The sequence below is a fragment of the Poecilia mexicana genome, unplaced genomic scaffold, assembly GCF_051168715.1.
Source record: "Poecilia mexicana isolate PSO_F unplaced genomic scaffold, ASM5116871v1 scaffold_21, whole genome shotgun sequence".
NCBI lineage: Eukaryota > Metazoa > Chordata > Actinopteri > Cyprinodontiformes > Poeciliidae > Poecilia > Poecilia mexicana.
The window spans coordinates 19,089,490-19,233,668 of record NW_028263390.1 but is presented as its reverse complement, the minus strand read 5'-3'; the positions used below and the strand labels follow the sequence as shown (position 1 = coordinate 19,233,668).

The 144,179-nt window shown below is 38.1% G+C and overlaps 3 protein-coding genes and 1 long non-coding RNA gene across 9 annotated transcripts in view; 2 read left to right on the top strand and 2 right to left on the bottom strand.

Annotated features, from left to right (window-relative positions):
- The window catches only part of syne2a (spectrin repeat containing, nuclear envelope 2a), a 112,479-nt gene extending 100,585 nt beyond the window's left edge, over positions 1–11,894 (top strand). For all 5 annotated transcript variants that reach the window (XM_015003929.2, XM_088001799.1, XM_088001797.1 and 2 more), the window contains 11 exons: positions 626–808; positions 1,765–1,902; positions 2,109–2,300; positions 3,447–3,735; positions 5,822–5,943; positions 6,026–6,155; positions 6,941–7,143; positions 7,226–7,402; positions 8,845–8,973; positions 9,764–10,014; positions 10,083–11,894. In XM_015003929.2, coding sequence (XP_014859415.2) covers positions 626–808; positions 1,765–1,902; positions 2,109–2,300; positions 3,447–3,735; positions 5,822–5,943; positions 6,026–6,155; positions 6,941–7,143; positions 7,226–7,402; positions 8,845–8,973; positions 9,764–10,014; positions 10,083–10,290 — 2,022 coding nt within the window. In that variant the 3' untranslated portion in view covers positions 10,291–11,894. The remainder of the gene's footprint in view (positions 1–625; positions 809–1,764; positions 1,903–2,108; positions 2,301–3,446; positions 3,736–5,821; positions 5,944–6,025; positions 6,156–6,940; positions 7,144–7,225; positions 7,403–8,844; positions 8,974–9,763; positions 10,015–10,082) is intronic.
- Positions 11,895–11,943: 49 nt separating this feature from the next.
- Positions 11,944–36,212, bottom strand: esr2a (estrogen receptor 2a). Its single transcript, XM_088001800.1, has 9 exons — positions 35,962–36,212; positions 27,317–27,900; positions 26,159–26,325; positions 24,269–24,385; positions 23,456–23,764; positions 21,488–21,626; positions 19,624–19,757; positions 17,521–17,704; positions 11,944–15,972 (listed from the first exon to the last, which is right to left on the bottom strand). The coding sequence occupies exons 2-9, from the start codon at positions 27,685–27,687 to the stop codon at positions 15,741–15,743; spliced, it is 1,653 nt and encodes a 550-aa protein (XP_087857926.1). The 5' UTR covers positions 27,688–27,900; positions 35,962–36,212; the 3' UTR covers positions 11,944–15,740.
- Positions 36,213–84,738: 48,526 nt separating this feature from the next.
- jag2b (jagged canonical Notch ligand 2b) lies at positions 84,739–138,230 on the bottom strand. 2 transcript variants are annotated; one of them, XM_088002209.1, is made up of 26 exons: positions 137,568–138,230; positions 136,009–136,326; positions 117,087–117,141; positions 112,142–112,399; positions 111,057–111,117; positions 107,258–107,388; positions 105,104–105,223; positions 104,841–104,954; positions 104,585–104,698; positions 101,784–101,897; positions 101,386–101,432; positions 101,131–101,304; positions 96,630–96,792; positions 95,427–95,588; positions 95,239–95,352; positions 94,997–95,110; positions 94,066–94,179; positions 93,682–93,798; positions 92,503–92,530; positions 91,937–92,022; positions 89,917–90,030; positions 89,676–89,791; positions 88,958–89,203; positions 88,716–88,847; positions 87,510–87,660; positions 84,739–87,064 (listed from the first exon to the last, which is right to left on the bottom strand). In XM_088002209.1, exons 1-26 carry the CDS (start codon positions 137,634–137,636, stop codon positions 86,550–86,552), a joined length of 3,747 nt encoding a protein of 1,248 aa, XP_087858335.1. In that variant the 5' UTR covers positions 137,637–138,230; the 3' UTR covers positions 84,739–86,549. The 2 variants fall into 2 exon arrangements, with proteins under 2 accessions (XP_087858335.1, XP_087858336.1); XM_088002210.1 differs by lacking the exon at positions 101,784–101,897 and having other exon boundaries at positions 137,568–138,229.
- On the top strand, positions 137,272–143,465 carry LOC106910778 (uncharacterized). The gene is made up of 3 exons (XR_001416434.2): positions 137,272–137,359; positions 141,357–141,525; positions 141,893–143,465. It is a non-coding gene; the product is annotated as an uncharacterized LOC106910778 (long non-coding RNA).
- Positions 143,466–144,179: the final 714 nt, after the last annotated feature.

The following is a 144,179-nucleotide window of genomic DNA, read 5'->3' as shown; positions in this document are numbered from 1 at the left end:
AAAAAGCTTTACACTGTTTTCTTATTAAAAGACAAACGGACAGTTTCCAAGTTTTGGGATCATCAGTCGTTTTCTCTAAATTTATACCGTCATTGATTCAATCAGAATCATTTCACTTTTAGCTTAAGCATCAAAGAAAATTGTTTGTAAGCTGTTTACATACAATAAACAGGTCTGGAAAGAATGAAGAAGCCTCTTAAAATGATCAGTTTCTCTGATTTTACTCCTTATAGGTTTATGTTTAAGCAAAATTAACTTTTATTCTATGAACTACTGACAACGTGTCTCTGAAATCACAAGCAGAAATTTAGTTTTTATTAGTGGGACATGAGAAATGGTCAAAATAATGAAAAAGATGCAAAGAAAACAAGTTAGTATTCATTTAGAAACAACAATACTGATGATTTAATTCAGTTCAGAAACCAATATTTGGATCAATAACCAGGCTTTCAGTGGGTTCAGTGCAGTTTTTTCCTATTCGTTGTCTTTTGTTTTGCATTGAATGTGATTTAAATTGGGAACGGTTCTCTGCATCGAGAACATAGATGGATGTAAAGATGCAGTGTTTAAATAGGAAAACTCACTAAAATCCATTTACTGATTCAATAAAATGTGTTTTCTTCAGGGTTTCCAAAGGCAGGTTCATGAGCGCCTGACTCAGCTGGAGCTCATCAACAACCAGTACCGCCGCCTGGCCCGGGAGAACCGCACCGACCGAGCCAGCCAGCTCAAAGCCATGGTGAGGGAGGGAAACCAGCGCTGGGACGGCCTGCACCGCCGAGTGGCCGCCATCTTACGCCGCCTGAAGGTATTAATCACACCTAACGCACGACTCCAAAGGGACGCACCGATCCGATGTTAGTACCTGAACCAGTTCTATTCAGTCTATTTCTATGCCTTATTTGTTTTACATTATACTTTCTGAACCATATTTTCCTGATGACTTGGACTGAAGCTTGTGTATCAAAGTGAGCCGCACAAGTGCAGAGTTGGCAAATGAATTTGTACTTCAGATCGTTTAAAAGAAAATGTTTTGAGTCAATCCAGCGATGTTTCTCTGTGTGAAAAAGTGCAGACATTTTGGCACGAGGGCCAAAAATGTCAAATTGCAACAACTGAGGGGCCCACAAAATGTTTAGTACTTTTATTTATAATCGCAGAAACTATTTTATTTTGTTAGCTAAGTAACAAAACTCAGTATTTTAATGAATTAAGCAAAGCAGTCAGATATCTGATAAGGATAAATAAGGATTTAGCAGGGTTTACAGATTAAAAATGAACAGCAAATCATATCCTAATTATTTTTTTATATTTTTCTGGATTTTTAAAATCTCTTTTTAGCAACAAGAACATTTGGTGGCTCACTCTTTATTTCTCCAACTGCATGTTTTTAGTCCCTTTTTCTAATAAATTAAATCAAAACCAAACCTGAATACTTCTTGTTGAACATTACATTTTCAATTTAAAATGTGAAGATTTTAAACAACAAAAGAAAGTTTAGGTTATTCTTGAAATGTGATCAAGGGCCGCCCAGAATTTTCCTGAGGGCCACCAATGGCCCCCGGGCCACACTTTGAACACCCCTGGTTTACAGTAAAGAGAAAGCTTAGTTTGTTGTATCAGTTTTATAAATAAAATGTTTCCACGTCATCGTATGAGCAGCTTTTACACCAATCCAGAAGCCTGAAATGATGGTAATGAAAATATTCTGTGTTTGTTTTCGTTTTGTTCTCCCTCCTCCATGCTTGTTTTCGTTTCTCCCAGTATTTTACCAGCCAGCGGGAGGAGTTTGAAGGGACCAGGGAGAGCATGCTAGTTTGGCTGACGGAGCTGGACCTCCAGCTCACCAACGTGGAGCATTTCTCCGAAAGCGACGTCCATCAAAAGATCCAGCAGCTCAACGTGAGGCGCTCACATCTCACATATCCGATTTATTACCTCTGAAGGAGAACTTGTCAAGCTTTTAAGCTGCTGGTTTCGTATTTTGGTCGAGGGATGACTCTCTTTCGCCTCATTAGGAGGACACTTTTAAATTTCACAAACAGGCATGTGTTGCTCGTTCTGGTTTTCCTGACTCCGTCTCCGTTCGTCCATCCATCTTCCGGCAGAGCTTCCAAAAGGAGATCAGCCTGAACACTGAGCGCATTGACGGGTTGATAGTGTTTGGTGAGGCTCTGATCCAGAAAAGTTCAGCTCAGGATGCGGCTCTGATAGAGGATGAGCTGGAGGAGCTTCACTCCTACTGCCAGGAGGTTTTCAGCAGGCTGGTCCGCTTCCACCAGCGCCTCAGCCAGCCTCCGGTGAGCCGGACCACACACGAGCTGCACTCCTTACTGTATATCATTAAGCCTTTAAATTCCACTAAATCCTAAAAAAAACCCACACACTTTATGTTCTTTACCCACTGTCTCATATAAAAAACAATGATATATTTTAAAAATGTGCCAGTTTGTAATTTATATTTTACAGTGAGGGAACTTATGAAGCTGCAAAAGGGCCGGTAGCTATTGGACCCGTCTATGGACGGGGGGGGCATGTTGAGAAAATGACTAGAGATTATTCTCACTGTAAAGGTAGATGGAGAACATTATTTCCATTATTTCCATTATCCTGCAGCAAAAGGCTGGAACTTCAAAAATAGAAACTTTTGAAGGTATTTTGAAGAATATCTTGTCTGAAACCTGAACATGTTTCAGCTAAAAATGCTTATTTTATTCCAGGGGTGTCCAAACTTTTTGGCATTGGAGCCAGAAATGTTAAGCTGAAAGAACCAAAGTATATTTTTAATCATGCCAATGCCAAAACGTTTGACATCACTGACTTTTCTAAAGAGAGACAAAAGAAAATCCAGAAAAAGATGAAAAATGTAGGATATGATTTGCTGTTTCTTTGTTTTTTTTTAATTTGGCAAACCTGCAAACTTTTTGTTTCAAGTCTGCAAAGGATTACAGATCTCTGACATCCAGATCAAGAATAAACCAAACTTTTTTTGGTGGTTAAACTCTTAAAATTAAAGTTTTTAAAATCTTTGAAAGACTAATAAAAAATAACAATGTTGTAATATCCAATAATAACAATGTTATTATATTCCAAATAACATTATTTGTAATTAATATTTTAATAAAATAATTGTATTTAAACAATAATGTTAATTTAAAATTTCTTTTTCAAATATTATTTTTTATTAAGTTTTTAAAGCTTAATAATATTAAATGTTAATATTAATACTTTTATTTTTGGAATAATGTTAAAAATATTTTAACATTGTTAGCATAACAACAAAAATATTCATTGATATTATAATGAATATTTTATTTCATGTGAAAGCAACACAACTTTATTATTTTATTTCATTAAAATATTGTGTTGTTTAAAAATAAAATAGTTTCTGGTTATAATTAAAAGTGCTAAAGATGTTTGGCCAAAACCTTCATTCTTTAATCCAGATGATCCGGGAGGAGCCCGACCTCTCTGACCTCACCGTTTCCCTGGAGTCGAGCTTGGAGCTGATTGGTCGGCCGTGGCTGGGGCGGAGCCAGACGAGCCTGCCGGCCACGCCCACTCACCTGCTCGGTTCCCTTCTGGACCGGTCGGGGCGGGAGACGCCGGTGAGCGTCGACTCCCTGCCTCTGGAGTGGGACCACACCGGAGACGTGGGAGGGTCGTCGTCACACGAGGATGAGGAGGAAGAGGAGGAGCAGGAGGATGAAGGGGCTTACTTCAGCGCGCACTCGGGTATCTTCAAAATAAGATGTTTTTGGATTAGTTCAACAGTGCCACAGATACGGCCCTCCGATGCTTTTTATTATTCTTTTAGGGTGAGATTAAACAGAAAACACTGAGCACAGCAGAAATACTTGTTCTCTAGTTTTGCTTTTATTTTTATCTCATAAAAAGTTGAGTCACAAACATTTTGTGAGTTTTTACTCAAAAACAAACTGGTCACACACATCCAGTGTGTCTGGATAAATACAGCAATAATTCTTATTTTCTTTGCTGAGAATAAACTAAGTACATTTTATAGACTTAAAAAATGGAATATAATGAGCTGAAAAAGTAAAATGACTGTAAAAGTTTAAATATTGTTTTATTTATTGTTGTGCAGATAAAAGAAAGAATTCACAATAATATTTTTAATTTGGGAGGTGAGTAAAAAAAAAAAAAAAAAATCGCCCCTGAATATTTTCATCTTGGGAATTTTGGACTTTAGTGTAAAAAGTTTGGACACCCCTCATTTAGGGGTTTCTTTTTCGTTGTGATTGCTGCTCTAGCAAAGACTAATGCAGCATTTTCACTTATAACAAGACGTTTATCAGCTCCTGCTTTCAAAGCCTGGGGTAAAACAGCGGATGAGTTTCCCGTTCGAATCAGATCAGATGGCTGAACTTTCTTTAGACGGGTTGTGGGTATGACATCGAGACAGAAGGAGCTCAGTCGCCTCGTCGGATCCAGAGGGTGAGATTTATTTTTCGGCTTACCTCAGACGGGTCCAGCGGGGTAGGAGCTGATTTCTGAGCTGCCTGTCAGATAATTCATGATTTTGAGTCATTGGTATGTTTGTCTCATTTCCAAAACCTGCATTGGCCTTAATATTTACCTCAAGACGATGAATCTTCGATTTTGTTCAGCTTAGAGGAAGAAAAATAAAGTACAATGTCAAAAAAATAAATCCCATGCTCCTTAAATTTGAATTAATCCAGTCGAGTGTAGACGCTGTAAGTGTGACTATAAAAACTGGATGTAATAAATAACTTTAACAGGCAAAAACTATCAAACAAGACCTGCTACACATCTTCATGTTCTGCGTCATAAATCCACCAACACCGCTGCTCCTCAGGGTGCAGGAAATGCTTCCAGGAAATATCTTCCATCAGATTATAAATTAGACACGTCCACACTGTTAGTGGATTGTAAACCTTTCGGTTTTTCACAACAAAATTATAAAATATTCTCTAAGGAGCTAAAACTGGAAGGTCAAACTCATGATTCTCATTTTGTGTGTCTTTAAGTTGCAAAGATTCCTTAAAGTTTAAGAGTAATGATTGATTTTTGGGTTAAATTCAAGTTTTCAGTTAAGAACACGTCAGGATTAAATTCCCGTCGAGGTTGGAGCCCATGTTTGGTTAACTAGTTTTACCGCTGTACAATGGCTGCTGGAAAAGAGAAGTGTTTTGTTGTTGACTTACCATCCAGAAACAACTTGCTGCATTCTTGTTGGTTGTGCAGTAGGCTCCACTTCTGCTTTTCCAAGATGTACGATTGTATAATTGGATATCTGTTTGCAGCCATTTTCACCTTCGAGTGTAAACATTAGTTATTGAAATTTGTTAGGATAAGTCTGTAGTCTATACAAAACATGCTCATTACATTTTTTGCACAAAATAATTATTAAATAATGACGTTTTAGTTTTGAGCTCCTTTCAGAATGAGCTGTCTTAGGGCCTTTTGTCACTTCAAGTCCAAATACGTTGCTGCTTTCCACACCCCTCAAATCCACGTTTACACTCGCACATGAAAATTATGCGCAATTGTACAACCGTACATCTTTGAAAAGCAGATGTGGAGCCTCCTGTGCAACCAGGAAGAAGAATACAAGTGGTTTCTGGATGGTAAGTCAACAACAAAACACTTCTCTAATCCAGCAGCCATTGTACAGCAGTAAAACCAGCTGACCAAAGGTGCTAGATCTCCACTTGTGTTGCTAGGTAACGGGTAACATTTTTTTTTTCCTCAAGCGATTGGGTTATTTTCAGAAAACCTAATTTCCCTGAATTTTGCACAGTCGGTCTCCTTTAACCTGCCAATACATTTTGTTCTGCAGTCTCCAGCCTGTCTCTGGCTGTTCGCGATTGTTCATGGAGAACAACAGAAGCTCAGCCGGATCCAGAAGGACACGCTGAGCCGACACCGGCTCTGACCAGCACGCCTCTGAAGCAGGGCTATGTACGTCTCACGGTTCCCTCTGCGAGGCCTCGCCGTCCAGCCAGATGTCAGCCCTGATGATCTACTTGTTGTGCTTTTCCAGCTGCGGCTCATGTCCCAGTGCAGCGGGAGCATCGAGAACATAAAGAGAGTCTCTCTGATCCTCGACGACGACGAGGAGCAGCCAGAGGAGTTCGGCTTGACGGGTCTGAATGCCTCAGACAAGCAGTCAGGTGAGATTACTGCGCAGAAAACTGTCTGCACTGCGAGGGAGGACTCAAAACAGACATCTGCCATAAAATCTCAGAACCAGTGTAAAAGAAACCAGGTGGTGCATAAGTTATGAATGCATGCAGTCAAGGAATCGGTTCAAAAGAAAATAAATTAGGAAAATACTCATGAACCGTCATTTTAACTCATTCACTTGGGAATCTGCAGGAGTTTTTTTTTTCTTTGTACGTCAGAAAATAAGATATTTGGGCAGAAAAATTTAAATCTGCAGAAACTTTGACTGACTTGGACTGAAGTTAATCATTTTGACAACAGAGACATAAAATCACGTCATTCCCAGTGTTGGGTTTGTCGGAGGAACCGTGAGGCTCTTGGTCTGTTTCTGCTTAACTGGACATGGGAACTTTGATACAACTTTAACATCTTTGGGCATTTTAAAGAACAACTACAACTTGCTGCCAGAAAACTGAAAATAAACAATAAGTGGATGTTTCTGTGGGATAATGATGCAGAATATTTCCACAAATCCACATAAAAATGGTTCACTTCATACAAAATATTTTAATTTCTCAGTCCTCTGATTTAAATCCTATAAAAACCTGATGGTTGGGCAAAGAGCAAACATTTTAAACTGCAGAAGTGCTTCTTTTTCTTACCTGAGTAAGATGCAGTAAGTTGTTCTTATTGCCACTTTATAACATCAGAAATGTAAAATAAAAACTTGAAGTCCATGTCATAGAAACACCAATAAGTGTAAAAAACGCCTGAGTTTGTTGTGTGTTTTCAGGTGTGATCGAGCGCTGGGAGCTGCTCCGGGCCCAGTCCAGGTGCAGCCAGCAGTCTGGCACTCTGGATCCTCAGCAGATGACCTTTGACCTGGACGACCTCACTTCCTGGCTGGAAACCGTGATCCCTGAGCTGGAGCGCCTCTCGCAGTCTGAACCTGCAGGCGGCATAGAGGACATGGAGTCCAGAGCCAAAGAGCTGAAGGTGACGATTTAATCCGAGGGATCGACTTTAATCCAGATTAAGTTTTAAGTGATTTATTTATTTTTATTCTTTGTTTTTACAGGAAATGGAGAAAGCGTTCTGCCACTACAAGGCCATAATGCTGTCGGTGAACCTGCAGGCGAAGGAGGCTCCAGAAACGCAGGACAGAGTGGCGAGGGCGAACCGGGACTGGAGCCGAGCGTGTACTGGTCTGCAGCGCTGGGACCACAGCCTGAGGAGGAAGCTGATTCGCTGCCAGGTGGCAAGAAAACGCTTGAATGAACCGACACGAGTTAATATCAACGAGTCGGGTTCATTCAAACTCAAACTGGGTCGACTGAAGCTTTACAGGTTTACTTAGTTGGTTCCTATAGGCGAATTGGACCGGCTTCCATATGTAGTATTTTATATCACGTTGGTGCTGATTGAACACGAATGACTGATTTTAAATGCCATCATGAAACACTAATATTTTAAAAATAAAATTGTAACTCAGCTAATAAAGTATTGAATACAAATAAATATGAAAATTAAGCAAAAACCCATATTTAAATTCAGCTTGGATAAAAGCTGATTTTATAGAAATTAGTTAATAATTTGCTTCTACACCATAACTGTAAATCCTGGTTTTCCGCTACCAGAAAACCAGAGGTGGTGTTGCTCAGAGTGTGGCGCCGGGGGCCGTGAGTGGCCCGCGAAATGATTTTGGGCGGCCCTCAATCACATATCGAAAATTTTCTGAATTTGGTTTCCAATCCCAGACGATTAGAAACACATTTAAACAAAATGTGAGGCTGCAGTTTTCAGAAAAAACAACTTAAAACCTGTCTAACATGTAAAAGTACTCACTTTTTAATCAGTTTTTTTATTTATTAAACTTTGCAAAATAAAGCAAAAGTGAGTAAAATCTTTTGTTTTTTGCTGTAAAGATGCACAGAAAAAATAAAACTAGTAAAATAAAATCAACCCAAAAAAAATGCAAGAATTGGTTTTCTCATATTTCAAATCTACTTTGTTTTTAAATTATTGCTTGTTTATCAATGAGAGGGTAAAAATCACAACAGCTATCCAATTTAAATAAAAATTGTCCTTCATCTTCACATTTTTGACACCCTTATGTCTTAAAGTTTGGAAAATGTTAATTAACTAAAAGGATCTGTGATAAAAATGAGATGTAAGGAATTCGGTAAAATAGTTTTACTCTGTTGAATAGATGCGATTTCTGCTCCTCATTTCTGGTTTCTGCTGTAATCGTAGCGCCAACACTGATTGAAAACGTTCTTTTCTTATTCTGACGACCTGAAAGTTATAAAATAAAACATCTGTGAAAGATTAAAATCACATTTCAGTTTGTGATCTTTTGTTCCTCTGACCGCGACTCGTTTTCCTCAGATCTTTTAAACGCCGTAGGAAAATTAGCTTTAGATTATTTGCCCACTTTTAAAAGGCCCATTTCTCCAATTTCTCGTCAAACCGTATAAAACGCTTGATCAAGTTTTAGAGTAGCATTACACAAGTTTTATGGACATCCTGCTCCTGCCAGGACCTTTTGAAAATATATTGCTGTTGTCAAACTCCAAAAAAGGCCCATAAACAATAAAGCATGTGATATCTTGTTTTTGCTCAACTTTCCAGTAAATGCAGGACTTTCATGGTGAGAAATTTTGAACTCTGATATATTTTGTTTTTTTTCCTGTGCAGGAGTTTCATGAAACTCTTCAGTCTCTGCTGCTGTGGCTCGCTCAGGCGGAGAGCAGATGCTACAGCGTAGACGTAAAGCATCCAGAGACGAGCGTCGGAGCGCTGAGACGGCAGGAAGACAGGCTGACGGTGAGCGGCAGATTAACAGATTGGGATGAGAGATGGAGCGTCAGGACCGAAACAGTTCATCTGATTAATTGATTCTTGTAATAACTTAGTAATTCAGTAACTGATGAATCGTTAACTGGAGTTTACAGACTGAGAAAAAGGTCATTTGAGGAAAAAAACGACATACGCAGAGCAGCAATTAAACCTAAACGGTAAAAAAAAAACATAAATATGAATTTTACATTTTTTAAGATTAAAAAAACAACTTAAAATGTTGTCTACCTGGAACTCTTCAAGCTTAGTTTTATCTGGTCCAAATTCTGTGAATAAAAAAATCTTTTTTTTTTTCCTGTGGAAGAAGATTACGTCCACTGGAAAAGTACATTTAATCTTCTGAGATTATGTTGGAATTCTGAGATTAAAGTGGGAATTCCAACTTTAATCTTAATTCTGACCTTTTTATTGCAGAATTGAATTAAATCTTCTGAGATTAAAGTGAATTATGAGGAAGAAGTCAGGATTCTTGTTAAGTGGTCCAGATATAAAAGTCTCTTAGCTGCAGATGTTTCCTTTGCCAAAGGAAACATCTGGACCACTGTTTCCAGATATTTTTATGCATTTTAGACAATAAAAATATTTTCAGATTTTAAAAAAATGACTTGATTTTTATTTTATTTGCACATTTCAATAGGTTTCTAATCTTGTCTAAAACAGGGAGACCGGTTTTTTTTCTGCCTGTTAATTGGTAGAGTAATGCGTCACCAAGTCGTCTGCAGACCTTCTTATGTCTGGTGCTGCTTGCGCTGTGCAGGAGCTGCAGGCGGATCTGCGCAGCCGGCAGGCTCACCAGGCGTCTCTGCAGGCCCTCTGGTCTCAGCTGCAGCCTGAAGACGCAGCAGAGGACTGCGACGAGGCGCAGGAGAAGCTGCATGTGACGGGCACCAAGCTGAAGCAGCTCAGGAGGAAGGTGGAGGACGACCTGCGCGCCCTGCAGCAGCGCCTGCTGCTCCAGGATCCTGGCTCTGCAGAAGCAGACACAAAAACGGCCTCCTCCACCCTGAGGTACGTACAGAGGACGGGTTACGTAGGAGTTAAATCCGCTTCTATTAACTTTTGTTTCTGTTCGTCAGGTGCAGGAGGGAATCGTCCCCGCCCCGATCGTTCTTCTCCCGCCTCCTCAGAGCCGCCTTCCCCCTGCAGCTGCTGCTGCTGCTCCTCCTGCTGCTGCCCTGCCTGATTCCCCTGTCGGACAGCGAGCCGGGCTGCACCCTGACCAACAACTTCGCCTGGTCCTTCTACCCCATGCTGCACTACACCAACGGCCCGCCGCCCACCTGACGGACGCTTGTGTCCAACGAGAGACATTTCCCAACAATACGTGGGTGACTTTTCAGGAAAATGTTTTAAAGACGACCTATTGTGCTTCCTTGAACCGGTTAGATATAAACAAAACATGTAGAGATTCCATCTCTGCCCATTTTCCAGAATGTTTTAGGATCCCTGTCACTTTAAATCCAAACCATCTGCTGCTGGCCTCGCCCCCAACTCAACATCTGCACTGATATGTAAAACAGATGCGCAATTATACAACCGTACGTCTTGGAAAAGCAGAAGTGGAGCCTCCTGCACAATCAACAAGAATGCAGCAAGTGGTTTCTGGATGATAAGTCAACAGAAGCAGCCATTGTACAGCACATACAACTCTGGAAAAAATTAAAATGCTCAGTTTCTCTGATTTTACTTTTTATAGGTTTATGTTTGAGTAAAATGAACTACTGACAACAAGTCTCTGAAATTACAAGCAGCGATTTAGTATTTATCTCCAAGAAATGAGAAATGGTCAAATAAGGGAAAAGATGCAAAAAAAAAAGTTCATGTTCATCTAGAAACAACAATATTAACGTTTTAACTCAGGAAGAGTTCAGAAATCAATGTTTGGTGGAAAAACCAGAAGGTTTTCAATGCAGTGGGCTCTTAGTTTTTTCCAGAGCTGAAAAACCAGCTGACCAAATGTGCTGGAGGTAACGGTGCAAGAATCGGGAGGTTTTTGAAACTGCTCGTTTTCCAGACGCCAAAAAAAAAAAAAAAAACGGCTGGGTGATTTTTTAAAAATGTTTTTCTTTTTTTAAAAAAAAAATCTATTTCTTTGACACAAATATTAACATTTGCAAATGTATTTATACCATTTCTAAACATTTACAACTAAAATCAATATATTTTAATTAGATCAACAAACTGAGGAATGTTTTCAAAATTTTCTGCAAATAAAAATCAAAAGTTGTTGAATTCAGCTTTGTGTTTCCACCTTTCCAAAAATGGAAATTAAAAATAAGTTACATTGGATTTTGTTTGCATATACATTTATATTTTTGATAAAATTCCAGTAAAAACATTGAAGTTTTTAGCTGTAATGTGACAAAATGTTATAATTTTCAATCATTTTTGAAAAATGGATCAAATAAATTTATTCCAACATTAAATTTTTATTTATACCCATTTAGAATTTTTAATTTAATTTAATTCTGAGGCTTAAAAACTCTGAATCAAAAGGAGAAATTTTAAAAATAAAGATGGTAAAACTGCCTGACTCACTTTAAAAATAAGGCCTGATTTGTAAATTTTTGTTTAAAACATCAGTAATAAGCAGATCCGTTTTATATTCTCATGCCTTTTATCTTATTCTAGCTCTTTAAAATCTGTTTTATTGTTTTTACTGATTCAGGTCGGATTTAAATCGGATTTTTCTTTAAAATGACTCGGCTCCATAATGTTTCTATACATTCAACATTTCATCGTGTTTCATGTTTGAATCCTAGAAAAAAAACTGTTTTGTGTTTTTATAAATCTGATTCATTTTTAGTAGCAGGATGTTTGTGTACAGAATGTAAGGCTTTTTATTTATGTCTGATTTTCTGTTAGTAAATCCTAATTGTTTTCCTTCATTCTCCATTTGCCTCATTTAATAACATATTAATAACAAGGCGACAGATATTACAGGTTTGAACATTTATTACTAAAAGTTTTCACCAGAAATGAACAAAGATCGACAGTTTTGTTTTTCTACATAGCCATGATACAGTTTAAGGTGAGAAAAAGGCAGAAGTCCAGAGACCTGTTTGTGGTAAACAACCGTAAATCTTAGTGATTGTCAAAGCTGCAAAATATCACAGAAATCACCTTCATCTCGCCCAACTTTGGAACAAAACAAAAAGGAATAAATTTTGATCAAACGGCTTAAATTCACAAAAAAAAAAAATGCAAAGTGGAGACGAATAAACCCAAATAAAGCTCAAAAATTTGCAATTAAGCTTCAATTTCAGTTACATAAGTTATTTTAAAATAGATTTTTTCTATAATTATGCATTTTATTTATTCCTTTTTGTTGTATTCCTTCAATCCATACATGTTAAGTGCTTTGTTTCCATAAAACGATTTTAACGAGGCACAAATGGACATTAAAAAAAAAATTCAGAGAAAACTGGGGATCTGTTGGAACCGATATCCTAACCTTCATTTGCACCAGTTAGCAGCAGATATTTTTATTTAAGGTTTGGACACTTCAGCGAGTATTTTCTGTTAGAATGGATTACAAAAAAAAACATTTTAAGTGAGTTTATCAACCATTAAATCAGACCCATTACTTTAACCAACAAATCCAAACAGTTTTTATTGTTTACAAAAAGTGTCATCTGCTCTGATGCTAAACTTTGATATTCAAAGCAAAGTGTTGAGTTTATAAAGGAAAACTTTTCCTATTTACATTGAAGAGTTTAATTATCGAGTCATAAAAATGGAGAAAGTGAAACAAGATGAAACTTTGTAGATGTTTATTAAAGACAATAAACTTCCTGTTTTATGTTTTAACTTTGATTGTTTAAGTAAATGCATATTTAATAATATATTAATATCGCCAGGGTTTCTTCCGGTGTATTATAAGCCTGGCGGGCTGCCAGGCTCAGCATCGTTTATTTTAAGACCATATACTTTGTTTAGGTGTTAATATTGCCTTCCATTATAAGTGAAATTTTAACATTTCCTGGCTTTACCACTGAGCTTAGCTGGTTTTCTGAATGTATAAATCTGTAGTTTGATACGCTGTAGTTCCTAAAACCCATCAATCATCCAAACCTTAAAGTTATATTTAAAAAATGCATAAACTCCTGGTTTGCTATAGATCTAAAGCAGGATAGATTCACAGTTACGGCTTCAACAGACCTCTGCTTGAAATTAAAAAAATAAAAATTCTCCATCTCATCGAATACGGTGAATTTATAAACATGGACTCCGCCATGTAAAAATCACCTAAAGTGACCGGATGTAGATTATTCTGCAGGTCAGGAGTTACACAGTGATGTCATCACCGTCTTTTACTTCGAAATCTTATGTCTGCTTGTCTTCAGACACATAAAAATTGTGTTTATTTCCATAAACTCGACTTAAAATTATGCTTCTAAAAAAAATTCCAGTTCAGGAAAACCTTTTAACATTTTTTTTTTTGTAGCTGAAGTGCCTTGAGGAGACTTGGGTTGGACCAAAGATGGTTTTCAATTGTAAAATTACCTCAAAAAGTGACAAAAATAACTTTTTAAACCTGCATTTAAAAGATTTCACCAAAGTGGTAGTTTATTGGTTGGAGCTCCAATAGCATTTTTTGTTTTTGTCATCACAAGTGCACATTTCAGTCTGCCAGATCCTGTTTTATGCCTCTTTGATTCGTAATACTTTAATTTTTAAAGGATTAACAGCAAAAACAAAACTTCAGTTTTTTTTGTTTTTTTTTTTAACATTCTAACAGGTTTAAGGCATTTCTGTTTGCAAATTACACTGCAGTAAGAAAAAAGAAGCTGTGAGGAGTGATGTAGAAATCTAGTGGTTTGTTTATGATGTAGAAATCTAGTGGTTTTATGTCATTTATGCAGAAAATTAATTACATCTAACAATACAAGCCTTGATGAACAGTGCTGTGGAAAAGTAGTTGCCTCCATGCAGATTTATTTTCTGTCAAACTTCCATGTTCCAGATTAAATGAAATTTAGTAGAAAAACTAAATGATTTAATTTATTTAGAGGAGTAACCAAAACATCCAACCTGATTGTATGCGACGCTGTTGACTGACCGTGACGTCACGGACTCCAGAACTCCGCCCACTCCGCCATGATGGATCAATGCGCTCCTTTAGAGCCCGTCTAAAATCAGACACCTGTAACCTAATATCGCTTCTATTTAGTTGATTTCACTTTGAAAATGGTCATAAGGTGCTGCGGTCGGCTGCACCAGCAGACAGATAGAAACCAAACTTGTTATATTATTTTAAAACTTTGACGCAGCGGCCGTCAATCAGCCCTCGGTGAAATCAGCGATCACTTGTTACAAGGTACGAAGATTAAAGTTAAATTACTTTATAAGTATTTTTGATGACGGATATCAAATATCGCGTTATAGAGAAGGTAAGTGTCTAACCGTTGGTAACCATGGAGACAGTGCCGCACCGTCATGTAGCCTAGCATGTAAGGTTAGCATCTCGTCTTTTTACGTTTTTAATGTTGCTCCGTTTTAAGGGGAAACGCCGTTTATGACATAAATGTGTGAATTCAGGCAGAGTCGGTAATTTGATCAACACGTCAGGATGGAGCAGGTTCGGGTCGGTTCCTAAGCTAGCTGCTTCCAGCTTCTGTAAATATCACCGTCTATGAGGCCCATTCAGGTGCGTTACGTTCACAGACAAATTAGCTCGACTCGAACCAGAATAAGCCATCAATAAAGTGGCAAAAATAACTTTGGAAAACAATTTCAGTCGCTCTGTTCAACATTCCCGAGCCTCAGTTCCGACGTCCATCATGGCGCCTGAATGATTTGGTGCAAAGAGTCAATAATCTTCAATGTTTTTTTACTCTCTTAATTGGGGCCGCACGTAATTATTTTGATGATTAATCAGATAAAAGAAAAAAAAAACCATGCCATTCTGCTTATTTTTAATTTAAGTTTTGACTTGAACATGCTTACGACTTTTTTTATTTATTTAATCTTTTATGCAAAATGTATATTTTAGTTCAGTTAATATGTTGGCCTTTCAGCAAATTGCCTTTTTTTGGAGTCTTGATTCTCCAGCTTAGATTAATTACCGCAAATCAGTCGGATTTAAACACTCCAAAATTATGCTTTTTATTTTAAGCATATTTGGATATTAAACTTAATGATTTTATAAGAAGGGCCTTTAAATTTATTTTTGCCCTTTTTTTCTAATTTTTGAATCATGAACTCTGATCTTTAAGATAAGTGAGGCTTGCACTATTATAGATCTATTTTTATTTTTTTGTGTGAACTCGGATTATTTTTGACTAATTTTTGGGTAATTGTTAAATAAAAACTTTTGGTCATGATTTTAGATGGAGGAATTGACTTTTTCACATAGATCCAGGTTGGTCTGCAAAGCTTTTCTCCCTCAGTAAATAAAATCATAGAACAAAAAGCTATTTGAATCTAATCGAGTTTTCTTTGCTGTTAAAAGCTGTGACAAAGCAACTCTACAGGAGTTAAATAACGTAACACTGTGTGTCACAGTGAAGGCTGAGTGATCCACGATGATTGATATGATGCCCTATATGAAGTGGAAAGTCCTGACGCTGCGTGTCAGAATGACGGCTCGTTTCCAGGTCCGGTCTGTCCTCTGAGAACTCACCAGCAGCAGTGCACAGTGTGTTGAAGATTCACCAGTGGTCAGAGACTCCAGCTCTCGGTCTTTGCTCCTGAACAGCGTCGGTCCAGTGAGATGTCGTCGGATCGGAGCTTTAATCTGAACACTGGGCTTCGACCCCGCCTCCAGCGCTGCTGGGAGTCCAGGTGTTGGAGGGGCCGCCGGACGCCGCCGCCGCTGGCTGATCCGTGGACTCCTGCTGAGCGGGCCGGCGAGGGAGGCGGGAGCTGTGCATGACGTGAGCGTCCAGCATCTCCAGCAGCAGGTCGTACAAAGGCACGATGTTCTTCATCTTCATGCAGTGCAGGTGGTCCATGCCTTTGTTACTGCACATTGGAAGAAGGAAGGCCAAGAAATTACAGGTTTTTAAGAAACTACAGACTGTAATCCATGCTACTGGGATTACCGTATTTACCGGACTATAGGTGCACGTCAAAAAAAAATGTCAAGAAGAGAAAAAAAACCCCAAAAACATCTGAACTATAAGTACAAAGTAATACCAGCAGAGTTGGATAGTAACTAGTTACATTTGTTTGAGTAACTTTTGACAAAAATATACTTTTAGGAGTATTTTTACTACAGTGTAGAAAGTGCCTGAGACATGTGAGCTCAGGCACATGTCTGGTCAGAAAAACAAATCACAGCTGGCCAAGACGAAAAGTTAAACGGCTACAATGAAGCTGTGTGAAACTTCAAATGAGAGCAGAAAACTGACCTTCAATTCATTAAAACCGTCAGCTTAATATTATTCCTGTGGCAAAATGTAATAAACATCTGAAGAAATTATTTTAGCTTCTATTCAGTAATTTCATTAGGAAGTATCGCTACGTTTACTTGAGTAAAATTTCTGGATTTTCTACCCACTGAATGAAAAAAACACGTTTTAACTGAAAATTCAAACACAAACCTGCAGTTTTTGTTAAAGTTTTGTAAGTTTTTTTTTATGACAGAAATTAATTTGGAAACATTTTTTTGGTTTCTGATATAAATTGTCATTTTGGTTCTTAAAATACCAAAATTTCCACTTATGTTTTGATCCATCTGATGAGGTAATTTTTAAATATTAATATTTTGATCAGTTACCCAATTACTTTTTACCAAATACTTTTTTACTTTTACATGAAGTAGTGCTGCTCTTACTCTAGTACAGGTTTTGGGGACTCGACAGTCCCAGTCTTAGATGATGACATTGTCATTTAAATCTAAATAATCTGCTGCAGGCCATGGCCCCAAATCAACATTTACACTGTGAAAATGGCTGCAAACAGATTCACAACCATAGAACCGAACAGCGTTGAAAAGCATCAATATCGCCTCCTACACAACGAACAAGAATGCAGTCAGTGGCTTCTGGATTGTAAGTCTAATCACTTGCCTTTTCCAGCAGCCATTGTACAGCTGACCAAACATGCTGGAGTTCAGCTTGGGTTGCTAGGTAACAATCTGAAGGTTTTTGAATCAACACCACAGATATTAACTTACTGCTAAAAGAACAGCTGGGTGGATTTCCTTCAACACTTGGTCTGTTTGTAGAACCAGTAGAAACACATAAAACGCCCAAAATGTGAATTTTGTACAATAGATCCTCTTTAAATATGCATCATATTTAAACTATTGCAGTTCTAGCTCTAAATTTAATCATTTTTTTAGCCTCCAGGAAGTTTTCTACCAGAATTACTCTATTTAGTTCCATCCATCTTCTCCTAAACCCTGATCGCCCCGCAGCATGATGCGGCCGTTAACATTTTTCCACTTTTATTCGCTGTACGTCTGCATCCTCCTCTTTCCTCCCACTTAAGTCTTGTGTCAGTCAGACATTGAGGAGTTTTTGCGGCGAGGAGCCTGCAGCATCGGAGCGTTGGCGAGCCGTTTACCTGACATGGCGGATGTGTGAGAGCAGCATCAGGAGGTGGGCGAGGCGCGTGTACTGCTGGCGGAAGGTCAGGCCGCTCTTGGCGATGGCCCACACCAGACCGTCGGTGACCGAGTCCAGGAGGCGCAGCAGCTTGGAGCGACTCTGCAGCTCCTCGCTGCCTTCGTTTGAGCTCAGGCACATGTCTGGTCACAAAGACAAGATCACAGCTAGCCGCAAAGTCCAATTATCCGAGAGACAGACGAAAAGTCCACAGCTGCAATGAGGGCGTGTGAAGCTTGACGCGAGAGCGGAAAACTGACCTTCAATCGATTTAAAGTGTCAGCTTAATGCGATTCTCGTGGCAAAATGCAATAAACATCAAAAAAAAGACAATTTTAGCTTCTATTCAAATGAAAATGAAGCAGATAAATCATTTTTCTTGTGACCAATCACATGTGAGAAAAGGAAGGAGAAGTGCGCGATTGTGTAACGCCGGAGAAAGACGCAGCTCGTGTTTATGGAAACTATTCAGGCATCAAATGTTCAGAGCAGAAAACAAAGCACTCAAAGAACCCGATATGGATTTGCTGTGAACAAATTCATTATGTAGTAAATCTCTTTAAAACCACTTGGACACATTTCCTTCTCAGAATACGCATTCATTTCTGACCACATCCTGCAGAGGAGCCGCAGAGCTGCTAAAATTACAACCAGTGCGTTGTGCTAATCCATCTTTTACGCCGCTTAATGTTCCCTGTCAAGTTTACCACTTGGAGCATAAAATCAAGTGAAAAAGCTCTTTGTTTCTCGCTCCAGATTTGGCATAAAGACGCCCACAGAGCGCTTGACCCGTCTTTTTGCTGGTTTTAATGGTTTTTGTTCCACTCTGCACCGGCGGGTCGCGTCAGGACGCTGGACCTGCCAGACTGGACACGCAGCTGCGTCATTTTCTGGTCCAATCAAACCGCCGCATTTAAGGCCACGACGAGCAGCGACTGTAAACATACACACAGCTGCTGTAAGAGCTCCAAACGACTCAAACTGAACACAAAATGTCTCTGCTGAACTGAAAGCGGCTGGGTTTTTGCAGTCGGAGGGATTTTGACCACCTGCCTTCCTCAGGAATCTCCTGGCGCTTGTTGATCGTTTCCTCATCCTGCCGCCGTGAAACAGTGAAGCTGCAGTTTCTTCACTGGTAATTCTGCCAACTTCGCCTCAAACTGCGTCTCTAGGAACATTCAGAGCCTCTGCTACATTTTTCTCCCTTTTTTTTTTTTAACAAGACGAAGATCTCTTCTCAGAACCATTTGGAGGATTCTGCCGACTCGGGCGTATTTGGAAGGAGCAGTGAAATGTTAAACAGTCCAGATGTTTGTGGCGTTCCATCTCATTCTCACCCGACGCAGCAAGAGAGACGCGAATGAGGCGAAGCCGAAACGCTGCGGAGCCAATGTGTACGAAACGTCCTGAGAGGGTTTCTCAGGACGGCAAAGTCAGACTTTATGGACGAGGATTAGAGCCACTGGAGGAAGAAGAAATAAGACCTTTCTTAGATTAAAAGCCAAAAAAAAAAAAAAAAAAAATCAGAATTCTGAGTCAAAATTCTCAGAAAAAATTAAATTCTGAGATTAAGGTCGAAATTCTTAGATCAAAGTCCAAATTCTGAAAAAAAAATAAAAAAATTCTGAGATTAAAGTCAAATTCTGAGAAAATGTCAAAATTAAAATACAGACTAAATTCTGAAATTGTCAGAATCCTTAAAGTCCCATTTCTGTCTTTTTCTTTCCTGAAGTTTTAATCCCGTTTTGTAAAATGTTGTGTTCAAATATCTGTAGTTGAACCACAAACCTGAGCAGTTTTGATCGGCCTTGATTATTTCTTCCACATGACCAAAAAACTCCTGATTTTTAAAAATAAATTCCTTTAAACGAAAACATCCAGGCTGAATGTTTTACTTATCGCTTTAAATCAAACTGTGATGAAACATTGCGTTCATCAGAGCAGAAAACGCCGTTTCTGGTTTTGCTTTTGTTTGGGTTCCCGTCGAGCCTCCGGCGAACCGGGCGGCCATGTTTCATCTGTGACGTCAGCAGCGGCGGCCCACACAGACGCGCTCACTCACTGGAGTTGAGGAGGATCATGGCCTTGAGGCAGACGTACTCCTCCCTCGTCAGCTTGAGCTCTCTCACTCTGGACGTGGCGGCGATCAGCATGTCAAAGATCTCGGCGAAGCCCTGGACGCAGCTGCCCTCCTCCCTGCCACACACACACACACACATCCTGCTGCAAACCCTGATGCACAAAGTTCAGGAAAATTCATCAGAGCCAGACGACAAAATCCAGAGGAAAAGTCAGACGGCCTGCAGAAAACGCGATCAGAGCCGTTTTAAATACTCAACAATGAAAGTAAATTGTTTGCAGTGTTGTGTCTGCATGTCTGCACAAATATGACAATAAGATTAATGTGCAGTTTGCGTCGACTCATCACTGCAAAAACACAAAATCTTACCAAGTAGTTTTGGTTTAGTTTAGTGCAAATATCTTAGTTCACTTGAAATGAGATAAAACTAACTTTGAAGTAACTTTCCAGCAAGAAATAGGAGCTTAAGTCAATAGTTAGTTAATATTAATAAGAGGAGGACGTAAAACTAGATGAAAGAAATACTTTGTGAGATTTTGTCTTTTTGCAGCATGGAAATGTCAAATGTCAATTTTAAATCTTTCAAACTAAAATTTCCATGTTTTCTCTCTAAAATTTCTAAGATTGATCAAAATTTGAGTTTTCTAGCAAATTATTTTTGTCTAGTTTTAATGCAAATTTCTTGAAATAAGACAACTTATATTTAACTTCTTAGCAAGACAGAATAATTCCTTAAATTCAGCTTTCACACGCAGATCATTTCCCTTACAATTCGAGAAAAATGTTAAGTGATGCAGCAAAACATTGTTATAAATTAAAACAATGTTACAAAATATCAGTATTTGTATTTTTACTGATATTTAAAAAAACACAAATGTATACTTCAGAAATTTAAAACAAAAAAAGCCACAACAAAATTTAAAGAAGAAATGTTTCCATCAATGAAAACAAAATTTATAAGAATAAGACAGAAAATATATTTTATTTATCTACATTAAATTAGTGGAACTATTACTTTTTGTCAATATTAAATCAATAATTGACTCACAAAGCTCCTATTTTTTATTTCAAGTTACTTGTGAGTTAATTATTTATTATTATTTCATTTTTCTAAGTTATATGCACTAAAAAACAGAACAAAAATACTTTGTAAGATTTAGTTGTTTTTTGCAGTGTGGGTGCACAAATTTAAATCAGTTTTTCTCTAATCAATACAGGATCGAACATACTGATCAGAAATAATTGTGATAAATCTATTCCTGGAATAATCTTCAACTAATTTAGTAATTAATCGACTCAAATCAGGACATTTTGTAGTAATTAATCCAAAACTGTATGAAAAATATACAAAATTTGAATTTTAGATTTTTTTAAAAATGTTTATTTTTTTATTTAAAAATGAATCAAGTTGTTTGGATATTTAATGCATTTCTAATATTGTATAAATGAAAATCTGCAGATTGAGTCCAATTTTTACCCCATTACTTGTACGAATAATCGGTAGATGAATCCATCGCTCAAATAACCGTTAAATATAAACGCACCGCCTGAAACGTGGTTAAATGTCCTCCAACACGTCGCGTCTGAACAACAAATCGTTTTTCTTTTTGGTGGCTGCTTGTGTAATTGTTCTGGTTCTGGTTCCTCATGCAGAACGCCTCGTTTCCTGGCATCCATCTTTGCTTTCATTCATTCCCCGCTCAAAAGCTTTGGGGATGGCATTTACAAAGGCTAAACTTTGACTCGCTGTCGGGAAGAGGTTTTGTTTTTCAGGATGTAGATTATGCGTTTGGAATTGCGCAATAAAATCAGGCGATAAACGTCGAGATCAAAGCGGCGGCGGTACCGGCTCAGGCAGAGGTCGGGGGAGAAGATGAGTTTCCCCGGATGGTCCACGGATCTCCACATCAGCCCCATCATCAGAACCTCCAGCCAGCAGCACTCCAGCAGATGGACCTGGTCCAGCAGACAGAGCTCCACGAAGCCTGAGGAGGAAAACGATGACCGAGTCAAAACTGATCCCGAACCTCCAGCATAAAGATGTCAGTGCTGATGCAAACATCTAAAGGTCGCATCGAATTCACAGAATCAGAGCCGTTTAATAAGAGACCAAAGTCAGGCATCGCGGTTAAAACCCAGGAAATTAGTGGTTGGTTGGAGTCAGAGCTTTATCTGCTTGATCTTTGTTTAGTTTGGCTTTGGGGCATTTTGGATGATGAGGAGGAGAAAAACTCAGAAATCTGAGATCAAATGACGAAATTCTGAGAAAATTTCAGATGAAGAGTCAGAAAGTTGAGAGCCGTTGTCGACTATGTTCAGCGACTTTGCGTTTTATGACGCAAAGCTCTTGTTGCTCAAAGGTACTACGCAAAATAACATTTTATTTGGTTTTGAGCAAAGTCAGAATTTAGTGAAAAGTCGTAATCCTGAGATTAAAGTCGGATTTATTAGTTTTTTTAATAAATCTGACGGATTCTGTGAAGGATTGTCCACAACGTGCCGAGGTTGTCGAACGCCTCCGAGTCTGAAGGGAAAATACTCCAGCTGCTTCACAACAGAAGAAGAAAAAAAGCCAGACTCATTTTACAAACTGGTTTGTTTTGGCTCATTTACAGCGTTTGCTGGATTTTTACTCACATCAGCTGTAAAAAGGTGACGAGTCATTAAATTTCAGCCTGAGAGAGTCTGATCTGATAAAACATTCGCTCAGCTTTAGGTTTTAATGTCAGCAGCCGGGTTTCCACGCTGCATGAAGCAGAGACAGCGGCCGCCATGTTCACCAGACGGTTTCATCGCCGACAGCAGATCTGAGCTCATGAAGACGTTTTATAACGTCAGATCAGATAAAAACTAATTAACTACAAACCAGAGGCTCTCCATTTACATAGAAATGATTTAATTTACAGGATTCACTTCTTAGCGAGGGATTTTTTTATTGTTGTAAAAATCATGAGAATAAAAGATTTAATTTTATAAAATATTTAGATTTTGCTGCTGTAGCAGATTAATTTTGCTCGTTTACATCAGATATACGAAGATCTGATAAATATCTGTTTGTTCCTGCTAGATTGGCGCCAATCTACAGCAGCACTGAAGAATCTGAATTAATACGAGTTACATTTCATTTCCTTTGGGATCAATAAACTTTTTGATACATGACTTTAAATTCCTAATTGCATTTTCTGAACCAACTGGAAAAAGTTTTTTTGTAGTTTTTTTACATGTTTGATGAAAGTAGTCAGCCTATTTATTTGTAATTAATTTTTTAAAAATATAATCACATATAAAAGACAAAAATAAAAACTGATTAAATCTATTTTTGTCAGTTTTTTATTTTTTACTCCTAATTGCACCAAATGAACAAATTAAAGTAGTTTTTAATTTTCAAGGATTTTTACAGTCACACCACTTTTGCTTGTTTTTGGTATAAAATTCAGACTCGGGTCCCAGATGAAGACATTTAATACACAAAACATTTTAATTAAATGTGCTGGTGCAAAATTACCAAATAAATTTATAATTCAGTGCATTGATGTCTGTCTAAAAAAGGAAGGTCTTCAGTTTCTGATATCGGAACCAGAAGTGAAAAGTGGATCTGTGCGTCCCAAACTATGGGTCCTGACCGCTGGCCCCCATGCGCTCCGGTGGGCCCCGGCGGGTCCCGGCCGCCGACCCTGACCGGCCCCGGCCGCCGACCCTGACCCTGACCGCCGACCCCTGTGCGCTCCGGTGGGCCCCGGTGGGCTCCGGCCCTGGCGGGTCCCGGCCGCCGACCCTGATCCCGACCCTGATCCCGACGGGCCCCGACCCGTACCTGGAATCTTCTTGGCCCAGCCGATCATGTGAACCAGCTCCTTATCGGCCAGGTTGGTGAGTGACATCATGACGTCGGCCTCCGTCAGCGGCCTCTTCATGTCCTTCATGAGGTAGATGTCCGGTGGCTCCGCCTCGATGATCCGCTCGATCAGCTGCTCCGGCGTCAATCCGGGCTGCAGAGGCTCGTTTGACGGACTCTCCACCGGCCTGGTTAACACTTTGGGTCTGCTTATCCGCCCCTGGGCGGACAAACGGGTCACTCGCCTCACCAGCGTGCTCCTGCAGTTCCCACGCTCCTTTCGGATCCCTTCAAAACCAGAACCTACACTTAATTACTCCAGGTTTTTCACTGTAAAAACACAAAATCTTACCAAGTAATTCTGGTCTAATTTATCTTGGTTCACTTGAAATAAGACGAAGCCAAGTTACAAGTAACTTTTCAGCAAGATATAGAAGCTTGATTTAAGTGAAAAATTCTTTAATATTGATGAAAAATTTCTGGTTCCATTGGCGCCGTTACCTAGCAACGCCAGCCAAGCCTGTCGCCTAGCAACCCGGTTCTAGTTCCACTGGCAGATCACTTCACTTCTAAGAAAAATATTTTGTAATAAGTGAAATAATCTGCCAATGGAACTAGAACTTTATCAATTAATATTAAGAATTGTTGACTTAAAACGAGCTCATACATCTTTTGTTAACATAATTCGCGAATTAAAAATGTTTTCCAAGCAATGCAAATTATACCACAAACTATTTTCTGTGGGACATGTTAGACGATTAGTTACAGAAATAAAATGAAAGCACAACGAACCACATTTGGTCATGCCGACTTCGTAGCATTTGCGAAGGCGGCACGCTTGGCAGCTCTTGCGTCGGTTCTTGTCTATAGTGCACTGATTGGTTGCCGGACAGATGTAGTCGTTATGACCTAAAAAACAAAACATACAAGATGTGAATTTGTTACTTTATGGGAAAAAAAAGAGAAATTGGTCGTTTTATTTTCCATATTTTGCTCTCGTTTTTCCAGACTAAGAGTCCAGTTTTGATGATGATGATCAGAAACAGAGTTTTCCTCTTTGAAGCTGTGACTTTTGCTTGGCTGAACTTCATTCCTTTGCTTTTGTTTACGTTAAATCATGCAGACTGGAAGTGAAATGAATTTAACTCTGGTAAAAACACAGGAGTGACGATGTCTTTAATTCTCGTTTGGAAACCGCCTCTAGTTCCAGTTGAATATCTCACCGCTCATGCAGAAAAGTTACTAGTTTTAACTTACTGATTGGTTTTAATCAGAGTTGGGTTGCATTTACTTGAGGAACTTTTTTGAAAAAATTAACTTTTACTACTCTGTACTTTTATTTGAGTATTTTTTATTATGAAGTATCTCTCTACTCTTACTTGAGTAAAATTTCTACCCACTAAATGAAATACAAGCATGTTTTATTTAGCCAAATATGCACCATACAGACACACCTGCAGTTTGTGTTAAAGTTTCATAAAAATCTTTATTTAAAAAAAAAAAAAACTGATTTGGAAAAATTTATTTTCTCTTTTATTTTTTTGTTTCTTATCTGAATTATTGTCTTTTTTGTGCTTAAAATGTCAAAATTTCCACTTAACTTTACATTTTGGTCCATTTGATGATGTAATTTTTAAATATTAAATTGATAATTTGATCAGTTTAGTTGGGTCAACGTTTTAGTACAAAGTTTCTTGAACAACTTCTTTTTACTTTTACTTGAGTAAAAACATGTTGGAGTGATAAATCTGCCCACCTCTGGTTTTAAGTAAATATTTCCTTAATAATGAAAAAGTTTTATTTCTACTGGATTATTTCACTTATAACAGTTTTATGAGAGGATCTAGAAATTAAACGTCTTGGTGAAACGTAGCATGTAGTTAGTTTTGACTTATTTCTGCACAGGTTTACCAGAACTGCCAATACATGTGAAGGGCTGTGCACTGCAAAAACTCAAAATATTAACAAGTAATTTTAATCTAGTTTTTAATCCAAATATATTATTAAACTTCAATTAAGACAAAACTAATTTACAAGTAACTTTTCAACAACATAGGAGCTTGTGTAAAATCAATAATCACTTTATATTGATTTTATAAAAAACATAACTCTGGGAGATTATTTCACCTATAAATGACATTTTCACAAGTTAAAAGTAAAATAATTTGCCACTGGAACCTTTAGGAAATTACCGACTTAAAACAAGCTACTATATTTTGCTGAAAAGTTACTTTTAAGTTAGTTTTGTCAAACTAACTAGACTTTGTCCAGTTTTGTCTAAACCAAAGTCTGGATAAAAACATCTGCAATAATAGAAAATATTTGCAGATTGTTTCCAATAATCTGACATTTTGGTCGAGATAAAACTAGACCAACTTGGTTTACTTTTTATTGGCACTAAAAACACTTGGTAAGATTTGGTGTTTTTTCAGTCGGCATATTCGGTTTTAACTGAAAACATTCAGTTGAAACCGACGGGGAAAACCCAAACAGGTCACAGCGGGAATAAGGTTCTTTCTCCAGAAAAGAACAGATAAAACTTGGCAGGCGGACATTTTTAACCCGGTGAGTTATGGGTTTGTAAACTCTTAGAGTAGAAAGACAGAAAAGGCAAACATAAATCACAGATTAGCAAGAACATAAAAAAGCAGATAGTGGGTTTTTCTTTTGATTTCGCCTCACCTTGGATGCTCCTCTTGAAGAAGGCCTTGCAGCCCTCGCATGACCACACGCCGTAGTGATACCCCGAAGCGTAGTCGTGACACACGGCGCAGTAGTGAAGGTCGCCCTTCCCGCCCGAAGACACCACAGCGTCCTCGTTCTCCTGCGACAGCTTCTTTGTGCTCTTTCTAACAGACACTTTACGTCATCATTTCTCACCAAAAAATACAATCAAAAACCATCAACTGACAGGAATTACAGAAACCCAAACTATGATTTATATATAAAATACATCGAAAGTGTAGGTAGAAAATTTTCTTTAATTTCTGCCAAAAAAAAAAGTCACTTCATGAATAAATTTACAACTAGAATCTAAAAATACATGAGTGAAGGTTTGACTTTTCCTTAAAAATGTAGCTACTCTACGGTTATACATACAAGATTAATGTTAGTTTCTTTCTAATGGATTCTAAGACGGCATGAGGGCAACTGTAGGTAGAAAAAAAGAAAAGGAGTAAATTTCTGCCAAAAAAAACAACTCAAAATTTTCTAAACAATGTGGAAATTTCAGAAAACCAAAACTAAAAAAGTTTGAGTTTGCTAGAGGAAAAAAAGTCAGAAATTTAGAGATGTCAAAAATTTTCTAGAAAAAACATGGAAATTTCTGAGCTCCAAAAATCAAAGATTTGCAAATAAAAAAAATAAATATAAATATATATATAGGTCTCAGAAATGCTTTGGAAAAAAAAAACCCTAGAAAGTCTGAAGTTTTCAGCTTCTCAAACTCAGATTTCCAAAAGTCGAAAAGTTTCAAGAAAAGAGTTTTTATTTTAATTTCATAGAAGAAACGAATACATTTCTGAGTTTGAAAAGTCGAGAATTTTCAATTTTTCAAAGTTTTTTTTCTATAAAATTTCTAAGATTACACTCAAATTTTCTAAGTTTGTTGGCAGAAATTTACTGTTTTTTTATTATCATTCTATATACAATGGTCCTAATATTCAGTTGTACTATTGGAGCATTGCGGGTCTCATGGGGCAAAAGAACCGGTTCTGGGCCCCATTTGCCTGCTGTGTGAATGTAACCTTTGTGTTGGTTGATTGTCTACCAAAATTTTTTGTTTTCAAACAAAAAAACTCTTCAAAGTGCATCAATGCATGTGGGCGTTTCCCGTCCTACCTGCTGGTCAGGACGCTCTCCCAGGGGTGCTGGACGGCCTGGCTGTGCTGGGCTCGGCCCGAGGAGCGGTGCAGCGGCAGGGCCGCTCCAACATGGCCGCTCCGGGGCCAGAATAAAGAGGCGCTCAGTGACTGATGGACAGACGGACACTCTGAAATGCTCTGACTAGCGTAGCTGAAAATTGTTGGACTGTAGAACGGGATGGAGGTGAAGTCGTGGCCCAGGTCGGTGTATGGCGCCGGGATGCAGATGGGCTGGCAGGCTTCGTGGGTCAGACCAGGAGACAAAATGCGACCGCCGACTCGGCTGGAGTCCACCTCCTGCAGCTGCAGCAGCGGCTGATGCTTCTCTGGAGAGGTGGCAGCGGCCATCGCAATAACAGGAGCTCTGAGGAAACGACAGCTACTCCATCATCTGCAAGAATTTAATTATCCTGGCCGAGTCAGAGGGTGAAGCCTCGCTCAGATCAGCATGTCGTCGTTGGGAAATATCATCCAAGCTGACTCCAGTTTAAATCAGAGGGGAGGTGGAGTTAAATCCCAGGGAGCCGGAGGGCCTGCCTTGTGGAGCGCCGCCACATGATGCTGAATGAGCAGAGAAAAAAATACCACAAACTGACGTAAGAATAGGAACAGGGAATAAACAGCTTGGTTGAGTTTAATGTAGAGAACATCAGTTTTTGTAAAACTTTTATACGTCGACTGCAGGATGAAAACATATGAAGAAAAATAATATTTGTTGTTTCAATCTTTCCATTAAACACTGCAAAAACACAAAATGGTACCAAATATTTTGTTCTAGTTATAATCTGCCAGTGGAACTAAAACTGGGTTGCTAGGTGACGGGCTGGGCTTGGCTGCCGTTGCTAGGTGACGGGCTGGGCTTGGCTGCCGTTGCTAGGTGACGGCGCCAGTGGAACTAAAACTGGGTTGCTAGGCGACGGGCTGGGCTTGGCTGCCGTTGCTAGGTGACGGGCTGGGCTTGGCTGCCGTTGCTAGGTGACGGGCTGGGCTTGGCTGCCGTTGCTAGGTGACGGGCTGGGCTTGGCTGCCGTTGCTAGGTGACGGGCTGGGCTTGGCTGCCGTTGCTAGGAGACGGCGCCAGTGGAACTAGAACGCTCTGATTAATATTAAGGAATTACCGACTTAAAACAAGCTGAAAAGTTACTTGTTTTGTTCTAAGATATTTGCTCTAGAAACTAAACCAAAAACACTTGGTAAGATTCTGCGTATGGTTTGTTCTTTTTTACTTTTACAGGTTTAAACTGCGTGGATTACAGAGAAATGTCTTCAGTAATGCGAGTCACGCGTACTGTTGCCCTTTAACACCAATATTAACAGAAGAAAGTGAAAGCTTGTGCAATGTGTCCTGGTTTACAGTAAAGTATTTGTATAAAACACGTTTCCTCCAACTGCTTCTCGGTCACAGAGAGGTAGTGAAAAACTGACGAGAGAAAACGCCGAACAGGATTTATGTCAACAGGCAGCCGGTACATGAATATCCAAGTCCAGTGGAGTGTAAGGAGCCGTTACCACCAAACGCAGCAAAGTGAATCATTCCTACAAGGCAGGAGTTTGTCTTCAGTCAGGCTTGGTACACTGTGTCTCTACTTCCTGGCTCTGCGCCCTCCACTGCAAGTCATTTCATTTCTTATCTAGAAAAAAATAATTAATCAAATTCCAGAGAATCCTTCTTCCTTTTCAGCTAACAAAGCTTCACAGGATTAGTTTGGGAACAATGTGGGAACATTGGAGGTAATCTTGGATCTGAAGTCAAAACGTTTGTATTTCCTTTCTCCTCTAAATGTTTTACGCCGTGAATTAAACCGAACCTAGAAACATTCTCCTTCCAGCTGTGAAGAAACTCGCTGACAATTGGCTCCATGTGAGAAACAAATATTATTGCAGCTCATTCCCCGTCCAAGACGTTTAATATTGATATCATCCGAAGGAAGCTGTGTGAAACAAACAGTAGAAATGCCACGCTTCGTCACCATTTCCTCAGGGAGTTTGTTTTTTGTCAAATCAGAAGTGCTGCCGATTTATTTTATTTCATATAAAAACATTTGTGACCCAGTCAGGAAGAACTGCGAACATATTTTAAAACGGGACGCTCCGACATGAAAGTAGGCAGATTTATGCTAACGCTTGCAAACGTAGCAGGAATCAGGTTTCACTTTTAATTTACTTCCTTTGTGTAAAATATTTTTACACTCACTTTGAATAGAATCAAACTGAAATTACTCATTTTTAAATTGGTTAACCAGTTTTTTATTCAGCAATTTAATAATTCTCACATAAATATATAATGTTTACTAAAAAAAAAATATTCAAAATTGAGATTTTAAGAAAAAAATTATTCAAAAATTCTTATATTCCTTAAGTTACAATGTTAAAAACAAACAGACAAAAGTTGCAACCAATTTTCTGAGGATCTTTGTCTAATGTATTAATGTTTTTATTTATTTATTATTTTTTCAGAACAAATTGCAGCCAGAGTGAGCTTTAGGGTATTTTCACACCCGACTGTCCGATTTGGGAACAAAATTGTTAAATTTTTTAGATTTTCAGCTTTTTCACTGCACTGTCAAATTATCTGAACTAATTAATTAACCTGTTCCCCTCCTCGCCTGTGGGGGCGCTGCACTAAGAACTACTGGAGAAAATGACACAAAAACCTCAGAAGACGACACCTAGAAGACACCTTTTTCATAAAGTGGAAACAAAAATGGAGTAGCGTCAGATTTTAGTGGTTGTGGGATTTCTCTTTAAATCTTCAGTAAAAAAAAAACACGAGTCATTTCTCCTGCTATCGCTAGATTAGCACGTTTGTTTTGGCTGTATTTACCCAGAATGCCGTGCATTCTGGGTAAATAGCTTTTGGAGCTCTAGTCCGCTTTGCGTTCATATATGCAATCAAACCGCACCAGAGTTCACTTCAATCGAACCAAGACTGAAGCTTTTAGCCAGACCAAAGCTGCTTCTTTGGTCCGATTTAAATTTAGAGGGATTATGATTATCTGATTAATCTCCTTAATAACAGATTAAATATGGCTCTGTAAATAAAGACACAGTTTAACTGAAGGATACTCTCTTCTACGTTGGCGCTGAAACAAATGGTGGATCAGTAAATCTACAGAAATTCTGCACAAGTTAAAAGCAAAACCTTCTAAATGTCTGTAAAACCAAAACAGTTTAGTGACAACAGCAACCAGTGAAAAGCTAAAATCTGCAACTGGTTGAAACAATCAAACGCCCAATACACACATTAATACGCAAAGTAGAAACAATACAGCAGAAGCTAACAGTCTTACTTATCTTCACTCTTGATGGAACCAATCAATCGCACTGAGCCACAGACTGGAAGTCTACTAGTTTCTGATAGGACGGCCATAATGGAGCAGGAAATAAGTAGCATGAGGAAACATTAAAATTACTTTCAGACCGACCTCAGATCAGAACCGCTCCGGTTTGAAGGGAGTCTTGCTGCCGTTTCTGCAAAACGACGCTGGACCTCAACAAGTCCTCCATTAAAAATTAACAAAGGAAGCAAATCAAAACCAAACCAAACAGAAAAAAGTGGGATAAAAGCAAAATAATGAAAAAATAATAAAAAACGCTGTCAGGAGATTCAGAGTTATCCACATTATTCGATTATTAAAATAATCGTCAACTAATTTAGTAACCGATTTATCGTTAACTGAAGCAAACAGACTCAAAATGAGGCCATTTGGTGAAATAAATATCAGAGCAGCAATTAAGCCAAATCTTTACAGAAAATGGATACATTTTGTATTTGAGGTAGAAACATCTTTTACAGAAGATGTTTACAGAAAACTCCAACTGTTCGGATGTACTAAAGGAATGCTGTTATTGCAATGTTTATTTTCTTACTTAAAAATGAATTTGATTATTTGCTTTTTTCTAATATTGTATAAAAAAGGCATGTGGTTAAATGAGAATGTGCCATTTTTAAAACTGATTAATCGTCAGAATAATCGATTAATCGATTGCTAATTTAATCGCTGCAGCTCTAAAGTTGTTCATGTTGGGACAAGTTGTCATACAGGCAACACAAGGAAACAAGATTTGTGAGAAATGACTAACTTCTTTACTGTTTGTCCATAAAGGAAACACCCAAAAGCTTTGAGCCAAAACAGCTTCATCCTCTACACGAATAAACCCAGAACTAGAAAGCCAAAAATATAGATACAAAGAAAAAAGGAATACATTTCTGCAAGCAAAACTCCAATTTTCTTAAGAAAAAAAAAATCTGAGATCCAAAAGTGGAAAATTTGCAAGGAAAAATTCTGAGATTAATCTCCAGCAGTCAAATGAGTTTCAGCAACACGGTAGTTCAAAGTGCTTCACATCGTAAAAATCCAAAAATAAAGTTATATTAAGAAATAACGAACATTCTAAGTAAGAAAAAAGTTTGAGATCAGAAATAATAATAATAAAACAAATTGGACATTCTGAGTTTCAAAAGTCAAAAATTTGCACCAAAAAAATTTCAGAAGTATTTTAAACCCACTAAAGTTTCTAGGAAAAAAAAATCCTGAGTTTCAAGTCATATTTTATAATGAAACCAAGAACATTTCCAAAGATTGAAAATTTTCAACATGTCTCTCAAATTTCAGTGTTTTTGTAGAAAATTTTCTGAAATTAATCTAAATTTTTTTTATTTTTTGAGTAAAGTTTTGATTTTTCAAGCTTAGAAATTAAAAGAAAAATGTAACAAAATTTCTGATAATCTAAAATTTTTTGAGTTTTTCCAGCAAATTTTTTACTTTTCAAATTCAGAAATCTCCCAAATTTATTTTAGCACATTTGAGATTAATTTCTTTCTGAATTTTTAAGGAAAATGAAACGTTTTTTTTTTATCTGCAATGCCCCTAAACCTGCCTTTTACCATTGCTGTGCATTTTGTACTCGACTATATCAAAAATAATTACACTTTATCAAAAACTGCAGCTTCAGATTTGCTTGAATCATAAATCCTCACAGAAAAAAGTTTAAACAATCGCGCAGCTTTTTGCCTGCGTCAGACGTACCGATCATTCTTCCCGATGTTTGCAACAGATTTTAATAATCCGTTTCTTCAAGCACGCGATGATTCAAAGCCGTGAAATCAAAGCGTTCGCGACGTTCAGCTTCCAGTTTAATTACACGGTTTGTTGGCTTATCTCTTTCCACTGAATAATGTGGAATGACGAAACGCAGCCTGGACCATGAAACGTAAAAATGGAAGAGTTCATAAAAATGTACTGGTGATGTTCTCAAGAGTCCATTTTAGGAGCTCAGCAGTGACCTCGCGCCTGCAGCCCATCGTCTTCCTCCTAAAGCTGACGAGTCACTTAAGAGTCGAAAAGATCCTCTGCCAGTTTTTTGTTTTTTCTGCTCCTTTGACAACGGCTCCAGGCTCAAAGCAGATGTGGATGGGTATTTTGTTTCTTTTGAAGCTCTGACCTTGCCTCCGAACTTCCTCGCTGTCACAGTCTCCGGGAGCTGGCAGCTCACTGTGGGAGAAAAACTCCCTCGCCGCGGCTCATCCTGCCGCCACTAATGGCTCGCATGGAGCCGTCTCAAACTAGAAAACCTGGTAAATGTTACTCGGGAGAATTGAGCTTTTTTATCCTCAGCTAACCTTTTACAGGAGAAGAGACATTAAGTGGGAGGAAAAAAGGGATCAAATGTGCTTTAAAAGTCAATCGTAACGACTTTTGGGTCTGTCAGGCTGAATCGCTTTGAAAAGTGACAGGAAACATTTCGATATTACACTTTGCTGAAGGTCAGAGAGGAATACACTTGTTCAAATCCACTTCTTCTTCTTCTTCTTTCCACTTCATTAAATGTGGTGCAATCAAAGCTCTGGCTCCAAATGTTTTGGCTAGCACCAACTCCAAACTAAAGCTAACATCCAAGTCATAAAAAGCTAAATCTGAAGTCCTCCCGGCCATTAGCCAGATTCCACAAAAGCTCAAGGTCGTGTCGTTTTCCCATCCTAAAAGTTTCCCTGCCTCCTTTCGGTCCAGGCGGATGAGGATGTGGAACGGCTCCGAACATTTCTATATACAGTAATGATCTGATATGGAGCTGTGAGAGGCTTAAAAAAATAAAACCAAGGCACATTTAATGAGCCAAAAGGAAAAAAAACACATTGTTTATGGATTTCCAGCATCTAGATCTCAACGCAATCCTTCAGGATTTATTCATTTCTCTCATTTTTAGGACAATATAACAAAATTAAATGAAGATTCATGAAAGATGCTCCAATTTAAGCCTTTATCTATCCAACCTTCTGCAGTTCAGAGATCCTGAGAAGAGTTACAACTTTAAACAATAAAAAACACACTAAACCTCTTAACTAAATCTAAAACTTGACTGGGTCGTAAGTTAAACATTTAGCAAAAAAGAAAAGTCCAAAGTTCCAAGTTAAATCTGAATTAAAGTTGCACTAGTTCACAAACCAAAAACAAAACTGTGCAACACAATGTTTTAGATAAAAGTCGGACTTAATTTTAATTAAATGGATTTAAAGGTGATTACATCTCACCTTACTGTGTCTTATCTGTGTATTTCACCAAAATATAAGCAAAAGTTTTAAATTAACCAGAATTAATTAAATTATTAAAATCCTCATTATAATCACTAAGAATCAGACCATCAGCAGTTATCATCTTACACATAGGAAATTAGACAAATATCCTTAAATAGTCTAAAATTACAGTGTACAATTTAAATATTTTTAAAAATTAACTTTAAAAATATATTTTTTAAATGATCTAATCATAATTTTATTCTCTTTAAATTGTAGAATATTTAAACTTGAAGCTTTTATTGTGAAGGCCTGAAGTTGGAGCCATTACTGTATTTTTCAGTTTTCACTGTAATTTTCTTTTTAAATACAAACAGCAGAAATGCCCAACAAAAGGAGAAGTTTTCTTTACCAACATCCATCAGCAATAATGACTGGATTTAAACTTTAAAAGTTATATTTGTATCCAAAATGTTAAGTTTGCTTTTCATCGAGATGATGGGATTTATTTTAAAACTCCAAGCACTTGATAAAGGTTAGTCACATGGAAGTTGAGCTCAGAGAGTTTCCTATTGCTTGTTTGCATCTTAAGTGGACTGGAAGAGGAATGTGGGAAGTTGGAAGAGGGGAAAACCTCCCTGGAGCAAAAGCATGACTTCAATTGGCCGAGTTTCCTCAGACAGACAATATTTCATCAGATGGAAAGACAACAAATCAAACTGGATTAACAAAAGAACGAATACAGAAGACAAAAAGTGATTGTTTTCACTCAAATCCTGGAATTACACCCATGAAAAACAATAGCTTGCTACACAGAAAAGAAAAGTAAGAGGGTAAATCAGGTGAGACAAGAGTATTCATGTTCTAACTTTTAAAATTTATCACCTTTCCTGATATTCTTCTTCATCAAATATTTATCTAAACTCAGACAGAGATCTCGAAGGCTACATTTGGCCAGGTGTTTTAGTGTCGGACCAGATGTCTGGCAGCCCACGCGCCGAAAACACTAAACCAGCACATTTAAGTAACATATTGCAGGATTTTATCCTCTGTGATGTTTTAGGTGAGATCAGGGCCGAGTTCCCACAGACGCTGTACAGTCTGAAGGATAGTTCTGGTCTCCAGCGTCAGAAAAAGTTAGGAAATACTCCAACTTCTGACACCAGAGTTCAGGATAGCTGCCGATATTATGAAACAACAGAAAAACATGCATGAAAAAAAGAGAAAAATTAACCAGAAAAAAGCAAAGAAAATACCTGGAGCTAGATCAAAAAAATGCATAAAAATATTTTAATAGACTTTTCAAAATTAATGCAGCAGTAAAGAAATCCCAAGAGTATAAACAGGTAACTGCTACTAAATTATAATTACATCTAAAACTCATATTAGCTTTACTTCTTGCTCGTTAGTTATACTTTGTTTCTGACAGATAAGACAAAGTGGTAAAATAAACTCGTAAAACGTACGTGCTGTAGTTTATCGTGTCGTTACCAGTCTTATCTTTACGGGTTTTAATAAGGCAGGTCAGGTCAGGTCCAATAATGTCTTACACTACAAAATGTTAGGAGATTCACGCTTTAATTTGCTGGTTATCAATTAAAACTGCCGGAAAACCCACTTAAAGGAGGAAAATAACGGCTCGGTGCCGATGTTATGAGGCAGCCTGCAGGTATTGGGAAACGGGAAAGTGATCCCGTGAGATTTTCCATGTCAAAACAGCTGAGCGACAGCAGCTCGTTTCTGCATAAAAAGCGTTTCTGAAATGTTCGTTAAAAGTCAAAACACAGCAGAGGCAGATCGCAGCTTTGCAGACACACCAGCTGATGTGTTTTAATGCTTAAGGATTTATTTCTGAACGAGCTCAAGGGTTGGTTTTGAATAATAAAGAATAAGGATACTTGGATCTCATTACCAGCTGAGATCTGGTAATGATTACTGGATCCAGCAGCCGGACTTGTTGCGCGACTTCACCCCGCCACCTGTTTACCAGGCTGATCAGATAAGTCCCGGTTTTAGGCCTCCGGTTTGACGCCTGATCAATTCTCCAGCTCCCCGCCGCTCCGCCGAAAGCTGTTTAATTACTTTAGCCACCCGGAAAATACAATTACCTGTTTTCTCAGAAGCTCCTGTTGTTGACCAACTTGTCAGCCCGGACGCCTGAAGTCCCGCTGCGGGGTCAACAAAGTGTGAACTACCGCGGGAGTTCCGCTCCGTTTGGTTCCGATCCGAACCGCACAAAGTCCGAGCGCGGAGTCGTCCAAGCTGCCAGACTGGTCTGATTTAAGCCCGCAAGTTCCAGCTCACAAGCTAACCAGCAGCTGCTTTCAGGGAAATAAATAACCAGAAGCTGTATGACGCGCCGCTTCCGGTTGGGTTCTTCAAAATAAAACAGAGCAGGTCACATACGCACTATTTGTAAAATCTAAATATTTAAAATGAATTGACAAAGTGACAGCTGGCTACGTATTAGGGATATTGTTGATAGGAGAAAATGAAAATACATTTCTGTCAAATTTTGAGATTAATCTCATAAATTTGCTAGAAGAAAAACAAGAAAATTTTAAAGTTTGAAAATTTTAACATTTGCAAGAAAAAACTCAGAAATATTGAGATTAATCTAAAAAATTTCTACGAAAGAACAAGGAAATTTCCAAGTTTCAAAAGTTTAAAAATAAAACCTGAAATTTTGATATTAATCTCAGAAGGTTTTTTTTTTGTTTGTTTTTTTTAAAGGACAGATATTTCTGAGTTTGAAAAGTTGAAAAATTGCTAAAAATTTTTTTTTTAAAAATCAAACTTTTTGAAGTTTGAAAAGTGGAGCATGTTCTAGAAACCCCCCCAGAAAATTTTATGTTTATTTCTAGAAAAGACAAGGGAATTTCCGAGTCTAAACAGTTAGTAATTTGCTAAAAGAAAATCTGAAATATTTATATTAATATCAGAATTTTTTTAGACAACGTACAAAGAAATGTTCAGAGTTTGAAATGTTCAAGATGTGCTAGAAAAATTTCAAATTTTGAGATGAATCTCCAAATTTTTCTAGGCAAATAAAGAAAATTTCTGATTTTCAAAAATTGAAAATTTTCAACTTCTGGAATTTTTTTGATTTTAAAGAGTTGAAAACGTTTCACTTTTGAAACTCAGGAAATTCCATGTTTTTTCTAGAAAATTTCTGAGATTAATCTCAGTTTTTCCTAGAAAATGTTCAACTTTTCAAACTCAGAAATTCACTTTTTCTTTATTTTTATTTTTTTAGAAAACTTCTGGGTTTTTTGGTAGAAATTTACCTCTCCTTTTATTTCTATTTACAATGACGTTGTTGTAGACAACTCTAATACTTTCCAAAGACAAAAATAAAGAATTATCGGAAAACATTCAAAAAAATTGCTGAAAACTAAGGAGCAAATTGAATAATTTATGCAGGAAATGACAAATTTTACATAGAACTCTTTTTACCTTTATGATGTTGACTGAAATTATGAACAATTCAGATTTTTCTTTTTACCTAATCCAATTAAATGTCTGCTAGATGATGAGGAATTTCACATTTCAGCTTCACAATGATTTGAAGATTGCCTCCAAATCGTCATGAGAAGGAAATAAGGAAATAACTTTTGCCACAAACTGAATCTGACAGAAATGTCAGATTCAGTTTGGAAAAGTGGCGCAAATCACCAAGTCAAGATGCAGAACGCTGACAGATTCCTCCCATTAAAGACTGAAACTGAAAAGTGGTTTAAAAAGTTTTAGTTTAAGGCCGTACACTCTTGAGTGCCTGTGTTATTGTCCCATTTCTATTTTTATTTTATCTGTTTCAGCTGAATTTCACAGCAGAGGTGGATTAAAAACTTTTTACATGAAGAGATGGTGGGAGGAAAAGGAGTGAAGAGATGGAAAAATATCCACAAAAAGACGTAAAAGCTTTTTATAGTATCACTTCTTCTAACAAAAACCAATAAAATCCTTTGCCTTATCTGCTGTAACAAATAAAAAATGCCAAATCTCTTTAATCTAATGGAAAATACTCTCTCTCCCATTTCAGCAAAACATCAGAGCTTCATTTTAAATGATTTTGCTCGTATATTTTGCATTTGAAGGACTTCAGGCATCAGGACTGCATATAAGATTTTATTAAATTTATCTTGTTTTGTGATGTTTTTCTCTTTTTTAGTGGTTCTAATCTTCTTCTGTATACATATTAGACGTTTCTTTTCACAGCTGACTTTCACGTTGAGGCTGGGAAAATTTCCTTAACATAAAATTAAGGGGCTTCCACATGAACCAGTGAGAACTTTGTTCTGCTCTGTTTGGTTCTGTTGGGGCTTAAAATTTGCAGCTTTTATTATGAAGGAAAGTTCAGAACTTCTTGTGAACTTGACACTGCAGAGAGAAAGTCCCAAAAATCATAGGAGTAAACCACAACGCATCACCGCCCTGCACAACTTGTCCTCAGATTTCATCAGGTGACCTTTATCACACGTGTCAAACCCGAGGCCCGTGGGCCAAATCCGGCCCGCCATGGCTTTTTATGGACACAGATTCTGGACACTGGAATTCTGGATATTTAATTGTCATTAAATATCATGTTATCAATCAAATCAGTGCAGTTTTTATCTGTTTACTGCCAAATTATATCAATTAGTCCCTCCAGTTTCTTGAGAATTATTATGGAAATTCACGCAAAATCAACAATTTTTTCTCAAAAATTGTCAAAAACTGTCTTACTTGTACTAAACAGCTGCAACAGCTTTAGTTGATGTCAGGTTATGATCTATACAGCGAGTAATAAAAAGTTACGTTTACCATCATAAATAAGCGCAAATATGGCAAATATTTCCAAATTAGTACCAAAAACACGTTGATTTTTATTGGAAAAATGACAAAGAGAATCACGAAATCTTGGAGGGACTGGAAAGATGTTCAGTAATATTATTTAATTTTAAGGATTCATTGATATTTTAACAGTTTGTGATCAGGTTTTATCAATACATAATGACACAACTGGCCCTTTAAGAGCGTTCATGGTCTGGATTTGGCCCAGAACCAAAATCAGTTTGACACCCTGCTTTATCACATTCACTGCACACAGGAAAACCTTCACTGCAAAGTTAATACCACACGAATCGACATAGACCCCTTCCAGCTTCAAGTATAAACCGAAAAAGCAATAAGACGAAATCCAGTTTATATGCTGTTTCCTGAAGTGGTTGCAGCTGAAAACAAGAAGGTTTGTCCGTTCCTCACCTCAGCTGAGGACAGGCAGATAAAACAGGACGTGTTTTAATCAAACTCAGCCTGCAGAGCAGCTGCAACTCTGCAGTTTAACTGCATACAGATAAAACCACCCTGTTAACGAAGAGAAGGAATTTTTACATTTGGCAAAAATTCAGAAAAACATTTGGCTAATGAAGGTATGCTTCAGTTTAGCGCTAAATGCCTGCACTCACGATGACGGAAACCTGAGCGCAACGTTTAGAGAGGAAACTGCTTGTTAACCTGCAGCCAAGTTTGAAAAAAGGAAAACAAACAATGACCCTCCTGCATTGTCTCATTATCAGCCGAGCAATGATGCACAGATGTTGTTTGGCTGATGTTGACGCAGAGTGAAGAGCTAACGGAGGCCAACTGTAAACCATGTTGTTACTGTTACAAGAGCAGCAAAAACGAGGGAAAATATGAGAAAATGGAGTGAGATCATCAAACTGGAGCTGATGGAGCTTTTATTGGGAAAGGTTGTTTATTAATACTGTATATGTTTAATGAAATTCAGGGCAGTTTTTTATCCAAGCTATCAACAACAATCTTGCATTTGTATGCCATTTATTTTACTCAAACATGCTCTCAAAACAATAATGTTATCGTTTATCGCAATAAGTTCTGGGTTAGTTTATCGTGACAGGCCTACTAATCAGTTTACGAATGAAAAACTTCATTGAACCCAAGTATATAAAACAACTGAGTGGCTAAGAGCAGAACATGTTAAATACATCTGTCTGGTAAAACTGTAAAAACAAGTCTCTCAGTGGAGTTAACAACTTATCTTCACCAAATACAAAAATGTCTGAAGATATGTTCTCACTTTGTCATTAGCTGCGTTTCCATTACTAATCTTCCTCTATATTCTGCTATAGAGATGCGGAAAAAAAAACACAATTTTGCATCTCCGGTGTTTCCATTAAGTAAGAAATGAAACTAAAATCCCACGTGAAAAATCTTCTTCTTCTTCTTCTTCTTCTTCATGGCGGTTGGCAAACAACTTATAGGTGCATTACCGCCACCTTCCAGACTAATCCAGACATATGTCTAATCCAGACATAGATTAGATGTCCTAACGCTATAATCTTCCCATAATACCTGACTTCCTAAGAAAACTAAAAATGCTGTTAAATATTACATCCTCTGATGATCTTTGCAGCAAATTTTTAATATCTAAATCATATTTATTTCTACTTAACTCTCTGATTAACACCTCTCTTTCCCTCCTATATTTATTACATTCTAGAAAAATATGCTGCACCGTTTCTGACTCTCCACAATAACTACAACAACCTGCATTATGTTTATTAATTATTTTCAGAGTACTATTTAGCCCCATATGCCCAAACCTTAATCTGGATATAACATCCTCTTCTTTTTTATTCCTATTACATTCCCCTACTTTTTTTTAATGCTATAATAAAATCTTGCTTTTCCTTCTCTATCCCATAATTCCTGCCATTTTTTTTAAATATATATTTTACTTATACTTTTGATCTCATTTCTGCTTATTTTGATATTTACCTCAACACTATTCCTTTTTGCTGCACTCAGCAAATTTATCCCCCAACTCGTTTCCTACTATTCCTATATGAGCAGGAATCCAAATTAACTTAACCCTGGATCCATATTTTTTAATTCTAAAAACTGATTGAATAATATTCAATATGATATCTTGTCTCGCTACTGAATTCTGTTCTAAAATACTTATTAATGCACTACTTGAATCTGAACAAATCAACATTTCCTTCTTTCTCGTTTCCTCACTCCATTCTAGAGCCATTAATAAAGCCATTAACTCACCTGTATAGACTGTCAATTTATCTGTTATTCTTTTATTTTTCATAATGAACAATCTTGTTCACGCGATATGTTATTAAAAACATGGCAGTGACGGATGTAAACATTTACCTGGGATTATATTTCTAATTCCGCGATGGCGCTCATCATCGTCACCAACCAGGGGAGACGTTGGAGCGACATGACGTACGTAGCTACGTCACATGCGCGGCGTTTTGGAGGAAACGTAGTTGGCCATTTTACAGAAGAGCTATGAACTTAAATGAACTGTGATGCTGCGAGAGATCTGCGAAGATCTGTGTCCGAAAAAACCAAACCAAACCATCATTCTCCTTCAACTTCCTTTTCCTCCAGTAACATCCGGGTTTTGATCACGTGACCCGCGTGTTGAGAAAAGTGTTTCCATCGCAGTTTTTATTTCAATACGGACAAAAATACGACCTCATCCTTGGATCAGAGGTGGGTAAAAACGTACCGAAGAGAGAGTAGTGATACGTCAACATATTTTTACTCAAGGAAAAGTAAAAAGTATCTGTTCGAAAAATTACTTAAGAGTAAAAAAAGTATTTGGTAAAAAGTCAAGTGAGTAACTGATCAAATTATCATTTAATATTTAAAAATTACATCATCAGACGGACCAAAGTATAAAGTTCAGGGGAAGTTTTGGTATTTTAAGGACCAAAGTTATAATAATTGATATAAGTAACAAAAAATAACATCAAGCAAAAGACATTTTTTAAAATCTGTTTCTTTCAATAAAAAAAAAACAAAACATATGAAACTTTGTGGCTGGTGAATTTTTGGTTAATTCAGTGGGTAGAAAATCCAGAAATTTTCCTCAAGTAAGAGTAGAGATACTTAATAAAATTATTCACATAAAGGTAAAAAGTACAGCATCAAAAAAAGTAAATAAGAAAAGAAAGCTTACTCGATGTAACTAGTTACTCCCCATCTCTGCCTTTTTAATCAAAAAACATGATTTTATTTTTCTGAATTGGTGAATTTCCAATTTTATGGTTAATTGAAATCCAGCAACTGTGGACTATTTTGCATAAATTATTTCTCAAACAATACCATTGTTACGCTTTAGATGAGGTCTGCAGCATAAAATGTGGAAAAAGTGAAGTGAATTTTACTATTTATGTATCGAGCTGCTGTTGCTGATGCAGCATTAATCTTGAAAGTTACTACCAAATAACTCCAGATGGAAATGAGTCAAATGTTCTAATTCATCAGCTCTGCCTATGAGCAAAAGATGTGGTGAGAAAAAATTTATGTGAAAAACAAAATCTTCCTGCAGCCTGACAAGCAGACGTAGCAGAGCTAATTTACTGCGGTCACTCTTCAGCCTGGAAAAGCTTTTCTTCAGATTTAAGACTCTCTCTGCACCTTTTCTCCCAGGACCGAAGGAGACGGTGTATTTTTTCTGTGTGTGTGTAAAAGAGCACTAACACTTGCAATTTTCTCCTCGGATAAAAAAGAGGCTTTTCCTAGTCATGAAGCCCCACCACACATGCAGAGATAATCATTAAGAATTACGTTTCTCACCTCTCAAAATCCAATTTGGGTGATTACATGCGGCGGTCTTGAAGTCTATCAGTTGCAGAAGCTCATTTGACATTACCTGGTAATGGATTACCGTCTTTACAGCCTGGCAGAGCCCACATGAGCGCTCCGCAGGTTAAAAGGTGCAAATTGTGCCAGAAGATGCGGCAGGGCCTTCTCGAGTTTTTCATTCTGTTCGCGGGGCCCAAAGAGGCAATTTGGCCCCTGAAATTGGGCTTTTATCCACCAACTTTCAAGAAAGAACATAACTAATGAGCATCTTCAAGTCCTGGCCCCAGACAGAAACACCGTCTTGTAAACATCCAAGTGTGACAAAGTTTAGTTTTTACTTCAGTGCTTTAGAGGCATTCACTTCAAAAATACTTTTAATCGATCAGACTTTGCTGAATTATTCAGAAAGTTGTTTTTTTTTGGCTCAGCTTAGTTTAGCATTTCAGTTCAAAAGTTGATTTATCCACTACATAAAAAATAACCCCATAATAACAACAATAAACTTAAAAAATAAATAATGTAACAGTAATCTGGACCTTACCTGGACTTTGTCTTCCATGTTTGAATTTTTATTGGTTTTAAAGACTTTTTAAATCAGGTTCTGATGTATTTTAACTAGTTTTTACACTTAAAGATAAACATTTTAATGCAAATACAGTTTTGCTACATGTTTTATTTCTCAGATATCTCAGAAGCTGTTTCCAAAAACACTAATATTCTTTCACTTAATGAATTTCTGAATATTCACAATAAAATAAATAGAAAAAAAGTTGCTGTAAATGTATTTAATGCAATCATCGTGTATTTTCAGCACATTCCAGTATCTATGTGACCTTCAGTTGTTGTATATGTCAAATATAACATGAAATAAATTAGATTTTTTCCATTTGAAGCCTTGTAGCCGACCTGACCCCTTTAGGTCACCTAAACCTAACGCTGCAGCTGCTGCCATCAAAGGTTTGCAATAAGAGGAAATAAATATTTTCCATCGTTGTGGAGGAATTTTGTGGTTCTAATTTCAGCCCCGTTGGAGGAAGTCGAGCATGAAAAGCTGTTTTTTTCCCCCACACATTCGGCCAAGCCAAGCAGTATGGCGCCTCCAGTTGCCTTTACAGACTGTTTAACATCTCCATCAGATTTAAGTTCCTCCAAGGCCTCGCTAAAACTTTTACCTACTTCAGGTCATTTTTCTGCTGCATCGCTCACCATCACTGTGTTTGATTACCGATTTGATGTTTTTGTTGTTAACTGTGCTTATTGTCAAGAAAAATGCAATTATGCACAATTAATCGTGATTTTACCAACAGCTTTTTCCCTTATTACTCATTTGTCTGATATTCATATTTTGGAGAATATGAAGCATTAAAGTTTGAACAAAAAAGCAAAAACAGGAAATTTGCAGACAGGAAATCTATAATTATATGCAACTGCAAACAGATGTGTTAAAATCCACAGTTAAAAATGTTTTTAATACACAAATAGCGTGAAACAAACTCCAGAAGACACAGAATAGTAAGAAATAGGTGAAAGATGGTTCTATAAAGGGATCTGCATAGAAAAGCATGCCACACTTTTCAGATCTTCATTTGTAAAGAAACAAAAAAGGGGGAAAAAGTCACAAAAATCCAACCTCATTGTTATTCCACTTTCCAGTTCTACATATTTTAAGTACATTCATGACTAAAAGTTTTTACCTCCGAGACTATTACTGCTTCCTGAAAAAAAACTGAAGGCCGTTGTAGTTTTGTTTTATTTCTAAGTCTCTGAAGCAGCTGCAAAATAAAGAATAATAAAGAAAAGTCTTGGTAATAAACATATTTCTTTATTTCAGGTAATCTGAATCAATTTAACGAACAACAAGCTAAAGGATAAACTTATCTGTTTCAGAAGCAAAACTTAGCAGATCTGACTGGTGCATCTTTTTGTTTTGTTTTTATTTTGTCAACTGATAAATAAAAGCCACATAAACAATAAAAATCTACATATATACATATTTATTTTCGCAAAAATTTAATTTAATGGGCGTAGTTCCTGAGATGTTTAAATTTCTGTCCAAGCAAGCAATGACTTGTGTAAATACAGTTTTGTGTTTGGAATAATGTGACGGACAGGCATGTTTTTTAAAAAATGTGTTTTTTGGGGCGGAAACAGCTGGCACACAGAAAGAAGAAGTCCTTTGTGCCCTGGGAGAGATGGATTTATCAGTAAGAGGAACACAGAAGGTTACGTTGCCTTCAGAGCGTGTAACCCCAAAGAGCTGACCTCCAGTTCACAGCTGACCCCTGACCTCCGTTTATGCTCACATTGTAACGTAGACACCTAAAGTTTCTGCCTGACGTCAAAACTTTCCGATCCAGGATCAATTCTCCCAAAGAAAAAAAAAAAAAACACGTAGGAACTTTGAGAGCTGAGCTGTTGAAGTCTCCCTGTCGAAACGCCGAGAACCAAAACAGGAAATCAAAAGCGCTCGGCCTCCAGGCTGCTGGGGTCAGAGGCTCACGCTGACCTCTGGGCTGCGGGACGGGCCAGGCATCACATGCTGGCAGCTTTGTAGAAGTGAGAGTGGGAAGTTGTTGCTCTTATTGTGGCAACCTGGCTCTGGAGGTGACACTGAGGGCACCGCTTTGCATTCTGGGTAGCCAGCGCTTCGCACTGATGGAGAGTAAACAGGCACATCCACAGAGCTGGGCTGTAGCTACTTACATTTACTCAAGTAACTTTTAGGATGCTGTACTTTTTATTTTTACTTGGGGGATTTTATTATGTTTTTCTGCTCTAGTAAAATGTCTGGATTTTCTCCCCACTGAATGAAAACAAACATGTTTTAACCAAAAATTCAAAAACACACCTGCAGTTTTTATTAAAGTTTCCTAAGTTTTTTATCGAAAGAAACTGATTTGGAAAATAAATTATTTGCTACTTATGAATTATTGTAATTTTTGTCTTTAAAATACCAAAATTTCCACTCAAAAGGTCGCCCAGAATAATGGAGAAGTGCAGGACGTTTTACATTCTTACAAGTATTTTAGATTTTGAACTGCAGCTGATCAAACGTAGCTGGGTCAAAGTTAATTGACCCAGGATTTTTCTGCACGACTGCAACAAACTCAAGCTGAGCCACAATAGTTTGATTTGAATCCAGTGAAATTCCAGACCTAAATCTAATTAAGAATCTGTGAAAAATAACCTCCACAGATGGTCTTTATGGTACCTGATTGAGTCGCAGCTCTGTTGCTTTGAAGAAAGCCTTCGAGTCTCAAATCGGGTTAAGATGTAAAATATGGAAATGGTTCAAAGGACCGAAATATTCCACAAAAACATGTTTTCTCTTGCTGAATGTAAATCTGAAAAAGAAAATGTGTAATTCTGCCAAATCAAATGAGTGTCTAGTTAGCAGACGTCTGAAGAGTTGAATGACTGAAGGCTGATGAGGGAATTCAGGCATTTCCCGAGAACCGGGTATAAATTTAAGGCATCACGTTTAGCGATTGATGAACAGCAACTTTACCAGATGAGCAACAGATAAAAAATCTACAAGGTTCAGTTTATGTAAAAAAACAACAACAAAAAAACAGATCCTCATGTGATCCTGCCATTATTAAATAGCTTATTTATTTTTAATTCTCTACAAATTAACCTGTCCTCACCTGGACTGACTCACCTGTGGGACCTCATGACAAATGGTCTGGGAAAAAAATGTAACTGGAAATTCCCTGGTTTCCCTCCCTGATCCATCAACCTTCGAGATCTCAGACAAATGTATTTTTGTTTCAACATAAATACGTCTAATTTTCCTTAAACCAGAAATTATCAGGATTTAGAAACCCTTCCGCAAGCTTCTTTTGGCTTTCCTTTGTACGGAAGAGGATTAGAGACACTGAAGAAAAAAAAGAAAAAAATTCTTACTTTAATTTCAGAATTCTGAGATTAAAATCAGAATTCTGAGAATAAGGTCAGAATTGTGAGAATAAAGTAAGAATTCTGAGAATAAAGTCAGAATTCTTAGATTAAAGTCAGAATTATGAGATTAAATTCAGAATTCTGAGATTAAATTCAGAATTCTGAGAATAAAGTAAGAATTCTGAGAATAAAGTCAGAATTCTGAGATTAAAGTCAGAATTCTGAGAATGAAGTCAGAATTCTGAGATTAAAATCAGAATTCTGACTTTATTCTCAGAATTCTGAGATTGAAGTCAGAATTCTGAGAATAAAGTCAGAATTCTGAGAATGAAGTCAGAATTCTGAGATTAAAATCAGAATTCTGACTTTATTCTCAGAATTCTGAGAATAAAGTCAGAATTCTGAGATTAAAGTCAGAATTCTGAGAATAAAGTAAGAATTCTGAGATTAAAGTCAGAATTCTGAGAATAAAGTCAGAATTCTGAGAATAAAGTCAGAATTCTGAGAATAAAGTCAGAATTCTGAGATTAAAGTCAGAATTCTGAGATTAAAGTCAGAATTCTGAGAAAAAGTCAGAATTCTGAGAATAAAGTCAGAATTCTGAGATTAAAGTCAGAATTCTGAGATTAAAATCAGAATTCTGAGAATAAAGTCAGAATTCTGAGATTAAAGTCAGAATTCTGAGAATAAAGTAAGAATTCTGAGAATAAAGTAAGAATTCTGAGAATAAAATCAGAATTCTGAGAATAAAGTCAGAATTCTGAGATTAAAATCAGAATTCTGAGAATAAAGTCAGAATTCTGAGATAAAAGTCAGAATTCTGAGAATAAAGTAAGAATTTTGAGAATAAAGTCAGAATTTTGAGAATAAAGTCAGAATTCTGAGATTAAAGTCAGAATTCTGAGATTAAAGTCAGAATTCTGAGATTAAAGTCAGAATTCTGAGAATAAAGTCAGAATTCTGAGATTAAAGTCAGAATTCTGAGAATAAAGTAAGAATTCTGAGAATAAAGTAAGAATTCTGAGAATAAAATCAGAATTCTGAGAATAAAGTCAGAATTCTGAGATTAAAATCAGAATTCTGAGAATAAAGTCAGAATTCTGAGATAAAAGTCAGAATTCTGAGAATAAAGTAAGAATTTTGAGAATAAAGTCAGAATTCTGAGATTAAAGTCAGAATTCTGAGAATAAAGTCAGAATTCTGAGATTAAAGTCAGAATTCTGAGATTAAAGTCAGAATTCTGAGAATAAAGTCAGAATTCTGAGATTAAAGTCAGAATTCTGAGATTAAAGTCAGAATTCTGAGAATAAAGTAAGAATTCTGAGAATAAAGTCAGAATTCTGAGATTAAAGTCAGAATTCTGAGAATAAAGTCAGAATTCTGAGATTAAAGTCAGAATTCTGAGATTAAAATCAGAATTCTGAGAATGAAGTCAGAATTCTGAGATTAAAATCAGAATTCTGACTTTATTCTCAAAATTCTGAGAATAAAGTCAGAATTCTGAGATTAAAGTCAGAATTCTGAGATTAAAATCAGAATTCTGAGAATGAAGTCAGAATTCTGAGATTAAAATCAGAATTCTGACTTTATTCTCAGAATTCTGAGATTAAAGTCAGAATTCTGAGAATGAAGTCAGAATTCTGAGAATAAAGTCAGAATTCTGAGAATAAAGTCAGAATTCTGAGAATAAAGTCAGAATTATGAGAATAAAGTCAGAATTCTGAGATTAAAATCAGAATTCTGAGATTAAAATCAGAGCGCAAGGATTTTCCTCCTTAAAAAACTCATCTCTAGATGGTTTTCTTGAGATGATGAGTTACACACACACACACACATACACACACACACACACACACACACACACACACACACACACACACACACACACACACACACACACACACACACACACACACTAATCATCTCCTAATCTCAAGAAACAAAATTTGTTTTCTAAAGAGAACCATGTGGACATTAATTTATCCAGAAAACAATCAGTAAATTAACTCATTATCTTGGAAAAAAAAAGTAAAATTGGAAATAAATCTCAAGAAAACTATTGGGAAATAAAAAATGTTTACTTGAGATAACGAGCTAGTTTCACATTTTCCAGCGAAAACAGGAAATTAACTTGTTACCTCAAGAAATCTAAACTAAATTAACTTGCTAATTTCCTGTTTTCTCAAACAAACAGGAAATTAGCTCAGTCTTGGGAAAAGTATACTCTGAGAACGTCTACTTTTGGCTTCCATATTTTACTCATGATGTTAATGTCAAAGCTTATAGCTGTAAGAAGTGAAGCACTGATTTCAGGTAAAGCTTCTGCACAAGCAGAATGTCAGAATAAATCGGTTCAGAAACCAGAAGAGGAGAAGCAGAATGGCAGCAATCAGACTGCTTCAGTCTGCTGCTGCTTTATTCTGCAAAGTGAAAAAATTCAAGATGCACATGGGAGTAAAGGTACTTCACAGCCACTGAATATTTATGTGCCACGAGCAGACAGGTGCACAATAGCAGACAAAAACATCAGAGTGAGAACTCTTGGCCTGCGACCCATCTTTGTCCTTCATTTGAATGGATTTATTTCACAAGCCCAGAGAGCAACTCCTGATGACAACCAATAAATCAAATCCACATTTCCTCCAAATATTTCTGACGCTCCTCGTCTGCTGCGCCACTAAAAGTTTAAAACAAATGTTGAAAGGAACCGATTCTTTAATAGGTTCACAGATGAGAGTGTTTTATTGCCATTTCAAAGAATTAGTCAGTGAACTTTAAAGAACAACGTTGGTCAGGGTGTCAAATTCATTTTGGGCCAAATCCAGATCATGAACGCTCTTAAAGGGCCGGTTGTGCCAGAATGTATTGATCAAATCTGATCACAAACTGTTAAAATATAAATGAATCCTTAAAGTATTACTGAACATCTTTCCAGTCCCTCCAGGTTTTCGTGATTCTCTTTGTGATTTTTCCAATAAAAATCAAAGTGTTTGTGGTTCTAATTTGGAAATTTTTGTGCTTATTTATGACAGTAAACGCAACTTTTTATTCCTCACTGAATAGATCATGGATTAGTCTGACATAAATTAAAGCTGATGCAGCTGTTTAGTACAAGAAAGAAAGATTTTGACAATTTTTGAGAAAAAATTGTTTATCTTGTGTGAATTTTCACAATAATTCTCAAGAAACTGGAGGGACTGATTGATATAATTTGGCAGTAAACAGATAGAAACTGCATTGATTTGAACAATAACATGATATTTAATCACACTTAAAGTCTAGAATCTAGAGGCCACATAAAAAGCTACGGCGGGCCGGATTTGGCCCACGGACCTTGATGATTTGTGGATTCTCTGCAGACTTTAAAATGTCTTCAGATTTTTTCTTTCAAGAGAAAGGCAGGATTGCTACATAATTACTTTAATACAGGAAATGTATGGGAAAACGCTACTATCGGAACGCGATGGTAAAACAGTTTCCTGGCCAAAACGGGAGACTTGACAGGTATGTTTCAAAATAAAAGCACACCTCTGTTTGAATCACACTTTAAGTTGCTTTCAATTGGCTGTAAAACTTTAAAACTTTGTGTTTCTGTATTTGCAAAAGGAAATTATGCATATGAAAATAAATTAATATTTGATGTCGACCCATGGAAATAGGGTTTTTCCCCAAAGTTGCTGAAAAACTCTGTTGCCAGTGACTTCTGGGTCACGCAGGGACAAGCCCAAAAGTAGATGTATAAATATTACGCTGAGGCGTTTGAATATGATTCTGTTTCTGGAGCTGGACCACTGGACCTCCTGATGGAGAGCAGATCGACTTTCTTTAGGTCCAAGGACAGCCGGTCAGGATCACATCTCGGGATGCTCAGCATCACTTCCTGTCCTGTGCTGAGAGCGGTTCCTCCGCACAGACAAGCCGCTCATGACAGAACTGTTCGTCTCAAACATACTTCCTCAATCAAGACTTCAAGTCAACATGGAGAACTGGATCAACACTTCCAGGGTTTCCTCCAGGAAACCTGCCGGGCCCAGCGGTGAGGTCATAAGGTCATCAGCGGCCCGCTGTGGGTTCGGGTTTAAAACTGTACAGTAAAAAGGACCAGGCATCATGAAAAAGTAAACCCAATGTGTCATAATGTGAACTATCAGTGGAAAGACGACAACATGCTATAGATTAATTACATAGGTCCGTGTCTGAACGCCTTTATTTCTGTTATGATCATTTTACGCCTACTGTTAGTAAAAAACTGTTATTTTCAAAAAATGTTTTTAATCTGACAAATGAGGCTTATTAAAAAATAGATTCTAATTCTAATCCGTTTACTGGCTCTTTGGGTCAGAGGTGTTGATAATTTCCTACTTTGCTTTATTGTTAATTGATGCCACTGTTTTTTGGGGGAAAAGGTGAAAAACTAAAATCTCAGTTTAAAAAAATCCCTTACTCTTGTTGTTTTTAATCTACTGTACAGCCCTCCCCGTTTTCTCCCGCAAAGCAGCACAACAGTGATGTTTTTCCACCAACTTGCGGAAAAGCATCAAAGCTTTGGATCCGTTTTATGCCGTATAAATTTGCAGCTGTATGGAAATATTCTGAACCGGTCACGCTGCCCCGTGTAAAATGAAGCTTTCTAAAGTTTTAGTTCTTTTATTTTCGGTTATAGTTGCTGCTCTTATGTTTTGGCACTAAAAATAATTAGGCAAGAACAGTAAAATTTAAGCTTTACATTTAAATGATCTGGTGAGAAAAACTTATCTTTCACCTGGAACAGATGGCCTTGATTGCAAAAACTCGTTTAAGGTCATTAGTGAAACTAGACCTAGACGGTCATATCTTCTTGATGTTTACTACCTGCTTAATTTTATTTGTTTGTTAGGCCCCTAATAAGGACATAAAACCAGACTAAATTGGCCTTGATGGAAAAAATGTAGGTATGAAGCAGTAAACTTATATGTGTCTGTTGAGCCACCTCAATCAGATCTGGAAACAATAAGAGTAGAAGAAGAAAAATACATGCAAGGCCAGTGGGTTTTATTTTTATTCATTCATCTAAATACATTAGACCAAAAAAAATGCTCTGCTTAGTTTTAATGTTCTGAATGTTTGTAATTTTGCTGAAAACAAATACCTCCGTTTTTATCACTGGTGCTTATGCGGCATTTTTAAAACCAAGATTTGACAGAAACGGCTGCAAATGGACCAGAGAGGGCTTGGTTCAAAAGAAGAAAATGACAAGTTATTGGTAATAACAGATGAAAGATTGAGAGCGTTTAGTCTGACAGGAAAGGTTGAAGTGTGTGTGTGAGTGTGTGTGTCAGTGTGAGACTGACAAAACACAGCAGAGAGGAAAGTTTTTGTCCGCGTGTCAGACGGGTTTTTTTGCTGCTGCTGGTTTCCTGTAACAGGCTGAAGAGGCTTATTTATTGCTGGAGAGCTCCGTGCCTCGCATTCTCTTATGGTACAATTTGTGATGTGGGAGTAATGCTGTTCTTCCGAAAAGCAATTAAAACCATCCAGGGTTAAAAATAGACAAAAAAAAAGCACACAGACACACAGAGAGAAAGAAAGGAAGCAGCCGTACAGCCTTCACCTTTATTTGTAGCATCGCGTTTCCTGTCTCCCATTTTCTGTAGGTTGTGCACATCCTCCATGCATCTCTGCAGCAGATCATCTGATTTAATTCAGCTGAATCTAACATGCATCTCTGCAGTGAAATAAAGCAGTTATTTCCATGCTGAGTCGGAGCAACGTTTAAAAGCTATTTAATGGCTTTACTCTAGTTTCAGTCTGCAAGCCGACCAGGCGTCCTTCTCTGCCGCTCCAGACGGCCGAGAGGCGAGAGATAATTTAACGTGATGTTTCTTTGTCCATGACCTGTTGCTTCTCGACAGATTAAAAGCTTATTGGCCCGAAGTCGCACTGTTTTTGGACTCTCCGAGAGGCAGATGCGGCTTCAAACGCGGAGATTAAAATACATTATGCTGGATGTTGAATGTTTTATTTGATTCTGATCGTGCTCAGATGTCACAAAGTTTACTACGGTGTACTTTGCACTGTACGGAGTGACAGTTTTAGACTCCTGGCAGGATTTGAGGGCCGTAAAGTCTTAAAGGCTTGTTTTTCATCACATTATTTAAATGCAAACCCTAAATTTTACAGTTCTTACCTAATTACTTTCCAGTGCCAAAACAAAAAAGCAGCAGCTATAACTGAAAATTAGGCCTAGAAAGCACGAGATGGGGCAGTGTGACCGGTTCACAGCATTTTCATACAGCTGCAAATTTACACGGCACAAAACGGATCCAAAGCTTTGATGCTTTTCCTCAAGTTGGACTTGTGGGTAACAAGGTTGTTTTGCAGGGAGAAAAGGGGGAGTCCAACAGTATATTGCTCTGCAAAAAGCAACAAAAACTTAAAGTGAACTTTGGGAAATACAGCAGAGTTCAGACTGTAAAATGGATGTGCAACGCAGATTGTAGCTCTTACATCCATTCAGCCGTCTGTGGAAAGCTGCTCAAGCCAGCAAGTATTTAAACAAACTAATTAGTTGTGCCAAATCTTTTCAAGCATGACCAGCTTCCTGAAAGCAGGGGGGTCCAAAGTGTGGCCCAGGAGCCATTTGTGGCCCTCAGAACAATTTTGAGCGGCCCTTCATTACTATTCCAGAATTATCTAAAATTTAAGTTTTCACTGGTAGCCGGCTATTAAGAAATGATACAATTAAAATCTTAAGGTGCAACACAAAGTGTTCATCCAGGTTTTTGCTTTCAGTTTCATGTAATTTATGAAAAATTTATACTAAAAACATCCAGTGGCTTAGCAAATATGAAAAAAATTGAACAAAATCCTGGTATTGGTGCTGAAAAGACACAATACCAATATCACTATATCAATCTTTTTCCAGGCTGATCTGGAAAAAGACGATCAATTGAAAAATATAGGATATGGTTTGTTGGCAAACCTTCAAGATCCGTTTTTGTTTAAACTCTACAATAATTGTCTACAGAAATCCACTTATGTCTACAGTGAGTTGAGTTTGTTATGAGTTGAGTTTGTTACTTATAGAAATAAAATAGTTTGTGCGATGAAAAAAAAAAAATAAAATAAAATTTCTGGCCCCCGAATTAGTTTGATTTTTATGTTACAAAAAGTTTGGACACCCTTGCATGAAGATGACCCACTGTGTTTCCTGGAACGGATTGGATCGGTCTGTGGGCGACACGAAACCTTCGTTACATTTTTTTTAACAAAATGATATTTTAATCTGGTCAGTTCTGATTATTTTGAACTGCTTTTGGTTCTCATGTCACTTTAAATCCAAATAAGCTGCTGCAGGCCAAACTCAACATTCACACATGGAAACGACTGCAAACAGATGTGCAATGACGCAACCGTTCATCTTTGACAAGCAGAAGTGGCACCTCCTGTACAACCAACAAGAATTCAACCATTCTTTTCCAGCAGCCATTGTACAGCTGACCAATGGTACTTTCAGAAAGGTTTCACTTTTGGGTAAAATATTAAACAAAGCCTTTATTTTTTCTTCTGCTCTCCAGTGGAGATTTTTTTTAACCAAATTTCCACTTTATTGCTTTTGCATAAAAATTGGGCCTGGTTTTGACTAGTGAATTTGTGCTAAACTTTCCATAAAATGTGAAAAACAAAGTTATTTTCATGACGTAACAAGGAGAGAAATTACTTTTTTCATAGGACCAGGTTGGTTTGGATTACTTTCCCTGTTAAAAAATTACATCACTATTAATTCATTCCATTATTATTATTAGTAATAGTAATAGTAATAGTAGTAGTACTAGCAGAAGAAGAAGCAACAATAGTAGCAGTAGCCTTAAAATGAATTGCAAAAGTCTTTATGTAGTTATAATTTTGTCCACTTGGGGGCATCAAAGCTAAATTAATATAATTTAGTTTTTCATTATGATCAAATTTCATGTTCTCATCTTCATGTTAATTTTCTCTCTTTTTTTAAATGTTCCCAACCATCAGAGTTCATGCCAGCAGTTTGTCGCTGAGCAAAATCAGAAGTTTGCATCAATACTGCATATGGTCAGAGTATTTTTTCAAATCCTATTATTATTGCAGTAAGAATTGCTAATTTGATTCCAGAAATAGTAAATATAATTTGCAGACCTTCCTAAATTGTCAAAATTCTGATGTTCCTTTCTGCTTTCAGCAATTTTCTCTAACCCTTTGTCCCTCACTTTCTCACTAATTGCATCACTGATGTTTCTCGCAGCAACCGGTGAAGCTTTTAACAAAGACACTATTAAAAATAAATAAATAAATAAAACATAATGCAGTGCCTGGGCTCTGTGAAATGGCCAGGAGGCACCCAGCTGGTGAACACAAAGAAGCACACAGAGTCCGAATATTAGCCGCATGTGGACCAAATGGACCTGAAAAAAAAACCATCCAGGCCTCTTGCTTCAGCAGCAACGCCGCTTGGAGCCTGAATTTATAAATATGATCATAAAAACCCAAATAAAAACACGCCAACGCACCTTGTCTGCATTTTAAAAATTTATTATGAAAAACAGCCATTATAGTTGCTGACAAGCAGCTCAGACTTTAATTTTTCTAATTTTGAAATTTTCTGTTTCAAAATTTGCAATTGACTTTATGTATTTAGCCACATCTTACTTACTGGCATCTATAATTATAATAAATATGTTAAAAAAGCTTGTTTCAATTTCTCTGCTTTTTGTTGGCTGATGTTTAATTGCCAATATGAAAAAATAAAAATTGGTAAAACCTGTGAGGTTTTATTTTTTTTAAAAACTTTCCTAACTTGTCAATAATTTTGTTTTCTTATGTAATTTTTTCTTGACTTTGATTAACGATCAGATTTCTGTTTTATAAAGCTCGACATTATCTGGACGGAATCTGTTTAATGTGCTGCATTTTTAAAAGTTAAACGACAGTGCCCCCTAGTGTCTGTTTTCCAATTTACACCTCAGTATGGAAAAACCTTTTTATGACCACAGATCTGATCAGAAATGAGGAATCCAGGTTACCAAATGCTCCTAATAGGCTTAAACTCATTTGTACAATATTATTTCCTTTTTTTTCACCTAAAATCCTAAAAACTAAATAAATAAACTAGATTTTATTTAATGTTCATGCTGACTTCATTATGTTATACTTACATAGAGTTACTAAATTTCAAAACATTTCTAAAGAAAACCAGTTTGTTGCTTTGTAGCTATTTGAAGTAATAAAATAAATAGGTGTGACGTTATTGTGCATCTGCATATCTAACAGCAAATAAAGGATTGTAGCAGCAGGGGCGTCACTAGGCCTAGTTTAGGGAGGCCGCGGCCCCAGCAAATAACCGTAGCTGTCTTTTTTATTATTATTACATTTCTCTCTTGTTTTTACAAAAAAACTCCCTACAAATTAAATTTAATGCAGCCCAGAATATGAGTTTAGCTGAATCATAAAGTATTGATTTTAACTCAAATATGATCATAAATCTGTGAATTTCTCTTTACTTTGTATTATAATAGTCTGGGAATTGGTGTAAAATATGTCTAAAAGGTGATGCAAGCAGAACATTTTTTATAATTTCTCTTCTAAAAGTACCTAACATTATAATTATCTTAGCTACGATTGCCAGGAAGTCATTTTTTGTGTTTATTAACTATTTACAGTCACATTTTGTAGTGGAAGAGGTTAATACCATTTTAAAAGTGGAAAAGCAAGTTTTCTGTTTTTGTTGTGTTTGATACATTTTGTTCTTAGCCACCATGTTTGCTCACCCTGTGCATCTCCTCGGGGCTCGGCCCCCCTTGTCCTCGAAGCCTAGTGACACCCCTGGTAAGTAGACATGATTATTGTCTTGAAAGTTTTGCTTTTTTTGCTTGTTTCTCTTTACCTTGCTGCAAAAATCCAGCGTTTTCAGTTCAGTTTCACATTAAAGAAGCTCAATAATTGAGCCATTTGGGAGAAAGCGGCTGTATATCTATGTTAAGTTGACATCCTCCTCCTCACTCCGCCACAAATGGAGGAGTTCAGCGAACTGCAGAGACACTAATGGGATTCCTGACAGTATAATTTTACAGTGAGGTTGATGCATTTTGTCTCCCACACATCTGCTGCTGCTTCTCTCTGCCCGACACCCATCCATCAAATGAATTCATCGCTCCACAAAGCTGTGGTGGCGACTCATTCGCTTTCGTCTAATTCAGTAACCGCCAGAAATCTGGATTATTATTCACACGTTAACGGGACATTAATTATTTCACTGAATGAATATCTGGGTGAAAACAACAAAAAAGAGAATAAATAATCTTCATATTACCATAATTGTTAAAAGTGTGTTTTTTTTATGTAATTTGTTATATTAGAAGTAAACTATTAATTTTACAATAGAAACTACTCATTGTGTGTCCACTAGGTGTCACACTAGAGCAGAAAATTGAGAATTTGAAGCCTTAAAAACTTTTATTGGTTCACTGAGAGAAATTTTAAATTCATTTTTTTAACAAAATAAATTCTGTCTGATGTTTTCTTCCAGCTGCATGTGATGATTTAATGTATTTATGCTTATTGATCCATATCTTATCCTCTCTTCAGCTCAACCCAAAAATGTTCCATCTAATTTACATCTGAGGAATTAAATAACAATAAGAGGTTAATTTGAAATCTTTACAGTTGATATGGCTCTCCACCCCAGGCGGCACAAGCGAGGGGGGTGGCAGGAAGACGCCCAAATTGTTTTATTGTTTGTTTTATTTATTCATTCTTATTGTCGCTAAAGCTGGCATCAGATTCGCTTTAAATTGAAACCGTTTCCATGTTTTTAATTATCTGGACTTTATAATGTGGGGGTTTAAATCTGAAATAATTGATTTAATCTGAGCTCAGTTATTCCACATTTATTACACATCAATTGAAACTGAGATTTATGGATCTATTTTTAATCTTGGAGAAAAAAAAACATGATAAATATTGAAATTATTTTTCTCCTACCACACTAAGAGAAGAGAAAAAGAGAAAAAGAAATCCCACAGCATTACTAGTCCTCCACCGTGTTTAACATTTGACCAAAGAAGCATTTCTACATCCTTTTTTCATTTTATTTATTTATTTTGCCAAAAAGCTGATATTTTATTAGCATTTATTTAAAACACATGATTCCAGTTAAAGCCAGAAAGTAACCCTAAAACTGACACATCAAGCAATTATCAGATTTGCCCTAAAAAACATTATTTTAAGACATATACAGTGCAAAATGACAGTTTTCATGAAATAAATGTATTTGTTCTTATTTCTGAATGTTTAAACATATTCAGTCATGAAAAACGTTTCTGATTGGCCTGCTTTGGATAAAAATCATTTTCTGTGATCAATATTCTCCTGTCTGCAGAGCTGGGTAGTAACTACCTACATTTACATTTATTTGAGTAACTTTTATGAAAAACAATATGTTTATTACGCTGCACGTTTTATTTTTACTTGAGTAATTTTATTATGAAGAATTTCTGCTCTTTTTTAAGTCAAATCTCTGGATTTTCTACCCACTGAATGAAAAACAAGTTTTAACCAAAAATTCACCTGCAGTTTTTGTTAAAGTTTCATAAGAAACTGATTAGAAAAAAAAATGTTTGCTTTATTTTGTTATTTTTTGTTACTTATATGAATTATTTTCATTTCGGTCTTTAAAATACCAAAATTTCCACTTAACTTTAAATTTTGGTCCATCTAGTGATGCATTTTTTTTTTTAACTATTAAATGATTGATAATTTGATCAGTTATTTTTTTTACCAAATACCTTTTTACTCTTACTGGAGTCATTTCCTGTTACTTTTTTAATTTTGCTTAAGTAAAAAGACGTCTGTCAACCTGCAGCATCACAGATTAGCTGCTGCGTCTCTGCCAGGCTTAAACTGCAGGTGCACCATCTAATGCAAAGCTAATTAAATTAAGCTTCTGCTGAGTTAACAGGATTAAAGTTAAAACAATTCAGATGCTTCTTCCAGTTGAAATCGATTTGCAGAGGGAAAGTCCACAGATAAATCTAACAGGTTTGGGGAAAACTCCTGCTAACTCGTTAACCCTGCTTCTGGTTAACAGTTAACCGTCTTTCATGCTTGATTTCACGGCGACTCCTGAGAAGTATTTCTGCCTCTGAGGTCAGGCAGAAGTGATGCAGGAACATCTCTGTTACACTGAAGCCTGACTGATTCTCTGCAGCTGCTGATTTATTGCTGAGCAACAAAAGAAAGGCTTCCTTTGTGTCCCGGGAATAAAAGCCAGGAATGCTGGACGCTCCATTAATTAGCCACTTTGTTGTGCTGTTGCATGGGGGCAGCAGTAATGATTAAGCTGCCCTGTAGTCACATTAACAGAGACTAAAGAGCAGTGCTGTAGTTTAATGGCTTGTCTCTCTTTAGCTGTTATTCCTAGGAGGTTTGCCCTACAATTTTACAGCGGGGGGAAAAAGCTCAGCATTCACAACTTTACCTGGGAGTAGAAATTAATTCAATTCAGGTCATTCTTGTTGATTGTAAGAGTGTAATTTTTATTAGAATGAATCATCTTTACTGCTGCAATCATTAGAATAACATATGGCAAAGTAAAAGAAATTGCACAAATAATGTGTTGCATTTCTGCAAGAAAAAACTACATATAAGTAGATTGATAAAGCTAATAAAAACACTTTTATAACAGAAATGAAAGATTATAAAAAGTTGGCTTAACACCTGCTTAAAATTGTTTATTTTTTTTAATTATTTAGAAACAGATATTTTAATCACTGCACTGAACCCCATTAAAACCTCCTGGTTATTCCACTAAATGTTGATTCCTGAACTCTTCCTGAGTTAAAACATTGTTGTTTCTAAATGAATATTAATTTGTTTTCTTTGCATTATTTGAGCTCTGAAAGCTCTGCATCTTTTTTCTTATAGTGACCATTTCTCATTTTCTGCTAATAGATACTAAATCTTTGCTGGTAATTTGACAGACATGTTGTCAGTAGGTCATAGAATAAAGAACAATGTTCGTTTAACTCAAACACAGTAAAATCAGAGAAACTGAGCCTTTTCTCTGAATGTTTTCCAGAGATGTATGTATTTACACATTAACCAGCAGTAAAGAGAAACTTCTGTAATTTATCTGTACCGTTTATAATCAAATCAAATGTCTTGATTATATGACACAAAAGAAGTTAAATAAGTTGCACTTCAAAGCTACAAGTTTTGTTTTTCTTTTCACCGAGTTTATAATTTCTCCCCATGCATGTGGGATTTTTCTTTTCTAGCTTTCTATAAAATTTTACATGACTTACTTTTAGAAAAACAAATCTAATTGTATCTTTTCATTGATTTACTTATTTCCCACCGTTTCTTTTTAAGCTAAATGAAACCAAGCTAGTTGTACAGGCTTCTATCTGACAGTAGGGGGCAGTAAAGATGCGCACATCTGAGACAAATGGCAGCACTAATTGTGGCCCTGAAGTTGGAAATTAATACATCTCAGAAGAGTCTTCTTGCATGTTACATGTGCTGCAGTCTGTATCTGCATGTTGACAGACTTCTCTGTCGTCACGTCTCTGTTATGGAGACACAGCAGCCTCCTCCTCCTCCTCCTCCTCCTCCTCCTCCTCCTCCTCCTCCTCCTCCTCCTCCTCCTCCTCCTCCTCCTCCTCCTCCTCCTCAGAGAGCTGCAGCTGTCATGGTCCTCAGGTTCTGTCAGCTTTGTTTTGCTTTTATGTTTATTTTATTGCTCTTATATGTTGTTTATCTACCTGTTCAGATTACCGATTCCACTCTTTACCCAGTCAGATAAATTCATCTGTTCTGTCTCAGATGCTTCTGTTTCCTCTTTTCTTCCTTCAAGATGTGATTTTTTTCCCTGAATGTTTTTGTCCTGCTTTGTGTTTGTTTTGTTTTCCAGAGGGATGCCAATAGTTTAATTAAATGATTAAATTTTCATTTATCATTTTCACAATTCCAATGAATGATGTTTAAAACCCCTCAGAACCTTTCTTATTGTCTGATTTAATAGTTTTACTATTTTTCTTAAATTAATGCTCCAATAAATGCTAAAAAAAATTGAAAATAAAGTTATCAGGAGCAGTTTAGTGATGCAAATCAAACTTCTTTACATGTCCTAAAAAAGCGCCTTACAAATGGGAATGTTTCTCCAAGAATATTATTTGTTTTGGGGGAATATAATTACTGTAACACAAAAAGTTTAACTTTAAAAAAAATCAACAATAACTACTAGAATTTAAGAAATGTAATCAATCAAATTTTATCATTAATTTGCAAAAACATTTTCTTACAACGCTTAATTTACATGAGTAAAAATGTATCAAAAAGAAAATACCCTGGCTCTTTATAATTACTAAATAAGTATTAATTACTGCATATTAAATTAAATTAAATGAACAATATAAGTTTCTCCTGGTTATAAGTTTTTTTCTTATAAAGTGTTTTGAACTGATTTATAATAGAGGACTTTTCAACTCATCTGAAATGCTGAGTTTTGGATTCAAGCATCAAAATGTAAAATTGTTTTAAAGTAGTACCCATAGTTTTACTTCTAAAATCATACTTCCTTCTGTTATCTCTCTCAGTTTTGTAATTAATTTTCTATTTCTAGCTGTAAACATAGCAAATTAACCAGATCCCTTTAGTTTCAAGATATTTAACTGAATAAACAATTTATCAGTATGTTTTGGAGCATTTTCTTTACATAAAATTATTTTTGTTTTGTGTCACAAAAAAGGTTTTGATGTAGAACAACAAATTCTCCTTAAAATGCACAATGAGAACATTATTACTCAATATTTTGAAGGTTTTCCTTGTTTAAATCTTCTGACATTTGAAGTGAAAGTGAACATGAGATCACCAGAGCTTCCTGAGCCTTTTAAGAGGTTTGGAACGAGATCCAAGAAAACTTACATCAGATATAATAGCATGTAGCCGAGAAGAGGACGACGTGCAGAGCAGCTGCTAACATGCCCGCAGTCGTCCAAGCAGGTTTTCCCTGAGCAGATTGCAAAACGCGAAAAGAATTCTGCAAAATTAATACATCTCAGAAACATCATCAGAAAATCATCCACTACTGTCGAATCAAAGTGATCGTTCCTTAACCAGTCTTTGTCTAACTGAGGCCCCCTAGTGGTCCGTAACGTACTGCAGGTAACAACCGTTGACAAGCTAGCTTACCAAAGGACCAGGTTAAAACCGGGTCAGAAAAAAGAAAAGTGGAAGATACCGGAGAAAAGTTTCTCAGGGTGAGTTTCAAATCTTTTGTTTTTGAAATTTATAATAATACACAACATGGCAGGGGTGTCAAACTCATTTTCGTTTTGGGCCAAATCCAGATCATGAACGCTCTTAATGGACCAGTTGTGCCAGAATGCATTGATAAGACCTGATCACAAACGATAGATAAAAACTCCATTGATTTGATTGATAACATGATATTCAAACTCATTTAGTGTTTAGCCTAGAATATAAACGGTCACATAAAAAGCTACAGTGGGCCAGACTGAGTTTGACACACATGGCGGTGAGCAGCGCTGCGCCCCGCGCTGACCAACCGCATCTTTACACCTAAAGTAAAATTATTTATGGCTGAAAGAAAATGTTTGTGTTTGCCAAAGCAAATCAAGTCTATTTTTCTTGTGTTATGCTTCTAAATTACAAATAGCCCTAAAGTGTAATTAATGCACACAACACTTAGAATCCAGAATCTGTAAATAACTCAAAACGCCCTGCGTCGTCGTAGTTTTATCATAGCCTCACGTTTACAAAACAGCGCCACCTTTTACATCAGGAGGAACATAAACAAAGAGCTGAGGTTAAGATGTTATATGTGCAACATTTTGTTGCTCCCAAGTGTCATCATAACCATGTTCTTTTCCTGAAAGAACATTAATATATCCTATAAATAAAACCTGCTTTAACTGCTGGTTCTCATTGCAGATGGAGCTTTTACCTACAAGAGCAGCAACTGACACATTTTCCTCTAATACTTCAGAGTTTGGACAAAAAGATCAAAGCAACACATGAGATGAGGCTCTCAACCTGAACAGCTGTTTAAAAACATTTAAATGTTCTGTTGGTTTTCTGTTGCCGTCCACACCGAGCACAAGTGCAGTCAAACGCAGCCGCACAGAAATAAATCTTCCACTCATGAAGGGTGAAATTATTGTTGTTCTGCCCACATACTTACATAAATCACAGCTAGAATCAGGTTCACTGCCAAGTCACTTCATACACAGACAAGGATCTGTTTTTTTCTCTCTCGCTGGAGATTAGAGAAAACCTTCAGAGAAAAAAACTATTTCAAAACTATTCACACCCCTTGAACCTTTTTTAACATTTAACCATGTCTTTTAATGTGATAAACCAACACAAAGTTGTGCGATATTAAAATAAAGTGAAACACAAGGCTTTGACTAGGCCATCCTAACACATGAAAATGCTTTAATCTAAACTACTAAATTGTATTTGTGCATCTTCAACAGCTTTTAACATATTTTCTTCCCTGAATTTAGCTTCACCCATTTTCCACTAAGTGTTAGCCAGTGTTCCCATTCCATGATACTGCCACCACCATGTTTCAGAGTGGGTGAGGGGTATGTAGGGTGATATGAACCAAAACTAGCATCATGGCTGAAAGGTTGGTCCCACCCACGATTCCAAAAAATAAACTATTGTTACATTTCTGCATAAAATCTGAAAAAAGAGCCAGAAAATACATGACATCACTTCCAAAATGAGACTTTTCACCTGATAAATCCATTACATTTATAGCAGACAAATTATAATATTTCAAACTTACCCTGCAGGTCTTTGTTTCTAAATAAATCTCTTCTTCTTGAGATGAAGATCTTCCATCTTTGTCTTGCTTTTCTCCAGAGCGTGTGCAAAGGAAATCTCTTCCTCCCTCCCTTGGTGGTAAACTTACTGACCCTCTCTGCTGCAGCAGCTCAGCTCATCTCTGCACCGACTCTCTCTGTGGAGAAAATCGATAATCACAGGTCAAAACAGCCACCGAACGAAGGAGTAACACTATAAAACCGTCAGGATCTGCTGAGCGTTCATCAGTGGTCTTTTTAAGCATTAAATAGTGTTTTAATCACCTATTTACACACTGAGAGGAGAATATCTTCTCCTTGGGAACACTGAGGGGGATTTAGCGTGAATTTTACTGAGAATCACTCTCTCACACAGACAGGAAATGTCTGATAAGCGTAATGTGAAGACAACAGTCCTCTTCTTTCCACAGAAGCTTCTCACCTCCAGCTCTAGCAGCAATCATCGTGAATGTGAGTATCTTTGGCTCCTCGCCTGCCGCTGCTCACGCTAAACTCAGTCTTCTTATCAGGTGTCAGATACGGCTGTGGTGTCTCTGAAGTCCTGTCTCCCCCTCCAATCCTCAGCACAACACGGAAACAACAGAACAAAAACAGTAAAAGTAAATCCAGCAGCCATTGTACCTTCATTTTTTATTCACCTACTTATTGAGAAATTGATTAAATATACAGAAGGAAAAGAGTCTATAAGATTTTAGACTAGAATTGAGGATTTTTCAAAAACATTATTATTAAAAATGTCAAGTTGTTGAACTCTTCATTGTGAATCGGCCTGACATGACAACAAATTTGCTAGAAAATAAATTGATCCAGTGATAAACAATAATTGATTTTTTTAGAAAAATTTTGAACTAAGATTTTGATAATAATGCAAATTTGCCCTCTCAAACACCAGTAAGCTTTAATTTAGCAAAGAACGCTTAAAACTGAAACTGGAAGACATACCCTATTTTCCGGACTATAGAGCCCATCTCACTATAAGCCTCACCCATAAAGTTAAACAAAAAAAAAAAGCTGGAAATGTGCATATAAAGCCGCTGGTATCTCCGCTGCTCTCGGTGAATCTGCGTCTCCAACGCCAAACCATGGATTCGTTCATGCTGAGCTTTACGTGCAGCGGCTCCATTTCCCTCCTGTACTAACAGATCGATACCCTTCAACTTAAAAGCTGCATCATATGAACTTCTTCGTCTGTTTTCCATGATGAGGGGATTTTAGTTTGAAAACATGTCTTCGTGGTGCCTGCTGCACGCATGTGCTTGTTCTAAAGGAAATTTAGCTCTTTCTTCTTTGATTTCCAACTTTGACTTCCAATGATTGACTTCCTGCTAAAGAGCCCCCTGGTGGTTGAAGAAAAATCCACAGAAAAGCCGCACCAGGCTATAGGTCCATGGCAAAGCGTGGGGAAAAAGTAGCGACTTATAGTCCGAAAACTACGGTATTTAAATTTAACAAAAATAAAACATTACAACCAAATAAAAACGGAAATGAAAAACATTTACAACTTTACAACTCTGTAAAAATATTAATCACCTGATTGGAAATGATCAAAAATCATTTCAATTCTAAACAAATTAATTACATTTTGTAACAGACTTCTTTGGACATTTTTTTCCGTATTAAAGACGAAAAATTCACGTATTTGATATTTTTGTCCTAAAAAATATAATGTTGGTAGTTCAGCTTTGGAAGCTGAAATAGTTACATGAGATACTTGACTCAAATCTGAAGGTTTGGGGTCAAAACTCACATTCCATCTAAATGAAAGCAAACCCCACAGCATGATGCTTTCATCACCACGCAGCAGAATGGCTGTGGATCTGTGATTGTTGTGCCGTTCAGTCTCCTAAGGTTAGATGGGGGGGAAAAGCAATATGTTTTATCCTCACTTTTATCGTTATCACATAAAACGATAATGTGATAACGTTATCACATTATCACGATAAAATATCACGATAAAACTTTAAGTCTTGTACATAATGCTTAGTTTATTGTTGAGCTTTTTTTTTTTTAAATATATGTTTTCTTGACCCACAACCACGTTTGTTTCTGATTTGAAATTGAACCTTTTGCAGAATTTGACCCAAAACATCTGGACACAAACACTGATGTTAATATGCCTTTAATTCAATTAAGCTTCAAAATCCTACATCACATAATGTTTTCATGAGATTACCGTTTAAAGTAAATTTATTCCAAATGATGTCGCTGAAGCCATTTCTGCCGTTTCCACTCAAACCGTCTCCTCCTTGAAGCTCGGAAAGCCCCCCAGCCGAAGCGTGGGAACGCGCTACATCAAAGCCGCTGGCTCAGCACCGGGATAAGTGAATGAACTGTTCAGATGTAACGTTGCCTCTTTGACATTATTGGCAATTAGCTGCTGATAAGTGGCAGGAAAGGCGGCAGACAGCGGGCAAATGTCACCACGGGGCTTACGGAGAGAGATACGACACTGCATGCTGAGCAGGGCAAGGTCACGGAGGTCACACATCAGGACGCATCGAAAGTCGAAAAATAAGTAATACGGCCTGCAAATGCAGCAAATAATTAACACAAATATACAGGTTTATAAACAGACAATTTTGAAGTTATGTTTTATATTTAGGTGGTTAAAAAGCTCTGAAATGTCATTAACACATAATTTCTGGGGGAAAAAAGCAAATTTTTCAGATTTCTGAAATTCTGTTTGTAGTTTTCCACAAGCTAAACAAACATGACATGGAAGAAAGTGTTGATTTACGTCAGGGATGTCCAAAGTGTGGTGCGTGGGCCACTTGTGGCCCTATGAATGATTCAACAATGTAGCAAATTTACAACTAATTTGTAATTTTTAAATACAAATTAAATATTCTTAAAATATTTATTCATTTAAGTACAAGACAAAGTATTTTTTTTATTTAACGATCTTTAAAGAAAAAATCCAGAGGACAATAAATCCCAAAACTTTTAAAATATATGCACCTGTCATTTAAAACAACAACTGTGCGAAACCCAGACAGTGTTTTACAGATTCATTTTCTACAAAAATGTGACAAATGAGCTTGATTATAATATTGTCTATTTAGTTTATTATAGAAGACACAAAACAACAAAAGTCTTAAGAAATAAATGTGGCCCTTGAATACTCTAAATTGGACACTGTTGGCACAAGTGGCAGAAGTTTAAATGCTACATGTGATGGAAAACTAGCACTGTAGCTAAAATGTTTTAGATTAAAGCAGGGGTGTCCAAACTGTTTGTCATTAAGGCCAAAAGTATCAAATTTAGAGCCACATTTATTTCTTAAGGCCAAACAAAATCATCCAGAGGGCCACAATTGGCCCATGCGCCACACTGTGGACATCCCTGGATTAAAGGATGTACAACAATGTCCCAGTCAAAGTCTAGACCTAAATCCAAATGGTGAAGATTTGAAAATTGGTGTTCAGAGATGCTTTCTGTTCAATCTGACAGAGCTTGAAAATATCACATTTTTACATTTTTATCTTTAAAAAAAGTAAAGAAAACAAGGTATGTTTTCCAGATCGCTTTAATTCACCACTCAAAACATTTGTGTTGGTTTATCACACAAAATCCCACATGAAATACAGTTAATCCACAATGAATCATAACCTTGGCAGGTTTATATTTAAAGGTATTTCCATTCAGCCAAGAAGGTTCTGAGACGCTCCTCCCAAAACACGAGGAAACAACATAAAGATTTGTATAATGCTTTGGAAATAAACGTTTTCCTGTGTTTCTTTGCATGTCAGGAACTGTTTGCATCCTTCTTAATAAGTCAACTGAGAAGCATTTTTGGCATTGCAGCACCGAATGCTGCTTTTATTTGCATGTTTCCACTGGTTTTCCTGATGACTCACTTTCAGCTTCAAGCCTTTAAGGTCGGAAGGATTCTTTGCAATCACCCTAATCTTTAGCTTAGATTCAGCAAAGGTTCAAGTCCGGACTCTGCTGGGCCACCCAAAAGCACTGACGCTGCTTCCAGGCAGACAAAAACATTTTTGTAAACTTAAAAGATTACTTTAAACCTAAATCTTCCATTGGTAAAACGTAATTGTGGGCTTGAACACTTTGGCAGGTAAATCCCATTTAAACTGAGTGACAAAGATGTTAAAAATGTGTGAGGAATCAGAAAACAATTACGACGCAGAATAAATGTTTTATCAAAGTGAAGGATGTGTCTCTAAAGCTGCAGCTTGTAACTTTTTTTTTTTGATAATCTGTGAAAAAATTAGCTTCTCCAAGTCCTAACAAGAAAGAACCAATCAGAGGCAGGAGGCGGGTCTTAGCACTCTCAATCAGTCTCTGTTAATCTATGGCAGCTAGCTGAGCCTTTTGTGAATGGTAAGCTAGTTAGCATGCCCAATGATAGTGGTAGACAAATAGTTTTCCTGTGATAAGCTGTTTATGTTTCTCCACTATTAGCACATTGAAGAGTGAGTACACGAGGTGATTGACAGCGCTAAGACCCTCCTCCTGGCTCTGATTGGTTGGTTTTGGTCTGGCGCATTGCATTTCTTCGGATGACAATAGTAGTTCAAGGAAGAAGTGGAGAAGGCTGATCTTTTCACAGATTATCTTTCTCATAACAAACAATAACAACATGGTGACAGTTTTAATATTTTGTTTATATTTCAGCTTTAAAAAATCTGATTTGCTCTTTGCTTATGAACGTTAGTTTGTAACCATTTTGTCTACGTAGTATAATTTATTTGTTGGCTCTTTAGATCAGTAATGAACAGGTACATTAATTTTAATTAGTAATTAGTTTTAATTACAAGTAATAAAGATGAGTATTCACTTCTCTGTTTCAAGCAGAAAAGCAGAGGTAAGCTAATTATTTTTCGTCCTAGTTATCTGTGCACGTGTTTTCTCCGTCCTACCAAGTGCTTGTTTTCTTGTTTTTAAAAACCCGTTTGAAATAAATAAATCAAATCAAGCACTGCAAAAACTGAAAGTCTAGTTTTTCTGTGCAAATATCTTAGAACTTAGTTTATTTATAAAGAACATTCCAGAAACCAGGTAGTTCAAAGAGTTTTACACAAAAATCTACGACTGAAACTTTACGTTTTGCCAAGTGACGTCGTTACTTATCACAATGTTGATTAATGTTTCATTTATGATGTTGTCTAGATTTAAAGGAGCTCAGTGTTTTGGCTGTTTTACAATTTTCTGAAAATTTCTTCCAGATTTATGGTGCATAGAAGCTGAATGTTTGCTCTTTAATTTAGTAGATTTAGCAGTAAAGGACACAAATAAAATCAGCTTCATAGTCACTCAGCTTTTGTTTTAAAACGTGTAACTGTTAAAGGTTGAGATTTGCACAGTTTTATAGAAAAAGCGGAGTTAGATAGGCAAAGAAATCCATGTTCGCGTGCAACGTTTAACTCAAAAATGGAAATTACACAGAAAATCTTACCAAGTATTTTTGGTCTAGTTTCTAGTTCAAATATCCTAGTTCACCTGAAATAAGACAAAACTGACTGAAAAGTCACTTTTAAAAATATTAGCCCAATTGAACAAGAACTTTTTCATCATTAATAAGGAATTATTAACTATAAATAAACTTCTTTATCTTGCTGAAACATTGCTTGTAAGTTGGATATTTGTACTAGAAACTAAACCAAAACCTTGCAGGATTTTGTGTTTTGCAGTGAGCACAATGGAAAAAACAGTCCCATTATTGCTGCCTTAGATTAAGAGTTTAAATTCTCATTAAAAGCTGCCTGTGGAGGGCAACAAAGTCCGCATGGCCTCACATTTAAACATGTACCTTCCTGCTTTTCTTTTCATAAAAAAACAGTGAGGAAGCTCTGAGGAAGGAGATTTTGAAAGAGGTCTTTCACAGACGAATGCAGGATGTTTCATTGGGAAAGACGAATGGAATGTAATCTTGCATGTATGGATCTGTGAATAAGCATCAGGTCACTTCCTTTAAGAACAGAGAGAACGTTGCTCAGCGAATTCAAAAAGGATCGGGAATGAGCAAGAAACAACACAAATATTTTCCCCCAGCATGCATGAAGCAGAAGTCATGAGGAAATTTCTCCCCACCTTTGAAGCGTCGTCAAGGGGGAACTATTTATACAGCCATCGCTTGTTGTCTTGGACGTGCAAGCCTTGTGCTGCTGCGTAGATCCCCACTGTACACAGGCGTATAAACACGGCCTGAGCTCACAACACAAGGCTCCTTATCGACAGGAACCCAAAGTTCCTCCGGTGGAAATGTCTTTGTTCCCCCTCGACCGCCACACAATGAGCGCGACTCTCTGGAGTCTGCCGAAGGCGCTGCGAGCGAAGGCCTTCGCTCATTCCACGCATAGCACAGCAAAGGCACTGACCTTGGCGAATGGCTATTAAAATTGCTCTCCATTGAAACATGCTTGCATACAGTCACCTTGGCACAGGAGAACAGGGGCTTGTTCGCAGCAAAACATGTTTAGTTAAAACAGCAGTGAAGAAAACAAATGGAAACAATGTGTGTTTATCTGTTATTAACAAGGATCTCTTTTACTTTTTTACTGCTGGTAATTTAACAATGTCAGTCAACAGGAAGGTCAACAATGAAAGGAATAACCATCATAAGGAGCTTAGGAATTGGGACAGAAATACCTCTGTGCAGTGAAGTTAGCACATAGTTATCATTTGCATCTTACTGTTCAGTGATTCCCAGCAAAATATGTTCATGATGGTATTGACCATAGACATAATATAAGAATAGACCCTCATGGACCGCTCTCGCCTATTGTCGCTGACGAGATTTAGGGCGGCCATCTTGGAGCGGTCCTCCACTCCACTCAGCGTTTTGTGTTTAGCAGCACAGTGACGTATCAGCACATTTAATCGACCATAACACACTTTTTTGTTACTGTAAACCATATTCAAACATCTATCAAAGCTACATTTATAAACAATTGTATTTTTTAAAGTATGTTTTTAAGATCATCATATTTAAATATGCTTAGTGGCTATAACAATAGGAATGGAATATTCTGATATCGATGTATGAAGAGCATATTACAAAGCACACAGCCGTTCATGATTTATTTAATAAATTATTTAGTAATATCAATACATCTTTATATAACTATAGAAACACAGATAATGATTAATACTGTTTATGCAGCAGACTGCATCACTCTGTGACCATTTTTAAAGCAAAATTAACTAAATAGAAGCGACATTAGGCAACCAGATGTCTGTTTTTAGACTAGCTTTAAATGAGGGTTTTAGATGTTTTGACGTCCGCCATGGCGCAGTGGGCGGAGTCCTGGAGAGCATGACGTCATGTTCAAAGGATCAATACTGCAAAAACACAAACTCTTACCCGCAATTTTTGTCTAGTTTCTAGTGTAAATGTCTTAGTACACTGCAAATAATCTTTGAAGTAACTTTTCAGCAAGATATAGCTTGCTTAAAGTAAACAAGCCGTTATACCTTGCTGAAAAGTTAATTGCAAGTTAGTTCTTATTTCAAGAGCACCAAGATATTTGCAGCAAAAACCAGATTTTGTGTTTTTTCAGAGTATTGCAAATAGATCTTGTATGACCGAACATTTACACTGTTACCACCCTGAGCGGTTTTCAAGATGCTCCATCTTTATGACAGATTGAGCCTCTCAAACCCAGAGGGAAGTAAAACCTCCGTCGTGCTGCAGAGTATCAGCAACGGGTGGAGAGAAACACTCTCACACAGTGAATCTCCCTAATGACTCGCCTCACGGCAGCAGTCAGTCGGAGCGGCACAGAGGGCGAAATCCTGTTACAGCTGGCTTTTCATGATGCCTTTAACCGTATTACCCACACCCCTCTCAAATCTAGATCCAATTTCCCATCAAATGAGATGGCCCACACAGTGACGCTGTAACACGGCTGGCTGCCTCTAATGTTGTAAAAAGAAAACAAAGTATGTTTTTCTCCTCGGTGCATCTCCAGTGGCTGGGCTCTCTGGGTAGATTGGAGCAGGAACTCAGTCAGACAGAGGAAAGGCAGGGAGAGAGTGGATAACTCCCTTGACTCCTGTTTGTTTTGCTTTCAATATCATAACTAACTATGGGATAAAATGTCCTGTTCAGTTAGCTCAGAAACTGTACTACAGTAATTGATTCATATTGTCTATGACAGCTGGCATTTAGCTAGATAAATTATCATCCAGGTATTAAGTTGAAGATGCTGTTTATCCTCACTGAGCAGCACACAGTAAGACGGGGATGTGCAACGTGTGGATGATTTTGTTTGGCCCCTCTGTTCACAATTCAACACTGTAGCAAATTTATGATTAATTCATAATTTTTACAGACAAATTAAATCTTCTTAATAGGTACAAGATAAAGTGGTTTTTTTAACTAACAAAAAAAACAACAACTTTTTGTTAGTTAAGAGGACAATAAGGATCCGTTCACACTGCAGCCAGAAGTGACTCACTTCCGATTTTTTTGACGTAATGCGACCTGTATCCGATCTTTTCATGGCAGTGTGAACAGCACAGGTCGGATTCTTTTTCGAATGTGACCCATATCCGATACGTATCCGATTCAAATGCGACCTAACGTCCAGGTCGCCTTCATCCGAACTGAACAACAAATCTCACTATTCTGCGTCCTGATACGCGCAAGCGGGAAGAAAAACAACAACCATGACGGATTATATGAGGATTAAGTTGTTAATATGCTGCTCCGGCCGGATAACAACGTCAAATATGTAAGCTAAGCTCCACCGTTAGCCTCCATGTTTACTTCCGCAAACACTGAGCACTTCTCCTTTTATGGCGGTTGGCAGAACACTGAGAACGCTGACGCTATGGCGCCCTCTACTGCGCATGCGGGACACTTTCAGGTCGTTTGCCCGTTCAAACTGCAGAACGCATACAGGTCGCATTTACTGGCAGTGTGAACGGCAAAAAAATCGGAATTGCCAAAAAATCGGAATTGAGTCACTTCAGGCTGCAGTGTGAACGCACTCTAAATCCCATATAAGTTTTAAAGTATATGTGTAACAGCGTTTTATTTTAATAATATGATAGATGTGAAGTTTGTCCAAATTAGTTTATTTATTCTTTGCCTTTATTTAGTTTCGTCAACAAGTTGTTTCTCCAGACATTTGTTGGTGTTCTGTTACGATGCCCTTGACGTTTGGTGGTTACCATAACAACCAGTAACCGTCAGCTCCGCCCCCTTTTCCCTGTTGCCGTTGGTAACTGTGGTTGGATCAGCTGTTTTCTTTACAAATATTATATATTAATATTTTTTAACTCATTTCATCTTATACAGTGTTTCATAAATAATTTTGCCATATTTGTATTATTAATTATTATGACTATTATTAATCATTTTAGCTATTTTTAATTTTATAAATGTTAACTGCTGCCAACTGCTAATTGGGAACCATTGCTCTGTAGTTCGTTTAGCATTATTTCTAAAATAATAATAATGATAATAATAATAATAATAAGATGTAAATCTGCTGACTGATTATTAAATTAAAGGGATAATACTTTAACAAAAAGTTTGACACTAAGTATCTATAGGTCTTCAATGTTGAGAAAAAACTACACTGCAAAAACAGAAATTGTTACAAAGTATTTTTAGTCTAGAGTCGAGTGCAAAACACAAAAATACTTGACAAGATTTTGTGATTTTGCCATGTAAAAATATGGATATTTAAGATGAGAAAGGACAAATATTAATTTATTGTTGAAATAATTAATCTTCTCCCACCCTCACCATCAATTTATGAAAAATAGGACAGAGGCTGTTTTAGCTGCAGCCACATGTTCGTCTGCAAGATAAAGCATCCGCCTTGTTAAGTCATCTGCCACGCTGGGCATCCGTCCAGGCAGCACATCCATCCACTTGCTATTCCCAGCTGTGCCCTCGTTCGCTCCCTGCCAGCTTCTGAGTCCTTGCATGACCTAAAAAGAGCTCGATTAACAGATTTCTTACAGGCCTTCTTGTACTTCCACCATCAGTGCACCTCTTCATTTTATTCATTATGGATTTTCTTTGCAATAGTGCATCTGAAACTTTAAGTTTTGACGTCAGATTGACGGATGACTTTGCAGCTTTTCTACATCAAGGTTTGAGTACAGTTGCATCATTAAACATATAATTAAACATATAAACCCCTTGCAGCGTGAAGTCGTCCCCATCTCCCTGATGGAGGGCAAAAAGCTGCTTGCTAACGATGACTAGCATTGATTTTAGCTGTTAAGTTATCAAGGCTACATCTGAAATGCATACCTGATTTATAAAAGAAAAAGGACGCAATTCTTTGCTACACGATGACAACTTGGAAACAAGGTCAGTAAAAAGTTTTCAGAAAAATAATAGTGAGGGGAAGTAGTTCAGTTATGCTAGCTTGACTTTGACAATGTAACATGTAGATTTGCTTTAAATGTTTTGGTTCATTTAAAAAATAAAACCTAAACGCTTATTCACTCTGACAAATCCTCAGCAAGTGTTTTAATCAGCTAATCAACTACCGCTGTGTTAGCATAGCTATTAGCAGGGGTAGCTAATCTACCACAGTGATCCCCTATACATAATCACAAAATAAACATCAAGCCTGAAAACATAAAACTGTAATGGACTGAATGTTCTGTTCTTTGTGTGGGAAATGTTTGAGTGTTTTTTTGGTGTTGAATCCTGAAACATAACAGCATTAATGTCAGTTGCTATGACAACGAGTCTGTGTGTTGTAGCTGACACAGACAGTGAGAAAAAATGGTTTTGAGTTATTCTTTAGAAGTTTTTCTACGTTATTTTCCCCTTTGCTGTGGTGCACTGCACTAAATTAATAATACCTACATCTCCAGGTTGCAGTTAGTTATAGGAATGGTTCCAACAGCCATAATGGATGGCATGTAAAAGGATCATCTTTAACATGCAGGGGGTCCATATGTTAGAGGTAACTTTTATAATGTTTTCCGTGAGAGAGCGTAACTGATTGAGCCAAGATGAAGCTGACCTCTAATCAGCGACTCAAAGTCAAAAATCTCAAGTGTCGAATTGACAGGTTTGATTAATGACTTGGACTGGTTTCTGATTAATTGATTTTCTGTTGTCCTCTGGAGAGCGTTTTGCTTACCGCTTTCCATTAACTCAGGAAGGACACAGAAATAAAAACAGCTTCACAGTCACTCAGCCAATTAAAAAAATAAAAACGTGTAATGTATAAAGATTAAGATTTGCACACCGTTTTATGATAAAAAGTTCAGTTAGATAGGCAAAAATCTATGTGTCTCCAATGTTCAACTCAAAAATGCAAATTACACTGCAAAAACAGAAAATCTTACAAGTATTTCTGTTTTAGTTTCTAGTGCAAATATCTTAGTGCACTTGAAATAAGACAGAACTCACAAGTAACTTTTCAGCAAAATATGAGTTTGTTTTAAGTCAATAATTCCTTAATATTCATGAAAATGTGCTATTTAGATGATCAGATTATGTCACTTATAACAAGACATTTTCGCCATGCTATAAGTGAAATAATCTGCCAGTAGAACAAGAACTTTTTCATCATTAATAAGAAATTATTAACTATAAATAACCACCTACAGCTTGCTGAAAAGTGACTTTTATGTTATGTTGGTGCTATTTCAAGTGTAGAAGTCAAGACCAAAAGTACTTGGTGAGACTTTGTGTTTTTACAGTGTAAAAATAGAAGTTAAGAATTAGAAACCACAAACTTAAACACAACTGAAAAAAGATATTTTCACAAATATCTCACAGGATGGAAGTTTTCTCAGTTTCTTTTGCGTTTTTTTGTTCGTTTGTTTTTCTTGACTTGAATCCAATTAAGATCTTCTAACATGACCTTAATCAACATTTTACCAATCTTACCAATACATTATGTCAATTCTGCATTGACTTAGAATTCTGCATTGACTTTTAGACCTTTAGAAAAGATAACCAGTTATTAAAGCTTGGTGGAAGTCAATGGGTGCAGGGGTTAGTCCAACTATTCATCAAGTTTAGGGTCAATTATGTTTTTATCTCTCTTTCCTACATTACACAAGTGTTTTTGTAGGTGATTTCAGTCTCTGTTGGATCCTGTTTTGGAGTATAAAAGGGAAAAGGGATGGTTGGACACAAAGTCTCTAATTAAGTCTATTGAGGAGAAGCTGGTTGCTTTTTGCACATAAACTTTTACTTTCCTGTCTTGACAGTTTTTACACTACCCTCAAGCAGGTTTTGATGATCCCATAGTAATCTGACATGCATTATACTGTATATATCATAAATTGGTGCACAAGAAGTAGGGAAAACTTTGTCAGATAATATGGAAATACATGAGGATCCACCAAGCTGCTACATGCTTCAGCTGGGATGGGTTTTCACTATTAATTATGGACTTTTTATGACTTCAGTGCAGAAGGGTGCTGCTGTATAACTCCTTTTCTCCCCCTAACTAAGAGGCAGATCAGGGCAATTATGGCGATGCTTTACATGCTTTTTCCTTTTCTTCAGAACATTACATCTGCAGCACTCTCTGCGGCTCATCAATACTTACCGTAGCTCAAGGCAACATATTTCTAAGACGTGCCCAAACCGAGCCAGGCAGGAATGTGTGATATTTCAAAGTCATGCATTCATTATTTCTTTATTCACGCTAAACCGAGTGAGCCAAGGATGAGTCATACAGGAGTGCCAACATAAAAAGATAAGCTAATAGACGTAGGTGTGCATAAGACTGTTCACCTTTTCAACAATGAGGGAATTTTTTTCCATTGCAAAACCTAAACGTTTCCTAACCAACTGCACTTCCTGTCAGAAGTTTACTTCAAGTCATCGGGGGGCAAGAATGAGTTTTCTTCTTGCACAATGCACCGATAGCATTAGATATAATTGAAAAATAAAAGCTTGGCTCACAGATTTCGCTTTTTGTGGAAATTTTGTAATCAAAACAGGGCCAAAATCATTCCTACAGGTTGAAATATATATGTACACCCCACTGATATTTCATGTGTGCCTTGAAAAAGTGCTTCCCGCACCACTTACACATTTGTTGCTTTTAGTTTTTCATGCCTAAATGTTTTAAATCAAACAAATGTAATAAGAGCCAAAGATAACCTTAACAAAAAAACAAAACAAAAAAAAAAACAGTCAAATTTAGATTGCAAGTGTGGGCAGCTGCGTTATTGTCTAATTGGAAATTGTGTCCAAGTTTCAACTGGTTAAATATTGATTTTGGAATTAAGCAGAAAAATGTAAAGTCTTAACATGGGGATACCGCCGCCGTGCGGTTGCCCAGGCAACAAAACTGAGTCTTAGAGTCTGTTGAATCAGAGGCTAACTTAAGCAGCATGCATCATTAGAGGTCAAATCAGGGAGTTTTATCTTTTACTTACGACTCTAGTTCGTTTGCCTAGAAAGTCCGGTTCATTTGGGAATGTGAATCCGTAATCAAACTCTGATGCGGACCAAAAATGCAAACTGTGGCACACCTAAAAACCTAGGTCCCGGTTCAGGTGAAGTAAACTTACATGTGAACGCCAAGGAGACCGGAGACTATTCCAAAAGCAGAAAGTGGACTATAGCACTATGGTTGTGTAAATACAACCAAAACATACATGCGAGTCTAATGCTGTAAAGAGAAATGGCTTGTGGTATTTTACCAAAGACAAAACAGAAATATAACGGTTAAAATCTGATGCTGCCCATTTCTGCTTACGTTTTTGTGAAAAAGGAAGTTGTCTTTTTCACTAATGCTCATGTCTTCTTCTGAGGTTTTCATGCCGTTGTTTTCTTTGGTGGTTCTTGGTGCCGCGCCACCATAGGTGAGAGGGTGAAGTGGCTTTTCAAAGGGTTTGGATTGTTTGACACAGTGGAGATGAAAATGTGACAAATGTTGTGATTTTGGTCCCAAATCAAACCGAGTCTACCAAACTATCAGGTGTGGAAACACCCTAAAAGCACAAATAGTGCAGTGAATCAGCTGACTTAAAGCCTCTTATGTTCTCAGTCTACATAAAACGAATGCTAACGTTTTATCAGAAACGTTGATTTAATCAAATTCAGTTGATTAAAATATAACATTTAAAGAACGTTTTTCAAAATCCAGGTGAAACCATCCACCAAAAGCCTGCTTTAAAGAAAAAACAAGAATCTGACAAAGTCAACTGAACAACGGCCTCAAATCCACCGAAGTCAACAGAAAATAAACTACAGGAGAGTTGATGGTAAACAGAAACCTGTTGTTACCTTGAAACAGGAAGTACGGTAAATTAAATTTTAAAGAAAAAAAGGAAAACCAGTTTTATATTTAATCACGAATTCAAGCCAAGAACAAATACTGAAACCTGGATGTACACAAGACAAACAGCTACTTACACACATTCATACCGCATACATTCTCCAAACTACCTAATATGCATGATTGTGGATTGTGGTGGAGGAACTAGATTCCCCGAAGAAAACAAACATGCAAAGGCAGAACATGCAAACTCAATGCAAAAACAGCCAAGTTGAGGTTGAAACCCAGGACATTCTTGACAAGACGTAATTATGCAAACAGCTGCACCAAAGTGCTCTTATTGCAATTGATTTGAACTTTAGGTGAAGACAATGATTGCTAGGGAGATTGACTTTAAAATAATTAACTTATATTACAAAAAATCTGTGTCAAGTTACTCAGTTAAGTTGTCAGAGCACACCTAAAGTCCCACGAGCAGAATACCTCCATCTGTCAGAGATTATTCCACATGTGATGGATGGATTTATGAAAATAGTGCCCTCAGCGACAATCTAATATCAATAAAAGAGAAAGAGCAGCATATAACCAAATGTATGCGCAAACGGGGTCAAATAACATCTTGGAATTCAAATAAGTAGATAATGATGCATTTTAAAAGATAACATCAATTAGGTTGTTGTTTTCCAGAAAGTGCTAGAGGTCTGGAGCAATAAGTACGTCATAACTGAGGTCAGTAATGATGAAAAAGCAGTTTTTGTGCATTTCTCTCATTAATGGTATACATGTATATTGTTATGAGTCACGCTGGGGAAACTTTAACTCCTTCAGACTGGATTTTTATCTACAGAGCAAAAAAAAAAAAAATCCAACTAATATTTACTCCACTTCAGCATTGAAATAAAACCAAAAAACATATTTTTTTACAAGCAGTTCAAGAAAGTCTGAGAGACTATAGTCATAAAAAAACATGAACATAAAAAATAAAACCAAAAATAAGCTATAAAATGCTTACAGATAGTTTTTTTCTTTGCCTGGTAACACTAAATAATTAAGCATTGGCTAATATATCCCAAATATATCCTACAATTTAATGATGGAAAATATTGTCAAAATAATTTTAAATACTATCACTGGGAATATCTAAAATTTTGGGAGCCATTTTATTAGGCCACTATGAACTGAAATGTTGATGGAAAATATATTCTTACTCCTCCCATCCTCTAGTTTCAGAGCAATGTTTGTCTTTTCTGTCAATGTTCAGTCATAAACTAGTCAGTACCAAGAATCGTACATGACAAAATCCCTGTTTTTCTATTGGCTTAAACCCAGAATCACATCATATCCTTTCCACCGTACGTTGGGCATGAAGGGGTTAAACTCCAGCTGCACCAGTCATTCCACAGGCTGTTGCTAGGTAACCAAGAGTTACTCAACAAGTAGTTGCTAGGTAACCAAAGAGTGAGTGAGTGAGTTAATACCACCAGCCTTTCTTCTTCCTAAACCCCCTAAAGTGGAGAAATTATTCAGTGAGTTTCAATCGTATTATCGATTGATATCGATCACGTTTCTATCATGATATTGTTATTGATGAATTATACACGATGATGAAAGCTAAAATGCAAGCTGAATCCCAGTTTAGAGAATTTAATCCCTTTTTGTCAACTGCTACGTCAAACTGATATCATATCTCGGTTGTTTGGTACCATTAGAGTCACATGAGCACCAGAGGCAGATCACATCTCCAGAAGGATGGAAAAGTACATGATGAGGCCTTAGCAAAGCACAGTCTTTCCACTGGTAGGTTCATACAAAGACTTGTGGGGTGAGCATCATGTACGTTATCCGTACCTTTTATGGTACCTTACCCTTCATTTGTTTGGAGGCATCATTAACATGGAGACTACAAAAAACATGCCATATGCAGCACGAAAAAAGAAAAAGCTCAAAGTATTCCAAGGTGTTAAATGGCATAAAAACTGTTAAACTGCCCAACTTCAAAATGGCCACTGCCTCGTTTCCTCCATGACAGCCCTGAAACTGGATGATTGGTTGCCATTCATAAGCAGGACCTAAAACATTCACTGTGAAACACAGCGGACATTTTATATTGTAATTCTCAAATCTGCCACTCTTATAGAGTATGATATTCATTTGACCTTGTTAATATTAGACCCAATTGAGAAAGGCAAGAGTGTTAATTTATAACCAGGGGTGAAAGTAGGGGGGTACGGTAGGTACTGCGTACCCCTAAAAGATTTAGCAGGGGTACACAGTACCTGCAAGAGAGAGGAGCGGCTGTCTGCTGTAAAAAATTAATGGGTTCACTGTGCAGCCGTGAGTTCACCCACTAATCAGCCGTGACTGATTGGTTTTTCAAGAACAATCTAAAACACGACTTAATCAGTTAATAAATAACACGTTGCTTTTGACTGTTGCTCATGGGAAAAGACATTTCAGTATCTAAAACTAATAGAAAAAATTAAACAACCTACTTGCATACTGGATGTAGACTGTTGGGTGTTAAATTTATGAGCAGTAAACATTGTGCTAATTATCAGTATTGAACCAAAGAACCAAAGACGCTTTTTATCAGTCAAATAGACTCAGAAAATTGTAACAGCAGCTGTGCAGGGGGGGCCCAATCTAATTTTTTGTCAGGGGGCCCAAGATTTCTGGCAGCGGCCCTGTCCATAGGTAACATGAAGTCCTGATTTCACTCCCACCAACCAGCTGTGTAGGAACAAATTCTCAACCGAAATGTCTTGCTAGACGAGCGGCACATGAGCTGGCATCACGCCATCACATGAAGATGTGTGCCAGTGTGTGTCTGCAAACTGCTTCTGGCTGTAGATGCAAATTCACAGATTGTTTATCCTCCTTTGACCTTTTGACCCTCCAAATCCCTGAATGGCTTCTGTGGGTGTCCCGGCCTTTCAACGTGAGGTCATGCATGTGAAGGGGGAAAGCAGTTCTCCAGAACAACGACATATTTTTGAGGTTTATTTTAAATTATATTGCCTTAATCAGTTGCTTTGTATACTTAACTTTAAAATAAATAACATAAAATGAAATCTGCACATTTGTCTTTTGATTTTTAGTTGTGTTTATGACTTTTAGAAATACGTTTAGCTGACAAAAAATGGACGTTGCAGCTTACAGAAATAAAGTCATGGAGTTCCACACAGTTGTGTACTCGAAACCAGGCGTTTTCCTTTATTCATGTGGAGGAACATGAATCTCCTTTATGGTTTTCCTGTCTGCCTCCAGCCTGTGGCTAAAACCTCAGCATCCTTCTACCGATGTAATCATTGTTTCTCCTCTGAACGTGTCCAAACCGTCTCAGTCTGTCCTCTGTCTTTATCTCCAAATCATCTAACATCAGCTGTCCTGATGTACTGATCCTGATCCTATCCAGGCTTGCTCACCTCTTTTCCACATTCGACATATTTCTACTCAATAAATTACTCAAGTAAATGTAGAAAATGTTTTTTGTACTGAGTAGCTGATTGAAAAATCAACCATTTAATATTTAAAAATGACATCATCAGATGGACCAAAATATAAAGTTATGGGGAAATTTAGGTATTTCCACATAATAATTCATATAAAAAACATAATTACAAAATAAAAAGACACAACTTTGCAAATCAATTTCTTTCGATATGAAATTTATGAAACAAAACTGTAGATGTCTGCTGAATTGTTGTTACTGACAGAGAATCCAGAAATTTTACTGAAGGGTGTAAATACTTCGTAGTAAAGTTACTCAACTAAAAGTAAAAACACAGTAGTAAAAATACTCCTAAAAGTGAATTTTTTCGAAAAACTTATTCAAGTAAAAGTAACTAGTAAATTCCCAAATCACTCTGGATCGTTGACTCCTCAACGTCTTGACTCCTGCTTGATCCCTTTCTCTTCTTTTCTTCCTTCGTTTATTCATTCGTTCATTACTTAGTTTGCTCGTTCCTTCCTTTCTGTTCATTCCTTCCATGAGTTGTTTGTTCCTCCGTTCTTTCATTTGTTCATTCCCCTCCTTTCTCCACTCATTCCTTAATTCCTTCCTTCTTTCAAACTCGGATGTTCCTCAGGAAAAGGAGAACCTGATTCTGTTCTCTGTAGCTGCTCCCGTTGTTCTGATGTTAGCATGAGATCAAACCCAAACGTTCCCCCAAACAGACCCAGAAACACCCCCAGCTCTTCCATCCCCTTCTGTCTATCAAGTGTCCTCTGCGTCTCCCTGCACAAAGTGTTTGGGTTACTGCAGTGCCAAGACAGACCTGCAGTGCAAACACGCCGCTCTCCCCATACAAACACACACAGCCTGTGTGCTGTGGCTCAGTCAGCTGTAGTGCCAGCTGCAGCCCTCTTTCCACCAGCACGCGCCAATCTGATGTCCCATTAGGGCAAATGTAGACTTCCAGTAAGTGTGTGTTTGTGTAAAGGGGTGAAGGGCTTAGCCTAAAACCCTGTCACCCAGCTGCCTCTGCTGTCAGATGGTCCCAAAGACCCACATCAACAGATGTACAGGGAGCAGAGCTCACCAAATACCCCCACAGGCTGTGTTCAGGTTTTATTTAAGGATCCCCGTTAGTTTCTGCAGTACCGGTCCAAACTACCAACATCACAATGAACCACCGTAACAAACACGAACAAAAACAAAACACAGAATCATCCGCCTCAGGGATTTTAACATTTAGCGTTAAACATTTAAATGTTAATACAGAGACCTTTATACAGGTCTGGAAAAAATTAAAATGACCAGTTTCTCTGATTTCACTCTTTATAGGTTTGAGTAAAATGAACGTTGTTGTTTTATTCTATGAACTACTGACAAAATTTACTTTTTATTAGCAGAAAATGAGAAATGGTCAAAATAACAACAAAAAAAAAGATGCAAAGAAACAAGTTCATGTTCATTTAGACACAACAATACTGATGTTTTAACTCAGGAAGAGCTCAGGAACCAAACCAGCAGGTTTTCAATGCAGTGGCTCTTTTCCTGGTGAAATAAAGGTTATTAAAACAAACAAAATTAAAACACAACATTTTGAAAAACAATAACAATCTTCACTTTCAGTATAAATTCATCCAGTCCATCAATCAGTACAATTTCTTTGTCTATTTTTTAAATGTTATGTAGATTTTAAGGTAATCACAGAAGGCTGCTATTTTAAATTTTTTTAGAGCATAGGCGATGTAAAAAAACAATAGAGGCTCATTTGGTATTAAAACATGTTTATTTTAGGTGGTAAAACCAGTAAATATAAAAGACCACCTCCAGTAGGAGAAACAAACATGCCAGCAGGAGTTTAGATTCATTTTCCCTCCCTTCTGCTTTTATCCGTTTCGAGACGAGCGTAGTAACGTAGTACTACGTGTTTACAAGCGTACTGAGCAGAAATGTCCTTGGCTGCAACGCGGAGCCACTTTTGGAATCTGGTGTCAGTTTACCAATGCAGTCTGGACTCGCTGGGGGTTATTGATGTTGACAGGCACAAAGACAGCTTGGCAACACACCTCCATCGCTTTTAACCAAGCAATGGCGCTGCAGACACGGATCTGTAGTTCACAGTTTGAATTAAAACGGGATTGTCAACAAACAGCAGCTTAGCACAGCTTTTTCTTAATCAGAGTATTGTTTTTTTTTGGGTGTAAATTATCTTTTTAAACTGTTTGACTTTTTTTTTTTTTTAGGAAAATAATGTTTTATAATTTTTTTTGTAAATAGGTTTTACTGCTAACTGAATTCAAAGCAGGATCAGATTATTTAAACTGATAACTGAATTAATAATAATAAAATTATGAATAAAAATTTGCTCTAAAGCCCTAAAATGTATTAGTAAATGTTTTAGTAGATATTTACATTTAAAGACATTAAATCAAACTAAACTCTTCCTCTTTCATATAATGTATGGTGACCTTTTTTTTAAAAAATTTTTTCTAAATAGCAGAAATATGAGAATTTGTGTGGATTTTTTTTTATTCAGATTTTTTTTTACACTGGGATTACTATTTACTTTAGCTCAGATTATCAAACTTTGCAATCTACAAGGTTGGAATATATAAACCAGGCCCCATATACAGGATCTGACAGTGCTGATCGTAAACTGCTGCCAGTTACTCAGCTGGTTGTTGCTAGGTAACGACAAGCTACTCAGCAAGTTGTTGCTAGGTAACCAAAGAGTGAGTTAGCTAGTTGCCACCAACATTTCTTTGCTAGCCTTGAGTTTCAGAGGCTAAACACCAGTCTAGAGGATTTAATTCCTGTTATCATTGAACTGATAAATCTAGGTTGTTCTGTCCATGCAAGTAAAAAGAAAAAAGATAAAAAAATTAACTTTAGCTCCGATTATCAAACTTTAGCTGAGTTTATCGCATTTAACTTTGAGAGATGAAATGGTGGGTCATATCTGAAAGAGACGTCTGATAGTGCTGATCTTCATATCCGTAAACATCGTCAGCTCCCTTCCCCCCATGAATGATGACACAACCTCTTCCACAAAGCTGTGTAACTCGATCCGGCTTTCCGACAGGGGAAGGTCCCATTAGCACCGGCCCGGGGCCCCCAGGGGCCTCCAGGAGGCAAAGCGTCCCACCACACCAACACCCCGTCGGAGAGGATCACGCCAGCCTCCCATTGGCGGAGGATGGATCAGCCCAGAGAAGGGGAGCCGCTTCCATTGGTGCAGTGGGAGCGAGAGCGATGGCAGGATGTGGGCAGACTGGGAGGTTATGGGATCGATTGATCGATCCAGATCCTCCTCAGCTCAAATACATACAGACTCAGGCAGGTTATGCAGGGCCACCGGATGAGATGCGCACTTTGTAAATAGAAAAAAAGTTAAGCTAAAATGTTTATGCGTATATACTAATGGCTTTTATTTCTTTACACTGCAAAAACAATCTTACCAAGTATTTCTGATCTAGTAAATATCTTGGTACATTTCAAAAGGGATAAAATTAGCTTAAAACTTCAGTATAAAGTAATTAATTCCTTATTAACCAAAAAGCAGTAGTTCCACTTGCAGATCATTTCCCTTATAACGAGGGAAAAACGTCTCGTTACAAGTGAAGTAATATTCAGCAACATTAAGTAGTTATTGACTTAAAAATGGCTCCATATCTTGCTGAGAATTTACCTGATAGTTTATACACTTGATATAAGACAAATATATTTTCACTAGAAACTGGACCAAAAATATTTGGTAAGATTTTGCTTTTTCACAGCGCATTTAATTTTCGTTTATGGCCAAATCTTTTACTGGACGAAATGCGCCGTTCTCTAAATGAGAGTGGTCCTTATTTAAAACAAAGAAAACTCCACTGAAAGAATGAAAACTTTTTACTTTATACAAAATTAACTGGTGCCCCTTGAACAACAAGTGTATACAATATGCATGTTCAACAGAGATGCATCTTCAATTCTTTATTTTTGCTGTGTCCCATTTACAGAAATACAATGGCGTTTTGAGACAGTGACATGGTTTGAAAAAGAAAAAAAAAGAAAAACACGGGGGTAAAATTTTGCTTTTTGAAACTGAACTAGCAACTGAATAAAAAAAGAAAAAAAATATATATATTCCTGCATCTGCAAACATTGTTCCCTTCGTTAAAGCCTTTGAACCAAAACATGAAGCAAATGCATAAAATCCACATTTGACCCACATTCAGAGCTGCTATGATGGATTTTTTATATTAATTTTCTCCAAACTGTTTAATTTCCAGGAATCACCATGATAGACAAGCAAGTGAGATAAATGGGCGCGTTTTATTCTGGCGAATAAAAACACGCCATGATACACCACACTATGTTTGAGACGGTTAAGCTCAACACGTGGAAATAAAAAAAAAAATGAACACAAATAAATGTAATAAATTATTACATTAAGGCACCTGAAATAAAAGGATTTCCAACGGGTTTAGAAATGGTTTGAAAACTTTAAGGCTACAATGTTGTTTTAAATGCTTTATGTTGCTTAGAGACAAAAAAATATATATTAAAGATTGTGCCCGACTGCGTTAAGTGATGGCAGTGATTCTTCCCAAACCGCGCAAAAGTTTTTCTGTTTTTAATTTAAAGAAGCGACGCCAAGCCGTTTCCAAACCCGTCAGAAAATCCTCCATAGGTGGTACCTCCGTGTAAAAGGTTCTCCGCTGTGGGACTCTGGGTGCTAACCGTTAGAAAACCTGCTTATATCAACCGACATAAATAAAAGAAATGACGTTGTAAAAAAAAATAAAAATAATATTAACAATAATAATAAAAATGTGTGACTTGTTTTTAACTTACTTATTTCAAATATACACAGCGACTCCTTTAAGTATTTACATGTATGTACAGCGTAGTCATTTCTGCTTTGATCAAATACCTTGAATGGCGTTGCTGTGAAACTGAACTCTTTAAATGTACAAGAATCCCTTCGAAATCGGAGAGGAAGGAGGTCAAACCGGGCAGCACGACTCGGAGCCACGGCGGCTCGTAGAAAAGGCACTTGCTACCAACTCAAATACTGCAAAATATTACAAATACAGCTTTCAGCCGAGACGACAAAGGAGAAAACAAAAGACATGGAAGGCCACGTAGTAGGCACTGGGGTTTCTGTCCCTTCCTCCTCCCTCCAGGCCAGAGTTTTGGTAAGGCATGACAGCCGCAGGTGGATCGGTGGGCAAAGCTGGAAGGTGACGGAGAAAACTGTCCATTTTCGTCCAAATCCTTAGAGCCCACTGACATTTCAACAAAACTCATAACAGTCTGTAAACAATCTTTTTACAGCTTTTTTTTTTCCTTTTAATAATTCAAATGTTACTTAAATAGCAGAATTCCATAACTGAACTGAAAAAATAAGCAGGGAGCTTCTTTCGCCTCCTGAAATTATAGATATATTACATTTCAGCGCCTTCTTCTGTACGCAACGAAAAGCAAAAATATGATGTTCACTGTGCTCACGCCTCCTGAACGAGGGGAAAGAAAAACGGAGAAAACATCTTCAGCGACAACCCAAAAAAAAACCAACCAAAGAACGGCTTCTTAAACGCAAAGCCTCGTTTCGTTTTCGACAGAAGTCCCAAACACAACAGGACAGTAGCTGCCTTGCAGCCTCTCTCGCCTCTGCATAGTCCTTTCTTTACGTTTTCTTACACACAATGGTCTTTGAGCTCTTTCTGACCAGTCCAGACGCCACCGACGTTTCTCCAGCGGTTGTCTTTAGAGCTGTAGCCTTGGGTCCGGTGGGGGGCTTTGAGAGGCGGACTGGAGCTGTGCAGGGTGCAGATCATCCCCCCGCTGGACTGCACTGCAGTTTTAGAGTACCTATAAACGAACTCCTTTCCCGCCTCCGCGCCGCCGCCGCACTCCTCCTCCAGCTCGCCCTCCGTCTCCTCCTCCTCATCGTCGCACGTCCGACAGGAGGGGCCCATGAGCTTTCTGCGCTCCTGCTCAGTCTCCCTGTTGCTCTCTTTCAGCTGCTGCTGCGGCTGGCGTCCCACGACGAGGCGCAGCGGCTCCCACTGGTTGTTCACGCTGCCGTCAGGAGCCGACTGCGCCGACCTCTCGCGCTCTTTTCTCCGTTTCCGCGTCCACCACACGCAGACGATGATGCAGAAGAGGCAGAGCAAGCAGAAGAGGACGCACAGCAGAGGCACCAGGTAGTCTGTGGGGTACGAGAGAGGAAATGCAAAAAAAAAAATAATCAGCAGCTGGACACGACCTCTAGCTACGAACAAGGATTAGGACCACGGGAAAAAAACTGGATCTGAGGAAAAGTGTTAAAAGTCTGAGGAAAAAAGTCAATTATGAGAAAAATAAGAATTCTGTGACGAAATGTCGCAATCGTCAGACGAAACGTTGCAATTGAGAAAAAGAAAAAAGGGAATTCTGAGACAAAACGTCAGAATTCTGAAAGAAAAAAAATCCAAAATCTGAAGAGGAAAAAAAGGCTAAATTTAGATATTTTTCCACTTAAAATTGTAAAAGGATTAAAAAAAAACAAATTTTGAGGAAAAAAATAAAAATTCAGAGGGAATAATTCAGAATTTTGAGGGAGAAAACCTTTTTTTTCTGTAACAAACTGTTGTGGTTCGTTCATCGATACTCACCCACTGACGGAGGCATGAGCTGCGTCTCCACCTTCACCTCTATGACCGCCAGCATGACGGTGCTGTTGTGCCTCTTGGATAAGGTGCCCACCACGGCACTGGCTGCCTCCTGGATCAGGCTGTGGTCTGGAAGATTTTCTGGCTGAAAAGACTTGGAGCCAAAACAGAAAACAAGAAAGCTCAGAAACAAGAAAAGAAAAGAAAAGTTGCGTGCAAGACTTCTTTACATAAAAAACACCTGCAGTGTCGGCCCAAACAAACGAGTTCGCACATTGCAGATGTTTTAAATCTGGTGGTTGTTGAGTCACTTTCAGTAAGCAAAAGGCTTTGCCTCAACTGGTTCTTTGCTCTTAGAAGAAAATGCAAATTAAAACAGTTTAATTGTTTAAATAAACTGACAGTAGTGCCTAGCTTAAATGTTCCAAGTTTTATGAAACAACTGGAATAACTTGGAACAGCAAGTCTTAAAAAGCAAAGTGCAATTACTCAGAGGAGAGGAAGAAATTTACCCTTAAATTCTGTAAAACCTGCTGAGAAGTGAAATAAATCCCTTCAGAAACAGGAATACTGGAAAACCTCATGGTTCTGTTTTAGGACCAACGTAGTTTTGGTTCAACATCACAGTTAAACCTAAATATTGTAGAGTATTTAGAGCTGCATGCATGCAGAAGATATTACTGATTGATTGATAATATTTAAATGAGATGGTGTACATTAATGAACCTACAATGTCAAATATCACATTTAGCAAAATGCTAGTTTCCTTTATCTAGTCCCATTTATGTGGACATTTGCCCAAAACTACAAAACAAGCATTAAGCAGGCCTTTTCGTTTTCTTGAAATTCTGTTTTGCAGAATTCTGACATTTTTTAATTGAAATTTAGACTAAATACAGTTTTTCCATGTTAAAAGTGAAATAATCTGCCAATAGAATCAGGATTTTTTCATCAATATTAAGGAGCTATTGACTTAAAACAAGATATTTCTTCCTAAAAAGTTGCTTGTAAATGAGTTTTATTTTATTTCAAGTGTGCCGAGATGTTTGCTCTAGAAACTAGACCAAAAACACTTGGTAGGATTTTCTGTTTTTGCAATGTTCTAACAAGTTTCAGATATTTTGCTAATCCAACATGAAACTGAAAGCGGTACCTTGCAGCTTTCGTGAGGATACATGTTTATGCGTATTATTTGGGTCATTCACTTACAATGGCCACCTCTACAGCATCTGGGTTTGAATGCGAGAGGCCGCACAACAGAAGGAGGCTGTGGTCTTTCGCCAAACTCCTGGTGTCTTGAAGATACCTCAGCTCAAAGCAAATATTCTCCACTGTGATCCCCTAAAAACAAACGGACTCATCAGCAGCAGCACGAATTTCAGGAGACATCTCAACCACAGGCTGCGACAGAAAGGAAAAAAAATAAAAACTATACGAGCGCGATGACTCACAGGCGGCACTTTGTCTCTGTTGAAAACAAGAGTTATGCGGCCGCAGCTGTTGTCCAAATGGCCGCTGTTTGGCCGGCACTTGGTGGCTGCTTGGGGCGGCGGGGGTCCGGCCATCGAACAAACCCCCCACTGATCGCAGGGCTGAGAGAAGCAGGTGTAGTAGTTGTGCTCCAGGCACTCCTGTCCGGCTGGGCAGGACTTCTGTCCCGACGGACTGAGCCGGCAGGGGCGGCGACCACACAGCACCTGGCGTCAGAGTCAAAATGTAAAAAACAGCTTTGTTTTTGACAGATTATTTCATTTCCTGAGGTTATTTTGCTATTTTGTTTAGATTAGAAGCGTTTTTTTGTCAATCTGTTTCCATCGACAATATATTTGAACCAATTGGTGTCCAAACTTTACCCTCAACAATAAACTAAACATGCAGTACTGTTCAGTCCATTACTTTTAGAAATCATTTAGTACCTTAGCTCAACATTTAGTTTTATACTTTTAATTTCGGAGCAAGACCCGGAGAAACTCCTGTGTGTTTACGAATCTAGAACAAACTTAGAAAGTGATGTCAACTCAACAACCAGAACAAGAATCAAACATGGAGAACCAACATTTAGCTTCATACTGTACACATCTACACCCCAGAACAACATGTGAGGATGTGTGGTTTCAGAGAACCGATCTCTTAAAAGCTGCCAGAGGATGTTGGCGTGCGTCTGCATACCTTTGTGCAGCGCACTCTGCCATCGATGCAGTGACAGTTGTTGCACTCTTCCTCCCAATGGCTGCCATGAGGAAACTGCAGACCAGCGTACAGACAAGTCCTTCCAATGCCTATGACTGCAAACACATGGAAGGTCAAGCTCAGCTCTGCATTTGGAGTAATTATTGAGTAAATTAATTGGTGTGATAATGGGAATACTAAGAAAACCAAACTATTAAAGTAAAATTTAAAACAGAATTACATTCTTGGCATCTGGCTCCTGATCTACCAAGAGGACAGATGCAGCGGAAGCCATTGATGTCATCCACACAGGTGGCTCCGTAGGCGCAGGGAGAAGACTGGCACTCGTTTATGTCTGTACGGAGAAACAACCGTGCCAAAAATAAACAGTTCGCACGAGATCAGTGTAAAACTTAGTAGGTTTCTGGCAAAATTTCCAATATACAGGGAAGAGTAAAACCAAGCCTAACAAGGAGATTTAAGTAAAAAAAAATGTTTGAATGACTTTTGGTTTGGGAGCAGAGTTGGATAGTAACTAGCTACATTTACTCAGTGCAACATTTTGCAAAAAAATTTACTTTTAGGATTATTTATTCTGCGTTGCACTTTTTACTTTTACTTGAGTCAGTTTATTATGAAGTATTTTTACTCTTACTTGAGTAAAACTTCTGGATTTTCTTCCCACTGGAAGAACAACAAACATGTTTTAACCAAACATTCATCAGACACACCTGCAGCTTTTGGTGAGGTTTCATAAGTTTTTTAATGAAAGAAACTGATTTGGAAATGTTTTTCTTTTGCCTGATTTTGTTATTTTTTTGGTTACTTATATGAATTATCATCACTTTGGTCCTTAAAATACCAAAAATTCCACCCAACTCTGTATTTTGGTCCATTTGATGATGTAATTTTTAAATACTGAATGACTAGACCAGACTTTTTACTTTTACTTGAGTTAAATTTTTGGGTTTTCTGCCCATCTCTGGTCATGAGCGTCTCCAGCTCCGTTAATCTTTTAAATTTATGAGATATATGCAGCATTAGACCAGTCTAAATGAGCTTTCTCTGTAAAATGGCTGATTCCAAGTGTTGCTAGGGAGCGATGCAAGATAAGCCACTAAAGTTTGGTAAATTAATGCCACAAAGCGCGAAATATCAAAAATATCTCAACTTCTGGGTTTCTTGAGAGCCGTTGGAAACTTTGGCGATTTGTTGTCCGTAAACTCAACATGGACGGGAATTCTCATATTCAACCAGACAACAAAGGTGAACGCTATCCGGTCCAAACAAAGGAACAGAAGAAGAGTTTCAGGGTCACTGGGTAATTTGTCTTCTGTGTGTGAAAGTCTGACCGTGTGAGTATGGAGGAGGTATGACCTCTGACCCCGGAGATGTCAAAGAACCGAGAAAAAGGGTAGAGGGCTTGCTTTTAGCTGTCATTGTGTCCGTTTCATTTTGAGCTTTACCTCAATACATCTGGATATAAAGAATACATCAGGATTATGGGAATTTATCGTCTTATTATCAATTGTGAAAATATTTCAATTTATTGTCAAAACTGTAAATTCAAATTAATTTAGTTCAAAACCCCCAAAACTTCCATTATTATCAGGTTTTGCTATTTTTTCCACCGTTTGTTCAATCAAGGCATAAATAAATGCCAATAAATTATTGGAAAATAAAGTAACCATGAGCAGGTTAGTGATAAATCATGACTCGCTTTGCAAACAGGAATGTTTTTCAAGAGTAGTTTTTGGGTTTGTGGGACTATAATTGCTGTGACACACAGTCACACAGTAACCTAAAGAAAAGTGATAATATTTTTATCACTTTTATTGTTATTACAATAATACTAGGAATGATGCAATAAATCAATTAATCGCCTCATAAATTAAAATGAACTTTTTTTCTTTTCTCCGTTTCTACCAAAAATTGGTTGGCAATTTTGTTTACAGACTTTATATTTCATTTTGTTTGTTGTTTCTGTTTATTTTTAATATGCAAAATGTCTTCCAGTTTTAAATGTTCACTAGAGTTTAAAGATCTTTGGGAATGTTTTATTATATTACTTGAAAATTGTCTTAAAAAATAATATAAGTTTATCGCAATAACTTCTGGGACAATTTATCGGCCAGTAAAATTTATCATGACAGGCCTAAAAAGCACCACGAAATATTGTAATAAAACGTAAAGCCCGTATCACCCACCTCCGTTTTGGATATTGACGTTTTTGGAGATTTTTTTTTTAGTATTTTACTCACTTATTCTGCAGTCTGGTCCAGCAAACCCAGGAGCGCACTCGCAGCGGAACCAGTTGACTCCATCCTCACAAATCCCACCGTTGAAACTATGAGAAAAAAGAAAGATGATTAGACGAGGCTGGACATCCTGTCCAGCGGCAGCAGAGACCATCGTGTGTGTGTGTGTGTGTGTGTGGGGTGCAGGTCACAAAGCTCAATTCAGCTCATCAATACAAGCCTTCACCTTTCAGATGCTAATAGGCGTGTCCAGCGCCTCCCCCTCCCATCCTCTCATCATGGCTTCCTCCTCAAAGCTGAGCTCCCCCCCAGGTCGCACGGGAAGAATGGACCCTACGACTCGACCCCCAACCTCCCCCTAACCCCACCTGCATTCACCGCAGGGTCGGCGGGACTCTTGTCCTCCCCACAAAACTCCCACCTCTCACTGTCCCATTCAGGACGGGAGCGCACCTCCCCCTTTAAGGCTGGATTTAAAGGCAGGTTGCTCCGGCCTTTGGAGGCCGAAAACGACTGCGTGAAGCGAGGAGAAGACGGAGGGAGGCAGAGAGACGATGAGCGTTACGTACCATGGATGAGGGCTGCAGTCGTCTTTGTCTGTTGAAGGAGAAAGAAAATATTGTTAAGGTAGTTTGGAGAAAGTTTCCCAATTTAGAGGGAGCCTTCAGAGTCACATAAAGACGGTTACAAAGACAGCCTTTTATCACCTGAAGAACATTTGCTGGATTACAGGACTAATCTCATCTCTAGTTGCATTAATTATTGTCTACCTGAATAAAAAAAAAAATCACTCTGACCAAAATGCTGCTGCTGGCGTTCTGACTAAAACCAGGAAGATGGAGCACATCACCCTGCCTCTCTGGAGCTCACTGAATGGCTTGGCAACAAAATACTTGAAAACTTTCAAAGGTCTCTTGTTCTGGTTCTGCTCTGCATCTACAGAACCAAACCTGGAGACGCAGCATTCAGCTTCTACGCACCACAAATCTAGAAAACTGCAAAAAAGCTGGAATACTGAGAGCCTTTACATGGAGAAGCAGCGAACTCAATTTATTGATTGAATAATAAATTAAACAAGTAAAAATGTTACCAAACCCAACATCAGTATGACATTCATCTTAATATTTGCATTTATTTAACTTTTTGAACCAATTATTTTCTCTTTTTCTGACCTATAAAACATTTTTAGTTCATTTTTAGCAACAAAAATGATAATTTCCTGTTAAAACCTTCGCTTTGTTTAGCCCAGGTGTGTTTCTGACGAAAAGGTCACTGGATGTTTGAAGCATCTATGAAATAAAGCGTCTATGAAATAAAAAAACAATAACTTTGTTTTGTTCAACTTGCCACCTTAGAAAAATTACAAAAACTGTCCATCAGCATCAACAAAACTTTGACCAACATATTTTAGTGATGATTTTAATTATGGTATTTGACAAAACGCTTCTTCCGTTACAACTGTCGACTATACGATGCTTTTATATTTTTATGATGTAAAGAACTTTGAACTGCAACACAAATGAATTTTGATTGATTGCGGATGATTTTTTTTAAAATCATCTACAATAAAAGATTAATTCCTTGTGATTTTATGAACTTTTACAATTTCTTTGAGCTATAAATTGGCTGCAAAACATCTGATTGGTGCATCTCTAATCTACTCTGCAGATAATTGCCTCCCCTCTGGTGAAAGAATTAAACTTTGGTGCATTTTCTGCGAACATTAAAAGTTTTGCAGAGGTACTAACTGTGTCCGCAGGTGGGGCCTTCCCAGCCGTCTTTGCAGATGCAGGAGAAAGCGTCTCCTCCTCCTACGCACGTCCCACCGTTGGAACAAGGACTGGAGGCACAAGAGCTGTTTTTGGCTGCAGAAAGTGGGAGGAGGGAAAGAAAATTACAGAGATGCATGCAAGCATCAACAGATTTCACTGGAAATCAGAGAACCTTTAAAAACTGGCAGAAAACAGGAGAAAAGACTCCACTAATTACAAATCACCAATGAAAAACATGAGAACAGCGGCGCTACCGAGTACATGAAACGTTTTATCTCAAAGTAGCTGAAGCAGAAATTTATGAAGCATGATTACTGGCAACTTCAGGGGAAACGATCGTTGCTTTTAATGCGTCGTCACCTGTGTTGCACGTGTTTCCTTCCCAGCCAGGTGGGCAGGAGCAGCGGAAAGCGTCGCCGTGGTCGTAGCAGGTGCCGCCGTTACTGCAGGTGGTTTCATCGCACTGACTCTCACCTGATCACAAAACAAAAAAAATACAGTAATAATCAGTTAATTAATCATCATACATCAATTAAGTGATAATTTCTATTCTGATATTTATTTTTTGTTTCGAGACTCCATAGTCTGTTTTATTTTGGATATTTCAAATGTCCTCCCGTTCCCCTGTGGAGTATTATTGCAAAATTAAAGTTTATTAATTTGATTAATTAAGTGCATTAGTATGCCATGATCAATATATTACTTGAAAATGCTTTTTATTTTGATATCTTCATACAAGATGCAGGTGCAGCAGTTTTTCCAAGGAAAAACTTCCACCAAATAATGACTTTAAAAGTGTTAGAAATATTTTTAGATGTAGCTTTTGTCACCAAGTAGAAAACTTTCGGCTTGTTTTTCATTTATTTATTACACACATAGTTGTCCATAAATATGCAAATCCCATAGAAGAAAAGCTATTTATGCTCCGTTTTTTATTTTTGGCTCTTCACGTTGCAGAAGTTGCCATTCACTGCTCTAAACTCAATATTTTATTAATCAAATTAAGTAATTTCTTTCTACGTACTGACAAATTACATTGATCTGAATAGATGGTCAATATTGTTTAACTTTAAGAAGTACTCATTGAATGCAAAAGCAGCTACTTGTTGATAATTTAGCAGCTTATTCAATTGTTTTATCAATAGATTTTGCCACGATACGAGAACATTTATGATGCTGAAATGGCCCAAAATGACCAAATGATCCCGTTAGTGATGCAGTTTAAGGTTCCGGCTGCTGATTGGTTAAACTCCTGACCAATCCTCTGCTCTGTTGTTGGAACCCAACTCACGGGAGTGGCAGGTCTTGCCCTTCCAGTCGTCGGCGCATTCGCAGTAGAAGTCATTCACCAAGTCGACGCAGCGGCCGCCATTTTTGCACGGGTTGTGTCTGCACTCGTCGACGTCTGAGGAAGGAAAAAATGTGACTCATTCTCCCATTCAACAACCACCAAACTAACTCCAAACCATACAGAGAGATTAAGCTCCACTCCAGGTGTGCTAGGGAGATTTTCCAAACAGAAGACGAACTCACTGAGGTCACAGAGTTGACCCTCCCAGCCGTCCGGACAGACGCACTGAAACGAGCTCAACCCGTCGATGCAGGTCCCGCCGTTCTTACACGGGTTGCTGATGCAGTCGTTGATATCTGAGACAAAGTTTCCAGTTACCGAATCTTCTAACCGACAGAATGTTAGTTAACCAAGATGTTTCCGGACGTACTTTCGTGACAGTAGATGCCGCTGAAACCTGGATCACAGATGCAGCTGAAGTTGCCGGTTGGCTGGCTGATGCATCGTCCGCGTGGGCCGCACACGTTGGAGGAAACGTGCTGCACTGCTCCCAAGTCGTCGACTGCCACGGCAACAACGCAGCTGTCAATAACTAGAACAGAGGAAAGAAGGTTATTAATGGTGACCTATTGTGCTTTACTGAACAGGTTAGGATAAGTCTATTTGTTATACAAAAAAGATACGCCAATGTGTTTGGCACAAAATCATTTTAGATAATGGCATTTTAGTCTGCTCAGTTCTGCCTATTTTGAGATGTTTTAAGGCATCTTGTCACTTTAAATCCAAATAAGCTGCTCAACGTTTACACTCACACTTGAAAATGTCTGCAAACAAATGCGAAATTATACAACCGTACATCTTTGAAAAGCAGAAATGGAGCCTCCTGTACATCCAACAAGAAAGCAGCAAGTAGTTTCTGAATGGTAAAGTCAACAACAAAGCTCTTGTCTTTTCCAGCAGCCATTGTATTGAGGTTAAACCAAATGTGCTGGAGCTCAGCTGCGGTTGCCACAGAGCTAGCAGAGCACCCATGGCGTTGCTAGGTAACATTCAAAAAGATTTTCAGAGCAGCTTGTTTTCCAGACACCAAAAACATCAACTCAATGCAACAAAGCATCAAGTTACTGCTGTAAGTAGAGAGCACACATTTTCAGTCTGAAAGCAAGATTTCAAAACACTTCCATTCTATTGGCTGAGGCTGTTACCAGGCAACCGTATTTTTTATTTTGAGAGAGAGAGCAGAAAAGCGTGAGGAGAAAGGTTTGAGAAAGCACAGTGAATGTTTCAAAGAGAGCAGAAAAGAATTTGCAAGCAAGCAGAGAGGTTTGCAAGCGGAGACTTGAACCAGGCAGAGAGAAGTTTTGAGCGAGAGGAAAAAGTTTGAGAGAGCACAGTGAATATTTGAAAGAGCAGACGTTTTGAGCACAAGTATTAAATGTTTTGAGAAAAAAAAAACACACAAAGTCCTGCTTTCCGACTGAAAATGTGTGCTCTCGACTTATGGCAGCAAAATCCCCCCATACAAATGGAAGTACAGAAATGTCCAAAATGTGAATTTTGCATAATAATAAAAATTTTAAAAAAATCAATGCTTCTCAATTTTTTTGAAGATTATTTGTAGTTGTTGAGGCACCTTGACATGTTGCGGTTTGGCAGCGCTGCTTCAGACGTTCGCAGGTTTTTCCCTCGTAGCCTTCGGGACAAGCGCAGTAGAAGTCTTGGTCCATGCTGTGGCAGGTGGCGCCGTTCTCACAGGGGTTTGAATCGCAGGCATCAGAGGGGGGCCACTGAGAGATCTGTGGGAAGTGAGAAGAGACAAGTTCTGTTAAATTACATTAAAACAACCTGATTATTAAAAAAAACAAAACAAAAACCACACACACCAAGAAATGTACAGCTATTGTTTTATACAAACCAATTACAGATTGATTTTTTACATCAAAACAAAAAGGAATCTCAGATTGTGTTCATTAAACAGAATCTGGATTTCAATTGTGGAGAAATACTGGAAATAAAAATAGTTAATAGTTTTTCCCTGCAGTTGCAACTCACTCAAAAAAAGTACATTTCAATTGAAATGGGATATAAAAGTTTACTGAAAGTCTCACAGTAAACTCAAAAATCATCAATTCATCAGAAGAGTAACAATAATAGTAATATTAAGTTGGTCAATATGTAAAGTTGATGGGACACCAATGAGAATACCAGTTGGGAAACTGAGTTTTTATGCATTATTTTTACATTTTCTTTTTTCTGAGGGTCACTAAACTAACCAGGAAATGTATGTGAAACTGACATTTCACATATAAAAAACCCATTAAGACAGAAGCAAGAGAAAACAAAGAGGCGGCAGGGAAAGAAGAGCTTAAGTATGTTCAGATGAGCAGCTTAGTGGACTCGAGCCAGCGCTGTTGTTCTGAACAAAACAAAGGTAAGCAAACGAATTAAGCCTCAAAAAACTTTCACTAAGCTCATCAAGGGAATCCAGGCGTTTGGTTCCCTAATCTTGCAAGATTATTCTGAGACAAAATCCCAGCTGAGTGTGAGAAACTGAGAAGGGGAACAAAAAGATTATCCACAATGAGAGTAAATACCGACTGAGGTTCATCACACTGAACAATAATAGAGATAAATCTGGGCGAGAGGCCAACGCGACTTTCTAACATCATTTTAAAAAATGGGGAGTTTAGACAGAAAAATCTCTTCGTTGATGTAAACAGAAGCCTACTGTGAATAAACTTTGGGTTGGACCTTACTACCATTTAAGGAGAAGCAGAGAGGTTAGCAGGGCAACATGTTGGTCAAATTTGTGGTTTATTTTACTGAAACAGTCAGGACACCCCGTCCCAAAAATGTAGAAATCACATTCACATTTTATAACATGTCTGCAGGCGTCTGAGCAGTTTCATGGGCTCAATCAGTCCAAAACATTTTAAAGTTTACTTAATCTTTTCAGATTAATAGCATCAGCCATAGTTTTTAACGTATTAATATTAAATTATGCAGATTAGTCAAATTAACATTTTTCTTACACTGCAAAAACAAAATTTTAACCAATAAATTTGGTCCAGTTTCTACTGCTAACATCTTAATAAACTTTAAATAAGACTAAACTTATTTAGAAACTTTTCAGAAAGACATAGGAGCTTGTTTTAAGTGAATAATTCCTCAATAGTCATGAAAAAGTTCTAGTTCCACTGGTGCAGTTACCTAGCAACACCAGCCAAGTCCAGCGCGTTACCTAGCAACCCAGTTCTAGTTCCACTGGCAGATTATTTCATTTGTAACATGAGAAAAATGTCTTGTTATAAGAAGCATATTACCCCTGTTATAAGTGAAATAATCTCCCAGTGGAACTAGAACTGGATTGCTAGGTAACGGGCTGGACTTGGCTGGCGTTGCTAGGTAACGGCGCCAGTGGAACTGGCACTTTATCGATATAAAAGGAATTATTGACTTAAAACAAACTCCTATATCTTGCTGAAAAGTTACTTGTAAATTAGTTTTATCTTATTTCAAGTGAATTTCAACATATTTGCACTAGAAACTGGACCAAAAATACTTGGTAAGATTTCGGAGTGTTCACAGCAGCTGGTTATGATGGAGAAAGATAAACGTTTTCCGCCACTCGAAGAGAAACCAAAAAATTGGGATGCGATCGCGACGACGGCAACAAAAGTTCAATATGTGACATTTCTAAATTAACGATGACACCAAAATGACTGAAAAGCTTAGAATCTTCAAACATGCTTGGTTTGAGCAATAAAACATTTTCCTAAGCATTTTTGAAAATGTTTAAGCTTTTAGGGCGTTTAGGGTTTTTATTATGGGCAGTTGCCCAGGGCAGCCTCAGAGAGGGGCGGGCCACAGAAGAACCGGAAAATAAAATCCCTCATTTCTCAGTTGTCCCCTGAACAAGTTTGGTGCTACTTGAACACGTGTAGTGGATCAAGTTTCCCTTTGATGCTGAGTGTTGGAGGACCATGTTACCTGGTTTGATACAAAAAACCTATAAATTCTTGTATTTCAAGTGGTTGGAGTGCAGCAGAAGGAGGGGCTGCCCCAGGGCATCATTCCTGCAACAACCGCAACTAGTTCTTGTGAATATTGATTAAAATTTTTAATTGATCGACAGCACCACATTTTAAATTTCCTGTTAACTTTTTGCTTTTTTTTTTTTTTTTTTTTTTTTTAAAGAGCCCAAGCGCCTCTACTGCCGAGCTTTCCAGGTTTTCTGATGAATTTCTTGATTTCTAAATTTACATTTAAAACAAAATGGCTCCCTTTAAGTCTCCCCGAGTATGAAAATCTGAATATATAGTTTTCAGACATTTTCTTAAACATTTCAAGCTGGCAGAGTTTAAGCACCGTGATTGATCCAGATTGAAAATGAAACCAAAATACAAGATGGTTCTTCAGGGTCTAATGAGTCAGTTTGCTTTTTTCACCTGGATCCGATCAGGGCTCGGGCAAAAACTGTTACACAATCAAATTTCTAATGGCCTGCCATGAGATACTAATCAGAGAAATATGATGCTGTGGGGCATCGTAGTTTTGGCACGACAGGGCAGGAATGTACATCATGCCGTAGCAGGCATCACGGGCAGCACTCCAGCAGCTCCTCATTCAGGGAGGCTCACATTTATAGTAGAGATGCTAAATCCGGACTGGCCTCGGCCCAGCAATGTCCTCCATTCAGGGACCCACAGATACAGCAAAGTGTCGGTTTCCTCACTGATAACCCAGATTCAGACGCAGGCCGCGTTTGAAAGGCGTCGGGAGGAACCAGCCGAGACCAAACGAAGAGATCAGAGGTAGGAAAAAAGAGGGCTTGGCTTGCAGAGCAGAGCTGGGATGGATTACGTTACACAACCATGAAGATCACAGCATGTTGGGTCACATTACTGTTAAATGCTGAAGCGGTTTTACGGTTTTCTCCATTGTGTGACAACTTATCAAAGGGCAATGTGAAACCAGGTGTACTGAATCGAATGCAAAACGCTGAACAAGGACATAAAGACACCCAAGAAGCATCAACTTTCACTTTTATTTACCACAATAAACGCGTTATTGTGAAAAGTTAGCTACAGATTGGAGGAGAAAGGATTAGGGGTGCACCAATCTACTGGAGGCGCCGACATGTGAAGCTGATCTCATCTACATCTGCAAAGGTGTAAAAACCCAAACACTGTCCTCGTCTGCTGAGGAAGGTCTGACTGACTGACCGGCCACCGGGTCATGTCTGCACGTTTACAGTCAACCCAACAATGTTCTCGCTACATTTATGACGAAAAATAATTGGAATCTGCAGGTCAGGCTTTTTACAGATTGGTAATCGGACAAAAACTGCAATCAGTGCATCATAGTGAGGATGCGTTCACTTTGTTTTCGGTATTGTTCCATTTTGACTGGTTTTAGGAACCAGTTTTTCCTTCCACTGAATTATTTGAATAAGCAAAATCGAGCAAAACTAATTGTTTTAAAGAATCTGTAATTATACGATAAGTTCAGTCCAGGTTTTACCAGGCAAGTGGTTTTATTATGATTATGCCACACAATTAGAACAAAAGTTTCATAAATCTCAAAATGTATTCAGTCTAGAAATGTGCAGTTCAGTTTTGACCACTGCTCCAAGTTTAGAGTTTGAACTTGAAATGATCCGATATGATACAGGGTCACCAGAAAACCAACAGAGAGGAAGTTTTAAAATCTGTGACAACTTCTGCGTTGCCAAAAGTGAGCTAGTCACGATATCATCAAAGAGCTGACCTGCATCTCAGCTCAAGAATTACTTCCTTTATCATTTCAAAATAAGAGTTTAAATGGTTTATAAATCCAGACAATGTTTCCATCTCCCTTTTTGCACATTAACTTTTTCAGAAAAACCAAAAAACAACCTCAAATACGTTTGGTTTCTTGAAGACTTTTAAGGTGGTTTTCAATAGTTCTCAACTACATAGCTGTAAGATCATTTACCTGAACCTGACACCAGAAAACAGTTAAAACTGGACTCAAAATGAGTGGAAAAACAGCCAGGAAACAAAGAAAACCTAAACCACAAAATCAGTTTAAACTATCGTCTAGCGACTTGGAAGCAGAACCTGGACAAATCGAAGTCTGTTGGCCGGTCTCACCTCACAGCGTTGGCCACCGAACTCTGGCGGACATTCGCACACGAAGCCGTCCAGAACCACGTGGCACCTGCCGCCGTTCTGGCACGGCCCGCTCTCACATTTATTCCTCTGGATTTCGCAATGATTGCCGACAAAATCAGGAGGACATTGGCAGCGGTAGCCCCTCTGTCCCTTCTAAAAACAAAAAATTTAATAAAAATAAGCCAAAGTCTCAAATAAAATCTCTGCAAATTAAAAAAAAACAAACAATCTTACCTTACAGGTTCCTCCATTCTGGCATCGACCGTGGCAGCCATTGACGTCTGCAGAGATCGAAGATGACAAAGTTTACAAATTGAAAGCATTAAATTACTTGTTCATTAATTATTAGGTTATATCTGTAGTGCAGAGTGCGCAGATTTAGCTGAAGGATGGAAATAGGAACATCTGAAGCCAAGCCAGTGACTCCAGTGTAGATCTGGGATAGGAAGGCAGCATGCAGATCGAGTTTGCCAAAGGAAGACTCAAACAGGTTACCACATGTGTGAAAGTAAAGCTAAGCTACACCCATGTTGGAAAAAAGAAGGAGCCGAAGTTCAGCAGGTGTCGTTATTGGGGAAAAAAAGCGAAGTCACCGTACGAGTGACGCCGAGTTGAGGTAAAGAAATACTGACTGATGTCACAGTTTTGGCCCGACCATCCCCGGAAACAGTTGCAGTGATATCCACCAATGAGATTTTTGCAAGAGTTAGCGTTCACACAGGGCTGTCCTGCACATTCATTTGCATCTGTGAAGGCAGGAAGGCAGACAGAGTCCATCAACCGAAGGAAATTTAGAAACAGAGAGGAAGTGGATACAAGAGTTCAAGAGAAAAAAACAATGGAAGAACCAGAATGCAGTGGTTTGATTGGACCATTAATTGTGGCCTGTGTAATAAATAAAGGCTTAGTCAATTAGAAAGCAATCTGGACATTTTCACACTTGATACAGCAGGGTAGATGGGATTTTCCTGCTAATTTAGTGGAAGAGAGCAACTTCCCTCTGAATTATTGAGCTCGGCCCGTCGATACCTTAACACTGCTAATGAGCTCGTCTCGCGTTTTATTGCCGGCTGGAAATTATCCAGTAAACACTCAATGCAACCGTTGGAATATTTCAGATTGAGTAAAGTATCTCAGAGTTACGGTACTGCAAAGTTGGTTCACAGTCAAAAATAACTAAATTTTCCCCAAACTGGTTACAGATGTTCCACCTCTGGTTCCTAGAATCTGAAAATCTCAGCTCCGATTATTTAAAGGTGACTTTGAACAGGTTAGGAGAGGATATGGACAACAGAAAACATATTCATTACACATTTTTTTGTTTTTACACAAATTCTTAAAACCAGTTGACTAAATGTGCTGGAGCTCAGTGTGAGTTGCTAGGCAACACACTGGGCTTTGCTGGGGTTGCCAGGCAACTCACTGGGCCTCACTCAGGTTGCTAGGCGACGGGCAGAGCCTGCTGATTTGTGATGTTACATTCTGAAAGTTTTTCAAATGGCTTGTTTTCCAGACACCAAAATACAAACTTATTGCCAAAATAAGTTTTTGGGCTGTTTGTAGAAGTAGCAGTGACCAACTGGAAGCATAAAAACTACCAAAATATGTGGAAAAACACTCCATGGTGTATGTCTATCCTTGAGGACTCATTATCTTTGTTACTAAAAGAGAAGAAAAATGAATTGTAGTCATTTAACTTCATTATAGGACATTTTTTATGGTTACATAATTATACAATCTGAAAAATCACTTTTAGAAACTCATGTTGCTGGAATGATGGCAGAATGTTTTTGTGGATTTTAGATAAAAAACCTGCTGTAAAAAAATTCTGATTTTTGGAGACTTGTTTTATTTTACTTGGAAATGTTCCTAATATTTTGCTGATGTCATCAGACAAACAGTTAATTGGGCAACTTTTTTTTAAACTCCATAAAATATTGTGCCATCTATTAACTTTCTTCTTTCAGCCTTCAGATTTGGTGATGTTTTCATCCAAACAATAATATAGCGTACTTGGGAATAATTAAAATTCCTACATAAAATCTCAATTCTGTTAAAAAAAACAAAAAAACAAAACAAAAGGAACCTCAACTTAAAATACATTTGAGCTCAACTTGGTGAGCTTCTTGGTGCAAACATTTTGCATGCAGAACGCTTCATCACGTCTTCACTGCAACATAAACGAGTGGAAAAAATAGTTGCACAAACACGAAGAGATGGAGACTATGGGGGAGGCCATCAGCAGCGCAATGTCCTGCAACACACACCTACACGGCTGTCCTCCCTGAAACCCAACACTGCACTCAACAGGCTCCAGGTGAGACAGGAGCCCTATACCTGCCTGTAAGCCGAGACCAGCGCTTGTAAGGTGAGACCCAACACTTGGGATCTCTTTCCTGCCTGCACCTCCAGACGCACATACAAGCACAACAACCTTGTTTACTGGTCGTCATACATTTCCTGGCTTGGCGCCGGTCACGTCCGCTTTTCGGACGGCGAGCGACGAAACCAGAGAGACAAACCACAACTTAGAAAGTCTTCAGCTTCCCTATTTAAGATGCTAAGTGTGTCCTAGGGATTACATTTTCCACACGAAATTTTAAAATATTGGTACACTTTTGGAACATAATTTTTTTTTTATAAATACCGTTTGTAGCTGAGAATGAGGGAGCTTTAAATACTTTAAAAACAAATTCATACCAATAATTTTTGGTCTAGTTTCTTGAAAAACAAATTTACAAGCAACTTTTCTTCAAGATAAAAGGAGATTGTTTAGAGAAAACTCCTTACAATTGATGAAAAAGTTCTAGTTGAATTGGTGCCGTTACCTAGCAACGCCAAACAAGCCCAGGTCGTCGCCTAGCAACCCAGTCCTAGTTCTACTGGCAGATTATTGGACTTTGACACAAACTTCATCAATATTAAGGAATTATTGACTTAAAACCAGCTCCTGTATCTTTCTGAAAAGTTACGTTTCTCTTATTTCAAGTGAACCAAAATATTTGGACCAGAAATTAAACAAAAAAACTTTGTTCTTCACTGCAAAAAACTAAAATCTTAAATCACACTAGCCGCTTCATTTTCTCATTTTATCTTCTGTACTACCTTGATATAAAAAGTGAATTTGTGAGAAACAAGTTTGTACATTTCAACCCATAAATCATGGCAGATAATGTAACACTAACTACTGATGATCCAGGAATGTCATGACGGCGCTACTCAATACAAACACTGAATTTTTACGCCATGATCATGTTGTCCAAAAAAAATAAATAAAAACCATAATATTTAGATAATTACATGGCAAAATGTGCAAGGTGTTAAAACTCCAGACGAATATATGGCGTCTTTTGAAGGCCTTTTAGCACAATTAGCATGAAAACTAAAAGCAGAATTACTTTAAAAATGTAAAAATGATCAAAGGTCAGCGTACCTATGAGACATGTCTTCCCTTCCCACTGTGGGGAACACACACACTCGAATCCGTCCTCCCGGTCGATACAGGTCCCACCGTGAAAACATGGATTGGACGCGCATTCATCCAAATCTAAAAAAAAAAAAAATCAAAACTCTGCCAGTTAGCGACTGCTAAATGAGGCTGGACTCAGAAAAATGGAGCCAAAGTGAAACGATAAAGTTACAGAGCAGTGTAGAAAGTAAAAAAAAAACAAAACAGTGAAACGACTGACTTTTGTCGCAGGTCGACCCCTTCCAGCCCGGCGGACACAAACATTCGTATCCTGTAGCAGCGTCACGACACGTCCCGCCGTTGGAGCAAGGATTGGAGCTGCAGGAAAGCTCGGCTGATCGCAGCAAAATATCACAGAAAAAGTCAATCCCAGAGCTAAAACTTGACCTTTTTATTATGTTGCTAGCTTTTGAAATTAATATTTTATATAAAATCGAGCACATTTCAAAACTGGAACTAAAAGTTGTTTAAAAAGCGACTTGCCTATCTCACAGTTTTTTCCTGAGTAGCCCAGCGGACAGGCGCAGTAGTACTGGTCGGGTTCGGTGTTCATGCAGGTTCCTCCGTTGACACACGGCTGGTGGCGGCCGCAGTAATTCAAATCTGTCAGACAACAATTCAAACATTTTCAGAGAGAAAGCCTTTTCTGAGGAAAAAAGACAAAATGTTAACCATTTGAATGCTGCTTCAAGTGAGAGCAAGATTTCCAATACATGGTTGTTACGGAAAATTTATTTATTTTATATTTTGAATGCTGTCTTATTAATGTTTCTATTATAGCTCCTTAGATGAAATCTGACTGCACCAGTAAGATGAAACCTGAGGGAAAACAAAGCAAGAGTCTTCATTTTATCAACGCAGCAGCTCTTCATCTTAAAGGTGTGATTCCTTCAACAGGTAAGGACAAAACATTTTCCAGAATGAGTTGTTTTAAGGCCGACTCAACGTTTACACTCGTAAAAATGAAAACGTATGCAACAATACGTCCTTGAAAAGCAGAAGTGGAGCCTCCTGCACAACCAACAAGAATGCAGCAAGTGGTTTCTGACCAGCAAGCCAACAACAAAACACTTGTATTTTCCAGCAGCCATTATACAACTAACCAAAGGAGCTCAACTTGGGTTGCTAGGCAACAATGCAGTGCCTGGTGAATGTGACTAAAGCGGAAGATTTTTGAAACAGCTAATTTTCCAAACACCAAAAAACAAAAATATTTTTTTTGCAATAAGTGCTCGGTCTGGTTCTAGAAGCAGTTGAGACCCATATGGAAGTATACAAATGTGCAAAATTATAATTTTGCATAATAGGTCCCCTTTAAATTCTTTTGAGAGGAAAAATATCTGATCTGCTGAACTGAGCTCATGAAGACTTTAAACTTTAACTTAACCAATCGAACAGATAAAAGCCAGTTACAATGCGACCAAATGCATCCATCCCACCATCTTAACGTTTAAGTGAAGCTTCAAGTCTGCAGTGTGTGTTTTGCTCTTTGCAGAGCTCTGTGCAGCCACCTCCATGTGTCACTTTTTCTGGGATTTCCCAGAAATCTCGTTGCAGGCTTCGCTCCGAATCGAGGACCAGCTGCCTGCGTTGGCAGGAGGCGTTTTCTCAGCCCCCTGCTGCTCCGCTTTATGACTAATTTTTCTGTATTTGCAGGCTGCAGACAGGTGGTTGAGAATTAGCAGCACAAACCAACCTCTTATTTGCACATATTAAAATAAATGGTTGCGCTTCTTTCCTGTTCTTTTAAATAAAATAAATCAACTGAAGCATTTCACAGGCTGAAACCAGGTTCCACCCAAAAAACCTGGTAAATAAATGAGCAGGAATCCGCCTCCACTGGGGATCTCAGGATCTGTCCTCATCCCCCGAAGAGCCGTCTGTGACGGAGGCATGAGGGGGGATCGGGTGATCCTGCCGCTGCTCAGATCTCAGACAGTAAAACTATCCAGCTTCTGGTTTCCAGATAGACGGAGACGCCACTGAAGATGAGGCAGACTTCATTTTAAACAACTTAATCTGGTGATAAATTACAGCTAAGATTAGAAGCTGAAAATGGTGCCGATTTTCTCTGATCAGATTTTTCCATTAATTTCTCTACAAACTAGTAAACAACTTTAGTAGACGTCTTCGTAAACTTCGTATACTTTGATAACATAAAAAAACAAACAATTTTGTAATTTCATTCCTTTAAATGAAAAACGCAATTAAAAACCATATGAGAATACGTTTTTTCATGCAATAAGTCATTAAAAACATGCAGCTCTGTCAAAATCCAACCACTTCCTGTCTTCTTTGCCGTTTCTGCCAGTAGTAACATCCGGTTGTTGATCACATGTGAAAAAAGTGTTTCCGTTGCAGTTTTACCAACTACACCAATTTTGATACAGCCAAAAAAAAACAAAAAACAAAGAACAAAACAAAAACACACCTCATCCTTTTTTGGGCCATTGAAGATAAAATAAAAGGGTAAATTTCTGCCAAAAACTGAAATTTTCAGATTAATCTCAGAACCTTACAAAAAAACGACATTTCTGAGCTCCAAAAATCAGAAATCAAGTACCTGAATGTCTGAGAAAACATCTGTTCACCATGGTAACAAGTACTCAATATTTTATTAAAACAAAGAGTGTGTACCTTTTTCACACCAGAGGCCGCCCCAGTTCTTCTCACAGTTGCACTCCCAGGGCCGGTTGCAGGTGCCGTGAACGCAGCCGGGATAAACTTCACATTCATCGCAGAACTGGCCCTTCCAGCCGTACTTGCACCTGTTTAAAAAAATTTAATAAATAAGACCCGGCTGCTTTTCCTGAAACATCCAACAAAGTTTTTTTTTTACCTTACAAGAACCTGAGTTTGCCTCAAATCTTACTTTGATTTCTACAATATTTACTTTTAACCTTAAAGTCACTATTCTGACAAAAAAAGTGACATGGTGGTTAACATTACAGCTTCACATAAACTAAATGATAAAAAACTTTTTACTCCAGTTGTGACATTTATTTTCATGTTTTTTTTCGTTTGAATCACCAAAATAAGCCATTTTAAATGCCAGAAGAAGGAAATTTGGATTTTTATTATATTATGTTGAAAAACATTTAATGTTAGTTAAATATAATAACCAGAGACGTCCTGTCACAACTGACATGCTTTTATTTTGAAAGGAAAAAACCTGCAAACACCACTGAATTTCACTTGTTATCGTCTTAAGCAATAGATAATTCTGACGATTAATCGGATAAAGAAAATGGACACATCCTATGATTTTTATTCAACCACTTGAGTCTTTAACACAAAAAAGATGCAAATTTTTTAATATGAAAACATTTTATTGTCTAAATGCAGCAACGTAGCGTTCCTTTAGGTAAAACTTTCACTTGAGTTTTGGGTAAAACATATTTACAGACAAAGATGTTTTCATCTTAAAACGCCAAATTTAAATACATTTTGTACAGTTTTGGCTTAATCAAATAGTTTGTGTTTTTTCCAGCAAATGACATTTTCTTGGGTTTGTATACGCTGCATTACGATTAATGGATTACTACTATAATGAATTAATCACAATTAATCTGATTAATCGTTTCAGCCATAATGTGAAATTATGGTTCTAATCATCAAATGAGAAAAAGAAAAATCTCTGAATTGATTTATGGGTTTTATAGAAGTTTGGTGGCATTTAAAGACGTCAATCCAATTAATCGTTGAATAAATCCTCAAACTGCATGATAAATGTGGCAAAAAAGGTCAACTCATTGGTAATGAATGCATCCTAGAACAAAGCCCTAATATAATTGATCTGGAGATGGACTCGTCCTGCTCCCATGGCCTGCTGCCAAGCAATCCCAGTGTATGTTGACATTCCAGGGCAGGAGAGGTTAAGTATACTTCCATGGGCTCCCGCGCTCGAGCAGGAGTCTGGTTTTGAAGGAGAGTGACGGCTTCGAGGGTGGTAAACTCGCTCAGGCAGTGAGTGGCTGGAGACAACTGTGTATATACACACAGAGTCGGTGTAGCGCAGCCACAGAGTCGTACGCTGCTATTCCAAAGCTGTGGTGTCGTCGGGGCAGCTGTCTTGTCAATTGGCGGCTATTTTGAGCCCCCTGCAGACGGCACTGCTGCCTTTCTGAGAGACCAAGACTTTGGAAACCAGCCACTCTCCAGCACTGCAAAACTAAATCTTACCAAGTGAAATGAGGCTTCAAGTAAGACAGAACTAACTTATAAAGTAACTTTTCTGGAAGATATGCGCCTTATTTCAAAGTCACTAGAAACTAAAACCCTTGGTAAGATTTTGGGGTTTTGTTGCATGTTTCTGGACAAGAAAGCAAGATAAATCCAGGGGTTTGTTACATAGACTTAAAAGTTTCACGATATTTTGTGGCATTATTCTGATAAGGATAAAAGCGACAATATTACTACTTTTTTAGATAACTGTATGGCTGAGATTGGGTCACAGTTACTACAGAAACTAATCACAAACGGGTTTGATTTGTACCACTAGGCTGCACACAGTAACTGAATTTAATCATGTTTTCAACTTTATTCACCATTGAATGGAGAAAACGGTAAAATAAAAATGTTATTTTTGGTTATTTTTAAGTATTAATTGGAATTCACCATGATAAATCAAAATGATGTAAGTTTTCAAATCCAACCTGAAAATATTGTTAAACTGCTCAGACATGCAGACTTTAGCTGTATGACTGTATCTACACAGTGATTAGAAAGCAGTTTATACTTTCTGTTTTATTTTATTATTGCATTTTGTAACTTGTCAAAAGACTGCAGATACAAAGTAGCTTATGTTATAATCTGGTAAGGTGATATTTATGTATCTTGCTCCTATGTAAATACAAAATTCTTATAAGATCATCATGATAAAAGATAAAATGGTCCCCAGTAGGCAGAGCTGGGTTGCAAAATAAAATGGATTCCAACCCACAACGTCTGAATCTTTGTGAAAAAGAAAAATGTTGTGCACATCCAAGGTGATTCTCAGGACGAGCCTCTTAAATGTGTCAGAACAGGCCCAAAGCGGCGCGGTCTGAATGGAGCAAAGTAAAATCCAACACACACCAGCTTTTGTGCAGCAGCTTTTAGGTGTGACGTACACGGGTGAATATAGAACAAAAAAAGAGGTGGTAAATGATTTAATGCCAGCTTTTTGTGCCCTGGGGAATCATTAAATTCATGCTCCTGCAGGACGAACTTTTTACTGCCGCTCCCCTATTCAAGTCGCTCTTCCTGTTGACGGTTTACATGAATCTGTTGCAGTTCAACAACCGGAATGAGGCGGACGTGTAAAAACGAGAAGCAGGTTCCAACACTGGGTCATACGGAAGACTATTAGTGCCACTGGAATAAAAAAAAAAATGGATATTGATCTGAAGATTAAAGTCAGAATTTGCAGCAAAACTGTCACTAATTGGAGAAACGACTTGGAAGAGAAAAAGAATTCTGTCAAAATTCTGGAAAAAAAGCCAAAATTTCAAGTCTGCATTCAAAGTCAGAATACTGACATAAAATAAAAACAATTTTGAGGAAAAACTAGTCAAAATTCAGTTTTAAAAAACAAAATAAATCAAAATTCTGAAAAATTGTCAAATTTCTGAGAAAAATAAATTGTAAGTTCTGGAAAAAAAAAAAACTTAAAAATCGGAGGTAAAAAACGTCAAAATTGATTACAAAAAAATCCCAATTAAAATTCTGAGAAAATAAGTCAAATATCTTAAAAGAAAAAAAATTAAGTTTTGAGAACCAGTCAAAACTCTGATAAAGTCAAAATTTGGCTCAGGAGTCTTTTTCAAGTCGTGGAGAGCGTCGTCACATCCGGCAGGTGGACAGAGGGGTTTCCACAGATGACAACGGGATGTGCAGGCATCCTGGAAACAAGGCACCAGCAGGGACGGTCACTGTATTTAACCGTCATTTCCACTTTGGGGAATGTAAATGACACAGCGGGTATCATTTCCTCCGCTGCCCCTTGCCCTTCAAGGAGGACTGCAATGCGGACGGGGGGGAAACCGGGGTCTGACGATTCCCGGCACAGTTTACGGCGCAGTGTCTTTCTGTGGTCCAAGGTGCAGAGAGCCGATGAGGCGCTTGGTATTCTGAGGAGGATCTCGAGCTGCTAAAAATACCAGGAGGCAGGAGCGGCTTCAGCCTCGCCTTCAGAAGAGATCTGGGAGATGCCCACAAGGGAAGGAGAGGCTGGAAACAACAAGCCTCACCAGGCTGATGCTGCTTCTGTTCAGGATGTCAGATCTACACTTTTCTCATCGTCTGCAAGATTTTTATGGCTTCAAAATGCTGCAGGATTCCCCTTTAAACATAAAACTGTCTCAAAGTGGCAACAATCTGATACCAAAACACCAGAAATACATTATTCATGATTACATCTGCCACCAGGAGCTCAAAAGTAAAAAACATTTCTTACTCGCATTTGCCTGGAGCAGAGCAGTTGCCGTTTACCGGGTCGCAGCCTTGTCTGCAGATTGCTGGAGAAAAACGAGGAAAACGTCAAATTCTCACATTGAAAAAAGTCACAAATGGACGGTGAAGATTGGAAAAGCATAATTTCACTGAATGCAAAGACACGGTTATTAACGGCGCTCTGAAACGAGGGACAACTTTACGACCTGCATGTAAAACTCTACCCAGCTTTTAAAAACAGCTCCACCCATTTCACCACCGTCTTTTCACACCTTTCAAGGTTAGCTGAATGATTTACAGAGGACCCCCCAGTCTCCACTGTCAGGCCCACTGCAGTTAAAATAAAAATAATCCACTCAAATTCTGAGTCTCATTGGAAAAAAAATTTATTCTAAGAAAACTTACATTTTGAGTTTAATGTCTAAAAATATATATTATATATATATAAAATTAAGCTTCAAAAGTTAAATTTGCTACAAAAGTCATTTTGGATTTCAGAAATTTTCTAGAAAAACAAAATTGAAAATTTCACTTTCAAAAGTGGCCAATTTTCAATAGTGGAACGTATTTGACTTGTGAAATTTTGAAATTTGAGTTTCAGAAAAAGTCTGAAATTTCCAAGTTTTTCCAGAAAATTTCTGAAATTAATCTAAACTTTTCTAGAAAATTTTAGACTAACTAAAAACATGTTAGTTTTTTCTTTAATATTTGACTTTCAGTACTCAGGAATTTCTTTGTTCTTTTCTACAACATTTCTGAAAAATTTTGACTTTTGGAACTCAAATTTTTAGACTAATTTAAGAAATGTCCTTGTATTTTCTAGAAAATCTGAGTTTTTTTCTTGAACTTTGACTTCTGGAACTCAAGAAAAAGGACATTCCTGAGATAAATCCCAAATTTTTGGTGGAAATCTGCTCCTTTATCTTTCCATCAAAAATGGCCCTAGTATGCCATCAAGCTCCACTCTTGAGATTCACACAACCATGGTTTTATAACTCATACTGAACCACCAATGATCTATAGAAAAGGTTGGACCAGCAGTCGGTTCCACAGCTATAATCTAGTTGGTAAAGTGTTTTCTGAGCTGACCTGTCTTGCACTCTTTGCCCATCCAGCCGTCCAGACAAACCCGAGTCCCTGAAGCGTCGCAGCGATAGTGTCCGAAGTAGTCATCCCGAGGATTGCACAGCTCGTTGCACTTGTTCCCGTAGTAGTTCTCATCGCAGCGCACCCGGATGCGGTAGACGAGGCGAGCCACCGGCCCGTCATGGCGGTTGGTCTGCCAGGGATCGCCGGGGTTGATCATGCCGGTGTGAAAGCCGCGCTCGATCAGCAGCTCCTCACCGTCTGAAACGAACATGAAACGATGTCCAGTCGATGTAGTTTGCATAAAAGTTTGAGAAAAAAAATTAACCCTAAACCCGATTTGGGAAACAAAAGCTGATCAAATGATCCATCAACCCAGGACTGATGGGATGGATCAGGTCCCTCAGTGACTGGTTCTGCTCCAGGGCTACACGCCCGGAAAATCTTCAAACGATGTCGCCTAATTAGATGTTCAGCACCTGAATGGACTCACTTTGCCTTAGAGGTGCAGCAGCTCTACTGATTGAACTCCACACCCCGTCTTTAAGGCCAACTTCAGCCACTTCCAACTTTGATCTTGTCCTTTTAGTGACAATCTAAATGCAAGGTAGTAAATGAAAGGCAAACTGCACCTTATTGCCCCTCCGTTTCCCAAAGGAAAAAAACACCACATGAAAGAAAATAAGTAGTAAGAACCATTTCAAGTTAAGTTTGGGGTTAAAAAAACACAACACGTCTTGATTGTTGCATGTTGTCCTTCCAAAAATGCCTTGAAAGCCAATGAAATATTTGCTGAAGGCAATGAAATGATTTAAAATAGTGATGTGAAAACTGCTTTATGATGAAAACTAAGTTATAAACAAGCTGATCCAAACGGTTTTCATTTGAGAAAATACTTTGATATCAGATAGAGGGAGTAAGTCTATCACAATCACATGATAAATTACAATTGGCTCAAAATTTCCCTTCTGATTATTAATATTTTTATATTTACAGACTTCATAATCCACTTTAGCTGAAGAACGGTTTATAATTTTGTTTTATCAATTTTGAAAACAAAAAATCTTACCACATCCAGTTTCTAGCGTAAATATCTTAGCATTTATAAAACAAGACAAAACTAACTTATAGATAACTTAAGAAATCTGACTTGTTTTAAGTCAATAATTCCTTAAACTGGTGAAAAAGTTCCTGTTCCATTGTCGGATTATTTCACTAATGACATTTTCCCCGTGTTTGTAGTGAAATAATCTGCCAGTGGAACTAGAACTGGGTTGCTAGGTAACGGGCAGGGCGTGGCTGGCGTTGCTAGGTAACGGGCAGGGCGTGGCTGGCGTTGCTAGGTAACGGCGCCAGTGGAACTAGAATTTTTTCCATCAATATTAAGGAAGACTTGACTTGAAACAAGCTCCTAAATCTTTCTGAAAAGTTACTTGTAAGTTTGTTCGCTTGAATTAAGAAAAAACTAAGAAATGAGACCAAAAATACTTGTGTTTCTTGCAGTGCTGATAACGTATACCTTGAAAATGGTCACAAAAATAACTCATCGTTTATCACAATAATTACAGTGACAATTTATTGCCCATCAAAATTTGTTATGACAGCCCTAAGAAAATGTGAAAATTACCAGTTGATCAAGTAACCAACTGAAAACCATTTCATTTATCCATCATTTGAGCGTTTTAGGCCTCCATACTCATGTTCATCTTTGTCAGCTTACAACGTTCTGAGAAACCCAGCATCAGGAAAACAATCCGATTTATCAAAGCGAGCTCAAAGCAGACAAACAATCGCTGTGGAGCGGGGACCGTGATTTCTTTTTCTCCATGGTGTTGGACTCGTTGGAAACAGGAACACACACACATGCCTGCACCTTCCTCTGCTGGGGACTTACACAATGTCAGACAGAATTAAGCAACAACAACAACAGAAATAACCCTCGCCAGTTGCCAGATAGAGAACAATGGGCTCTGGGCCCAAGCCGGTCTCTGCAACCAAGTGTCTAAACAGTGGGCCAGTTCGCCCAGTCCGCTCCACTTCCTGTTCGATAAACACAAGGAAAACAGCCAGCTGCCTTTCCTGAGGACGCGGTGGGATGGGGGGGTGTAGAGGCAGACGGGAGGATGTGACGGTGGAGGAGAGGAATCCACTGATGGACCCACACATCGGTTCTCATGTAGAACCAGACCGGCGTGCTGAGTCATGGCCGACGTGTTCAGCTTCATGTCTAATAGACTTGTAGAGTCATGCCGTCAATACTGAACGTTTAGTGAGTCTGCATAGAAGGTGATGTATGCACAACACACAGCGTCTGGATGAGCAGCGAGTCTGGCAATGAGGAAGAGGAAAGTCTTGGGATATAAAAAAAAAAACCTCAAAGGGAGACACACCCTTAATCAGTTTATAGGATAATATAATAGTGATGCTAGTTGGTCGGTTGAAAACCAACTAATTTCTCTTGATTGCTTCAATGTATTACAATATAATGAGACTAAAGATCTGTTTTTATGTTGCACCTTAGGACTTCGTTCTTTGACATGTTCATCCTTTGACCTTAACCTGACCTTTTAAAACAAATATGGGTTCGGTTACCTAGCAACAACTTGTTGAGTAACTTCTACCACTCTGCCTAATAAACTGCCTAAATATGAAAGTATAGGAGTGAAAATTGTGGATGAAACAGGAAAGTTTGGCAGCATTTCAGATATATAAAAAAATACATTAATAGTTAATATTGACAATTATTGATGAACTGATATGAAATACTTTTACTATGATACATTTTTCAGCCCTAATCATTACAAATACTGCTGTAAAGTGCCTTAATAAATTAGCCATACCCCATTACCTTCTAAAGACCAGAAATTCACTTTTTTGTTTCACAGTTTAGGTGGAAACTCTTAAATTACCAATCATACCAAACCGCAACTGTTAACCCATCAGCTGAGACGTATGTATGATGGTGGCAGTAAATTTACCAATACCTTTATTGGTCCTGATATTGAAAATAATTCTGGATCACATATTAGAGATTGAGGATTAAGACAAGAAAATATGATTTTAATCAGTTTAACCAATTTTTTCCAAATATTTTCTGGGATAGCCAGAGTCCGTCTTTGACACTAAACGTATAATACCAACATTAAAAAAAAAAGTAACTGATTAACATTAAGTGACAAACTGATTTATGACGCTTTAAGCACTCGGACCAGAAACATCCATCTACGTTCTTTACGGCGACTTGGCTCAGGCTGGAAGGAAACTGACTGGAATGTTTCGAGCAACAATTAGGCCTCCGATCCATTAGAGCCGCAAATTTACTCAACTAATGCAGCAACAAAAGACGACGCACGGCTAATCAAAGAGTGGTGATGTCACAATCTATTTATTCTCCATTGTCTCCGTCCACAGGCGGAAGTCTGTTTGATGAGGGCGCCAAAACAGGATGCAACAACCTCAAATAAACACGAGATGATCAGAAACCGTTGTTAATCAACACGTAGAAGAATCTGAGTAATTATTGGTATCTTTGCAGATCAAAGCCGCATTCAGACATGCGGATATTACAGCTGATGATGGCTCCACCTCAAGACGGGGATTCTGCACAGATGTGGAATAAAATGTTTAAAGAAGTCCACCAGGCGGACATACTCAAAGGGAAAAAAAAAAAAACAGGATACAGCTGGTCAAAGCTGACCATCAGAGCCAACATACCGACAGTCAAGGTTTGCACTGTGAAATATTTTAGCGTAAACTCCCACCTGAAGAAAAACTATTCTGGAATTTTCTGCCAACACAAACATTCACATTCACCAGAACATTGAAAATACATTAAGATCCTGGAACTAAATTTACTATTTTTCTTCTAATTGAACAAACTTCTGCGTCTTTTCATTTGGTCTTTCCAATTAGTTCAAGAACTTTTCAAAAAATTTTCCAATTTTCTAATTTTGACCAGAGCTGAAATGATTAATCAGATTAATCATGATTATTCAAATAATCGTCAACTAATATATATATATATATATATATATATATATATATATATATATATATATATATATATATATATATACATACACATACATTTTGGATAAAATCACTTTTGGCTGTAAATGTGAAAGAAAAAATTCCCGAAGTGATATTCTGTTAGCTTTACCCAGATCAAATTTACTAAAACTAATGCAGTTTTATTGCATTTCTGGCAATAAAATGTTTATTTTTTCTTATTTAAAGAAATAAATTTATTTATTTCTTTTCATGCATTTCTAATATTGTGTATAAAAAAGTCAAGTAGTTAAGTGAAAAATCTGTATAATGTGGCTTTTTTAAATCAGATTAATTGAAAAATCAATCAATTACTAAAATAATAGTTTGTTGCAGCCGTAATTTTGACATGGGCTCCCTTTAATTAAATGTACTGGTTTCTCAAATCAATAAAAATCCATTTTTATTTTGATATCAGTCACATGTTTGCTGGGAAAATGGTACATATTTGATTATCAAAATGAGGCTGTGCAAAAAGTCTTTAAAAAAATCAACTGAATTGAAGAACTGAAGGGATAGAATAATGAAATTACAATTCAATAGATCTGATACAAGTGTGTTTCTGCATCATTTAGTGACGCAATGATATTAATATGAAATAAAAACAACAATGTTTTCACATTATGTAGCTTAATAGCAATTCAGAAGCAGAAATCATCTTTATTTATTGGGAATTATTTATTCAACTTCACATTTTGGAATGAAAGAACTAAATCGTGTTCAATAGTTTTTGTACAAGCATCAAATCTTTACTTCAAATGTCTCTGATGTTGTTAGAAAGTATTGATATTTTGTTTCAAACAATGAATTTACAGTTACTACCGCTGTAATAAATAAAAACACCTAGAAAAGACTGAAGGAAAACAGATTAAAATGATTAACTTATAAAGTATGAACTTACTGCTGCGCGTGTCGTTGTCCCAGTCCCAGGCTTCAACAATCAACGTAAAAGTTCGCTGCAGAAAAGAAAAAAGGAAAAGAGTGAGCGACACAATGAGAATTACATTTAGAAAACAGACTTTACTCTTCATACGTCTCAAAACAATAATTTACTCCAGAGGCATCATTTCAGTACAAAAATATATTTTACAAATCATGTTTTTTGTTCCAGAAAAATACGGAGCACAAGTCTAAACACAAAACAGACGCAAAACTTTGGATTTATTGCAAAGGAAACATCAGCAAAGAGCAGCGGAGCATCATTTCAGTCACTTAATTCTTGAACAAGCGTCAGACACGCATTCGAACAGATGATGCAAAAATCTATTTTATTGCCACTACAAAGTCTGGTATTCAACTTGGCTTGACTACAGAGTACTGCTAGAGTTACAGCCCCAATGAAACCCAATGATTCAGAAATAAGAGAACATGCTACAGTAGGTCCAACGGTCAGCGGCCAAAAGCAGCAACTGGAGAAGAGCGAAGAGCATCAACTCCTCAAACTTTCCTCCAGCTCTGCATGGAGCGTAAAAATATCAGCACTTTTCAGCTCAGGAGGGAAACTTGCAGGTTGCTATCAGAATGAGCTTTGAACTGGTTAACGGGTTGAGATTTTAAATGGTTTTATAAATGACAAGCTGTAACTGGAGTCATTACAAGGAGTTTAAATAAAACTACAAGGAAAAGTGGTTAATAAAAGAAAGCCAATGTGGTTTTGTGACTGAACTAAATAATAAGCTGGAGATCTCAACTTTTATTCTGGATGGAAGTAAATGCTGACAAAATTCTCTTTAGGATGTGAAAATAAAAACTTTGTTCATTTTTATCAGTTCCAGCAGTTTTAAACTCTTTGACTGCAGAATACAGAGGCACAAATTTAAGTTCAAAGATACTTTATTGATCCCAAAGGGAATTTGTTTTGTATCGATTCAGATTCTTAAACACCATAAATAAAAGGAGTTTTAACACTTTTGTTGTGTTTCAGCTTCTACAAATTCCCACTTTGACACAAAACAGACACATAAGCAAAATGTGGATAATTGATGTATTTTTTAAAAATGATTTTTTTAAAATATTTTGTAGCTGTAAATGGGGACAAGTTTAGGAGAATAATTATTTTACCTTTACTCTAGTTTGCTTGAATGGCATGTTCTCTAATCTTTCCTATTTTGAAGAAAACTAAACCTTTTGCTGCATAGGAAAAGGAGAATTATGGGTTACCATGCTCTCTGATTAATATAAAAACTGAAGCTTGTGACAATAACCAGTAAATCAAATTAAAACAAGCTCAATAATTTCCATTAGTATGATTTATTTCTTTTTTCCTCTTTCAACCAAAAACTGAATGACAGTCTTCAGTTGTTGCTCTGCTCTTTTTCTGAAGGACAATTTTGTTTAGACTTTATAATTCATTTTATTTGTCATTTCTGATTTATTTATTTTGCATATCTAAGATGTCTTCCTTTTCCAGTGTTAAACGTTAATTAAAATGTAACTTTTTTTCTTTTTTATACCATTATATTACCAGAAAAGGCTCTCAAGACGATCTTACGGTTTATCACAATAACTTCTCAGACAATTAATCATCCAGACTTTAGTAAAAAACAGTTTAAAGTAAACTGTTTGCCCATTTGATAATTGTACTTAAGTCAAAAAGCAGGGTTGTTTTAAACATATTTTAATAAAAGTTGTTACAAAAAATTTAGATTTTTTTTTAAGTAGTACGGAACTAAAAGTGGGGGTGCTGCAATTCCAGAGCAAGCCCCCCGCCACTGAAAATGGTTAATCTGGATAAAAACCACAATAATGACCTGAAGCTGGGGTCAGGGTAGATTACTGCCAAACACTGAGCTTCCTTTAGGAAGTACAAAAATATTTCACATCGTTTTTCTGATGAAAATGAGCTTCAGTTTCTTCCTGATGAATATTAAAATCAATTTCCCTTTGTCCCCTGCAGGTCTGATTGCCAATAAAGTGACTGCCTGCATGATGATGTGCACTGCATGGACCGGCTTTGCCCTTGGTTGTCAGACGGGGAGTTAAATCACCGGTAAGTGGATTATCACGTTTCACACCAAGTTATGCTTTACACTTGTAGCGTGTTGATGAACATCGTTCGCTCGCTTATCAAATTCACACTCAAAAACTTCAACGATTTTGAACAGAAGCAAAACTATTTGGATAACTCAAGCCTATCAATACCAAATCATTTTTCATCATCTGCACAGTTCATTGATGTGGAAATGATAGAATGATTAAACTTTTAAAATATTTTTTAGATTTTAGCCCATAAAAAAAAAAAGTAAAACTGTTTGCATTTTGGACAATCACAGCACAGACTGGTTTGAGTAAATGTAAATAGATGTACGCACACAAACCAGCATCACTGCTAGGCAACCAGCTGACCTAAATAGCAGTCATTACATCACTCCCAGTGACAGTCGTAGTACCCATAGTGTGACTGCTGTGACCTCCAGTGTAATGTCACTGACGGGATATTGGAGCGGGGTGGGGGTTGGTTGAGGGGAGGAAAAAATGGATTTGTGAATGCATGAATCAAGAAAGCAGCGAGGGAAAGACGGCAAAGTGTGTGTTTGTAAGTCTGTTGTTGATCTGGGGGACCTGCAAGCTGGTAGCTGCTGGGCTGTGGGATTAAGCAGGCTTGTCTGGCTGTGGGTTGTGGCAGGAGGAAGGGGAGGGGAGTGTTTTTGTGGAAGACCACGGGTGACGGGAGAATAGCTGGGAAGATGCAAGACCCCAAATCAACAGGTAAGAAGTAGAAACTACCAAAGTGTAAACCAAAGAGTGAGAAACTTCGGGTGATGTCTCGGTAAACCATCAATCCAACTGCAGGCGTGCAGCAGATGCAGCTCCGGCGATGGATTATGTGACATAAACGTGCATCATCCCACGACACGTAGCTCGGCTTCTGACCTTTCCACCCATCCCCCCGCCACAAAAGGAAAGGCGGGTTGCTCTGGTCTGAGCACGTGGGTTGGTGTGTGAGTGTGTATGCCAATGCATAGAAAAGGAAGTGATTGGCAATCATTGGCTGTAACTTCATAAATCTATATAAAAACTACTTTTAGGCTTCACAAAGATCTAGAGTTGCTTGCATGCCTACATGCTGTAAATGATTCAAGTCAGAGGAGCAAAGCCATGGACTAGACTGGTTTCCCACAGACCATCCCAGTCTGTGATTAGCTGGATTAAGTGACAGCTGCCCAAATGGTCGGAACAAGATAGATGGATGGGCAGGGGGATAAAGGGGAGGGTTGGGGGAGGGAACGGGAAAAGGCTACCAAACAAAGACCCTTGTCCCAACACCGTAACTCACCCCCATTCCAATCAAAACCATTGTCCATGAAGAGACGCAGTCAGCACGAGGACAATTAGTGTCAGCATGTGTGCTGCCGAGCCTGAGCAGGACAGTTGCAGGATGGCCGCCAGCGGTTCTTCCATCAAGTCCTCACGGGAAATCCAAACGGGATCCACTTCAGGAAAAACAAACGTGATCTCAATCTGCCCGACTTCAAGTCTTTCATCAAGGTAGAAATATTTGATATCAGCCTGACAAGGCAAAGAACACACTTTAGGTCAAAGCACCAAAATCCTACTTGTTCCCCTGATGGATTAGAGGATTTAGGCAGAGGAATCCTAGTTTTGGAAAATTGGGACATGGCAGAAAAACATGGAGCATCTTCGCTTAATGCAACGAGATAAAACCCATCTTCAAGAAGGTATCCAACTCTTAATGAGCGGGGTGAAGACGTGATTGTGCTGCCTGGGGAGAGCCACAGGTGTAGGTTCCCACGGCAGATGAAGGGGAGGACAGATGAGTGGAAGGTAGTTGTTGAAATATAAAAAGGGACAGGAGGGACAGAGGGAGAGATGGCAGTGGGAAGTGGAAGCTGGGGCAGGTTGGGGTCACTAAGCATGGGATCTGCACGCTTCGTTCTGAAAAGAGGGGTCAGCCCTCTGCATGTGGGGTGACGTGCATGTTTGCATTCAAAGAATACCAAGAATGTGAGATCCGGGTCTGGTGTGTAATCCCAGGCCTGATCCCAGTCTGCCCACAGTTCAGCACCATCAGAGTCTGGCGTTGTAGATTGAAGCTTTGATTGACTCGTCGTCTCTCGGGGGAAGGCTGGGATCACAAATGTTGATTGAACTCAAGTCTTTCACACGTGTTGGTTCTTTTTGACGCCTCCAACAGACAATTCGTATCGAAGGAAAACACCCTGTGACCTTCGTATATCTCCGTTTCCCATGTCACAGAGAGGTGACCTGATCATCCACCGCCGTCTTCCCAGCTGATTTATTGCCTTCTGATGGGACACCGGGTCAAACGCGATTCATCCCATGGCCTATAATAGCTGTGAGTGTAATCTTCATTAATCTGTGATCTCAATCCCATGTTTTGGGTTTGCAATGGCTGCATCCCAGCTTGTGCAAACTGTATCACTCAAACAGCCTCTGATGTTTTCAGCATCACCTTAAGGGAGCATTCACACCAATCCCGATCAGTCCGATTTCATCAAACTCCAGGCTGTTTGTCTGAAAATCCGGTCCGTTTGGGGGGGATGAGAACGAATTCTGATGGGAATTAATGAGAATTTATCAATTTTCTTATCGATTCTCACCAAGTTAGAAAATAAAATCTTTCAAAACCATGTCGAATTCAATTCAAACCAAGTTAAAACTTGCTTAAACAATAAGAATCTGTCAAATGAGCATCTTAACATGAAATGCAACTTTCTGCAGGACAGTTTTGGTCCTTTTTATATAATAAACAAGCCTCGTCAGAAAATATTTTAATTTATTGAATCCGACTATAAATGTTAATATAAGATGGAGATTATTCATTTGTATGGCACCAACATTAACCAGGATCTAGGAGCTCAACGATTCCAAGTAATTAAATTACTGCAAACCGGTTCTTGATTCCCATCCCTAATGGAGCAAACAAATAACTCTGGTCCACCTAAAAACTCGAGGTCTCGGTTTGGTTCAAGTGAACTCTTGAGTAGACTGGAGATCGCTCCAAAAGCATGAACCGGATTAGAGCAGGGCATTCTGGGTAAATATAACCAATGCAAACGCTCATGTCTGGTGCTACTGAGAGAAAAGGTTCGTCCTACAGCCGCTAAAATCTGGCACTGCTCCATTTTGTTTCATCTTGCTGAGGAGGAAGCTGCGCTCATGTCTTCAGAGAGTTTCATGCCACTTCCTTCAGTAGTTATTGGTGTACCGCCTCTACAGGCGAGGAGGGGAACAGGTTTTCAAAAAGTTTGGATCGTTTGACAGCGAGAGTGACACACAAGCTGAAAATGTAACAAATGTTGCAATTTTGGTCTTTATTGAACCAAATCTAATGAACTATCTGATATAAAAACATAGTAAGAACTTGACTGAAACCAGTACTGAACAGAAATCTACAAAATGACCTCAATCAGCCTCCAATCGCCGTTTCTGTAACTACCAAAGTGACATCAGGGGATGTTATTTGTTCTCCAAATGTAAAATTACAGTTTAGACATTTCAAGTCAAAGCCAGAGGAGAAGTTTTGGATGCGACGTTTACTGGGACAAGTTTTGAAGGCGCAACAGAGCCAAGTCTGCTTCCTTTCCATTTCGCCAAGAAGGTGGGGAAGAAAGTAAATATCCGCTTCACCTTGCTCCTCAATCTGTTAGGGGCAAAGATCAAAGACCCCCAGGGGCAAAATCCAAGTATATGTGGAGATGTTATTGGCAGGAAGATGAGAAATTCTCACAGAAAATAACCTCGTCTTGAAGCCTTCACACACTAACACCATAAAATGAGGTCAAAGAGGCAAACATTACCTCTGGTTTTAGTAAATGGATATTTCCTCACCTTAGGGAAAAGAAAAACGAAGTACAAGCACCTGGCCAGGAGGTGGAGACAACAATAAATCACGTTTTCTGACATACAAGCAGAAAGTTGAAGTGTGGAAGCTCGACTTGCACACATGTCTTCATGTGTTCATTGTGTTATCCCAATAAAATGTACATAATTGTTTATGAACAGATGCATAGCCTTTCCTCTCTTCAATTTGTAAACCAAAAGAAAAAAGTTGTGCATAAATATCCAAGTGTAAAGTGCACAAAGTATGAGTTTTACTTAAAAATGAAGGTGACAGGAAGTAAAGATGAACAGAAAAAAAATAAAAACAATCCAGTTACAGTTCGACATAAAAATTATCTTACACTGCAAAAAAAACAACAAAAAAAACCTTACCAAGTATTTTTAGTCTAGTTTCTAGTAAATATATCTTAGTTCACTTGAAATAAGACAAAACTAACTTACAAGCAACTTTTCAGCAAGAAATAAGAGCTTGTTTTTCCATCTATATTAAGGAAATATAGACCTGAAAGTTCTAGTTCCACTTGCACCGTTACCTAGCAACATCAGCCAAGACCAGCCCGTCACCTAGCAACGCCAGCCAAGCCCAGCCAGTCGCCTAGCAACTCAGTTCTAGTTCCACTGGCAGATTATGTCAATTACAACATGGGAAAAATGTCCTATTAGTAAAATAATCTGCCAATGGAACAAGTACTCTTTCACCAATATAATGAATTAACTAAAAACAAGCTTCTATAGCTTCCTGAAAAGTTACTTGTAAACTAGTTTCATCTTATTTAAAGTGTAGTAAGATATTTGCACTAGGAACTAGACCAAAAATACTTGGTAAGATTTTGTGTTTTTGGAGTGGATGCTTGAGTCAAATTATACGGGATTAAAATAGGAATCAAATCTTAACATTTGAACAATTTGCACCAACTTTTAACGACCACAACATTTTTACCCTTTTAAAAAATTTATAAAAAAAAAAATAGATGAATATCTATAGAAGACTCCAAGTCAAAAAGCCAAAAGGTTGCTACAAATATACATCAAGGGTTGAGGAGGCAGAGTTCTCTCGACACAGAAAGATGGAGGGATCTGAGTTTTGCCCGTTGCCAGAATCCCGAGCCAAGAGTTGTGTTACTGAAGGCCAGGCATTTGGCTGGCTGCTGTATACCGGCTGTGCGCACACATACACGGCCCATTGAGCATGCTGCTACTATGCCAACAGGGTCATTACCCATGCACTTCCAATACAACAAACCCCTCCTTCTCCTGGTGCTAATTAACCAGCATGATCCAAGACTATGCAACACGTGAAAACAAACACCAGCACGCTAACGTTCGTTCTGCGAATGGTGCAAATGAGTTCGCATGTAAACCACAGAAATCTAGATGCAAATATCCAATAGTTCATAATTGCGCAAAAGACAAATTTACCATTTGCTTAGAAATTAAAGAAAAAGGAAGAAGCCAGATTCAAATTTCAACAGATATCCGCTTTGTTAGTTGATGAATTTCAGCAAAAACTTAAGCTGGTGACCAATAAAGGCAACAAAAGCAACCCCTTAAAAAGGTCGGGCTCATTTGAATATTTGTTCATTACTTCCTCTACCATTAGTTAGCCTGAGAGCCACTGCAGCAATGAGCATGCTTCAGAAACATTAACAGGCTAATTCCTGATCCCAGGCAACACGGCGCCCGAGCGGAGCGCGACGCAGCGCCGCCTCCAGCCGAGCGCCATTATCATTTCAAACAGGTTCAACAGTACGGTGACAATTTAACTGCCCGTGTAATGACATGCTTTAATTACCTCCACCAGGAACCTCTAGCACCTGCACACCACACATTTAGCAGGAGGCAGGGAATGGACTGCACACATGCAGAGAGGCTTTTGCAGAACATTTGTTGATGGCAGCGTTGAAATTATATCGCTGGTCGTCATGGTGACAGCCTTCTTGGTTAACAACCGATCACAAGTTTGTCAAAAGTTGTAATGGTAAATAATTGGTAATCAAAAAATACATGTCCAACACACAAGACATTAAGGCTGCAACAAATTTTAGTTACCGATTACATTATTGATTATTCTGGTGATTAATTGTGTAAAAATAAATTGGCATATTCTGCAGACTTTTTTTAAGCCACTTAAGCCGTTTTTATAGGGACATTTTCTTTTATAGCAAAGGCTAAATAAAAATTAGCTTCAATATGATTGATATAGTCCTTGCAAAGCTCAGCAGTGTCATCTTCTCTGGTTGTGCAGTTCTACCTCCACCACACATGGTGCCAACAGGGTTGGCTCAGCTGCAATATTTGGTAGGATTTAATATTTCAGGTGAAGTTAAGCTCTGCAGAGTATATAAGAATCTGGACAGCTGAACCGACTCCAACGTCTTTCACTGCCCACACCAGGAGCATTTCCTTAGTGACCGAGATCCCAGAGATCATGGAGAGAGATGAGAACATCCCTTAAAAGGTTGACGATTATTCATCGATTATTAATGCAATTTACACCAATGAAATAATTAGATATTTTGCCAAAGTCAAGAAACTTTTACCCTGATACTGTGGTGCATGTCCGAGTTAAAACACAAAGCGTTAATTGAAGAAGCGGAAACTAAAGTTACACTCACAATCAGGTGTTTTGGCTGAAATCTGATTTTTTTGCATTGTCGTCCATACTACTAAATAAACATGATGGAAGCTAATAAAAACAAAGCAATAGCATTTTGTGTAGTACTGACTGGATGTGTAGCCTGAACCAACAGTGGTGAGACTGTGATGCGCTTCAGTGACAGACTCCTTTCATCAGTTCATAATTAAAATTTTCAGCCATCGTTTACATCTGGATTTACCACGTTCGTATTTTTCTGTTGCAGAGTTGTGACACATTAATGACAAATGTCGGATAAAACTGTTGGATATGCATCTGATTTAATCCCACATATGGAAGTGACACAGATCTGATTTTTTTAGGGTGAAAACACTGGAATCGTTAAAACTGCGGTGAAAAGGTCAGATATGGGTCGTGTGAGAATGTAGCCAAACTGTTGGTTACCATGACAACTGAACAGAGGCTGGTGGACAGTTAGTGCTGAGTGATGCCGATTTTTTTAAAATCCTCCATTTCCTCTAAATACCTAAAGCACAGTACTACTACATCAACACACACAATTTCATTGCCTTTTGCATTTTTTACACAACTGAAATGAAATCACTCGCTATATTTTCCCTCTGGTGAAAAACGAACAGGAAAATACTTCCTTCGTCGACTTTGCCGTCCCACTGTTGCTTGACAAATATCTGCAGTGTGGATAATACTACAGCCATCTACAATGAGCTCATTAAAAATTTAAAATCAGTCCTAGTTGGGAACATGGCCATTGTACGTCGATTGCCAAGACAACAAAAACCTGCAGCTTGGATAAACCAGGTGGGGTTTCATGTGTCTCCCCACCTCACTTCATCTTCACAAACAGACTTCTGCACAATGAGTTTAAAAAAAAAAAAAAAGAAGAAGAAGAAGAAGTCTCCATGGCAGCTAAATTTTAATACTGGTTACACGTTCAAGAACGCTAAAGCCATGTAATCGAATACTAGCCATTCACGGTGCGGTGGTTTGTTTAAGCTGCTGTTGAGACTAAGCCACTGACGTGAGGAGGATAAATACGGGGATTTATTCATGTTTTGTGCTTACAGGAAGTCTCAAAGAATTGACAGGAATTGACAGGCAAATAAACCAGGTTCATTTGGTCACCAAAACAATACTTTTCATGACTGTAGACGCCTTAATCAGCTGCTGCTCTTCAAAAAAAACTTCACAAAAAAGTGTTAAAATTTAGGCAGAATCTGAAAAAAAAAAAAAAACTTAACGGCTTTTGCTTTCCATGTTACGGTTTAAACAAGCTGCTTTGTAAGATATCTGGGTAAGGAGGGCAACACTAGAGGGATTATGATGCATTTTCTACAGACTGAAATGTCTCTAAAGTTAAAAGGAAAAAACCTTAACCATAATCAACAACAGATATACCACTTTACGATGTTTTAGGCAACCAATTAGTTCCCTGCTCTGATCTGTGATGGAAATCCAAACACTTCATAAAACACAGTTTCCTTAATCACATGAATAAGACAAAAGGAGTCCAGTAGTTATGGAGAAGCTGTTGTGTTCCTCTTGTACACGCTGTACCTTGTGTGAAATCAGACCGAACAAAAACAAAACGCTCTCATAGGACATCTCTGCAGTCTCCTCCCCAACATTATCGCACAAATATCCAGAAACTTTAGGGTCAGATGGTTCTGATAAGGGCCAAGAAATGCTCCTTCCTCATAGAGGATGTGTGAAGACAAACAGTTCAGGACATTTTGTCAACTTTTTAAACTGGAAACAGAAGAACTTGGACAATTTGAGAGAGCAGAATCCTTAAACGCAGCTTTGGTTCAAATTTAACCTCTGGGTAAAATAAAGAGCAGTGACATTTAGCTTTGTGGTAAAAGTTGCAAATAAATAAACTGCGTCATGGCTTGTTAACAGTTTATTGTGATGCAATCTGAACATGTAGAAATTTCTAGTTGCTCTGTTCATAATTTTGCTGACAAGAAACAGACAAAACTTGACTGAACTCAACCACTTTGACAAGCCGATAAATCTTTAGTCCTGTCAAAAAAGACAAAAGTAAAAACCTTCCCATACATCATGTGGACCTTTCCCTGAACTCTCTAAAATATTCAGCAGTTCAGCATTTAATGGTTGAGCTCAGGTTTATTTTATAACAGCCAGAAAGTAAAATATATTCTGAACTGTTTTTTAGATTAACCAACAATTTATACGTCCAAATGTTCATGCAAATTCTTTGAAGATGTTGGTATTGTAGAGAGTTACGTTCACATGGAACAGTTTATCAAAACATAATGAATTTTAAACAACTTTGAGGAATAAAACTTTACTGTGTAATATTGATTGTGTACGTTTTCCCCCCTTACACATTGCTCAACATGTTCTTTTGTTGAAGGTTTTTCATTACAGTACAATTCATTTGTTTTGATCTATGGCCTCTTATTTTGTATTTGTTTATAGTTTTATTTTGAATTAGCCCCAGGCCTTTCCTCTGATTCAGAGCTCCTTACTGGTGCTGGTTGGAAATGGAGGCAGTTGGCTCTTCAATTTGAGATCCAGCTTAAGATGCACCACTGACTCTCACTCTTTTTGTCACTCTTGTCCAGTCAGCCACGGTTTATGTTAAATAAATCCAATTTTAATGTGTTGCTTCCCTTTATTTTTATGGTTTTGGAGCCAGACCATAAATTGGGGGCTCGTCTGGGATCTGTCGCAGTGATCCATGTATGTTATGCATATTTAGTTGTTTATGCTGTGGATCCTAGGAACAAGTAGATGCAGGGAACAGAAACTAATTGGGATCCAAATTAAAGTTTAGACTTGGACTACACCAGAAACAAAAAGCAGGACTTATTGTGTACTGCCCCTCTGAACGCGAGTAAAGCTGCTAGATGCAGACTTAAGACATAAATAACACCCTCAGCATGACTGGTGGAAAAAGAAGACCTCTCCTAACAAAACGTCACGTCACCTTGGGAGCGCAGACCGACCGGCTAATTGCATAATCAATACAGAGCTGAGCTGAACCACAGGTGAGACTCGTGCGAGTGGTTTTCCACGCCGCAGCGCTGGGACCAGAAGAGGATGGGTGGGAGAGCGAGTGGGGGAGGGAGGGAGCCACAGATAATTGTTTACTGGAGGCCTATGCACGCCGTCTCCTAGCAACAGCTTTGACAAGCTCCATATCAGGTGTGGCTAACCATGACGGCGTGCATTAGCTTCCAGTTGGCTGCATCCAAAACATGGATACTTGATCTCTCACGAGTAAAAACAGGTAAACGGAGTTAAAGAGGTTCTACCTGCAGGAGTGAATTTAGTTCGGAGAATCAGAGAAATTCTTATGGGGAAGTTCAGTTAAAATCTTTTTAAACACGAGACCTACTTGGAGATTTTTGGCAATATTTTCAACCCAAAGTTGCATTTAAATGACGTTATGCAATGAGGCAACTGCACTGCAAAAATACTAAATCTTACCAAGTCTTGCACTTGAAATAAGACAAAAATAACTTTTCAGGAAGATAAACAAGCTTGTTTTAAGTCACTATATCTGGAATACAGATGGAAAAAGTACCAGCTCCATTGACAGAACATTTCTTTCCACTGAAAATGGGAAAAATGTGTTACTAATGAAAAAAAATATGCAAGATGTACCTCACTGGAAACTACTTTTAACTTAGAACGGTTGAAATAAGATGGGACTAAGACATTTGAACTAGGAACTAGGCAAAAATACTTGGTAATATTTTGTTTTTTCAGATTTATTATGTGAAAACAATGAAATTAAGTGATTAAGAATTTTATTTAAAATCTGCACAATTGTAATTTTTTTTCAAACACACCGACTAAAAGTGATTAAAATATGTTCTCAGCTTGTAATTAATTATGTTAGTAGAAAACAGGCAATATAGAGGCTGTTTGGTTCAGAAACGGCACAAACAGCAAAGCAGCACATAACTCAGTCTGTTTAGAACGGTTCAAGTCGTTACGTTGCACAAATTTGCTCCTAAAAAAAAAATAAAAGCTTCTCCAAAATTTGCTAATAAAAACCGACACTTCAGTCAATATTTGTTTGTCAAATGAAGTTCAGTTTTGTTTTTCTATCAGCAATATTTCTACAGCACCAACCAATCAGGTCAAGAAAACATTTGATTTGAATTAACAGCTAAACGCTCGTCCAGGAGTTAAATAGGTTTCTGTTTACAAAGTTCCAACAAAAAATAAATAAATAAATAAAAGTTATTCGTAACTAAGATAAATGCATCATTTCATGCAAATGTATCAGTGGGAACAATTGGATTAAATGATTTCTCGCATAACTGACCTGCCAAGCTACAGATGAAGGAGTTTAATTCCAATTTCCACAGATATCTTCCATATTCTTGTCCTCCAGCAAAAGAAATTAAGAAGCGTGACAGGAGCATAAAGTAAGCATTAAAGGAGCAGCGTGTAGCACGTAAGAGCGCAGGGACAAAAGCCAAGACCAAATACTTTGGGTTTGAGCCAAGAAAAGCTGTTTTCCACAGGTCTGTGCAGGTTAGAAAACAGTTGATTTAATGAAAGGGTAAATGTCAATCTCTCCCTACAAATGAGAGGCTTAGGTGCTTCTGTAAACCTCTATACGTCTAAATTTAACTGAAAACCTGAGCAATTCAGCTTTTTCTCCAGATTCACTGCAGTCCTGCCTTACTTACGCCTCCGGCAGAGAGAGGACGGAGGCTTGACACATCGTCCGAGTCCAGATACAGTTACAGACAGGCTCACGTCAAACGGACGTCCGGTGCGCCGATGTGGCCGGCGGGCGAGGAGGGACAGGCAGAGAAATTCCACCGGCAATTTCATTAGCGACCAGATGGATGTAGGACACGTCTTTCCCCCTCCATTCATGCTCCTGGAGCGCACAAGCAGCACCAAACAACCAAATGGAAACTCAATCAGGCCGGACAGACGAGACCCTGACTTGGTCAGCTGCCTGCCAAACTGGGCTAATGCTTGACGTGACTTCCAGCTAATCAATTAGACACAAGCGACGTTTCAAAACGCAAAAAATGTGGTCATAGCTGCAGCATGCAGCTTCTTTTTCTAATAAGTCTTTTACATATTTGTTCAAACCATCACTAGGTTGTGACAGAATGGAATGAGAGAGAAACTGAAAAATCAAGGCCAAAAACAACCAATCAGAACCAGGAGGAAGGTTTCAGCGTCATGCTGAATGAGCTAAAGGTGGAGAAACGACTTATTACAGGAAAACTGTTTCTGTCGTCACTGGTGGCTATGCTAACTAGCCTTAGCATTCATGACGGGGAAGAAGTTGCATCGTAGCAGAGCGTAAGGTAGGAGAGTGTGATCAGCCCTACGGGTCCAGTTTTCTGGCAGATTAACGACCTTTTAAAAAGCCTGACCTGCCAGGTTTATTTTGATCAATAGCATTTTTTTTCTCGGTCTGAAATGTCACTAATTTTGGCAACAAAGTGACTATTAACTGCAAATGTGCAGACGACCTGGTGGGTCGGTGTATCGGTCAAACCTCTCAAAGAAGAGCAGAAGACAGTGGCTGATTTTTAGATCTTAAATAAATCTTGGGATAAGATCGGCTTATCCGATCTTATCCCAAGATAAGATCGGATAAGCCTGAAGGTATCGGCCAATCAGAGATCTGAGCAGATAAATCAGCTTGTTGATAAGTCAGTGCACTTTTAGCGTACAACAGCTTGATTGACAGCGCTAAGACCCTCCTCTTGGCTCTGATTGGTTGGTGTTTTTCTGCAGTTGGCGCTGCAGAGGACCGCCATTTTGTTTTTTCCAGATTATCTGTTTTATGCGGTCGTGACAAAAAATGTTAACGTAAAAAATCTTTTTACTAAAGTTACATACTGTAGCTTTAAGACTGTTTTGCATATCCATACTAAAAAAAAATGATGGATTAACACAAACCAGTGATAACCAATGTTTCAGGATCGCTACAGGAAATTAAAACAATAAATGGGTTTTTATGCCCATCATGACTTCATGATTTAAAATGTTTGCTGCAAATCAATCAGGAAAACCTTCAATTTCCTAATTAAACTCCGACAATATCCGTAATGCATCTTAGACCTGGATACGACGAGGCCTGTTAATTCATCACATGGCAAATTAAAACAAGCCCAATAATTTCCATTTCCCTGATTTATCGTGTTGCTCATTTCTCCCTCCTTCGACCAAAAACTGGATGATAAAACTTTTCAGTCTGATGTGTCAGCCGAACATTTATGGAGACTTCCATAATTCATTATATTTGTCGTTTCATTTATTTTGGATACTTAAAATGTCATTAGAATTTAAAGTTTATCCATCTTTGAGAAAGTATTCTTCCTTTATTGTTATATTCGCTGCAAAAACGGAAAATCTTACCAGGTATTTTTGGTCTAATATCTTAACTCACTTGAAATAAGACAAAACTAATATAGTTGCACTAGAAACTAGACCAAAAATACTTGGTAAGATTTTGTGTGTTTGCAGTGAAAAAGGTCTCAAACACAACATCATCATCATTTATCACTAAATTTGTTAGCTACAGCCCAAGTTCAAACATCTCCATCAATAAAAGCATCTCTAGTCGAAACAAAACAATTCCTGCTCCGCTGTATTCCCGGACGTCTCCTGAAGTCTGCTCCAAGACGGCGCGCCTCGCCCGTTAGCTGGCCGGATGACTCGGCTAACAGCACACTGCATCTTTGTCTCTGGAGTGAGGACAGCAACGACGCCACGGCCAGTGACCCCCACAAGCTTGTTGTGACATCTGGCACTGGAATAGTGCAACGTTATCAGCTGGGACACTTAACAGAAGGACAACACACCAGAATAACCCTCTTCACCTCTGCTTCAGGCGTCTGCCAGGGAGCCAAACAACAGCCTTCTCAGCGGGCTGCTTCTCTGAGCAAGGCGAGGAGTTAATCCACAGAAAGCAGAAGCTCAGGTGGTGAGAAAAAAAAAGAAGAAGAGGAAAAACACCTGACTGTGTAGACGGCAGCCTCATTGCTTTAACATATGGCCTTTAGTGTTTGAAATTACACCTCTTGGCATTTTCCCCTGAAGCTAAGAAATGTGTTAACAAGGCAGTTGGTTCAGAATGGGATCTGCTATGGAGACAGACGTGTTCCTGTCAAGAAACCTCGTAAATATGATATTAAAACTCAGTAAACCAGGATTTGAAAGTTAAAATAGAATTGGGGCTCACCTAAGATTGCAGCTCATTGGTCAATAATATGTAATTATTGATTAGTTTTGTTGCTTTATATTAAAATACAGCCAAATTAGTGGCGTGATATTTCCTGTTTTATCCACAGTTTTCTCTCCTCGTCGCCGTTTGTTAATTTTTAAGAACATTAGCGGGACCTTTAACTGCAGCTGCGGCAGTTACTCAACAGGCTGTTGCTAGGTAACCAAGGAACGAGAGGGAGTTGCTAGGCAACCAAAGAGTGAGAGAGATAGTTGATCCCAAACAAGCTTAGTTAGCCATGACAGGTTGAGCAGCTAAAAGTTCAGTGAAATTATTGAATATCAGACATATTATCTATTGATAGTCTATCACAATATTGATTTATTGTCCATCCCCAACTAAAATAATTATTGATAATCTAATTTTTGACCTAACAAAGTTAAACTTTAAGTAGAATAATCTTCATATTAGTGTTGGGCACTTACCTTATTGTTTATCACGATAAATTTAAAATTTTTATTTACCGTATTTTACGCACTATAAGGCGCACCGGATTATAAGGCGCACCTTCAATGAATGGCCTATTTTAGGACTTTTTTCATACATTAGGCGCACCGCATTATAAGGCGCATAGAATAGACGCTTCATACTCTATTATTACACATCCACATTTATAAAGAACTGGTCCCCGAGTACTTTATATAGTAGGCTGGCCCAGCCGTTGTTTCACTCACGGTGTTGGTGTTGCGATATTATGCCCAACTGCTTTCTGGGTAACACAGACCAACCGACACGCTGCCGCTGCAGTCTCTGTCTCTCTTCCCCTGCCCCTCCCCCCCTTTAAATGTATTATCAAACTTTATTAACAAACCAGTGTTCTGACAACTATCCCAGCATGCACCGCGCACTACTTCTTCTACGGGGAAAAAGAAGTTGGCGGCTGCTTACCGTAGTGGACCAACTACGTAAGCAGCCTACTGCATGTCTGTGTAAACATGACGTCTTTCATTTCGATCTGAGTTAATTAGCGTAGCATTTCTGCCGGATTTTCACAACATATCAGCCACGACAATGGACAGGGGAACCAACAAGTTCATGTCATCTTTTTTGGACGACATCAAGGTGTTTGAGCCACTGGATGCCTCCAACATTGTGCGCGTCACAGCTAAAAGCTACCGATAGATGAGGAAAACAGCAGATCCTCACACCCTCAGCATAAATATAGCTGTGGACAAGATCACTGATGCCTATTGTTCTTGCAAGGCTGGGTAAGTCGGCATTCATGGTTTTGATGGTCCACAATGTACATTAGCATATGTTTACTACTGTAGCTTGTGTTTGTGAGACGGTCAAGCACGTGGTAGCTGCACTGTGATGTAAAATGGGCTTTAGCCAATGAAACGCGGGCCCTGTGGTAAGGTCCGTTGCTGGACCTGTTGTGGCTCAATATTGGTCCATATATAAGGCGCACCGGATTATAAGGCGCACTGTCGGCTTTTGAGGAAATTGAAGGTTTTTAGGTGCGTCTTATAGTGCGGAAAATACGGTACTATTGTCACGATAAATTCCAATTACTGACATTTAAAGGAAACCCTAAAACTACCCGGATCGTCAGGATTGTTGTTTTTACTGTTTGTTCAATAAAAGGTGCATCAATCAATTTGAAAGAATAATTAAGTGCAGTTTAGCGATACAAATTATACTTTTCTATGTGACTGGTGTCCCAAACAAGCCCATTACAATAGGAATGTTTTTCAAGAGCAGCATTTGTGTTCACACACACCTCTACATGTTCCAGTTGAAAACACAATAAGTAGCTTTAAAAACTTAACAAATCTGCAGCTACGAAGCGTAGATTCATGTCGTCTCCCTGAGCCAAGATCATCAGCTATCACTCATCCACAGTCAAACAAGCTTAATTGCCCTGAAGGGGCCACCAGGGGCCACCTGGCACCCTCAGCAGGAGAGGAGGAGCGGGGGGAGGAGAGGTGTCAAAACCAGCCAGAACCACCGCCGGCAGGCATCGCTCACTTCAGCTGAACGCATGATTCAACCTTATGGGATAATGTCAGCCATTCATCATGCTTTTTTCTTCCTGGTTTATTAAATGGAGCATCCAACACCTAACAGCAGGCGCACCTCACTCTCACACACCTGTGAAAGCTCGTCAGTTTGCTCCTGCTTTGCATATAAAACAAAATGAGTAGGTAAAAAAAGAACTGTCTTGTATTTGGAGTGAAATACGGTTGGGTCCTCCTGAACGTGGAAGTAAAAAAATGCGTCGACGTGACAGTTTCTCCACAGAGCTTGTAGTTCCCCGCTTTGATAAAGATCTCAGTAGGAAAACACTTTGATTGCTCCATCATGGCCCCAGCAGGTGCAAACTGGTGACCCGGAACAACCCTGAGAGTTTTATTTGCCCATATAGGGGCAAGTTTAAAATATGCAAAAACACAGCAACAAAGCTTACAATAGTCCTACACTTAAACATCCAAACATTGTTTCTCCAGCAAAACAAAAATCAATCAAAATCAGACAGTTAATATCCACATTGAGGAGACATTTGGCATCAATCTCATGGTGTAAAATGAGTTTAATGTAGCTAAAATTAATGAAAATTCAGCTTATGGTCAACTTAAAAATGCATCTCAAGAAGGTGCATGGATTTTCAACTCCAAAATAAATTTTCAACTGCAAAATGCAGATGGTTTTTGGATATGCAGTCACCATTGAAGGAATAAATTGGAAATTATCCAACATGCATGCAACGAAGCTTGCAATAGTTCATCAAATGTCGTCTGTTCCTGAAATCAAATCAACGTTTCTCAACCAAACACTTGATATCCACTTTTGGCATCAATCTCATGGTGCAAACTGAGTTTTATGTTGCTGAAATTCATGACTAAACATCCCGAGAAGGTGCATGCATTTTCAACTTCAAATAAAAATGCATTTAGCCGCAACAATTTTTTTGATAAGTAGTCTCTATTGGAAATTATCCAATAAACATGAGAATGTGCACACAGACATTTGATGCTCCAACTGGTTTTGAAATTCAGAAAATAACCAACATTTGGAAAGAATCCATTTATCCAGCCATCTAAAAATAAATCCACTTCAAAGTGAAGTGTGATTTCGCTTCAGGTGTGCACAAATGACACTACTTCTTAAAAATAAAGGTGTGAGGAGAAGCTCACTCACCAGCCAGGCGAACTGGAAGGGAATCACGATCTTTCCGGCTTCGTCGCTCTTCGCGTTGTTCTTGGCGGCCTGGAAAGAAAACGTATTCCCGCCGAGGACCGGCGTAGCTCCGGCTCCGAAGGTGCAGGCCCCGGTGGTGGTGACCTCCATCTGGTACTCCTTCAGGCACACTCTCAGGTAGGTGTCGCACTCGTCCCGGGTGCAGCGCAGGTCCTGGGGACTCCTGGGGCCGTCGCAGCACTCCCCGTCCGCCAGCTCGCCGTTCACATTCTCCACGGAGATCAGCTGCAGCTCAAAATAGCCGGTTGACTGGGACACCTGGAAACAACGAGGCCAAAATTAAATGCAGTGGGGTGGCGCCCCCCTCTTCACTCCTTTAGAGAATTAAAAAAAAAAAAAAACCAGACCACAATAGCATTTGTGCAGCTAAAAAAAGCAGTCGCGTCTAGAAAGTTGTCAAGGTGCAATCAGATCATGGGAAAGACACAAAAGCTGATTTTTATTCATTTATATAAATAGTATCGGTACTAGACATGAATTTTTAAAGTGGTTTGACAGGACTTGTAGCTTAAGTGTTCAGACGGTGATAATTACAGAGAACACTCATAAAAAACATGGACACAGGAGCGCAGAGCCAGAGGTGGGGCAGGAAATTTATACAGGTTGGCACCACTTGGGTGGCAACATTGGTCTAAAGTCAGGCAGGTGGCCAAACTGGGAGCTTTCATCCTCCCAGTTGCTTCAATTTACACAAAGGCTTTCACAACAATCTCATAAATAAAACGTTAATACCACACAAATAAATCAAAACCTCAGTTTATTGGGCATACAGAGTAATTTGTGGGGCACTAAAACCAGGTGTGGGTTGGTGATTGCTCATCCCAACGAACATATTATCCAAACTTGTCTTCTCATCTGCTAGATTCATACTGGTTCCATTTATTTCCATGTAGGTTGTGCGTCTAGATTGGGGTCAGGACATTTATAAGCCCCCCTTGGTGGCGCCAGATGCATAACTGGTCTCACTGGGTCCAAATTAAGGGCAATAATGAGGCTTCTCCCCCCCACCCATCTCAGCATGAATGAAGCAGGTGAGCACGCAAATTATCCACCGCAGCGGCCAATTGATGCAAAGCAGCAACTTCCAACTTGTGCGGCGACACTTTGCATGCAGGGATTTCACACCAGCAGCTCCATTAACCGCGGCTGCAAACCTCAACCGCGATGCAACTTCCAACTTGTTCCGTCCGGGCCTCATTGTCACCCGCAAATAACTGAGATTAAGAGGGAGAATCCGAGAGGGACACGGAGAGCAGCCGCTACCAGCTCCCCGGACCGGAGTCTTGTCATGGTAACACGATCACATGCTCCACAACTGAAGGGCTACGCAATTCAATTATCGATTAATGTGACGCGAATATGCAGCAAATCCATCTCAAACCCACGCCCACCAAGTTTCATCTCGTTTAATTTATTTACAGAGGAATATATATATATTTTTCCCCAAAAAGAGCGTGCCTGTGTGCAGGGGAGGGAGGGTAAAATCAGAGTCTTCTTACCTTCGTCCATAACGTCAACAGCAGGCACACTATTGGGAGGCAATTCCTAATCCTGGTGCGGTTCCACATGCCTCCGATTAATTAGAGTGACATGTGAGGGAGGGAGGGAGGACAGAGAAGCGATAAGAAACGGACAAACAGCCGCGGAGCCGGCGACCAGTCCCTCCTCTGCTGACATGCAAATCCACAATATTTCACATGCGCTGCCGTCCTCTCCGCCGTGGCAGATCCTCACCGAGGCATTACGGATTGCGGCGCACTGATGGCTCCACGCACGGCAGCGTCCCTCCGTCAAATCTCTCCACACAGCAACTGAGATGTTTCGCAGTCACAGCCTGAGGAGAGGATGTCTGCTTTGATTGGCAGCTCCGCAAACCATTTACAAATTGGCCTGCAGGCAGTCTCTGAGCCAACCGGATTAGGGGGCGGACAATAGTATAATAACCCCCCTCCTCCTCCTCTTCTTTCCTCCTCTTCTTCTCCTCCTATACCTCCTCCTCCTCACAAAACTTGGATTTCTGTTCTATTGAGCTTCACTTTAGACGGCGCGCAAACAAAGCGGGGCTCGACTTTAATTAAACGCTGCTGCAAAGGCGTCACATTTCTTTTAGTTCATGAACTAAAACAAGTTCGATATTAGTTATTTTAGATGATTATGACCATATAAAATGAATAGCCCATAGCATAGTATGATAGTCTACTAATATATTTGTTGAAACTCTTTAATTTATTGCAGTTTAACTTAAAATTATATATTTTCTAAGCGATTAATTAGCGTTAAAAGGTCAAATTGCCCCTTAAAAACCAGCGCTTACAAGCAATGGAGTTGCAGCAGTTTAGAGCGCCCTCTACTGTCCATGCAACTTTAAGACATACGTGATTCCATTATGACCACTGACAGGTGAAATGAATAACACTGATCATTTTTATTAACACAGCAGTCTATTTGTTTTATTTTGCACTTTAAAAACGCGACAACATTGAAAGAAATCTAAAAGGAAACAAAACAGCTGATTTTAAAAATGCAGAAATGCTCAATTCTACCTGAAAATATCACAAAACTGTATAAAATTAAACAATCTGCCCAATTTTTAAATAATTTCAGTGGATTTAGACAACTGCAAGCAGCTGGACACCAAAAGAAGACCGATTAAAGTTAATATTACATTATTTATAAGTAAGTTTCCATCAAAAGACATTTTCTTTTAAATTGTCCCATAACGGTTTGCAGCTATTTATCAAATAAAAACTTAATTGTGCTTATAATAAAATAGAAAATGCAGATTATTTATCTGTCTACATCAACATGAGTCTGAATGCAAGTTAAATGTATTTTTTATAATAAAAATGGTTAAGATTTTAAATCGTTTTTAAGTTTATTTTATGAATGAGAATTGCTTATATTGACAGTTAAAATAGATGAAGACAACTAAACTAAGGAGTAAATAAAGCAGAAAAAAATTGAGAGTAAGAGATTTCAGAGTCAGTATTAATATTTGTGCGTAGAAAGCAACAGCAGGTTAATTTACAAGTTAAATCAAAGCATTGAAAAATGTGGAAATAAAAGCTGGGAGGTTATTTGCAGACAGCACCATTAATTAGAGAGCGGCAAGTTATAAAGTCTAACAGCTACTGGGAGGAAGGATCTGCTATAATGCTCCTTTACGCACGTAGGACGCTGCAGAAAGGTAAACATCCAACTCTAAGTTTTTATCCCCATGAAAATATATATTTTTTCTGAAACCGTATTTAAATAGGTTTTCAGTTAAAATATTCCATTAAAATGGCATCAATTTTACCATTTTGCATGTTGGTTATCCTTGTCACGCTGAATTTTGGCCAATTAAGCTTCTACTATAATCCTCTCTGAACCTTTGACTGCTTTTCTTCTCAAAAAATAAAAATAGTTGAGCCAATTTACATGTATTGATGCTCCAATATTTTCCGGAATATTAAAGTCAGGTCATTCCAGGATTAACAAATTCTGGATTATATAAGGTATTTCTCCACGTTCCCACCATCTGAACCAAACTGTTCACCTGGGAAGTTCAGAAACAAACCAGGAACTGAAACCTGCAGAAACATATTCATGTCATCCAGGACCAAGACAAAACTCCAATAAATAAAAATTCAGTTATTTAGCCACATTGACAAGAACTATAGCATGAAGGAATCAGATTAGGGCTTTAAGGCTTACGAGGGATACATCAGGCAGCGCTGAAGTTTAAAGTTTATGTGTTAGAAGCAGGAAATGGGCCCACATGCGGATCAGAGTGAGTTTTACAAGGACCAAGATGCTTCATCTTCTGGGTCAGAATGTTTCCAAAATTACAGCTCTAGTGGTTGAATATCTATGAAAAACAGTCCAATGAAGAAACAGTGTTGAACTGGAAACATGACTGGTCAAGGCTAACGGATCACAGATGAGCCAGTGCAGCTCAGTTGCTAAAGAAGCTAAAGCTAGTTCTGACAGAAAGACGTCGGATACGTCTTGGCAGCTTGTTGTGCATGTGGGTTCGCTGGAGGAATGAGCTGTTTGAGAAATGTTCCCGGGTCTTGGTAGCTTTAACCCTCACTGCTGCAGAACAAGAACACCCTTTGTTGTTTAAAAGTTTTAGCACCACAGTGGTGTTTATTGAGCAGTAAATAGGGTGGAGAGAGAAGGAGAAGACATGCAGCTAATGATCCGAGACCAGAACTTAAACCCAGAACCGCATCAGTGACTAGAATCTACCCATGATGCGTGTTGACTACCACCAGAGCCACCCACTGCCCCGAGCACACCCTTTTGTGGCAACCGTGTTCCCTGTTTAGCATATAAGAGACGCAGTAAAAGTTCAAATGAGAGGTGACAAGAAAATCCACCACAAGAAAATCCACCGCAGACAAGAAAATATTCAGACCCAGAAAGAGTCAAATCTGCACCTTTAAGAGGCCGACATTGTACCATCTACAAGAAAACACTGCAGTCTATATAACAAACTAATTTATGTAAAAACATAAAGGAAAAACTCCAGTTAGCTTTTAAAGGCCATTTGTGGCTCCTGATTACAGTTAAAAATGGTGCAAATTTGGCCCTCAAGTATGTTAATCGGATGCAGATGGACACTTTTTGTAATTTTTAAAGATGAAAAATCCATGATAAGTTAATATCTGAAATAGTAAATGAACAAATCAATGATTTTTTTTCTTTTATTTTTATTTGATGCCTCAAATATCCAGCAATGTTTTACTCAGAAACTCACTGGGACTAAACACACTGAAGGTTTTAAAACAAAACTATAATTTTTGTTGCTGGAAATGAACTCAGTCAAGAGACAAAGAAAATAGAAAACGATTGGTTCAAAAAAGTTAAATAAATGTAAACATTGAGGAAAATGTCATACTAATGTTGGTTTATGTAAGAATCAAGTTTATTTGTAAAGCACATTTCAGCAGCAAGGGGCTTTACATAATAAAAACAGTCAACGATTTAACAGACGTTACATTTTGATGTGATCATACACGCCAAATATGTTGGTCAATGTTTCATTTATTATGGTTCAACAGCAACTCTAAACAGGTGGGTTTTGGTTTGAAGGAACTCAGTGTTTCAGCTGATATAATTCACAGTAACACTATTTTGGTGTTTTTTAATGGAGAGAAAATCTTAATTTTGGTCCTTGAGGACTTTCAACTTCAGGATTTTGGCAAAAAGTTTGCACACCACTGGCATAGATTCTTAAAATATGTCATTCTCTACAGTAGAATCCAATCGTAGGTGATATTTTTCCGGATGTCCCTGTGCAGGATGAGAAGCTGCCAATCAAAGAGGAGGTGACAGCCGCCCTCCCTTCTCTCTGCATGTCACTGTCTCGCTCTCATCAGCCGACTGCCAAACGTCAGATAGGCCCCAAAGGATGCTGCAGATAGCCTGAGCCGCTGCAGACGCTTGGACTGGAACGTTTCACAGGCGCATGTAAGTAGGCTTAAGGCGGATCGCACTTAATGAAGGATCTTAGGTAGTGAGGGAGATGATGTGTCAGTGACAGGGTTATGACAAGTTTTGGGTTTGTCTTTACAGTTTGCCTAATTCATTTTAGTTTTTAAAGTGTGCTTGCTAGTTTTTATTAGCTAATGTTCATCTTTAGTTTAGCTTTTAGTTATAACAGTAGTTTTTTCATACTTTGGTTACTTTTTAGGTGCATGATTCAAAAAGTATTGTACTCTGATTATGTATAAACTGATTGGGTCATAAATACTCAACAGCAGGTTCATCTTTTCAAAAATGTATTAAATTATTGTTGAACAACCAACTGACTGGTGTTTTCTCCCAACTTTCGCAGTAGCCATTTTTCACCTGGACTAGCCTGGAGGGCCGTAATTTGCCGACAGCTGACGTAAACTGGTTCACATCAGTTCGAAAAATAAAGTCAAAAACACGAAAACGAAGGATATTATATTTATAACTTAGGTTGTTTATAAACATACTATATAGGTCCAGATAGTTATGGTTTTTCTTCAATATAATAGCGGCAGGCAGGTAGGTTGTGTTAGCCCTTCCGACGTTAGCAGCGTCTCCATAGCTTCTCCTCCCGCCTGGCTTAACAGAGAACATCCGGGTACATTTCAAAATAAGAGTATTGTATAAAGCACATCGTTTTATTGAATTAACCCTAGTCATTTTTCAGAAATGTTTATAAGAAAGGAGAGCTAAATGTTGATACCTTGCCATTACAATAAAGACTAAAGTTTGTTTTGGTTACTAAAATAATCATCAGCAGCAGCTGAAATAAAAAAAGACGTTAAAAAAAAACATTATTTAAAAAAAGTTACTTAAACTGGCTTTTAGGCAAAGAAATTGTATCCTTAACTTCTTAATCAATTTTTATAGCAGTCACCACAGATTATTTCTGTAAGTTTCAGAAAGATTTCTGCTCCTGGAACTAACCAATCAGTTTTTAGTTATTTGTTTATTTAGTTTATTTGATAGGTTAAAAACACACATTTACATAGAAAAACTTGACAAGTGTTTATATTTCAAAACAGACCTGCATAAAGCGCATTTTGCATCCCACACCCGAATCTGTTGAGACCGTTTCTCCTTCCCGTTCTGGTATGACTCCGCCATCTTGTTTCTATCGACGGCACCGTTTAAAGATGACCAGCGGCGCCCTCTTCTGGATGGCGGCCAACTACAACACTGGCATTACGTAAAATCGAAATTATTTGTTAAAATTTCCTGGTAAAACCTCATTATTTAAAGAAATTGTTACACATTTCTTTCGTGACTGATGGGAAATTCAGCTTTATTAAGTATTATTCTCATGTCATGGTAAAAATGATATGCAAATTAACACAAAGATTAGTTTCTCTGTGCTACTATTATGTTATTGGTAGCTTATTTTCTTTATCTTACTATCATTAGTTTTATTTTTCTCTGTTTTTTATTTTTATTTATTGTTATATAACACAGATTAATAATTTCTAGGTGTACATTGACAAGGAGTTGGTAATTATTCTGATGTTGTATGTCTGGTTGTTAATTACAATTCTCATTATTACTATTATTATTATCCATAGATTTTCTTGTCTTGCTACGTGTTAGTTTGTGACCATTTTGTTTATGTAATATAATTTATTTGTTGTGTCTTTAGCCCAATCTAGGTACATGAATATTATAACATGGTTTCAATTACAAATTTTTGGTTTATTGAATTGGTAAGAATTATATTTCATTAAATTGAAATAAGGGGTAGGATTAAATAAATATTCACTTCTTCCTACACCTTGTCAAACAGAAAAGTGGTAAACAAATCATTTTGTTCTTGGTTACATATGCACATGTTTTCTCTGTCCTACTGATTGCTTGATTGAAATAAATTAAATCAAATAAAGACCAAAGCATTTTTCTAAGAATTTAATCTTTTTTTTGATCTATTAAAGCTGCATAAGAACATGTTTCTAATAACTTCAGATTTTATCGTCTTTAATGAGCCTCAGCTTTATCCCATCATATCTGTAAAGTCACGAAACACTAATATTAGCAGCAAACTGGTGCATCCCCTGAATCCTAACACCTACCACAGGGCCTGGGGCTGCGTGTGCCTACCTTGTCTTTCTGTTTGCACACACCGCATGCGCCGGGTGAGGAGTGTGCATGTGTGTCGAAGGAGAGAGGATTATGAGTGGGAGCACTGTGGGGGGTGCACCAGCCTCCAGGGGGGGAGGTGAAGTGGATTTCTTCTCTCATCCATTTTTCATGGCTCTTCTCCTTTCAGATCTGCAGCCTCTGTACATACGGCTGACGGGTCGATTCTCTTTTATCTTTAAGCATCTTTTGGGGACTTCTCCGCATGTGTCTGCTGGTGTGTTGGAGGCAGGGATGGGTCAAGGTCGAAGCCCGCTGTTTTTAATCAAGCTCTAATGGCCACTTCACATCACTGCCCACAAAGACGACGCTCGATTGCTGATGTTTTCTCGTTTTTAATTGGATCGGGAAGCTTCATCAGCTTCCTCTGATGGTCACAGGATACCAAGTTCTAAATATTTTAGTGAAATCTATGTTTTCTGCACAGCAGATGGTTGCAACTGAAAGGAATATTATGGCGGGCGTGGATAAACGGTACTGTT

Bases quoted from the DNA above. Each gene is read 5' to 3' on its own strand.
- esr2a (XM_088001800.1), bottom strand. From the start codon at position 27,687: ATGGCCGCTGCCACCTCTCCAGAGAAGCATCAGCCGCTGCTGCAGCTG. The intron at 24,386-26,158 runs GTGAGGCGAAAT...TTTGTTTTTTAG, and splicing joins CTTCAAGAGGAGCATCCAAG to GTCATAACGACTACATCTGT. The intron at 21,627-23,455 runs GTACGGGTCGGG...TTTCCTCCTCAG, and splicing joins CTGGGCCAAGAAGATTCCAG to GCTTCGTGGAGCTCTGTCTG.
- jag2b (XM_088002209.1), bottom strand. From the start codon at position 137,636: ATGTGGAACCGCACCAGGATTAGGAATTGCCTCCCAATAGTGTGCCTG. The intron at 104,955-105,103 runs GCAAGTCGCTTT...TGCTGCGATCAG, and splicing joins AGGAAAAAACTGTGAGATAG to CCGAGCTTTCCTGCAGCTCC. The intron at 95,353-95,426 runs GTACGTCCGGAA...ACTTTGTCTCAG, and splicing joins CGGCATCTACTGTCACGAAA to ATATCAACGACTGCATCAGC.